The sequence below is a fragment of the Azolla caroliniana genome, unplaced genomic scaffold, assembly GCF_043228905.1.
Source record: "Azolla caroliniana isolate FFs.n. ecotype wild unplaced genomic scaffold, voAzoCaro1.0.p SCAF_10, whole genome shotgun sequence".
NCBI classification, from domain to species: domain Eukaryota; kingdom Viridiplantae; phylum Streptophyta; class Polypodiopsida; order Salviniales; family Salviniaceae; genus Azolla; species Azolla caroliniana.
The window spans coordinates 21,245,993-21,386,985 of record NW_028230445.1 but is presented as its reverse complement, the minus strand read 5'-3'; the positions used below and the strand labels follow the sequence as shown (position 1 = coordinate 21,386,985).

The 140,993-nt window shown below is 37.7% G+C and overlaps 16 protein-coding genes and 1 non-coding gene across 25 annotated transcripts in view; 5 read left to right on the top strand and 12 right to left on the bottom strand.

The window, feature by feature from the left end:
* LOC147859567 (pentatricopeptide repeat-containing protein At2g39620-like) overlaps window positions 1–306 on the bottom strand; it is a 3,714-nt gene extending 3,408 nt beyond the window's left edge. Inside the window, exons 1-2 of the mRNA XM_087326047.1 lie at window positions 100–306; window positions 1–30 (exon numbers count right to left, since the gene is read on the bottom strand). The exon at window positions 1–30 is cut by the window's left edge and continues 3,408 nt beyond it. Of these exons, the coding sequence (XP_087182173.1) occupies window positions 1–30; window positions 100–195 (126 nt within the window). The 5' untranslated portion in view covers window positions 196–306. The remainder of the gene's footprint in view (window positions 31–99) is intronic.
* A 1,063-nt stretch (window positions 307–1,369) lies between these two features.
* On the bottom strand, window positions 1,370–5,165 carry LOC147859566 (putative receptor-like serine/threonine-protein kinase At4g34500). Its single transcript, XM_087325467.1, has 7 exons — window positions 5,008–5,165; window positions 3,591–4,455; window positions 3,386–3,490; window positions 3,169–3,291; window positions 2,809–2,979; window positions 2,577–2,706; window positions 1,370–2,149 (listed from the first exon to the last, which is right to left on the bottom strand). The coding sequence occupies exons 2-7, from the start codon at window positions 4,403–4,405 to the stop codon at window positions 1,922–1,924; spliced, it is 1,572 nt and encodes a 523-aa protein (XP_087181593.1). The 5' UTR covers window positions 4,406–4,455; window positions 5,008–5,165; the 3' UTR covers window positions 1,370–1,921.
* A 3,420-nt stretch (window positions 5,166–8,585) lies between these two features.
* LOC147859565 (large ribosomal subunit protein uL3-like) lies at window positions 8,586–11,875 on the bottom strand. Its single transcript, XM_087325635.1, has 4 exons — window positions 11,714–11,875; window positions 10,171–10,281; window positions 9,726–10,030; window positions 8,586–9,404 (listed from the first exon to the last, which is right to left on the bottom strand). Exons 1-4 carry the CDS (start codon window positions 11,796–11,798, stop codon window positions 8,739–8,741), a joined length of 1,167 nt encoding a protein of 388 aa, XP_087181761.1. The 5' UTR covers window positions 11,799–11,875; the 3' UTR covers window positions 8,586–8,738.
* Window positions 11,876–16,476: 4,601 nt separating this feature from the next.
* LOC147859564 (uncharacterized) lies at window positions 16,477–19,878 on the bottom strand. Of its 4 annotated transcripts, none has more exons than XM_087326176.1 (4): window positions 18,943–19,878; window positions 17,384–17,458; window positions 17,213–17,314; window positions 16,477–17,113 (listed from the first exon to the last, which is right to left on the bottom strand). In XM_087326176.1, exons 1-3 carry the CDS (start codon window positions 19,791–19,793, stop codon window positions 17,236–17,238), a joined length of 1,005 nt encoding a protein of 334 aa, XP_087182302.1. In that variant the 5' UTR covers window positions 19,794–19,878; the 3' UTR covers window positions 16,477–17,113; window positions 17,213–17,235. The 4 variants fall into 4 exon arrangements, 2 of the variants coding, with proteins under 2 accessions (XP_087182302.1, XP_087182303.1); XM_087326177.1 differs by having other exon boundaries at window positions 16,477–17,110; XR_015530388.1 differs by lacking the exon at window positions 16,477–17,113 and adding an exon at window positions 18,371–18,431.
* A 14,597-nt stretch (window positions 19,879–34,475) lies between these two features.
* On the bottom strand, window positions 34,476–40,154 carry LOC147859563 (large ribosomal subunit protein eL20z-like). Of its 3 annotated transcripts, none has more exons than XM_087326460.1 (5): window positions 40,037–40,154; window positions 36,220–36,403; window positions 36,005–36,137; window positions 34,971–35,088; window positions 34,476–34,886 (listed from the first exon to the last, which is right to left on the bottom strand). In XM_087326460.1, exons 2-5 carry the CDS (start codon window positions 36,233–36,235, stop codon window positions 34,833–34,835), a joined length of 321 nt encoding a protein of 106 aa, XP_087182586.1. In that variant the 5' UTR covers window positions 36,236–36,403; window positions 40,037–40,154; the 3' UTR covers window positions 34,476–34,832. The 3 variants fall into 3 exon arrangements, with proteins under 3 accessions (XP_087182586.1, XP_087182587.1, XP_087182588.1); XM_087326461.1 differs by having other exon boundaries at window positions 36,220–36,349; window positions 40,037–40,054; XM_087326462.1 differs by lacking the exon at window positions 40,037–40,154 and adding an exon at window positions 38,240–38,547 and having other exon boundaries at window positions 36,220–36,349.
* A 3,482-nt stretch (window positions 40,155–43,636) lies between these two features.
* On the top strand, window positions 43,637–45,536 carry LOC147859562 (uncharacterized). Its single transcript, XM_087326527.1, has 4 exons — window positions 43,637–43,997; window positions 44,677–44,832; window positions 45,135–45,216; window positions 45,318–45,536. Exons 1-4 carry the CDS (start codon window positions 43,695–43,697, stop codon window positions 45,464–45,466), a joined length of 690 nt encoding a protein of 229 aa, XP_087182653.1. The 5' UTR covers window positions 43,637–43,694; the 3' UTR covers window positions 45,467–45,536.
* A 6,599-nt stretch (window positions 45,537–52,135) lies between these two features.
* Window positions 52,136–56,438, top strand: LOC147859561 (alpha-soluble NSF attachment protein 2-like). Of its 2 annotated transcripts, none has more exons than XM_087326340.1 (9): window positions 52,136–52,335; window positions 53,085–53,134; window positions 53,577–53,649; window positions 53,729–53,808; window positions 54,470–54,621; window positions 54,710–54,869; window positions 54,976–55,023; window positions 55,140–55,220; window positions 55,637–55,813. In XM_087326340.1, exons 1-9 carry the CDS (start codon window positions 52,191–52,193, stop codon window positions 55,691–55,693), a joined length of 846 nt encoding a protein of 281 aa, XP_087182466.1. In that variant the 5' UTR covers window positions 52,136–52,190; the 3' UTR covers window positions 55,694–55,813. The 2 variants fall into 2 exon arrangements, with proteins under 2 accessions (XP_087182466.1, XP_087182465.1); XM_087326339.1 differs by lacking the exon at window positions 55,637–55,813 and adding an exon at window positions 56,189–56,438 and having other exon boundaries at window positions 52,137–52,335.
* Window positions 56,439–58,898: 2,460 nt separating this feature from the next.
* On the top strand, window positions 58,899–66,833 carry LOC147859560 (uncharacterized). Of its 3 annotated transcripts, XM_087325866.1 has the most exons (22): window positions 58,899–59,045; window positions 59,212–59,335; window positions 60,047–60,211; window positions 60,451–60,525; window positions 60,613–60,684; window positions 61,363–61,434; window positions 61,527–61,598; window positions 61,694–61,765; window positions 62,127–62,198; window positions 62,313–62,384; window positions 62,497–62,562; window positions 62,642–62,698; window positions 62,793–62,902; window positions 63,010–63,087; window positions 63,172–63,318; window positions 64,570–64,844; window positions 64,994–65,045; window positions 65,137–65,228; window positions 65,333–65,478; window positions 65,642–65,786; window positions 65,855–66,001; window positions 66,402–66,833. In XM_087325866.1, the coding sequence occupies exons 1-22, from the start codon at window positions 58,970–58,972 to the stop codon at window positions 66,531–66,533; spliced, it is 2,319 nt and encodes a 772-aa protein (XP_087181992.1). In that variant the 5' UTR covers window positions 58,899–58,969; the 3' UTR covers window positions 66,534–66,833. The 3 variants fall into 3 exon arrangements, with proteins under 3 accessions (XP_087181992.1, XP_087181990.1, XP_087181991.1); XM_087325864.1 differs by lacking the exon at window positions 66,402–66,833 and having other exon boundaries at window positions 65,855–66,360; XM_087325865.1 differs by lacking the exon at window positions 66,402–66,833 and having other exon boundaries at window positions 63,172–63,297; window positions 65,855–66,359.
* Window positions 66,834–67,751: 918 nt separating this feature from the next.
* On the bottom strand, window positions 67,752–69,534 carry LOC147859559 (BTB/POZ domain-containing protein At4g01160-like). Its single transcript, XM_087326030.1, has 3 exons — window positions 69,256–69,534; window positions 69,028–69,165; window positions 67,752–68,936 (listed from the first exon to the last, which is right to left on the bottom strand). Exons 1-3 carry the CDS (start codon window positions 69,506–69,508, stop codon window positions 67,855–67,857), a joined length of 1,473 nt encoding a protein of 490 aa, XP_087182156.1. The 5' UTR covers window positions 69,509–69,534; the 3' UTR covers window positions 67,752–67,854.
* Window positions 69,535–76,477: 6,943 nt separating this feature from the next.
* LOC147859558 (BTB/POZ domain-containing protein At4g01160-like) lies at window positions 76,478–78,258 on the bottom strand. Its single transcript, XM_087326059.1, has 3 exons — window positions 78,050–78,258; window positions 77,823–77,960; window positions 76,478–77,717 (listed from the first exon to the last, which is right to left on the bottom strand). The coding sequence occupies exon 3, from the start codon at window positions 77,695–77,697 to the stop codon at window positions 76,546–76,548; it is 1,152 nt and encodes a 383-aa protein (XP_087182185.1). The 5' UTR covers window positions 77,698–77,717; window positions 77,823–77,960; window positions 78,050–78,258; the 3' UTR covers window positions 76,478–76,545.
* Window positions 78,259–80,730: 2,472 nt separating this feature from the next.
* Window positions 80,731–82,487, bottom strand: LOC147859557 (BTB/POZ domain-containing protein At4g01160-like). Its single transcript, XM_087326316.1, has 3 exons — window positions 82,232–82,487; window positions 82,002–82,142; window positions 80,731–81,851 (listed from the first exon to the last, which is right to left on the bottom strand). Exons 1-3 carry the CDS (start codon window positions 82,485–82,487, stop codon window positions 80,731–80,733), a joined length of 1,518 nt encoding a protein of 505 aa, XP_087182442.1.
* Window positions 82,488–83,072: 585 nt separating this feature from the next.
* On the top strand, window positions 83,073–83,146 carry TRNAI-AAU (transfer RNA isoleucine (anticodon AAU)). The gene has a single exon. It is a non-coding gene; the product is annotated as a tRNA-Ile (tRNA).
* Window positions 83,147–84,721: 1,575 nt separating this feature from the next.
* LOC147859555 (BTB/POZ domain-containing protein At4g01160-like) lies at window positions 84,722–86,419 on the bottom strand. Its single transcript, XM_087326315.1, has 3 exons — window positions 86,203–86,419; window positions 85,925–86,071; window positions 84,722–85,801 (listed from the first exon to the last, which is right to left on the bottom strand). Exons 1-3 carry the CDS (start codon window positions 86,417–86,419, stop codon window positions 84,954–84,956), a joined length of 1,212 nt encoding a protein of 403 aa, XP_087182441.1. The 3' UTR covers window positions 84,722–84,953.
* Window positions 86,420–87,703: 1,284 nt separating this feature from the next.
* Window positions 87,704–89,452, bottom strand: LOC147859554 (BTB/POZ domain-containing protein At4g01160-like). Its single transcript, XM_087326314.1, has 3 exons — window positions 89,239–89,452; window positions 89,008–89,145; window positions 87,704–88,895 (listed from the first exon to the last, which is right to left on the bottom strand). The coding sequence occupies exons 1-3, from the start codon at window positions 89,450–89,452 to the stop codon at window positions 87,763–87,765; spliced, it is 1,485 nt and encodes a 494-aa protein (XP_087182440.1). The 3' UTR covers window positions 87,704–87,762.
* A 3,387-nt stretch (window positions 89,453–92,839) lies between these two features.
* LOC147859553 (uncharacterized) lies at window positions 92,840–97,983 on the top strand. Its single transcript, XM_087326107.1, has 5 exons — window positions 92,840–93,288; window positions 96,268–96,420; window positions 96,664–96,805; window positions 97,089–97,330; window positions 97,557–97,983. The coding sequence occupies exons 1-5, from the start codon at window positions 92,899–92,901 to the stop codon at window positions 97,761–97,763; spliced, it is 1,134 nt and encodes a 377-aa protein (XP_087182233.1). The 5' UTR covers window positions 92,840–92,898; the 3' UTR covers window positions 97,764–97,983.
* Window positions 97,984–99,230: 1,247 nt separating this feature from the next.
* LOC147859552 (lysine-ketoglutarate reductase/saccharopine dehydrogenase bifunctional enzyme) lies at window positions 99,231–109,269 on the bottom strand. The gene is made up of 24 exons (XM_087325919.1): window positions 109,068–109,269; window positions 107,471–107,752; window positions 107,307–107,393; window positions 107,042–107,171; window positions 105,875–106,048; window positions 105,694–105,785; window positions 105,474–105,596; window positions 103,847–103,922; window positions 103,585–103,756; window positions 103,388–103,484; window positions 103,140–103,306; window positions 102,998–103,055; window positions 102,783–102,923; window positions 102,383–102,703; window positions 102,145–102,225; window positions 101,770–101,835; window positions 101,576–101,693; window positions 101,353–101,482; window positions 100,828–100,907; window positions 100,592–100,750; window positions 100,129–100,499; window positions 99,820–99,999; window positions 99,675–99,744; window positions 99,231–99,485 (listed from the first exon to the last, which is right to left on the bottom strand). Exons 1-24 carry the CDS (start codon window positions 109,086–109,088, stop codon window positions 99,427–99,429), a joined length of 3,255 nt encoding a protein of 1,084 aa, XP_087182045.1. The 5' UTR covers window positions 109,089–109,269; the 3' UTR covers window positions 99,231–99,426.
* A 13,856-nt stretch (window positions 109,270–123,125) lies between these two features.
* LOC147859551 (alpha-aminoadipic semialdehyde synthase-like) lies at window positions 123,126–128,798 on the bottom strand. The gene is made up of 11 exons (XM_087325920.1): window positions 128,499–128,798; window positions 128,150–128,236; window positions 127,903–128,032; window positions 127,438–127,611; window positions 127,259–127,353; window positions 127,044–127,166; window positions 126,352–126,427; window positions 125,996–126,170; window positions 125,819–125,915; window positions 125,447–125,641; window positions 123,126–123,936 (listed from the first exon to the last, which is right to left on the bottom strand). Exons 1-11 carry the CDS (start codon window positions 128,754–128,756, stop codon window positions 123,895–123,897), a joined length of 1,452 nt encoding a protein of 483 aa, XP_087182046.1. The 5' UTR covers window positions 128,757–128,798; the 3' UTR covers window positions 123,126–123,894.
* Window positions 128,799–140,993: the final 12,195 nt, after the last annotated feature.

The following is a 140,993-nucleotide window of genomic DNA, read 5'->3' as shown; positions in this document are numbered from 1 at the left end:
ATGCCTGAAGTCGGGGACCTTAGGGATTATCTGTGATGGAAGAAGCGAGCAAAATTATAAATATATATATGCAGAGACACACACACGGGCAATGCTTACCTTACAGGTGTCGATTGTCGCAGAATTTGGAAGGATCAATGCGGAGCCTACTCCGGAAGAGCCCTGTCTTTGTGGAGGACATGACGCCAATCTCATTATTAGGTAGTACTACTTACCACAAGAATTAAGTGGGCATTGCTTATCATATCAGTACATATGTTTATGTGCGTGCTAATCACTATAGTCTAATACTTTGCATTTATGCCCAAGATTTGAAGATACTAAGATATGTACAATGATATGGATATGTATGTGTGTGCTTTTCTTGCTTTTTTCTCCATACACATACATACTACAAAAGATACAATGCTCACGCCTAGGTGTGTGTGTGTGTGTGTGTGTGTGTGTGCGTGAGAGAGAGAGAGAGAGAGAGAGAGAGAGAGCTTGGATTAGAGCTCTAGATGGCCCTAATTAAGCAATATGGATACCAACATTGATGCCAAATTTGATAGATTATATGCGTAACGTGGTGGATCATAAAAAGGCAAAAAATGAATATACGTGTAGCGCAATTAATACTACAAATAATACAAGGTCACCCATGTTAGAAGAGGAATCGGCATGCCACACAATCGTTATAAACTTCTATATCCTTGTCTAGAAAATCACTTTGCTAGTAAGTTCGATCCTCGCCATGGGGCAAGTCCCCATCTCATAGATCACAATTGGTCTCTCATTGATATTAAAACAATTCCTATCTATCTCAAGCAAATTTAGACCTATGCATGCCATAAAAGCTGGTGAACTTATGATGAAGCACAACATTGGGATTTATACCACCTCTTCATGAGCAAAGAGTCCAACACATATAAGAATAACACATGAACCACACACTCATTTGTGCCCATTGATATCATAAGTTAGGGAAATTCCACCCTACCAATGATACTTGTGATAACCTCTTAAAGACCCAATTGGGCACCTACCTTGTCCCAACATTTGTTCATATAGTGCATACATAGGCCACATCATGCAAGACAGAATTTTGAGTGCACAATGTCTTTGTAGCAGACATTCCCCTAGTATAGACAATATCAAAGGCCTCATCGAAATCTACAAAGCATTATACATTTGCTTATTTTGTGTCTTTGCTTTTTCAACAAAGCAACATCATATAAGGATGTAGTCAATGGAAGAGTTGAGTCTCATAAATCATACGAGACCAAAGTTATAAGTATCACCTGATATGAAGCCAACGTTAGATTAAAGATTAAAAAAATACACCAATTACAAATAGAGGTGGAGGGTACAAATTAATAGAGTCAGAGTATAGCATAACCTCATATGAAACCAGCTTAGATCAAAGATTAATTATATATAATAATTACAAAGAGGTGGAGAGTACAAATTAATAGGGGCAGAGCATCTCATAAACTAGGATAATACTTGCAGCTACATCCTTTTTTTTTTTTACAATTGACTACATTGAGACTTTGCTACCCCTCATTGATTCTTCGTGCCAGCAGCAGCCTTCATGAAGTGGATACATATACAGATGAACGTTAGACATCCAGCTTTATGCCTTCTTCAAATCTTCGAAGAGATGGTCAGATATCTCATCCCTCCCATTGTGATTGTGTGCCTCTGTAGAATATAGACACATGGATATGAAAATGATATAGCTTTCTGCATTTCGACATCTTTTAAACAGAGCTTGTGAAACAGGTCGTTTCAATCCATCATGTACAAAGCATTTTGCGGCACCCCTTCGACAGAACAAAGTTGTGTTTTTATCACATGTTATACAAGTTATTTCCCAATTGTTCCACAACTTCACAATGCAAGCATTTTCATATTGATCATGATCTTAATAAAAAGGAAGCTAGACAGGTTTCCTTGGACCATGAATGTGACAATCATCTGTCTCAAGCATGTGTACGACGTAGCCCATTGTAGGTCTTTTTATAGCATCCGGATCTACACACTTCAAAGCCACAAGAAGTGCCCGCTTCAAAGCTCGTGCAGATGGCTTTTCAGTAAGTCTTTCATCAATCACCTCTTCAAATCGACGATTCGCAATCATAACTTTCATCCAATCAACCAAATTCACCTAGAGTAGAAACAAAATCAATCATTCCCTTCATCCATCCTTCAAGATCTATTTTTGCTGAAGAAATCGAGATGCTCTTTATGCATCCATATAACTAATCCAACACCACTAGAAGCGCAATAGTTCAACCGCTATTTCCTTCTTGTGGAATGTTGGAAGAAATTAATTGGTATGGTTGAGTGAGCTCTAGTCACATTTGTTTTTCCAATTCATGATATTTGCTAGGAAATGTTCCAAAATTGAGACAATAATACAGCCAAAATAACTACAATTTCAACAAGCATCTCTTAGAAACTAATTATTCTTAATTACAGGAACCTTAAGGTGGTGAGTTCCATAAATGTATCAAATACGGAGGGAAAACAATACATTCCCTGCTATATAATTGCATCAACTGGTTCCAAAGAAATAGAAATATGGTCGTTACCTCTCCGGTTGGCCTGTCGTGATCAACAGGATCTTTCCCTGTGATAACTTCCATCATAAGAACTCCGAAGCTATAGACATCACTCTTTTCTGTTAGCAAGCCAGTGCTTGCATACTCGGGTGCAACATATCTAAGAACGGAAGACAATAAATAGTAATAATTAGTTCACTGAGTACAGTCCCTTCATAGATGTAAAATTTAATGATGGTTGTTGTAGAGTCATTAAGAATACCCAAAAGTACCCATCACTCTTGTCATTATATAGCTGATTCCGACACCAAGAAGCTTTGCAAGACCGAAATCCGAGATTTTGACATTCCAATTCTTGTCTAATAAGATATTGCTTGATTTCACATCACGATGAACAACTTTGGGATCGAGGTCCTCATGCAAATATGCCAATCTGCTCAAGGGATTCATAAGTAAGACTGAGCCATACCTTTCTCTCGGTGCACTCTAACATAAAATATGAGGACAAGATAATGATTTCCTCAGTTGAAAATATGCTATCTTCTCATCAGGCATAGTTAAATTGTTATATACACCTAGTCAATTCAACAATATAAATCAGCATGATCAGTTCTGAGCTTACCCTTTTGCTGTTTGAAAGATTATCTTCATTCGGTTATCCCATGTGAGGGGTTCTTTCTCTCCTAATGTCCCATGAAGCCATTGTTGCAAGTTCCCATTGTCAACATACTCATAGACAAGCATCCTGGTATATATCCTCATTACACAGAACCAAGTTAGATCTTTTATGCACTTTTGCAATTGATGGAAGACTGTTGAGACTTGGAGCAATGTTTTACCTTTTAGACCCTTCTACACAGTATCCAAGGAGAAGAACAAGGTTTTTGTGTCGTATGCGGCCTATGGTCTCTACTTCTATTCTGAACTCTTTTTCAGCTTGACCCCTGTCAACATGAAAACGTGCATGTGATGGCCACCTCAAAAAACCATGAAATTTAATTGTTGTAAACCATGTAAAACTGTACTTCAGCGTGGAGATCATACCTATTATTAAGAAGTTTTTTCACAGCTATCATGGAGCCATTAGGTAGTAATCCTTGATATACAACTCCATAACCACCTTTTCCAAGGATGCTGCTATCTGCAAAGTGATTGGTGGCTATTTCAATTTCAGAGAGCCCATAGCAATGGCCCCATCCTGATAGTAGATTTTCTGGAATTCTACCGAAAGAAAAAGTAAAAGCCAAGTGACCGCTAGCAGAAAAGCTGTCCTTCCTCCTTTCGCTAGAGTATACCAAAGGGCCTACATCCACTTCTTTCTTCACAGAGCTACTACAAGATGCACCATTGCTCGTATAGCCATAATCATGATTTTCTCCACAATGGTTTTCATTATCATCTTCATGTCCTGACAGGTGAAGTTCATCCTTTTCGTCACTGTAATAATTCAGAGGATTATCATCCTCAAGGGGCTTCTCCCCTTTTATGATGATCTTGAAACTTGGTTCTTTTGCATATTCAAATCCAAACATTACAATCTCATTTTCAGTGTCTGTGAACGTGTTCGGAATTAAGAAGTGATCTCTCAGCTTAAGATGGCAAGAGGTCTGACTTTGGTGATGGTGAACAACATCTACTTCTTTTATGTCTTTGAAAACCGTATGTATACTACTGACACATGATTGTTCTGATGCTGATACCCTGTTGGATGCTCTTCTTAAAACCAACCATAGCATGAGCAAAACTAGAATGAGAAGAATAAAACCACCCACTCCAATACTGATGGCCGCCCATAATCTTAGTCCTAAAATTGTTGTTCGTTCTGATAGAGTACCACCAAGAAAGTTGTTTGTTGACATTGTCGGAGACCACACTTAACCTTACAAGTTACATGTAGACTTCAGCAAGTCTAACAAAATCCTATTGCAATCTGAATAAATATAAGTAATTGAGCATAATATAATCACAATCTGTGTGAAAAGCCATGGTTTTTGGCACAAATATATATGACTTAATATGAATAGGCCATTTAACCAAGCACATACCAATAACTTGAATATGAGCACATAATTAGTGCATAACGGTGTGCGTATATGATGGATCTGTGGACAATAAGTAATGAATAGGCATGAATATGTACTTAATACGCACTGAATAAGCATGAATCTGTGGTCAGAGATTATCAAGATTACCATATACAGCCAATCAGCATTGATGATGTAATATTAAGTAAGCGAGATAGTATGTGATGAAAAGGCATAAAGAAGAACACATGAATATGAGTGCTCAACATAATCAGCTAATCTGCATATGTGTTGAAGCAAAAAATATGTACTCAATGGCCATACATTCATATAAAATATGAGCCCCAATATCCACTAATGCAGTGTTATGAGATCTTGATAGACGAGGTTAAAGAGAGAACTGCTGTAATGTGGGGAAAGACACCCAAGAAGCATACCTGGAGCATGCAGACGGATTGAGAAGGAGTGATGTAACAGTGATGATGGGAGATGGAGGGAGATTCCATTGATTCGATGGTGAGGTCGAAGGGCAGGTAAGGAGACCGGAGATACTTTCCTTTTTCTTCTTCTTCTTCTTCTTAATCTATATACTGTGCTGCCAAGCATCGTATTCTCTCTCTCATTCACCCTCTCTCTCTCTCTCTCTCTCTCTCTCTCTCTCTCTCTCTCTTTCTGATATAGCCCACAAGCACTAATTAATGGATTGCCATGAAGTAGATATCTCGCCTAACGGTTCAATCTTTAACACACATACATACATATATACATGCATGCATACATACTACATGTATGGATGGATGGATGGGAATCTCCCTCTTCTATTCTATTCTCTGGCTGAATGAATATCTTATTCTCTTGGATCAATATCCATTGAGAGAGAGAGAACGAGTACACATACATGCATACATACATGCATACATACATACATGTACACACATACTTAACAATCTCTACCTCATACCATACCATAAGCAAGCTGTGTGAGAGGAATGTGTGTGTGTGTGTGTGTGTGTGTGTGAGAGAGAGAGAGGTTGCATTTGCCCAAAGACCATGTGTCCACATGCATGTGGATAAAAGTGTGTGTTGTTTCTGCCCACCGATAACAATAACATGGGCATGCCTCCATTCACAAACCTCCTGAAACCCAAATGTCCCCAAGACAAAGTGGCTTCTTCCACCAATCACGATCGTGGAGGACGAGCATTGTTTACGCCTAGGCATATTGGAAGATTGAACAGTCGGCCTAGAAAAATGGACAACCATGAAGAAGGCCTTGGATCGATGTTACCACGACCCTGATATTATTCCCATCTCCCAAAGAGGTCTTTCATTCACAAAACATTGTGGGGAAAAAGAAACGCAGATATTTACCTCAAGTCAGAGTAAATCTCTTGCCTAGAGAGAGAGAGCACCAGATTTTTGTGCATTATTAAATATATAGGTGTGTCCCAATAATCGTGATCTCTCTCATTTTTCTATCAAAAGTAGTGCACATACTAAACAAGCCAACGATACAAAAATACCTTGTTGTCCCTACTACAATAATGAGGATCATATATCAAGGTTACCACACTAAAAATAGCCCAATGAGCTGAGTTGTAAGAGCACTCTCTCTCTCTCTCTCTCTCTCTCTCTCTCTCAATCACATCATTCATTGATAAATTTCTTGGAACATTGAGAGTCACTAAATTCCACACATACTACATGAAATTGTTTCATTTTTTATCCCATTGGTCATATTTGACCTCCAAGGATTATAATAGACTCTCTCTCATATGAAGACATGGAGAATGCTACAGGTTTTTAATTAAGGTCATGCAAGATTTGAAGGTCAATCTAATGTTTTCTAGCATTGGTTTGGTAGTTCATCATGTTCAAATCAAGCATGTACGACACAAGCAAAGTTCTAGATTATAACATTTTCTAAATCAACTTTGGTAGGTGCATCATAAATTCCATCAAATTCATGCAAAAGTTGAGCTTAGTTTTGTTCCTTAATATTTGGTAAAGGGACTTTAAAAATATTAATTTGAATTTGGTTGAAGGATATCTGATAGGTTATTTCGAAAATCTAGGAGTTTAGTTTTCATGAGTTGGTTATATTCCTACGAGATGATTTTGATGATGTACTAAGCGCCACGTCTTACAACTTCATGTTGTGTGCCAAAGTATTTAAAGCACAAAACTAAAGTGAAATGAATTGCTGGTAAGATGAATATAAGAATATATCCATGAAGATTTGTCATCCTATGCCATGTTGGGTTAAATGCAAAATATAACAATAACATTCTCAATATTGAGCATTTCTCAAATCTACTATGTATGTAAATAAGACATCCTACCAACAAGTAATTTATTTGATCATTCATTTCACTTCAAACATTTACATATTGAGTAATCTTAAGAGACCATATATTCATGACACGCACTGAATTATTAATGCCAAAAGACTTGTGAATATTGACCATTAAAACCTCATTCTTTTTTTTAATGTCCTTGTTCATTGATTCAATGGTTTGACAGTATAGGCCTTAACCTTTCAATCACTTCAATACATAAATAAATGCATCAAGGTACCTTTCTATAAGAAATCTACTTAGATTTTGAAATCTCACGATATACATTAACATCAAACCTTACTTCATGATAGTGGATTAGAGCCCACACACTTTGCCTTTCTATGATACACTATAATACAAAGTGGAAATGTCAAGAAGCAAGGAAAATCCTCAACAATAAAATACAGTAGAGACCTAGAGGTCTCCATTCCTCATTAGACACTCAAAAAACTTTTATGTTTTATAATACTTCAATATATTACATCAAAAGGGTTCCAAAGAGGAACATGTATGTTTGTCTTCATTAACTTATACAATTGGGGCAACTAAACATGCACATCTAGCAATTGTGCATCACAACCTAGAATTAGGTCAAATTTTGACTTAACATGATTTATGTACATAAGGTTCTCTTGGCAAATGTTTCGAAGGGGCAAAAAGAATGTGTGATTGATCAAAAACAGCACATATTACTAGCCAAGGCTACTTTTCCAATAATATTACTAGCCTTCACTCAACTAGCCAAGACTAATATAGCTTTCACTCAACTTGGCAATAGCATTTCCATGTTGCTTTTCTTATAAAGGATGTCAAATTTTTAAGCGTCCATAAGTTGTGCAATAAGGGAATTTGATCAAATTATTCACAACTCTTGATAAATTCACGAGTTCCATTCTCCAAACTTGCTTGATGACAAGAATGCGCACATACCCAAGCTAGAGCAATAGCAACCAATGTTGGTTGTTTACTACTCACCTTCCACCGTCCCACCTTCCAACCTCCCTCTGTTTAAGGCCAAAGGATCGAGCTTGTGGTAGGCAACAATTATTGTCACTAGTTTAAAGCTCTAGGTACCTACTTACATTAAGTAGAAAGTATGAGAGGATATGTACGTAGTCTCATATTGTTGAACTAGCCCGAAGATTGATTCCCTGATTTATAAGCTACCTTGTATAGTCTCTGTAAAAACCTCTCCTAACTAATGGGAAATAAGCTCCTTTTTTAGAAAAACACAACCAACAATACCACATTGATATTCCAAGTGAACAATAAACTGAACGCATGAAAACCACACAAACAGCAATTTTCCAACTGCATTAAAACTTGTTAAATTAATCTACAACACAGTCTGGATTCTCAAGTCAATCAGTGAGGAGCAATTAATTAATCTTACCATCACTATAATAAGTTATCAACATTGCTGGCTACTGAAGCCACAACTTAACCATGTTAAACTGCCAACAGATCAAGCCCAAGGAAAGCATACATCAAGAAAACACATTTCAGTAAACGATTATGAGCCCAATTTTGGAATAGATACGAGTCATGCATTAGGAACACACATTTCAGTAAACGATAGTTATGAGCCCAATGTTGAAATAGATACAAGTCATACATCAGGAAAACACATTTCAGTAAACGATAGTTATGAGCCCACAACACATGCAACAGCAGCATTCAATTCAAAAATCGATTAACAAATTGGAATTTCACAGAATCCAGTACTCTCAATTTAAGCACAACAAAAAGAAAAACAAGAAAGTCAGTCACATAGCCTCTTGATACACCCTCTCAATGGACTCTTCTACGAATGCCAATCCATCACCATTTTACTTCACTCTGCCAAAAGTTTTGGCTTTCTCCTGTGAAGTTTGGAACCTTCCATGTCCAAACTTAGAAGACGTATCAATAAACTTCAATTTAATATCTTCCAATGCATTCCTCGAAGTCTGCTTATACAAAGACTGCCTCAAAGTAATAACTCTCTTCTTAGGACCCAAGCAGCAACCTTTCAGCATGATGTAATCTTCATTCACAACACCATAGTGAGCAAATCCACCCATCGGAGTAATACCCTTATCTGTATTATCGTATTCAGTAGATGCTTTATGTGTTTCCTGTCCAACCTTTCCAATCTTGTATATCTTCTTGTTCATTTCAGTACGGTGATGGTATCCTCTCTGACCAGCTCTAGCAACAGTGTATGATACGCGAGCAGGATGCCAAGCACCAATACAAGCAACTTTGCGAAGCCCACGATGAGTTTTGCGCGGTAGCCTTGTTACACCCCACCTCGTCACCACACCTTCATAACCATGCCCCTTAGTCACTCCAATTGTATCTATCATCTCATCTTTTGAAAACACACTATCGATCGGGACAGCTTTCTCCAATAACTTGAATCCAAAATCTACTTTTTCAGTTATCGTGCCACCATTCACTTGAATCTCCATAAGGTGTGCTTTCTTTTGCTTGATTCCCTTCAGTTTCCTTACCTTTCATAATAAAACGATTATTTAGCACCAGGCGGAAAGAGCAATATGCAAAGTGATAGACAGACAGATGTAGCAATATTTAACTGGAATATATTAGCTTCACCATATTCATTGTCAACATACAACTAGATATAATTAAAACAAAGTGGATTAATGTAATAGGAGACATATGTACCTAGCAAATAAAACAACATAATCATTTTCTATAGACAACCAGAAATAGCATAAAAGGGCAATAAGGGCAATATCTAGCTAAGCCAGTTCAAGTTATGACATCAGATCTAGCACCAGTAAAATAATAATATAGAGCAACAAACAAACCTGAGTATGGGCAATAACTCGGACAACACTAGCATATTTCTTAATCTTCTCAAGTTCAGATTCTATATCCTTCTTCCCTTCCTCGGATTCATATTTCTTCGAGTATTTAGTGAAAGCCTTCTTCTTAGATTTATACCAGTTCTTGTAGAAGCGCCTTCTAACCTCATCACTGAGATGTTGAGCAAACAAAGTTGTGAGACTTCTCAAACCACGTGGAGTCTTCACATATCCAACAATCCCCACAATAATCATAGGTGGAGTTTCAATAATTGTCACAGCCTCGCACGTCTCCTTCTTATGAAGCTCTGCAATTTGTGAAAGAATATAGTTGAAAATATGTGACATTTTTGCGAGCAAAAACTTGGACAGATGTCTGATGAATCTCATGAAAATCTTCTAGAATAACATCAAGAAAAGCTTTAAATGACTTGAGAGAGAAGTTTACTTGATCCTGGCTTCTCCACTTCCCTGACAATATGTGTCATGCCAGCCTTATAACCAAGAAATGCAGTGAGGTGAGGCTTTTTGGACTGATCATCTTTTGGGAAGGATTTCACTATCAAAACCAAAAATAATATTAGATGGGGTAAAATATAATCGTAGCTCTAGAAAGACGAAAATAAACTCATTACATATCAGTTAAGCTATCATGTATCAAAAAAACTAAAATTAGTACTTGGGCAGACAATTTTGCAGGACTAATGTGCTATGAAGACTGATCTATACAACATTAGAAAACAAAGATGCCCGGACGGAACAAGACGCTTAATTAATGAACAAAAGAGTGCTAACGACAAAAGCAGCGGGCACCAAACAGCAAGCAACACAGATTAATAACTAATCTGTTGATTCCGTAGTATATAATCACCACAACATATACCAAAGAGAAGCAAGTTGCCATCTACAAGTCCCACATAACAAAAACACAAAAAACAAACCTTCGAGAAGAATGTTATAATCCAATAAAACATAATATCTGCGTTACACACAGTCTACTCTAGGAAGAGGTTGAACCATAGGTCGACGAGCAGAAATCAAGACTAGGACTAATTCAGCAGTCTCTCTAGAGCGGTGCTAGATCTTGAACAGAAAAGGAACGTAATGAGAGGCATTGACTTACTGCATACAATGCGTCGACGAGATTCAAGCACTAGTTTCCAGGGCTAGAAATATCTGAATGTGGCTGGAGTACAGTCATTACCTCGAAAGACAGATCCCACCATCAAGGAAGGAGGTATGCACCAATTTGACCAGGGGATATTTTTCCACGGTATATATGGTCCAGAAGTTTCAAAAAATGAGAATTAACTGGTTTTAATGAAGAAAGGAATGCATTTTCACGATTATCAAACTACATTCCACAAAGCTTAAACAAACTAGCTGCACATGCGAAGGAAGAATGGAAAACCAGAGCAGCTATAGTCAAAAGAACAAGTATAAAAAGGCTAGCTAAAACAAAAGAGCCTCAGTCGATAATGGTTTCCAACATTTCGGGGGTTCAGGAGAAACATATGCATTAAGGGAGAAGAACGTGCAACTTCAGGGTTGACTTATTAACAATCTACCAAAATATGGGACAATCACTATGTAGAGCCACGAATGTCTTCTTAATTATGAATACTTCTTGAAGAGGAAAATAATAATCGTTCGATGGTAAAAACGAAAACTTCTCGACATAGCAAGGGTCGTTTTACCTCCAAACGTTTAAATCCAAATACCATAGTTCAAATAAAAAAACAACTGACAAAAAGCTGGTTGAATCAGTGTAACACTAAACCTCGATGGCGCAAAGATATTGCAGAAAAAAGAGAAAATAGTACTCACGCAATCAGAAAGCGTTGCATTTAAAGCATTTCCAAGCTATTGATAATGAGAAATCGATCGAAGCAGTAGACAGTAAGAGTCCGGCTGAATCGATACGACGGGCCTGAATTACGGGCGGATCTAGCAGAAAGGAAGGAAGGATGGGGAGAGAAACATGGACATACCTTTCCCTCTGTGACGACGCGCACGCTTGCGAGGAAGGAAGCCGAGGGATCCATGGCGAGGATGCTCGAACTTGCGGTGACTCATGGCTTCTCTCGCAGGAGAGGAGAGGAGAGGAGAGGAGAGAAGAGAAGCGAAAGGTGGGCTACGGAGGGTAAGGTGCGATATAAAAACCTCAGAAAAGCTAGGGTTTCAGAGAAACGCCTGTATTTTAACGATATTTACAATACTAGTCTCCATTTCTCTATTCTTTATAGAATTACAGAAATATACCCCTACCCCTATTTCTTTTGCTTGTTTGTCACCCTTTATCTCTCTTTCTTTCTCTTGTTGGCTTACCCAATGGTGGTAAGTGGTTGAACTTCTAGGACTAGGTCTTGGGTTCAAGGCCCACTACCAACATATTCTCTTAATTTATTGGATGCCATTGTGGAACGTAGGGTTTGAACACATGACCTTGTGTTCTCCAACTTGAACTCTTCAAGATGTGAGTTTTATTTAGTACATTATGTTATTTCCCACCTAAAGTATTCAGATATAGATAAGTAAATGATGATGATTAAGGAATTGAGAATATAAGGGAACTAATTAATCGCCCTATTGTATCGTATATGAGAGTAGTATATAATATTCATGTTTAGCTGAAGTGTTTGTCTTGGGAGATCCCAACATCAAGAAACAAAATAGACAACGTGATATAATGTTCATATTTAGGTTAAGTGTTTGCCTTTGTAGATTCCAACATCAAGAATCAAAATAGACAACGTGATACAATGAAATTGCACTCGGTATCTATAGCGGACTCAAGAACATGTAGAAGCTTCGTGGCAACCCACGTTGACCAACTCACGTCGTTCGACATCCGACCAGGGCACACCTGCGGCCTCCATTCACTTCCCTCCCAGCAATTTCAAGCACTTTTTACTTTCTTTTCAAAGTTCATTTCATCTTTCCCTCATACTTATTCGCTATTGGTCTCTTGCCTGTATTTAGCTTTGGATGAAATTTACCACCCACTCAAGGTTGCACTCCCAAATAGCCCAACTCATCGATGGCGCCTCGTGGAGCGACGGAATCCGAGCTCAATAGGGCTCTCACCCTCTTAGACGTCTCTTTCCAAGGGACTTGGGCTCGATCCGTTGCAAAGGACGCCTCTCTCAACTACAATTCACATGACGAGGCCTCATGATATTCAAGTTGGGCTCTCTCTGGTTCGTGTGCCGCTACTAGGGAAATTCTTGTTAGTTTCTTTTCCTCCACTTAGTGATATGCTTCAACTCAACGAGTAGTCTCGTCTAATCTAAGGTTCATTCGATAGTTTCTGACTGCACAAAGCAAACCGACATTGTCGTGAAGATTTCAGGCCACAGTGAGAAATTAGAGAACATTGGAAGGATCGGCAAGGTGCACCATGTGCACCCACCCTTGTACAGAATTAGCATAGGGGCTAGGGGTGCCTTTGTGGTGCCGAATAGGCAATAAAGTTGGGACAGAGGATCCCATGTAATATGGGATTTATCCCACATTGTAACGTCCTTCCCTCCTTGGGCTATAAAAGGAAGGAAGGGGTCTCTTGTATGGGGTTGCCCATTTTGAGTCGTGAGGGTATACCAATTTTGTTGAGGGTCATTCTGTTTCCTAGGGTTAATAACTTCTTCTTCTTCTCCTTCTTGAGAAGTCGGGCGCCGCAGCCATGGCAGCAAAGCTGTTAGGGCTAACTTCTCTTCTTCTCAGCGTACCCGGCTCGAAGTCAGCGTTGTATCTTTCCCCTTTGTAATATATACACTTACATCTGTTTGTGCATATTGGTGTTTCTAGTGGTGTCGGGTGTATAACCCTTTTCGTTTCCTATGCATAAGAGTCCGCGTCGTGCACATATCCTCTCTCTCTTGTGTTCGGTTGCCTCCGGGTCGTGTCCGGAGTCGGTTTTCTTGGCATCATCTCTTTTCTCCCTTGCCCGAGACCCCCGTGGTCCCGCCCCTTCTACACGCACACGCGTAACAACACGACAAGACGTAATGCCCAGAATTATTAGTCTGACTCAATAAGAGCATCCTTAATCGGAAAACATGCCGCAACAGTTGTAATCTCGAATCCCTTGTAGGCCGCGGAAGCAAACCACCCTTGTGACGCATCGCCACATGGAGTAATCGATGCATTTCAGCTGACTACCAATGCCAAAAACTCACAATGGGTGCGACAAGGGCTCCAACGGACAACCATCTCCGCTACTCCATCCCATAGAATGGTGGGGGAGTGGCATGGGGGTCGTGAGGATGCTCAAGCAAGTGTGCCCTTGGACAAGCCTCGAGTGCAAGTTGCATTCAAAGACTTGATGATTCGTACTTGACTCAAGGTCAAATGACACAAAATATGGCAAAAGGTCTTTGGTCACAACACCACATATATATCTACGATAGGATAAACTCATGGCCACCCAAACATGTAAAACCTTCATCGTCCTCCCTACCATGATCAATTCAACCACATTTATCTTTTCATAATCCTCACCTCTTCATCGAAAAGCCTTGGTTATTGCTTGCCAACACCTAAGAGTGCCTTTGCAATTGTCCACTCTCGAGCCTCAACCATAATCAAGGATCCACAATTTTGGTATTCTTTCATTGTAAGTTTTTGTTGTGCCCTTTAGCAGACCCCATACCATAAGCATTAACATATTGTCCTAATAACTCCACTCTCTTCACAATTTAGATTCAGAAATTATTATTTATTCTAGATGAAGGTTTGGACCATAGTATGAACCATACGTACCATATGTGCATTCGCATTCGCATTCCCGAATGTTTCAAACATTCGACTATGGTAAACACCCTCAAAGAATGATAAATACCATACTTTTTTATTAACTATTTATTATGAGGTAAATAAACCTAGAAAAAGGAAGAAAACAAAAAAAAACCTTAAAAAATAGGAAAAAACACAAGAATGTTTGAATAACATTTGCATTTGTTTCCCAATGTAGGAAAACGAATGTTATGCTAGAGGAACACGAATTTTATGTACTATGGTTTGGACTTCTAGAACTAGATCAGCACAAAGAAGGTTTCTTTCCACTTAAAATAGTTTTTTTTATCGTTCCACATTTATATGTCATGCACACCTTTCTTAACGTGGTTTTTGCAAATTTGCCTATCTACTACAATTTCAACAATTTAAAAATGAAAGCTTGCATCAATCTATGAACAACTACAGATATAGGAACACATCACCTACTCTTCAAAGAATTTGGATGCATTATTAAAACTTGCTTGCTATGGATATCTTGGACAAAATATTGGTTAGGAGAGATTCTTATCACTTAACTTTGACACCAATTAATCATTGATTAAACTAAAGCAAACGGAAGTCATGATCACTTGTTTTGTTAGGCCTTCAAACAATTGGCCTTTCTACTACTGAAATCAACACAATGAAATATAATGGTTATGTTGCATTGATGCTCTTCTTTATTCACTCTTTGTTTATTTTTCCCTCAAACCATGATCTTACACAAGTTCAATATTACTGTTCGATTTATTGATCAACCTTGCTATATATAAAAGATGAAAAGACCAACTCATCTCTTGATGAAAGGTCTATATATAAAAGATGAGAAGGTTAACTCATCTCTTAATGAATGGCCAACGCAAGGCTAGGGCCTCTTACTACAAGGAGTTGAAATTCCAAATTCAAGGCTTATAAAGAATGGAGCCAAACCACTGGGCCTGATGAAATTTGAAGGTCATAGTAATATTTACCAAAAAATCTAGAAGTACATTCACGATATAATTGTCTTCAATTCTTAGTTTTTCAAATATAGAACCTGTTAGGACTTTGTCCCTCATAATGGGAGAAGTCGGCAACCAAATTCTGGTCGGTCAGCCAATTCGACCAACAAGTTGACTATATTGAGGATCAACAAGTGTGAAGACTTGAGGATCAGATGGTTTGGGCGAATAGTCAAGTCAACCAATCAAGCCGACACACTAGTCAAAGTTGAGGCAGACTAGTTGAACCAACCAGGTGGTAAAAGACAAGGCCGACTAGGCAAATCAATAGAATGGTCAACTATAGTAGTTGACTAGTCAGACTGACTAGACTATCAACTTGTGGATCAAACAATCGAGTCAACAAGTCAACCAATTAATTAATATTATTATTATCTTATTCACACACACATATATATGTAGCTAGGGCAATATTAGTTTGTAGCAGTAATATTAACTGTGTGATTCAAGAGATATAGAAAAAGACAAGAAAGAGTGTGTGTGAGTGTGAGAGAGTGACAACACAATTTTGTGGAACTTGCCAAAACCGGATCTTTCTGTAAACCGAGTCTTTCTTCTTGGAAGCTTAAAAGCCTTATAACCTACTTCTGTAATCTTGTCTCATATTGAAATCAGTTGCCCTGTGGTTTTCCTTGTTTTAAGATTTCCACGTAAATCGTGTGCACCATGTATTTTAAGTTTTTGTTTTGTGTTTCTTTTCAGTCTATCTTTTTTGTTCATCTTCGGTCCTAGTCGTATCAGAACCATATTGTAATACTCATATCAATCCATTTCACCTCACACTTCGCTTTTTAAAACACAAATACACAGCTACAATCATTCATGAGTCACAGTATCCGTAGGAAACCTAATCAAACATGTATTTTATGTCGTTCAGTTTCAAAATGAACTACAACATATTTGACGAAAGCTGCCTTTATACTGCAAATTGAAACAGTACCAGAGTGGAAAACTGAACACACATATGACACCCTAACTGAAAAATGACAAAATCAACTAAAAACAATCATATACAACTTTTGTCTTCAGTTCCAATGTTTTGAAGTGATCCTCTCTCCCTCTCTCTTTCTCTCTTTTTGTTATGCAGACTAGTAGTTATACCCTACCCGAAACCAAACAGCAACCCCCCTTACAAGTAATGCTATCATGCCCTACAGATGCAGCTAAATGATACATGAAAAACAATATCATAATTCAGCAATCAAATGATCACACATATCATGCAAGAACAAACATCAAATGTTTTGACAAGTTGATCCATTTCTAACTAATGAGCTTAAGAGAACTACAACTATGAGCAGTAAACCTAATGTACATCATGGAATATATGATTATTTAATTCACGCAAACCAGCCAAGACAATAAAAAACGGAGGTTCCTTACCTGTCCAACAAGAAAGTTATAGATTTGACCATGCATGCAGAACATGCATACTGTACACAAATAATTCAAAACACATTCATCATGCATATAGAACAGCAAACAGATAAATGCAAAAACCACAATATGCTTGAGAATGCATTATCTATCACCTCGTGTATGCATAACTCAAGACTACATAAAGATCTAGCTTGCTTTTTCCTTTGAAGTGTACTTTTGGTAGCATCAAACCTTCTGAAACATCAATTAAAAGAAAAGAAAATTAGTAGGCAGTATTGAAACAGTCTCTTGAGATGAGAAATCTTGGAGTGCATGTGAACCTTTCTGCTCTACCTTTTTTCTTCGCAATTTCAGACTCATTGCATTTGTTTGATAGTAGTTCCAAATCTTTCTAGGTGAGCTTTCTTCTTGGTTGGTTCTTCAGGAATGCCAAACCTAAATAACCATCAATCAGATACATGTCACTATTCAATGGAAAGACTTGAACGAGATCAAGTCTCCTACCTTGCAGCGCGTTGCTTCCTTTTTTCTGCTTCTTGGCCCTGAACACAAGTATCCTTACCCTGTGCACCAGCAAACCTGTAAATTTATATGTATATGCAGAAAGCTTGATTTAGAATAAATAAATAAGAACTACTAAATTCATACGCCATAAATTTAAAATACCATATACTCGTCTCTCTTTTAAATAACATATATCTTCGCATAAAAAAGAGCAGAATAGTCTGGGCTTAGAAACCATGGTAATCGGTGCACATGAGTGACTACAAATGTACAAATAAGCAGCAATAAAAACGCACATAGAAAACATCTACATGAAAGAAAGTTTATCAACTCTATCATAAGCATGAACAAAAAATAGTCACAGTGCAAACAAAGACTATGCACTATAACTAGATGCAAGAAGCAGGAATCGGCAAACATTTAGTTGCAAACTGTTGTGTAAACTCAGTTATCGTAGTCTTGATGTACCATAATCTTGTTCACATTTGTGCTCTCAAACTTTCTTACATACAGATGAAAACTGGACTTTGATTCTGAACATAAATAGATACAAGAAGTAGAAAACTGGACTTTGATTCTGAACATAAATAGATACAAGAAGTAATGTGATATATAGCACAAGCTGCAATCACTTGTCTGAGGGAGAAAGTTGGTAATGATTTTTTGTCATTCAATTCAAGGTATTTTAAGGGTAATTGGTGACCAGGGAAGCACTGGTCATAAAATTGTCCAGATCAGGAATGTGAGTGTTATTTTGGGAAGGAAGAAGCATTGGCAAGAATTTTGAGTATGTCTGATATGTTAAAATTCCTGATCTTGCATCTGTACAAAACACTTCTTTTCACTCCAATAAACTTACACCATGGTTTTTTAACCTCTACCCTTTCATGTATTTGAGAAATCATACCAAATTTTGGCACTATAAATTTCATGCATCCAAAAGTCTTGTAATATGCCCAGTCCAATAGTGATTATAAGAGCAGTCGCCTCATACAAGTTGTTTGGTCCTTTTCCTTTCATGAATGATAAATACTTCCTTCCTGGTAAACTTCATACCATAGCCAAAACCATGACCAACCTTATGTGCCTCAAGGCATCAGGCAGATTAGGTCAAGTATAAAAATATTCCAGTTTCAAAAACCAAATATTGGACACTGAATTTCATCATGACCAAACTTAGATGTCTTAAGGCAGCATGCAGATTAGGTCGAGAATAAAAATTGTCCAGTTTCAAAAACGAAAAACCAGATATATCATTAAGAAAATGAGCAAAAAAGACAGAAATGACCTCTCCTTACAGAAAAGCAAATGCAAATATATTGGTTTTCCTACATTAATCCAGATGCACCTTTCCTTATAAAAAATCAAAAGCATTGAAGATAAATATTAACTCTCCTTACACAAACGCAGATGCAAAGAAAACAATATACTTGCTTCTCCTTACAGGAAAGCAAATGCAAATGCGCAACGAGTCACCTCTCCATGCAGCAAAAAAGGTGAAAAATAAAATATTTAACTATTATCATAAGCAACAGATGCAAAATGTAGACAAGAATTACCTCTCCGCTCTTATTGCAAGTTTCTCTTTCTCCGACATCTTAAGCCCCATGCCAAAACGTTCAGCTCGCACCCGCTTCTTGTCAAGATCAGAAAGTGATGCTATGGGAGATCCGCTGGAGACATTAAACACAAAATTCTTCTTGGCAAAACCATTCTTTGCTAAATTGGAATCAGAAGATGATTCTTTTAAGGAAATATCAAGGTCAATTCTGGACGTTGTCTTTGACACTATCTGCTTATCTCCTGTAACATTGACAACATCTTGCAAGTTCCCATTTGCTTCTTCCTTCTGAGTGCTTGAGATCCGATTCTCCTGCGTTGATTGTATTTCTGCTTGACAACGAGAAATGGTTGATGTCCTTTCTTTCTTCTGATCGAATGTTGGGATTAGATTCTTCTCTTGATCAGATGATATTGCTTCTTTGGAAATGGTTGCAATCTGAAACGAACTGACATTGGGAGAAAGATCTTGTTTTTCACTGTTTTTTGACGAATCAAAGTTGGACCTATGTTCATCCGGTTGAGAAACGAATACGTTCTGAGATGAAATAATAGTTGCATGAGTTTCTGATTCGGGCTTTTCTGCATCCTTTCCTGTTCTTGCTTCTGTTCCCGGTTGCGTTCCTATTCCTGTTTCCTTTGGTGCTTCTGCAGAGGTTTTAGAGGACGTTTGCAGGCGTTGAATGAGAGATGGTCTGAGGCCGTTGGTGTCGAGGCCTCTGCGTGCAAGAGCATCACGAAGCTCCTGTTTGTTCATCTTTCTCCAATCGAGCAAGGAGTTATTGTGGGAATCGATGGAGGCAGAAATGGGGGAAGCAGCAGAAGCAGGCGAAGATGAAGAGGACGCCATGGAAGCTTCGAAAGAAAGGGGGCTACGCGGTGTATGATGATGCAGAGAAGAAGAAGAAGAAGAAGAAGAAGAAGAAAAATGGAAGGACTCTGAACATTGAAATTTGTATTGAGATTTACATATAGAAGATACATATGTAAGTATGAATGACTTGAATATAGTATGTACATAGATATTATTTATTACTTAGATGGGGCCTAGTAGTATCATGTATGTACATATGTATGTATGTACTAAGTATGTAGTAACCCCAAGGGACACAAACACCAAACATTGCACGACACGAGAGGCGGGCGATTGATCTCGTGCCCTTGGGAACCATGTCTTTAGGACCCAACCGACTGACCAACAAATCGCCTTGACACCTACGTTTTTGTAATAGGTTAGGTTACGGTCCCGATCGAAGAAGTGACCGGAATGGATCGAAATGAGACATGATGGTTGAACCAACCAATGAAGATTGAAAAACACTCCCTTTGTTGATCCATTCTCATGCATGAATATCACGAGAAGTTTCATGAGAAACTTTATCCATTAAAAAGCTCTTGTCTCTGTGTGTCCAACTTCGATTTGTTCCCTTCATATTTCCGATGAGAAGTAGGTTTCTGTAATAGGTTAGGTTACGGTTCCGATCGAAGAAGTGACTGGAATGGATCGAGATGAGACACGATGATCGAACCAACCAATGAAGATTGAAAAACACTCCTGATCCATTCTGGAGCGTGAATATCACGAGAATTTTCATGAGAAACTTTTATCCATTAAAAAGCTCTTGTCTCTGTGTGTCCAACTTCGATTTGTTCCCTTCATATTTCCGATGAGAAGTGATGATGCACGGGAGAAGCATACATGTAATGTCCCCGAAAATTCGCCCTTATTTTTTCAATTACTCAAGTTCACTTCTCATGCAGGAAACTATTGGGATTCTTTTTTTTTCAAAACAAATTATGCTTCTATTAGTTATAAAGAAAGGTCATAACGGTTACATCATACAAAGTATTTTTTCCCGAGCTCGTCTTGTGTAGACAACAATTGAGGAAACAAATCTATGTACTTTAACATAGAGAAAACAATCCAACAATTACAATCTATTCCCTAGACACATTGCAAGGTATCCATATCCATAGGCAACAACGAAAGTAGATATATTCAGAAACAAACCCTCTCATGTCATAGTTATGAACCATTCAATACTTCTTCAATATGTACATCTCGGCTTTGAAGGCGATCAACTACGTTATTTGGTTTTTCAAGAGAACCACTTTCCATATTTGTGGTTGTAAAGTCAACAACTATGCTTCCTCTTTCCCCATCAATCATCTTGCCGGATTACCACAAAATTCATGTACATGCAACCCAATCTCACACCACACAAGGAACTCTAAAACTACAAAAGAAAAAAGACCTCACAAAACCCTTTAATTTCCAAAAATAGTCCAACCCCAAAATGAGCCCTCAATTCCCCTTTATATAGTTAGAGATGAGGCTCACCAACTGCATTAAATGCTTAACAACTCCACTTTCATCAAAATGATAAAATGGGGTAGTTAACACCCACACTCACGTGCCAAATTTCAAACCGTTCACCTTTATTACACAATCAATAACCTTAATCACTAAGCCATCGAGTTTTCAAATTGCTTTTACATATTTGCATTGTTTGTGGCCACCCTTTTTCGCCCTTTTTCTCCCTTCCCTCCCTTTTGGACCCGCTACATCACAACACTTTGGTATCCCTATCTCCACTTGAATTCAACATTTATTACATGCAAGGTTTTTGAGTGATAAGCAACCTTGTGTAGAGTTAGAATTGATTGTTCTTGTCATAGTCTTAATGAGGTATTCTACCAAGCTTGGCAACACATAAGTCAAAGAGAGAAACTTGCATAACCTCTATTTCCCTTCATAGGACATAGCTTCCACAATGTTTGTCCCCGTATTGTTCAAACATAAGCAACCATCATTGTTGAATAGCTCCCTTACAACCCATGAGTTAACCCATAGTGACCATGATGTGACGCTCACTATTGACAACTATTCTAATTTATTGTCATCGTGTTTTGGTTGAGTTATATTGATCCTCCATAGTGCTGGCAATTAATATCCCCCTAAAGAAGCATAAAGAAGCTAATGGGCACAACCAATTATGATTCTTGAGGGCTATATTAGCTATACAACTTGATGGAGTTCCTACGACTATTTTTGTGCATCTCCTTGCATGAAGAAGCTAAAATGCACAACCCCTTCTAATACTTGAGGGATAGACTAGTTATACTACTTGAAAGAGTTTCTATAATAATTGTTTGTTCCAGGTAGATGCCATAACACTCTAATTAGCGTACAACCTACTTTACTTAATGCACACCCTATATGGATAATAGAAGTCTCTAAAATAGAAATAATAATAAACAATGTGGCACCAAAGATCATTAACAATAAACAAGAAGACACAAAACATGAAGAAATTGAATTGAATTCTATCGGTATGCCAAAACTATACTAGTAGTTGATCAACAATGACACATTTTAATTCTGCCACTTGGGCAACGTCGAAATGTTACATTGTAGGTTGTTATCTCACTCTTTGGCGTTAATGTGTGATTCCTTAAGACCACCCCACTAGTGGTTATCCTTATCATTCTAAAAGTAGTCCTATAACCTTATTAAGTATAAATACTTTTTCTTTAGTTTATATTATGGTCTTTTGATTTCATTCCTGATTAACAATTAATAGTTTGGCATGCCAATGGGACAATAAATTCCTCAAACCAACCCAAGCTTTAGATGGAGAAAGTGGTGATGAACATAGGGTTGCTAGAGCTAGAGAATCAAGGACGATAACTCAACGATGGCTAAGAACTTCATATTCTATAGTTTTGTACAATATGGGTTGGGAGTTGGCAATCTCAAATGTAGGGTTGAGTTCAACAACTTCAAGGTAGGCACGATCCCTTCAACATTATTGGGAAAAATGAGAGGAACAATAAATTACTGATGTTCTTCTCTAGGAAAGTTGGAGCAATGCATCCATGTGACCGACTACTTTTTGTCAATGCGTGGACATACGGTGATGAACCTCATTGATCACATCCACTGCCAATTATTGGTTTGCATGTACAATATCCTCACTCATCTTAATTGTTGCTTCCATATCCAAGATGTAGGCTCATGGTAAGGGAAATAATGTCATATTCCTTTTGTGGTTATCATGGAGGCAATGCCCAAAATGGGGTATCAAGCGTCCTCATGTGTGATACCCTCTTCTCAATTAGACAATGGGTTTGAATGCACGTGTGTTACGATTTCCATTGATAGCAATTGACCATTTGAGGACCCACTTAACTGTCAAGCACGCTGATTTGGTGGGTGCTAGATGTGGATAGTGAAGTTGTGAGGAAGGTTCTCTACCCATGTAAGTATATTGAGGTTAGTGAAGTTACAATAAAGGTAACTTGTTGTAGCAAGTGGGTTAGTGAAGTTTGATGTTGTCCTTCGTGAATTGGATATTGCGCAACGAGATCGCATGTGGAAGTTGATAATGCTTTACTACAAACTAAAATTGTTTAATGTTAATTAACACTATCAATAAGCGGATAGATAATAGAAAATTATTTCCGCGTTATAATTCAAATATGAAACTAGTCATCATTTGACAATCACATGTTTCAATTGTGTGAGTTGACTCAATTCAATTTTTTTACATGGTGGGTTGCCATATTCATGTCATTTAACCTTAAGGGTTTACTCTTGATTCGCTTATGCACTAGTTCTTGTTGGATGACAAACATCCAAAGATGTATGTAATAGTCAATAATGGTAGTCACACGTGCTCCTACTAACACAATATTTACCATAGCCATGATAACCCCCAAAGTTCATACCTAACACCAAGATGCCTCGATGATCATGATTCTCTGCTCTAAGATCAATCAATCTTTTAGTCTTTTACCCCACCATCCCCTATTCTACTAGGACACAACCATAACATGTGATATATGGGACCACTACCACCATGTCCAACGAGATCCACTTCCCCACATCACCAATGTACTCCACCTTATGTGCAATGTAGCACATACATGTTTTGGACAAATGCATACCCAATCTTTTGTTGGATCATCCTAGAGAAAGAAGACATGTTGCACCCCAATTCCGATTATCAAGAGGAGGACGATGTTGAGGAACACCTCACCACCTTCCCCGCCACATGGAAGGCGAATAACGTACAATAGAGATTGTGCTCAAATGATAGTAATACATCCTAAATTTACCAAAATTTATTTATCACTAGAATACCTAATTGTCATTTGGTACAACCATTTTCAGTCGTGCCACTTGCCCATGTTTGACAAAATCTCGAAACAACTTTGTGCCAAAGTTCGTCTTGATGGCTTTTTTAAGGAAATCCATTGGCTCATCAACTCCTGAAGAAGGGGTTGCCACAAATTTATCATTCTCTTCCAACATGTTTTCTATAAGTTGCACATCAACGCCATAGAGACGACCTTTAAAAACACCGTTTCTATGAGCGCTTCCTAAGCCCTTATGAACCTTAAGCTAACACTTTTTTTTGACATGATCTCAAAATCCAGATTTTTATAACGAGTGCAACAAACTACTAATGCTCAAGCATTTAACTTGCAACCTCAATGATTTATCAACAGGCCATCATATTAAGCTTTTCAAATTCAACAAATTTCATCTCGATGAACTCCATTTCATAACAAAGTTATTGGTATAAAAGCACGCATTTCCCGCTCGACAATCATTGACTTTCTTATATCATGCTCATGTGGTCTATTCCAATCTATAAAAGTTGTTCATGTCATATGGATTGCTTTATCCACATTAATGTTTTGGCTAGAATATAAGTTAACAACTATTGCCATGTAGTTCACATAACACCAAGATTTGGTTGCGATGAATGCAAACTTTTATGATCTTATTATCACAAACAATTTCAGCGCAAAGTACACATTTAGTTGAATCATGACTTCAGATAACAACACACATGATATATGTTTACCAGACAATTTGAATTTCGCATATTTATTTGTGAGATTACAACAACATGTTTGCATAGTTAATTTCAAACTATATTGTATGCTGGTGTTATTTTAGGTTAGACTACACATGCCAGAGCATGTAGAATCAAAATAATGACATTATTGAGATAAGAAAGGAAATTTTGACTTTAAAAATAAGGGGCTTTTGCAACCACATTATTAATACTTTTCAATCTTGCAAATTTCATTAGACATTTCGTCAACATTGGAAGTGCATTCCCATTATATATTTTGGACCATTTGCAATGCAATTGTCATGGAAGCGGTAAAAAAATGCCTTCCAAAATTAAATAAGAGGAAAAGAATAGAGAATGATCCCGAAATGCAAATAAACACAAGTAAATTTCATGGACACATTTACATTTTATCATCTCTCGAGGATGCATTACTCATTAAACGTAATGTCCATGCAAAACCAATCACAACATGGGATGAAGTAAGTTAAACCGGGGGTATTGAGAGTATACTAACCAAGTTATGCCGCTAAATTGGATTTGAAAATGTCCAGAAAACAAGAAACGTATTAGCGCAAATGTAAGTGGAAGCACTCTAAGATTAGAATTTGTTTCCTTAGTAACACTATTTGAGTATTTACATTATAATGCATGAATATCGTACAATAATTAGCCTAAACCTATTATTTATCCCTAGGTTCACATTTCTATACATTGACATTTTAATCCTACAACACCAACTATTATATGGGTAGACATTGTTGGCATAATGGTAAAACATATTGGTTGCCATCTCGTGGCAAGCATGATATGTGATTGAGAGAAGAAGAGTACAATGAAGAAACTGGTATACAGTCATGTGATTGTGCATATAGAAAGAATAAAACTATCATAAAGGCGAACTTACCATCTAGCATAAACGTGATCGGTCAATAAACAAAAAGCGCCAACTTTACTACCATAGGAGTTGTGTCAATGAAAGCTTGAACGAATTGAGTATGTCTCTTCATGTTTTGAAACACTTCGTATTCTATATTGAATTTTGAATATAAGCATTTTTCATGTGACATTAAATTTTGTAGTGGGCTTGTGTACATTTAACTTTCTTAAAATTCACATCATTGGCCATGAATCTTTCTCTTCTTCTCATTCATATGATTGAAAAATGTAGTAAAATTAGTTCACAAAAAAAATCACCCAAAAGCTTTGACTTGAGTATACTTTTGAACTAGAAGATTATTGTTTTTCTTGCATGATTGTTATTCCAAAATATGTCTTCCCATTTAAAGGCGTTAAAACATTGAATTCACATAAAACATGGCAAACAATTAGAAACAAATATAAAACATGCATAATGACATGCATTCTTTAAAATGATGTCCCGTTGTGTTAACCGTCTAGCTATGGAAATAAACCTTACTTGGTGAAACCATACTCTTCCACTAAAATTATGGCATCTAATCTATGGGATAAGTGATCCCACCTTGGCTTAATTAACAAGACTCTAATTAAGTCATATCAATGTGTTATGATCTATAATGCTTTACGCGTCAATGTTTTATGAACTCCTTAATCTTAGAAATGTTTTACACCTCGTGGACAACCATGATGTATAAGGAATTTTGCGGCGCTTGAAATGTCCCACTTGGTTTGATTGTGGTGTAGTTGTGCTTACATTAGATTGAACTATGAAGTATTGTTATAAAATGGTTAAAAAAGTGCAATATTTAAAAATGGTTACATTAGATTGAACTATGAAGAGTTGTTATAAAATGGTTAACAAGTAATGTGGCCATGCTCCCTTTGGATGAAACATAGATGCATCTCAAACTAGAGGTATCCACATGAGAATATTCATCGTCATCGAGTCCCTTGGACGCATACATGATAATTTGATATGGTTGACACTCATCGCAGGTAAGTTTGGCATGTATCGAAGTTATAATCATAATTTCATATACCATAAGACTCATTAAATCGATGCATATTGTATTTAATAATATTTATCCCTAGGCTTATAGGACACGTAAAGGTAAATAACGTTATTAAGACGACAACACATAATTTGAGATGGAGCTCAAGTACATTGGACTCTGGATTAGGCTGAGGCATAGTACGTAATATATTCAAATGCATTGCAAACATTCTTTTTCATACGAATTCAAACGAATGCGTATGTTATCAAAACATTCTTATGTTTTTTTTACACTTTTTACCCTTAATTTTCTTACCTTAAAAAAATCCTTATAATAAATAATGAATACAAAAGTGTGGTATTTAGTATTTACCATACTTTGAGGGTGTTTACCATACTCGAAAAAAGATTGAAACATTCTTGAATGAGAATGCACGTATGGTACATACTATGGGCTGAGGCTTTAAAGGATATGATTAGTCAATATTTGAAACTTACATGGAGGAGTAAATAAAAATATATACATATGTGTGTGTAAAGTAAGACTTAGAACCACGCGTATTGCCTGAGGGCTGTTGGAAAATAGTTTTAAAAGGGGGTTATGATGGGGAGAGGCATGATGCATGGTTCTATGGCTTTTCTTTTGCAAAGAAAGGAACAATTTATAATAACTGTTTTATGTGTTAATTGTTTTTCTCTTGATGGGGGATAATTATGCATAAAATCAAATGAGTGAAATGGTGTGCCTCCCATGCGAAGTGCGTGGTGTTGTCATCACCTTTGAGCTTGCTTTCTATACAACTTTGGAATTTCATGGTCCCTTAGTGTATCATGACATGATGCCTTATATCCATGATATATACTAATGATCAATCTCGCCAACTCATTTATACATGGTTTCATTCTATTGATTTCGTAGTATGATGGGTACTTCAATTCATATGTTCACCGTGAAACGATCACAACGATGGTTGGTTTTAATAATGGGGAATTGAATTTAAATTTGATATGCGATGTTTCTATTCGAAATACTCATGATCCTTGTATGTGAAACATTTGGCCTAAGATATATGGGCACTCGTATGTTCCTTGTATGTGAAACACTTGTATTGTGAAGCATACCTAAGGCTCCTTGGGTCCCCAAGATAACCACATGTGAGAGTGATATATCCTTACATGGCATATCTGAATTTTTGCAAGCTCGTGCTTATAGGGAGAACGTAGGTGGATGTCTAACACATACTGGATAATTGAAGGGGATATTCATTCAGATATGTAAAATATGTTTGCAACATTTTGGGCAATCCCCACCATTTATTGAATGGCAACAAACATACAAATATAGATTTACCCTTCACAAATACTTCCATCTAGTTTCCCTAACAAGCCAAATTTATGTAAACGCATCAATCAACTCCTATGGCAACTTATGTCTAAACTTGCATTGATCTACCAATCAACTTTTTCATGATCTACCAACACTGTAAGCTCGACGGTCATTTTGTGTTGGAACCCTCACATTTGATTACAAAAGAAACATTTGCCATGTTCAATAACATTTACTATTCATAATTTTAAAACATATAACTAGCTTGCCACATCATTGGAATCAATAGACAACACGAATAGTAAAAAACAAGGCACACATCGACTAAACATGACAACTTGTTATAGAATTGACCGACATCAATTATTAATTTGGTAAGATGGTACGTTATGAACACACTTTGAACTTAGATGTTAGAGAATAGGAGAATGGCACACGAATGGACAAGCAGCTCTACAAAGTGAATTAATATGATAAGAATTGGAGGCTTGAAGCAAAAATTGGAGAAATATATAAAATTCCATGCATGAAAAGTCAAGCTTATTGTCAATCTGTCTAGGTCGTATATATCAATATTCTTAAGGTCGATAGCATGTCGACAATGCCCCCGACTTCACTATACTTCAACAAACGTGATCACACATTCGATGCAACTATTCTTATATTCTTTTCATAGTCAACAAAAGCCAATCGAGACTAAAGAGGCTAATGCCCATCGTAGTCAAGGGGAGACATGAGCCATTGATTACTCTGGATAAGAAAGCATGGTGCACTATGCAAGTATGAGATAACGAGTTTGCAACAAGAGACCACACGAACCAAGAATTGTGGAGTCGAGTGTTGTGCATAAAAGCAAGGGGTGTTGTGAGGGTGGGAGGAAGCTCACAACCAAGATAAGTGTGTGTCCAACCGAACCAAACCAAACCAAACCAAACCATGTAAGTCTTCGACATATCACAGGGTGTGTGTAGGGGCGATGCTGAGAAGTGGAACTTGGGGTAACAATGTGTGTCCAACCAAACCAAACCGAGCCGAACCAAACCCAAACCCAAACCCAAACCATGTAATGTTTTGGGCAAATACCGAGGGGTGTGTGTAAGGGTGATCTGAGAAGCATACCCAACCGAGGGAATTGTGTGTGTGTGTCCAAGCAAACCGAAGGAAACACTATGTATGTAAGTAATGGTTTGGGCATGAGAGGCCATAAGCGAAGCTATAGCAGGAACAATGGCTGGCCTTTCAGTTTTATCTGCATTATTTCTATATATTTGTTTTTATTTTTATTTTTCCTAATAAATTCGAAAACAAAAAAAAAAAAGGAAAGAAAGGAAGGAAGAAAGAGGAAAAAAGGCCGTCACTGAATTTGCGCCCAAAAACATAGCCAGAGAAAATAAATAAATAAAATAAACGAAAATGATCGAATTTGTTTTGGGAGAAACACAGAGAAGAGAAGACTGAGAGGGAGAAAAAATAAAAATAAAAAATTTAAGAAAGAATTGAAGGCGGAGAAATTATTTTGATTTTGTTCAGCCCCTATCAATTTGTGAGGCCAAAAATTATGCCTCCATTTTCTCTGTCTCTCAGATCTTCATCTTTTTGAAACTTCTCCTGCAGTCTCTTCATTCCCTCCTTCAATCCTTCATTTAATGTTAAAAAGCTGAAATTTAGATAAAAGCTGCCATTTCTTCTTCTTATTTCCCAAATGTTTATAATAATTTCTTAAACCTGGAGGCCTGGATCAGCGCCCACCACAAATCCATCCATCCATTCATCCATCCATATATATATATATATATAGTAACCTCCTCTGCATCTTTTTTAAAACTCAATCCTGATGGGCTTGCTCATGCTCCCCTAATCCTTCGCTAATCCTCCACTAATCCCCCCAAATTCTCCACTAATCCTCCCATAAATAACTAACTCTACCATCATCCTTCCTCAATCCTCCCCTAATCCTCTCTTAATCCCAACCCATTGGCTCCATTGATCCGCTCTAGCTTAATCTTTCCGTCCTTTTTTAACCGCCTTATCTATCCCCTCTACTGTTTTCATCAACTCCTTTGATTCTACTGCAGCTGCTGCTTATGACGTGTTTCTAAGTCTTCTCAGGCTGCCCATTCCATTATTAATCAATTCTGTATACACAAGCATTCTTCCTTACAGTCAGAGAATTAAACTAACCCAGTATCTTCATTGATTAAGCTAATCTGATCAGTAGACTCTATATCATTAAATCTAATGGGGAGAGCTCCTTGCTGCGAGAAGGTAGGGCTGAACAGAGGAGCTTGGACGCGTGAAGAAGACCTCAAACTGATCCAGTACATTACCAGCCATGGCGAAGGAAGCTGGAGGACCTTACCGAAGGCCGCAGGTCATCTTTCTTTCTCCTTATTACATCTTGTTCTTCTCTGAACCATTCAGATTAAGCTTATTAAAATCGTATTAATGTTATGCAGAGTCTAGACTTTGTGCTCCTGATCTTATTATGGTTAATGGCTGATGAAATTGTTTTGACCTTCTTCTTTCTTGCAGGATTGTTACGGTGTGGGAAGAGCTGCAGACTGCGATGGATTAATTATCTGAGGCCTGATCTGAAGAGAGGAAACATTACAGAAGAGGAGGATCGGTTGATCATCAAGCTGCACTCTGTATTAGGAAACAGGTACCTAATTAAAATCAATCACACATTAAATAATATACTCACGTGCAGGGAATGTGGTAATGTGCATTGATTAAGTAAGACCTATTAATTAGTGATTAATCAGAGAGATGTCCACTAATCAAATTCAGGAATTGAATGACGCTGCAGGTGGTCTCTGATTGCAGGGAGATTACCAGGGAGGACAGACAATGAGATCAAGAACTATTGGAACACGCATTTGAAGAAGAAATTGAAGACGATGGGAATCGATCCTTCAACTCATCAGCCATTGCTCTTGGCTGCTTCAAATAACAACAGCAGTAAGATTAACAGTAATCATCAGATCAAGACCTCCTCGCCATCACCATCACCATCGTCTTCTTCTTCATCATACACTACTGCTACTGCTCATCACCATGATGCCATCGCCACTGCAGGGGGGGGGATTAATGACAGTGTGATCAATGTTATGCAGGGAGCTAATAATGGCCACCTGATTGGCAGTAATTACGGTGGGCTGAGTGCCCCGATCCCCATCTCTATGCGTTACACGACCATGAAGCATCATGAGAGCCATCATCAGAACCTGCAGGAGAATGGGCATAATCATCAAGCGATGGTGATGAAGGATGTGATTAACCCCTGCGAGTCCACAGTGAATAATCCTCAAGCAAGCTCGCTAATCACAGCCAGATACAATGCAGACAACACTAATCCTAACAATCCGTTCCCTGACTACAAGGCAAAGCCGATCTTTTTCCTGGACTCGTCGACCCTGCAGAGGCTAACATCGTCATCATCATCATCATCATCATCCATGGCAAATCAGTACGCCATCGCCCCTCCTGCATCATCATTTGGCCCATCGATCTGCATGCCACCATCTCCGCCCATGTCCACATCCTCCTCCTCCTCCATCTTATCGATTGGCCATGATCATCATCAATATGCTCAGAATCAGCTGCTCCATACAGACAATAACCCTAATAAATGCAGTGATAGCAGTACATGCGATGTGGATGCCTATCATAATGAAGATTACATGACCACTACTACTAATAATAATACTAATACTAATTGTGGTAAGAATAAAAGCAAGGCTCTGCCACAACAATACTGTGTGGGCCATGTAGGTAGTGGCCCTTATTATGGTCATGATGATGATGATCATGGTGATCATCATCATGACCACCATGATATGGATGATCATAATAATAAGTTCAACATAAGCATGCATCATCATCACCATCTGCATCATGAGCAACAGCAACAGCAACAGCAACAGCAGCACTATGATCTGCTGGAGAATGAGCTGATCATGTGGGAGCTGGAGGATGTAATGGCATCATCATCATCATGCCCTGCAGCACCGCCATCATCATCATCATCATCATCATCATCATCATGCTCATCTTCATCATCCTCCATCATGGAATTAGAGGAGGCCTATATGTTCCCGCACATGCCCATGAATCCACCGCAGGACGATCAGATGATGGGCAACATGCTCATTCACACACTCTGGGGCGGCCCTCTGCACGATGTCATGTGAGCCATGCAAAACCCATCATCATCATCATGGCCATGGCCCACCATGGCCATCATACTTACCTCCATAATCACTCTTAATTTAACCCACTACATGTAGTAGAACCCATCCATAAGCTCCATTCTAAACTCTTCTTCTTGTTTCCATTTTTCATGCCCAAATTAAACCCATGTCCTCATAAGCTCCATTTTAAACTCTTCTTCTTGTTTCCATTTTTCATGCCCAGATTAAACACGCTTACTTAATGCCCATAACCATAACCATAATCATGTAGCTTTCCCTCTATATAATAAACACATCTAGTATTGTTAATCTTTAGACACATTCCTATCAGATACATAGATATTGCAGGGCCATTCGGTAGCTGCATTATGATTATTACTTTAGCCCTACTATTAGTACTATTTACTATCACTACAGAGAATCCATCGACTATTTCCAGCAGTTCCAAGCAGGCGTTTTCCGGCATTGGTAGAATAATTTCAGCCAAACTTCTTCCATCCGATATTATTTTGATCGTGTATCTCTAGTATCCATGCCCATTATTAGTATATATTGTTTACCATACTTCCATATATAACTAACATTTGCCCATTGGCAGTCATCATCCCAACTATTTTCAAAATGTATGTAACTAACCATTCCAATCATTTCCTTATTATCATGACTCCCTACACCAACATTGTCTAACAGTTTCCAATCCACAATATTTCTCTGGCCAATATAGTTCTTCATCCTTCCATATCTGAATCTGCAAGGGTTGAGTAAACCATGCCTGTTTTCTAATGCCCCCCCACCATGTCATGCCTATTCACCCATCAAATAACTCGTCTCAAACGACTACCAATTTTACACCATCTCATTTGAATGTTTCTCATCCCGAGAACTTAATGATCATAAGTCCCCCATTCCATGCCCTGCTCTCCTTCCTTTTTATCAACACGCTAAATCCGATTTTGTAGTTTATGGTCTTAATTAGAACTTGCCATCCTTAATGCAATATACAAGCTTTTTTTCGCTAAGCGAGAACAAATAGGTTCATCCAGTGTCACAATTATTTATACCAGAGTGGACTTATTACCACATTTTAGTCATCACTTGTAAGGTTATGCTCTCACATAGACATGGTTTTTGTGTCAATGCTATGGGTACCAATGAGCGGTGATTATGTTCTTTCAGTCTGAGACTGTGTTACCTATATAGGCGGTCTATTGCATCTATGTAATTGTGACAAGAAAAACATCATTTTCAAATCATGTGACAATAAGATCATACAAAGTTCAAAGCATTGGCAACCCATACAAGGTTGACATTAGGCAAAAATTACACACCATCATGACATCCTTATAATCCATGTGTCTAATTACATCTTACAATGTCCTTTGTAAGAACTCTTCATGTAGTACATCTGATTTTATATAAAATTCATTAAGAACATGATGATTCAACACATCATTAATTTCATTTTGGTTTCAACAACCTCATAAAATCGTAGCACATGCTTAGAAGTTAGCTCAAGACATTGGAATTCTAAATTTATCCAAAGGTATTACGTTTCTTTCCTGAGTTCCTTTTGGTATTCATTTCAAAATGTAATTCATGGCACTTGGTTATCCATACTCCCAATAATGTTGGTGTATTGTAAAATAGGGCCAACCCTTGACAAATCTTCCTCTTAGGAATAAAACTATATCAAACGTTGACATATCTCTTTGCCATGTAGCAATCACCACACAACATAGAAAAAATATTCCCCAAGAGTTAAGTCTTGCTCTTGTTGCTGTCCTTCATTTATTCTCAACAAATCTATAAAGCCCACTAAAGTTCATTTTTCATGATTTTGCTTTCCTCCATTAATTCTCAACAGATGTCTAAAATTCATCATAGAATAAGCACTTTCGCATTTTTCATATGGTAACCGAAACATAGTCTTCATATATACAGATGCATAGAAAACGAATTCTAAAAAGGCTTCATTAAAAACGAATTCTAAAAAGGAGAAGGCACATTAAATTTTGTATGTTTCACTCATTGGTAATTTAATGTGCCTTCTCCTTTTTAGAATTCGTTTTTAATGAAGCCTTTTTAGAATTCGTTTTCTATGCATCTGTATATATGAAGACTATGTTTCGGTTACCATATGAACGTGCCTTAGTTAACTAGCCATGGCATAGTATAACCAGTAAGTGTGTGCTCAATATAAATTGCTGCTACTTAGTTGACCATAATGAACAAATCAATTGGAAGTAAACTTTGTTCATCAATAAGGATTTGGCATCCGTTTTTCAACTACATAATAAGATTCATTTTCAAATAATTTTGCATATATTTTGACATGAATCTATACATCTCTTGAGGTTTAAGGAAAGAAACCCTTTTTGTAACATGATTCTATATAATTGTGGAGTTTTGACACTCAATATCATCCCACACATCGTATGGGCACCACATAGAAGCAGTTCATCCTTGATTGATGAGGTTGATTCACACATATTTATACATTGTTTTGAGCCCTTTTTTCAAAGCCTATAACAACTCATATAAACATACACATCCACATATCATGCTTTGTGCATCTTCAATAAATTCATATACATGTCAAGAAAACAACAATCAACACCACAATACTGCACAAGAGAGCCTGCATATACAGTGACAGATAATAGTCATCACATATTGGATTGTTACAAAATCACAATTTGGTGAAGATGTAAAGCCAACTAACCATAATGGCGGATGCTGCAAGTCCAGAACGTTCGCGCGGGTCATGCTGATAATAATTTGTCAAATACAAAAATGCACCATAGTACCACGCAATGGGGAGCGCATAGCCCAAAAGAAACCTAAACCAAGACTCCAAGTATTAAATCGTTGAGCAAATTTTTAGTTGATTTATTTATCATTAGCTTTCTATTTTCAGCTGTAGCACACCATGCTACTCCAGAAAGCACACCCAAATATTAAAAAAATGTACATGAAATGATGATCTTTCTAAAAGGTCATAAAGTTGAGGCAAATGAACTTTCCAGACGTCATTTAGAAAAGTCATCATCAGTGACCGTAGACATGAGGTTACTAATATTTTAATAACATCCGTAGATCTCTTACCACAAAGAACTAAGAGCATCCACTCTCAGGACAATCATATGTTGTTTCATTGATACAATCACTATGGCATAGAAGATTTTGCAGCACTTTGCACTTTGATTCTACCTTACATCATGAGTGGCTATGTTGCATACACATCAGGGACGCAAAAAACAGAAAAATCTAACAGAGAAAGTTCGCCAATTTAGGCCCCTTCCCTTCCCTTCCCTTCCCAACAGGCATCACGGACGAAAACTTTCAACAGGTTACTCCATCAAATAACTAAGTAGGCAGCTTGGACCCAGCATTGACCAAAAGAACATAATTACCCACCACATACTTTCTTCTTAGATCCAGAGATGCAGAATTGCATATACAGTTTGGATTCCGGCATCTATAAGAACCATAAATGGAAGGGGTGTTGCACATATTATTATAGCTTATTAAGCAATGAAGAAGCATAGAAACCCTGTAGTAATTACATAAAGCAACCAAACAGTTCCGATCCATTTATCTTGTTTTTATGCTGGATCTTTCAATGGGCTAAATATAAAGAGAAGCCTAAAGGATTACTGTGACAGTTATCCATCGTTAACATATAATCACAAAGCCTACAGCGAATGCTGCAATACAAATGTTGATCAAAAAGGAAAATGGTAGTGGAGAACTTACGAGAACCAACCGATGCCACATCCACAAAAGGGTAGAGGTCTATCATAAAGTCCAATAATAGGGTAAGATTCATCATATTCATCATCAGAAGATAACATATGCGATATTGATACTAAAGAAGACTTCTGAGTGCCTGCACAAAGAACATAAATTCAATGAAAACTTCCAATGATGAATTGTTATTTGAATCTCGATTACAAGGGTTTTCATTATACCTTCGCCTTTAACCATGATCAATTATAGCCTGAGGTGAGATCGATGTATTCTCCTGACCTTGATCAATAACGTTATTGTTAGGAGCATTTCTGACCTCAATTGAATATGAACCGCTAGCCTTCCTACAATCTAAAACGTTTAAGTGAAGCGTGTGAAGGTCTCACTTTGGACAACATGTGTTTCCTGATATTGATCAAATAGCAGAAAATACAATCAGATTATAGCATAAAACAAGACGTTTGAAACAGAGAAGTCCAGAAAACAGAAAGCAAGGATAATAACCAAAAAAATCAATAGAAACAGGATTAAAACCCCCACAAGGAGATCCAGAAAAAGCATTTGGATTTTTCCACACGAGAACAATATACAGAGCAAAGGTAAATCAGATAGCTCGATGGAAATAGATGACACGTGAATTAAAGGTTCCCCACAGAGAGAAAGAAACTTAGATGTAAAGAAAAACAAAACAGATAACAGGTGTGAGACACCAACTTAGACGTAAGGAAAAACAAAACAGATAACAACTGTGAGACACCAACTTAGATGTAAAGAAAAACAAAACAGATAACAAGTGTGTGACACCATATCCATATCTTTGATCAATCCAATAAACAATTGATACCCTCCAAAATCATCCACACCAATCTATAGGTACCCATGCCCACTCCTTCTCTCACAGGAGCTCTTTACTTTCTCATGCGGGATAGAACAGAATTCTAATGGATTGACACTCCAAATTTCCAGCTAATGGATGCTCGCTCACAGGAGCTCTTTACTTCATTTGAGAAAAAGCTGTTGCAACTGCTTGCTACTTACAAAACAGGTTACCCATTACAATACTCAGCTTTCAAACACCACTTGGAAACTGGCCAGACATCAAACCAGATCTTTCTCACATATAGATTTTTGATAGTGTTTCACAATCATTTGTACCCAAAGCCAAAAGAGATAAGCTAGAAGACAGCTCTACCAAACAAATCTTCTTCGGTTACGGTGAATGTTCTAGCAAGAAGAGATGTCATCTTAACAACCCAACCATCTGTAAGTTTCAATTTAGTATTGCATCACTCGAAAATTGGTCAGGTATCAAATCAAATATTTTTCGCATAAAGATTTTTGATAGTATTGCATAATCATTTGTACCAAAGAGAAACAAAGTAGAAGACAACGCTACCAAATAAATACCCACCAGCTATGGTGAATGTATCACGAAGCTTCTCAACAAAACCACCCAACAACTTCTATTGATTTACTCATCCCATCACAACTTCCTTGTACCTCATGTATAGTGTTCCTATCAATGAAAGAAAATACGTTCCAAATGATGCCACTTAAATTCACAGCTGATGCCCTTCCAGAAGACTAAAGAACAAAATATATGCTACATCGTACACTCTTTAAACTCCATTGTTGATCAACTTTCCACTAAACCCACTGCTCATAACTTCACAGCATCCTTAACTACACATTAAACCTAAGTTTGTCTCTCCTTGATGAAAATGATAGCCACGATTTCAAATTTTAGCAGCTGCATTAAAAAGACCCAAAGCAGACTATTGGTTGGCATCTGTGAAATCTAAAATAGAGTTGATAAATGGAGAACACATGTGGATTTCAGTAACTTGCCAAAAGGATTGCCAAGTCGAGTCATCACCAGCAAATGGCTTCTTAGATGCACACTGAATCCAGGTCAAACATTACATTGCCACAAAGCAAGGTTAATGCTTGAGGCTTCAATCAAGTAGCAAGCATGGACATTCATGAAACCATCTCCATAATGCTCACTATTGCAAGCCTTTGAAGAACCATAAGTGTAGATGCTCAACTTAACCTCTACATTCATCAAATTGATATAAATCAAACACCCTGAGCATGTACATCTTTTGATGAGAATCTTACATGGATTGCAGCAATCTCCTAGACTTTGATACTGTGGACTACAGCGCTGCCTTACCTAGAAAGGATACCAGAAATTATGATCAGACCAAAATCTCTACACATGCCAGAATGGTAGTTCACCTCCTCAACTTAGCCGTTTATATGGATGATATCTTGATCATCAGCGATGAAGACGAGCACAATGAAGCAGCCAAAGAAGAGCTTACAAATACTTTTTCAATCATAGATGGTGGAACTCTCCACTACATGTTAGGCATCGACTCAATATATAAGGACCAGACAACAGCATCCACTACACCAAAGAAAGTTGACAAAAGAGATCCTCGACAAATAGACCATGATGGATCTTAAACCATCTCCCATTCCAGCTGCCCCACATCTTTCACTGAGTTCTGGCATGACTTCCACAGATCCTCAAGAGATAAAAAGGATGTGTCCTGCAAGCTTTAAACCAATCCTATTCAACAATTTGAGGATGGTGCGATGCTGATTACAATGAGGGCAAAGATACAACATGTTCTACTAAAGGTTATGTTTTTATCATAAATGATGGAACCATATCTTGAAAATCTAAGAAACTAGAGCAGAATTTACGGCAGTTGCTTATGCAGCCAAAGAAGGTGTATGGCTTCAGAGACTACTTTTTGCATTGATATCTGATTACACTAGGAGACTAGTACGAGACAATATCTTCAAAGTTCACATTGGGAATCAATAATCAATATTTTGTAACACTATTAAATGTACCCAAAAAATCAAGAAAAGCACCGATAGAAGGAAATAAAGAAGACCATCAGATCTTTCCTCAATTTTACTCCTACAAACAAACAAGTTTCCCAATTTTGAATTGTGCTGCCTAGAGAAGACCATCAGATCTTTCCTCAATTTTACTCCTACAAACAAACAAGTTTCCCAAATTTGAATTGTGCTTCCTAGAGAAGACCATCAGATCTTTCCTCAATTTTACTCCTACAAACAAACAAGTTTCCCAATTTTGAATTGTGCTGCCTAGATATTTGAGATATTTGTAAAAAGAAGTATAAATAATCAACAGTATAGCGTCTCAAACACAGATAGGGGAATGTGAGATTTATACTAATCTTTTTGACATATATTTCATATGTATTTCACACGTATAAATAGCAGAGTTGGTTATTTTTGTAAAGCCTATTTACAGCCACATATGTATTTCCTTGTAGCATATCACGGTTTAATACAGCTCGCCTCGCACAATAGAATAACCACAAGAAGATGAGGCAAAAATGAAGCCAGAAAGAAATTCTAGAGGAATAAGAGAAAGCCACGATCAAACAAATGGCGATTTTGGAGGACTGCACATAAACAGAAGAAATGCATCTCAATGCAGGCAAATACGTGGTTAAAAAGGGGTAAGATCGACCAGCAGCTAGATGATTAGGAATTAAGAGACAAGAAAAAAGAAATGGAAAAAAGCAAAAGAAAGAAAAACCAACAACAATTCCGATATAATGAATAAAGGCAAGAAATTTCTTACAATGCAAGGGAAAGTTGATTCGAAATTATAAATATTTCGAGAAATTACGGGATGATAAAACATTCCTCGAAAATTTATGATCATTCTTCAAGAATGGTAGGGAAATACCACAAAAACATAGAATGTGCGGAATTAACGAAATACAAACAGATAACCAGAGATGATTTAAGCCAGAAAAGGTAAGATCAAACAACTTATAGAAGATTCTGCAAAATGCAAGTACAAACAGATTTTAGAAGATTGGAGGCAAAATGCAGGATCAAAGAAAGAAATGATTTTATTTAGGCAAATGCAAGATCACAGAAATAAATGAATTAAGCCAGAACACACAATCAAACAAACGATGAGCAGGTGGTTAGCCTAGAAGGCAAGGATCAAACAACCAAAATGATGATGATCTTTACCTGTGAAAAATGTCGTTTCTGAGCGATTGGGGGGGGGGGGGGGGAGGGAGAGGGAGAATAAGAAGAATAAGAAATCAGGTTCGACCAAAGATCGCCATTTCTGGAGAAGAAGAAGAAGAAGAAACAGAGAGAAAGAAAGAAGAAGATACGTTGATATGTATTATCGTCTCTGCTCTGAACCTGATGCAAGCAAAAGCAAAGCTTTGATGTGATATGATATGACGAAAGAGACAAAGAAATGATGAAGCTAATGTCTGAGTTGAGAATTAATTAGTTAATCAATTAAGTATGTACATATATATTATGTATATACATAAATAAATAAATAAATAAACAAGGCGTGAATCTATTTCCACATATTTCAAAAAAGAGCAGAAACGTTGTCGTTTATTTTTAATTTTTATTATATTCATTATTTTAGTTTTCTATTTCTTTGGCGATAGTATGTAGATACCAAGAACGGGATTTGAAAAAGGAAGGAGCAAAAAACAGAAAGAAAAGAAAAAGAAAAGGAAAGAAAAGAAACAGGTTGAGGTTGAGGTGAGTGAGCATGAAGAAGAAGAAAGAAGAAAGAAGAAAGAAGAAGAGATGCCGGTTGCTGCTAGGCTGGAAGTATGTAATGTATGTAATGTATGTAATGTATGTATGTTCTTCTGTTCTTGTTTTTTATTTTTTATTTGATTTGATTTGTTTTTTTCTCTCTTTCGGATGAATATGTATGTATGTATGTATGTATGTATGTATGTATGTATATATATGGTTGGTGCAACATATATGTACATACAAACAGACATAAATACATATATGTATACGTGATACATACATACGCTACTGTATACATACAATACATACATACACACTTTATACTGTACATGCATGCAAAACATACATATGTACATACACACTGTATACGTACATCCTACGCATATTGTTATTATTATTATTATTAGCTGGCAATTCCCACAACCAAATTGGGGGGATTGTTTCTATAGTTAGTTACAATCTCTCCACTAGAAAAGAAATTCCATGCTCATATGTGTCTCTCATTGGCCTAAAGGGTTGTCCACAAGGAAGAGAGCACGATCGAGGGAGGGTCGGTCACGTATGATATGATTCATTTACAATTTTACAGTACAAAGAGCTCGTTGCCTCCACCGTGATGTTGTTGCTTCTCATCTGCTATTAAAGAACCCATATGAAGAGCTCCCACGTGAGCATCGATAGGGCCTCATCACACAAAAATGCAAGGGGCCGCATAACTCCATTCTTGTTATGCCACCACACCTCTTCTTTTTGGTGTCACCACACGAAAAGTGATTCATTCTACCATTATTAATTTATTACGACGTGTTTTTTTTTACTCCTTTTGTGTTCTAGTTTTACGTTATATCTATTTGCTTGTTATGAGTCATGACCATTTAATTAATATTGTATTCTCGTTTTATGGCTTTGTTTCACTTGCTCGTGGTTCATGTTTGTGTGCGGTCAACGAGTGAATCCACATTGATTACGGTGCAACTTGGGCATGTTTGTCATTCTAGGTGGGACTGGTTGTTTGATTCGTGTGCATAATTTGAACATTCATCATTTATGTCATCAGGTATCCATTCAAAAGGTTAGGCGTCATAAACCATTGATGTAGATGAATTCATTTGACCACAACATATACAAGCCTTTTATATATGTGCTCTCACCTCACTAGCAAAATCCCTACCGTCAAAGCTCGAGTTCATGGAAATTTTCAGCTTGGTAGAGATCAAGAAACCATGTAAGGAGAACAATATGCTCAAATATAAAATCATTGAAAATTTAAGTAATTCATCTATGCATTATTATTATACACCTATTTACAATCTTCTTTGGAAGATTACCTTGTCTTTTGTGGGAGATCAAGTTCAAAGATAACATTCTTATCTCTAAAAAGTAACCTTTCCAATAAAGGTGAAACTTCACTTGAAGGGAGGTGCAACCTAACCTCATGAGTACTACTTTTTATTTGGTTTGACAAAAAGGAATGTTGGAATCAGATGTCGAGAGAGAGAGAGAGAAATCAGAATTTATGTGGCAAATTATTATTTAGATGCAAGGAAAATGAGGTTTTTCATAGAATAATATGGTAATATACGTGGTTTCTCATTCGCTAAGCAAATCACACACATCACTTTTTCCTTAACCTTAACTATAATCCATCATAATTGTAACATTATTCATCACAATGTCAAGGTGAATGACTTAAATTACGCCTTACTCGTTGAGATAACAGAGCAATTGTGTATGCAATAAACAATTAAAGTGTCTTATATTTCTATCAAATAATTTTTAAGTTAGGTGAGCATTTGTAGTGCCCACATATGTAATAATTGTTTTTGCAATATAACCCAGGAGAAAGTGCCACGTGGGATTGAAATATCACCAACTTACTTGTACGTGTTATTACTTTCAACTAATTAGTTGGGTGCTCGTATGACATGATCACTTAAGTGAAATTTTAGCACAAATGGCCCACAAATACTTCTTATTACATCCCTCATAAAGGTGAGAGTCTAGAGACGCATCAACCTTGTCAATAAAAAAAACCACCAAGTTTCATCTTGTTCAAATCCTTCTTTTGGTGGGTTAAGCTATCATTCAATGGCCCATGGTCATGTATTTATATCGTGGCCATAAGACAAGATATATGTTCGTGTTTCCAAAAATAGATTGATTGTCATTGGAATTTCTCCCATGTGATAATTTCCCCAAGGGCACTAAAACCAATGGATTTGACCCTTACTCTTGATCCCAAATTAAATATCAATGTGATAAATGCCCTTGCGTTGTAGGTTTCCAAGTGAGTTCTTGTGTTAAATACAGTAATAAATAATGTCTCGCGAGGATTGAGATTTAGATAAATCAATAACATGATATCTGTAAAGATTGTGCGCAAAATAGGACACAACAAAACTTATGTTTGTTTCTTGGGGAACCAATTGGAGTGGTCATCGATATCAAGCTCACGACAACATCGACGACTACAACTATGCAAAACATGGTGGTGAGGTGTTGAGCCTAGTAAAGTATAGATATATCTAAGCAATAAAGAACATTAAGAGAGTGCACATGTGCACACACACATGTCATATTCCCTAGAATGGGATGCTCTCAAGAGGCCATTCTTGCTCCAAATCTCTTTCTTGACCTATGGCCAAAACACCAATTAAACTGTCACATGCATATATTATATATATGTATAGATAAGGGTTTTATATGCATAGCTCATCCCTTAGGCATAAGGAACAACCCATGTAGAGCTTATGTAGACGCTAATTAAAGGAGAATTCGAGGAGAGAAGGTGTTGCAAGAAGAGCAGGTTCGGCCGATTAATCACTCATGAAATTCTTAAGGACCCGGCACATATTCTAGCACTCACATCGCATATTACAAGCAAAAAACAACACAAGACAAACCAAATCCACATGAAACCCGAGTAGAGATTGTATAAGGAGTTTCGTGGTCTCATGTTGAGTCGATCACTAATTAAATCTGAAACTAACCCTCGTAATTCTCACAAATTGCAAAAATAGCCCCCCTCCCACCATAACCAATGCTCTGAACGATTGCAGAGAAAACCATTAGGGTTTTTCTTCTCTCTAGTACACACAGTAATCGAGCTGGAGCCATGGCGGTTGCGGAGAACGAAACAGATGACGATACGCCGCGCCTGAGCTCGCACGCCCTCGCAGCTTTGCAAGAATTCATGGCGGAAACAGGTTTGCTTCAGGAATCAGAAGGAAAGGAGGAAGAATCAGAAGGAACGGAGGAGGAGCTTCCTAGTGTGTTGCCTGAAGATTGGCGTCTCAGTCAGTTCTGGTATGATCCACAGACATCCTTCGAAGTCTCTCAAGAGCTGGATTTTCTGAGCAAGACATTGGATTCTCCGATTGCTTGCATTTCTTGCCCGTCTCTCTATGTGGAACTGAAGGTATATTTATCTATTCGTCTCCCTATATCTCTTTACATGTGATTATTTATACGCGTGTCTTCCACTTTGGATGTTTGCTCACGATCATATCCTATATTTTTGCCAATGCTTAGGAAAGGAATGGATTTCTGGTTTTATGGAAATCAATTGAACCATCAAAAACCAAATAGGTTCACTTTTTTTTTCTCTTTTTTCATCCACGAGTTTTAACTTTTATCATTGTCAGGTTGTATTGAGCCAGTATGACCTTGTTTGGATTTGTGAACATTGGACCTATCGTTTTAAAAACTATTCAAGACATACATATTTATGTCTAGGTAACTCATACGAGCACATAACCTGTTGATTCACATGATAAATTTAAAATTAAACTCTGCACCTGCCTTTTTGTGGTGCCCAACCTACACATATTATTATCATACTTGATACATGCACATGGGTTAAGTCCTAAGCTTGAATTATGCATTCACGTGATGCTTCTATGTTGGCAATGTTATTATTATATTTGCTATTTTCTCATCTGCTTTAACCTTGATAACATGCGCTGCTACAACAAAGTCACTATAATTATGTCTTATATGATAGTTTAGAAAATATAAGTCAATTGTGTCATCATATAAAGCTATACTGTAATGTTGTTTAACCTTTTTTTTTACCCAATGCCTTGTTTCTTTTATAGAAAAGCTTCACATGTAAAGCACGCTTGTATGAGTATGATGAACGGTTTCAAAGATATGGCAATGACTATACGTATTATGATTATAACTCGCCAGAAGATGTACCTGAAGAACATCATCATGCATTTCATGTGGTGGTTGCTGATCCTCCTTACCTGGTATTATTACTTCCCTTATTGCATATTAGTATTTTTATGTAGATGTGGGATTGGTGATCCTTCACTGCAACTGAAGGTGGGTGTAGAAACTGAATTCCTTACCTATGGCTTTTAAGGGAAGGGCTTAACTCGTAGACCATCCTCCTGGGCCGTCAGGATTTTACTGTTTTTGTTTCCAGAAACAGAATCATCTACCGAGAAGATTTTCACATCCATGATGCATGTTGATTTGTTAAATAGATTTGTAGTATTTTCACTTGTGGAGATAATTCTTGCTTACTTTCCTTCAATACTGTATGCAGAGTAAAGAGTGCATTGAGAAGACGGCTCAAACAATGAGTCTTCTTGCAAAAAATGGACAATCATGCCTCCTGTTGTTGACAGGTGTGTAGATTTATGTGCTTTCGAATGCTTGTATTATGATAATTATAGAAAGAAGGAAACAAAATTAAAAGACTGTTTTTCGGGCTTTAATTTTATCTCAGGTGCAGTTCAACTTGAGCATGCTCGAGAACTTCTGAATGCCCATCCTTGTGGGTTTAGGCCGACACATCATAACAAACTGGGGAATGAATTCATGTTATTCACAAATTATGATCCCCAAGAAAGATTGGGTGGCTGGGAAAAACCTTAAAATATGAGATTGTTTGAATGCTAGCAAATTGAGAAGTCATAATACATGGTCCTTTTCCACCAGATTTCTTCCATGTTTTGCACTTTTTATAAGACCGTGTTCCATATGATGATTATGAACATGCCCTCTATACATAGGCGATTTGGGATCAAATAATAACAAGAAAGAAGATTCGTCATGTCTATCAAGTTTGTCAATGGTAAGCCCCACCTTTGTGTTGTAGTTAATCTAGGCTTGGATCATGCACGGGGAAAGGCTTTGCAACAATTATCTATAATATAGTTACAGGGCTAGGAGAAGTTTGTGAACATAAGTTAGGATCACAGGTGTTGGGTTAGTTTCTGACACCTTGGATTAACCAATTCGGTACCATTTCTCAGATACTTTTATGGATAGGAGGCTTTTTGTAGCCAGAGTTTGCTTTAGTTGATGTGCTCTGATGGGTATGAAGAGATTTTAGGATTTTGAGTGGGAAATGTTGATTTGTGCATGTATAACATTGGCATGAACGTGAACTCATCAATCAATCTCAAGGAGTTTTTGTGCTTATAATCTGTATAAGAAATGTTCTAACTTGCAATATTATTGATCTATTCATCATTTCTGGATCCAATGTTATCTGCACAGAGTTATGATCATGCTCCAATCTACATTCCCGAGCCCATGTTTAGGAAAATGTTACCCTTTTGTTTGCCAAAGTGATTTTTAAATTTTGGATTTGCAAATGACACATCGTATTAACTTATTGTAATCTCTTTTCTAAAAATTTTGTTAATTAAAGTGGTCAATGCAATTTACCAAAGGTAGTTGAAATTTTGATTTTGGATTTGCAAACTACTCATCATTGATAATTATATAATCAAGTGTTTGAATAATTGCTTTTCTTGAGATTTGCTTGATGGGCCAAACTAACAACAATTTTATTCATTGTTGCCTCACTGTTGTCTTGAATCCTCCATAGTCCTTCATTTTGTTGTTGCATCATTGTACATTACTTGTTTGACTTATGAATTTTTAGTCAAGAGAAGTGGCCATCATGCTACTATTTGTCATTGGTAAACTTGGGTTTTGTGCAATGTACACTCAACTCCAAACTATTCCCAAGTTTGGATTTAAATCAATTGCCAAGAACAATCATCTTCTTGGGAATATTGTAGTGGGGGATGGATTCATAACATTGTAACATATCTTGAGATTCAATGTTTGTATATTGGTAGGCATATACATACTATAGTGGTAGATGTATTTAGATAATTGCCAAATCATCAAACATCAATGCGTACAGGTTGTGGCACTTGCAAATCGGTCATAAGACAAATGTGAATTATCCAACTACTCTACAATATCTGGCCCCCCTATATAGGTGAAACTCTAGCCGAATGTTTTATGTACTACAAACAACATACCTTTATCATTTATGATGATCTGTCTAAGCAAGTCCAATCTTATCAACAAATGTCTCTTTTGTTGAGAAGACCACCAGGGTGAGAAGCATATGTGGGAGATGTTTTTCATTTGCATTCTTGTATTTTGGAAAGAACGACTAAATTAAGTCTTGAGTGGGGTGGATGCACCTCCAAGCATGAAACTTGAAGATTACATTTAAAATTTGAAAATAAATTCACATAAAGTTTATGTAAAATATGTAGTTGAAACTTTTAAAAGAACGTAAAGGTTCTATAAAATAGAAATCCCCACTAAAACAGTTGCAAAAGGCATGACGCCAATTAGATAACAAAGCCAAACATTTGAAATGGGAAATGTTTTACATACATACAATAACTTCACGTTATTTATAAGTGTAAAATATTTCTAGTAAAAATTCATAAAGTTTAGGGGATTTAGGGTACACTATTGACATAGCTTAATTTTTTTTTTCCATGCAAGATGTTGTCCATTGGATATATTCACACATACAAAAATGGAGGATCAATGTACATGCAAATATGTGAAACAAAGGGTGAATAGGATGTCATTCACATTGACAAGGAGTGTTAGTTGGAATCATTGACAACTAATGGGTTGGGTACCCGGTACACATGCAATAATTTAAATGTGGTGTGACTCTTGGGGGCAAAAGGCCATACATGGTCTCTTCTTTTAGATGGAATTATAATAATAGCCTAAGGTTTGTTTGTACTTAGGAATTTGGTCATATGTATTTTTTTACATATTCTCAGTGTATACACTTGTTTACATGAACTCTGAATAATTCTTTGTTAGGAAATAAAGGAATCTTACATTCTTAATATACAGTTAAATGTACGAACATGTGTATATATAGTATACGCGCACCAACAAACTTTGTAGGCTCATGTTCCGAGGAATATTCGTTGAAGGCTAAAAAAATTAGACCATATGTTCGTTGATGGAGTGGCAAATTGGCAATTATATACGCATATATTTATATAAAGCTAGCAAATGGAAGCTATGAAGGAAGAAACGGAAGCCTTAGAAAGACAAAATCGGGCGCGAGATTTAGTCATGCAATGAGACATTAGAAACCCAAGTGGGTGTGAAACAAATATGTAAATTTAGACATATTTCTAGAGGAAGAAGTAGGAATGTGTGAGGGGGGGAGGCATAGGTTTTTCATGTTGCGTACAAAATGTCCTTCCCTTTTTGTTGTGGGTGTGAAAAGGACTCAATAAAAGCATAAAATGATGGGAGATGGAAGATGGAAGGAAGGAAAGGGTGCGTCTCTTGAGGGAAGGAGAAAGAAAAGAAGAAAGAAAAGAAGATAGAAGAACGATGTAGTAGTTCAACCAAAATCGAAGAGAAAACACACATAGAAGATATACAAGCATGCATACATGATGATGCCCTACGGATGGTAAATCTCTGAATTGCTCTCTCTCTCTCTCTTACACACACACACACGCTAGTACTTTCCTTAAGCACTTCCTTTTAGATGTGACCATCCTTCAATCCTATATCTGGAGGAGGAGATGAAGGGTGAGTTGAGGCCAACTAATTATGCTCTTGTGTTTTCTTCTTAAATTCTTGTCCTTTAACGCTTGGTGGTTGTACATATAATGTATGCATGTAGGATCTCACTTGGATGTCTCACAATGACAATAATGATTCTCACTTGGATCGTGTGAAATTCATGGAGATGCTTGCTATCAATCTTTAGTGAAAGAGGATACTCTACCCGTTGCGAATGCCAACCATGCCTTCAAAGGAAGTAATAATGTCGAAGGGTGGGGGATCCACACGAACCAACAATGGTGATGGAACATCTCGCAATGCAAAGTCTAAAGTTCCTACCTCGAGCAAGAATTGGTTACAAAGACATAGAGCAAGTATTGTATGGGTGGCTCTTAGTGTTGTTGTAGTTATTATTGCCATTCTATGGTATCGACATGTCCAATACACTCAAGAAATGGCTCGTAGAAAATCTAAATGGTGGCCATTATAGCTTAGTAAAATGTAACCAAAAAATCCTATCTCGATTATATAAGTACATTGTTCAAGACCAAAGCAAATCCGATAGACTACTTATTTCATTATTTTGTTGAAGCACTGAAAGCTAATAATTTATCATATTAAATTTCATATTGGTTGTGTACATATGGTCTCATATTTGAATAATAAGTTATAGCGTAAACTTATCTCTCATTCCTTATGTTCTTCTTGATAGTATATACATACATATTTGGGGATACAATTTTTATGGACTTTTTGATGGTATATGCATGTTTGGAGTTCCAAACATTTGAAATAAAATATCATCATCATAGAAAAGGAGAGATATTGTTTGAAATTGTTTATGTGAAAGTATATCAAGCAATATTGATAGTTTACTTTTAAGTTTCAAATGAGAAAAAAATCATAGTGAAGAATTTTACAACTTGTTGATAATGTTTAATCGTTTAAATGCATTTCTCCGGTTGGCAATGCTAAGTATTTGCATTTAGAGGTCATGTTAACATTTTTGCTTGAATTATTTATCAATTTTGTTGCACGACTTCTAACAATGTATAATATGTGAAGTCACGATAAGAGTGTAACGTGTGATTTTAAGACGTAATCTGGATTCTCAAGAATGAACTAGCAAATGGAGGAAGTGATGATCATCTCTATTTGAACACATTTTCCAAGTAAGCAGAACATAATGATCCTAAGGGTGGTCCAATGCAATGGATTTTGAGGACAAGATGAAGCAAATATCGTAAAGATTTCAAATGAACATAGTAGTCCATCTCGCACAACGAGCGTTGTAAGCAAGAAACACTAGTTTTCCTCTCTTTGGAAAAAACGAATATTATTTTTCTTCGTGTTTGTCTCCATGTATAAACTACCAGAGCCATATGCTTCTAGTGACGCTCATGCGGTTCAAAGGGGGGGGGGTTGAGGGTGGATGACACATAAACCTATCTTGATCAACTTCGGCACAACGAAGTATGGATGGATTGTGCAAGCTAAGTGGAGCAAAGAATGACATACAAAGTTGTAAATCTACCATTTGGAATGGACCATGTAGGAGACGTGGACCAATAAAGTATGAGTGAAATTGGACTTCATCCTTATGTGAATTTGGCCATATGAGAAGAGGCAACGAACAAATGGATTGTGTGAGCCAATTGAAGGAACGCCTAAAAAATAAATGGACTGTGAGATGAGTGAAGTAGCACATAAAAACTAAATGGATCGTGTGAACCAAGTAGGGATGAGAAATGTCTCAATATCAGCGTGTTCATATATACGAGAGACATAAAATGCACGAGGCATGAGTCAATTATAAGCCTTTGACTACAAACAAAACCATGATGTGTGAGGGTTTTCAATGCCTAGTAAAAACAAGGTGGGCCAATTACACATATCATGAAGGAATTAATGATTGCAAAACTTTCGCGATGGTATTACTTGATAGAGAACTTTAGTTGACGTCCATGGTTATGTGAATCCTCTCACATATGGCCCACAATATATCTTGGTCAAATGAGTAATTGATCAAGATAGGGAGAATATATGATACATAGTACCACTCTTGCACGACAAGCTTAACAAGTAAAGTACGAAAGATCTAAGGATAAATAATATGAATGACTACTTTTGGAACAATAGTACATGCCATCTAAAGTCTGAGAGGAGCACGTGTATAGGATTTCCTTAAGGGAATGGGAGAATTTAAAAAATCTAATATATCATGGAAAAAGTGATTGAAAAAGTTGATCATCAAGGAGATTGAAGATAAGGGGAGGTGGATAGTTGTTTATTCGAGAATGATGTGCAAGCTCATTTAGATAGGCAATGACAAAGAGATCATATATAGATGGAATCAGGCCTATAGGAAATCAAACTTTCCTCAAAATATATTTGCCAAAGACATTATCAATTGCTTGGTTTCTCTCTAAGAAGGGAAGTTTAGTTGTGTGGAAACTAGAAAGTCGTGGCAAATAATCCCCTTATTTGATGATGCCCTTGAAGACTTTAGAGGCATAATAATGACGACATACATGACACGCAATAAATAAAAAGTGGGTTGGTTGAGGATTATATTGTCTCTACTATTGCAACAAACAAGTTTTTAAATACTATGCATGCCATTGAGGCTATATACATGCATTAAAATAATTTAGAGTAGGGTTTGAACTTTCCTTTGTGAAATTATTATGAAGCGCCAAATCTATCAAGTACACTAATATAAGTTATAAGTTATAACCATATTTCGACATTGTGTTTCATTAACATTGCCATGTCAAGGCAAATGGTCATTGTTGCCCTATAATACTAGTTATTACCATAATGGAATTAAAATTACTGCTTGTGAATGTACATGTTTATCTAGTGCAAACAGTAGAGTGGCTGGTTGGTATGAAAATGCTAAATGATTATCCATTGGTCCGATTAAGATTTTTGAATTGCTTCCTTTGGGTTACACTTTTCTTGCTTATTCGGCACACGTTTTCTTGTTCTCTTACGACGAATATTGTGGTGCCACATAAGCATTCAACATGGTTAGAACTTCTACTTGTTCATTGTTGAGGCACACTCTGTGTCCTAGATGGCACACTTTCTTTCTTCGCTTGCACAACAAGTCAAATTAGCTTGTCATAGTAGTTGAACCTATCCAGAATTTAACCAATTTTTGTCCCTTACAAACAGAAGAATGGGCTTTGTCATACTTACTAAACTTGAGTCCAATGATCTTATGCCACACTAAGGATTGGACAAGTCCTAGAGAACATACATGGCTACACTCTCCATGTGTGGTTCACGAACCTCTTGTCCTGCTCATGAGACAACACATGTTATCGTCTGTCCATGTCTCCATGTCCATCCGTGTCTCTATGTTCATCGGAAGTTGGTGTTTGAAGCAGGTCTAAATGCCTCTTCTCATGCAAAATTTGTATTTTTTTCTTGTTGAGGCGAATTATGTAACATACATACGTATTAAAAAAAAAGAAGAGGAAAAAAAGAGCAATGTAAAACTAAAAGTAAAAAAACACAAAAAATAAATTTTATAATAAGGAAAAAAGACCAAGTGAAAATGAAAATAGAAGCAATATCAAATAAAAATTAAAATAATAATAGTGGAAATGAAAGAAAAAACAAAAACCATAGAAGTAATAATGGAAACAAAACAAAAATCATAAAAGTAATAACTATTAATAACAAAAAGCATTTTTTTTCAAAAAATGGAATATTAATAATTAATACTTCCATTTGTCAAGTCTCTCTTTCGGTCTTCTCTGCGTGATTGTTAAGCCGAGAAGCCATGGCCGATCAGGAAGCGAAAGGCGATGAATTTGAGAAAAAAGCAGAGAAGAAGCTGAAAGGATGGGGGATCTTCGGATCCAAGTACGATGACGCAGCAGACCTCTTCGACAAAGCTGGAAACTGCTACAAACTTGCTAAAGCTTGTAAGATCCCTCGTTTTTTATTTCTTTCTTAACAGAAAGTTTTAGGTTTAAGTTTTAACGGACGTAAATTTCGTACATGGATCGGAGACTTCATTTAGTCATCTCTGCCATTGTCCAAAAATCATCTGAGGTAGTTGAAGTACAAGAATACAATAATTAAAATCTGGGTTGAAGGAAAAGCAATAGTGTTGTTCAAGGAAACAAATACAAAAATTGAAATGTTATTTCAAGGAAAAGAAAGTTCTAATTTTAATTAGATTTTACAATCTCACATTTGGCTAGAGTTTGTTGCTTTCTACCTTGATTTCGTATCAAATAGAAAATGGAATTATGGAAATTATATTGATTAGATCTTACCGTCTCACTTTATATGGGAGGTTGCTGTTTGAACCTCTTATTCTAATTTTGCATTATGACATAGAAAGTTCCAATTTGGATTACACTTTACTGTCACGCAATTTTCTGGGAATTCTAATTTGTATTCCAGACATTGCCTTAAAACTTGCTACTTTTTATAATGTCACAACCCATAGAAAATGAGAATATTGATTAGATTGCTATCTTACGTTTTGTTGAGATTTCCTATACATAATTCTAATACTGCCTCTGATTTCCTATACATAATTCTAATACTGTCTCTGAGCTTGTTACCTATTTGTTTCATTTCATATCACATATATTGAGGCAGATGCACTAAAATCTTATATCGAGCTTGGAAAAATTTCCATAATGATTATTATTTTCTTCAGGGGATAAAGCAGCAAATGCATATATCCAGCTTGCAAACTGCCATCTAAAGGTCAATATATGCCTATATCCCTACCCTTTAGGAAATTCACCTTTTTATTAAAATAAATTCCATATATGCATTTATTTTGCATTTAACGCTTAATATGCTCCTACCCAATGTTTGGGATAATAGCTCTTCATTAAAGCTGCATATATTTTATAAGTTTAGTTTACATGTTAAGCAGATCATGGAATTGCATTTTGGCACGTATTGATTTTATCGAGTATCCACATCTCAGCATATTAATGCATATCTCATTCATATTTTTGGACTGTTTAAACTTATTTTCCTTTTGGAGTTTCTTCTTCTTATTTTTTCTCTCTTCTTGCGAAGAGTCTTAAAAATGAACTATAGAATTGATCTTTTGAACTTGAATGTGTGCATGTGTGTTTGTCCGTAAATATAACTTTGCAATGTTTCATTGTACTTCTGTTTTTGCATTTATTCCCAGCTTGAAAGCAAACATGAAGCTGCCTCAGCATTTGTTGATGCCGGAAATTGTTTCAAGAAGGTCAATACCAAAGGTGAATTTTATTATGTTGAAATAGTGTCATAATATGTTGATGCAAAGATGCTGAAGCTTGATTTTGTGTGTTTGTGTAGAGGCGGTTAAATATTTGAGTCAAGCAGTCCAAATGTTTACGGAAATTGGAAGATTATCAATGGCTGCAAAGTATTACAAGGTTCGTAATTACACATATTCAGTGTAGTAAGATGCATTGCATATAGTTATTCGATATTAACGTAATATTCAGATGTTGATTTCTGCATTTTGTATGAGTGAGCAGTGAATAATCAATACATGTTTGAACAATATTATATGTGCTCTAAAAAATGATAAGTTGGGACTTTCTATCAATTGCCTTGCATAGTTTGGATCACTATTAATGATATTCCAATATGCAAAATGTTACCACGCATTTCATATACCTTTTTAATTCACATTGATGTACCACTATAAGTCTTATCTGTCAACTGTTTGAATTTGAACATGTCAAGAAAAGTTGCATGTATTCTAGATATGAATAACCAGTGGACCTTCTGTAGAAAAAATCGAGCTGGTATTACTTGAATGCATCCTATATATGAATAATCAATAGAATCTTCCCAGAAAAAATTGAGCTTTACATGATTGGCATAATTTGAGACTTTCAAATTCTGACTTAATGTTGCTGTAATTTTTTCTATTGTTTGACTTTTTGAAGTCTAAATGTTTTTATTTCTCAGTTTTCTGATTCTAGGCACTTGATTTGTGCAATCTTGGCGTATAGAGTATTTTTTTCTTTTGAATTTATAATTTACTGTAAATGCTGTTTCTCACAATGATTTTAACTTTCTCTTCAGGAAATTGCAGAGATATACGAAAAGGAAGAGGAGATAACAGATTCTATGGAATTCTACGAGAAAGCTGCGGAGTTGTATGAAGGGGAAGAAGCCACAAGTCAGGGGAATCAATGCAAGTTGAAGGTAGCTCAGTTTGCAGCTATCCTTGAACTGTAGGTGTCACTAGCTTATGCTTTGCTGGTTCAAACCAAATGCCAAATCCTTTAAGCAGATGTATTTTGCTTTCTATTGCCTTCACAGATATCCAAAGGCGATTGAAATTTTCGAGCTAGTTGCAAACCAGTCTATAAACAACAACCTATTACGATATGGTGTCAAAGGGCATCTTCTTAATGCAGGGATATGTCATTTGTGTGGATGTGATAGTATAGCTATATCAAACGCGCTTCAGAAGTACCAGGTGTGTTTATTATTGTCACTTTCTAAGCAAGGATGTATCTGGTTTGCATATAAACTGTGACTAGATGCTCTTAAACACATTGAATTTTATCTGTTATTGTACCCAGGATCTAGATCCATCTTTTTCAGGAAGTAGAGAGTGCAATCTTCTAATGGTAATGTTTAGCACATATATAAACCTATTTATTTCATTGAAGATGGGAAGCATTTTGGCTTTACTATCTTCTACTCAGGCTATTTTGGCCTTATTATCTATTACTTTATTGGTCAGGATCTAGCAGGGGCTATTGAGGAAGAGAATGTGGAGAAGTTCACTACTGCTATCAAGGAATTTGATAGTATAACTCGACTGGTATATTTTCTCCAATAAAAAATTTCAAATTTTAAATAAAAAAGTCAGTGCTCAATAGGAAATTCATTGTAAGCAGATTAATATTCGCATTGTCAGAGGAACATGCAAGCACATAAGTTCTGTTTATTCTTTTCTTTTTTGGGCGATTTTGCATGTCTACATGTTCTTGAGCCTGAATTGAGAAGGATAGCATGACATATCCCAGTTTTGCCGATTTATATAGTTGGCAACAGCCCAAGAATTCTGCTCCAGTATTGATAGATGTTGATAAAAGAACCTGCAAACTGGGAAGTAGATTTAATACCCCACTAATATTGAAATTAATGAATTTTACAATGCAGCTCCTTTTTCCATATAAGAGGTAGTTGCCTAGAAGCAGTTTTAGAGGCAGATTTTAAATGCATATAATTTTATAGGAAAATACTCGAATCATTTTACAAAATCAACTGCATATGGTTTCAGTCGAGCCTTGAGATTTGTGAGAACTCACAAACACACTTGGGGTATTATCAAATCTTAAAATGCATCTATACAGTGAATTGGTTTGGAGGTCCAGAGCTGAACTACCTGATCATTAGGATACCTAGAAGGTTCTTCTTTTTGAGGATATTGGTTCCATGACTTGGTGGGATCTTTAGCCTCCGGTGGAGAATGGTGTTCGATTGAGAGTCCTAAACCCTAGACCCTAAATCTTAATCACCACTTTTTGAGCTGAAATCATCATTACTTGCCTTACTGTCTCAAGGACATCGGTTTCCTGAGTCTAATATATGGTTAAAGTAGTCTAATATGAGTGGTTCAAGAACTCTATTTGTGCCCATCATCATTTATTGCTACCTCAAATGTAATATGAGATTGATTTCATATTTTGCATTGCTACAAACAGTTGAACCATTCATAAAAATCATTATCTTCTGAACCAAAAGGGCTGTAATTTATGGTTTTCTGTTTGTCATAATTTTCTGCAGGACCAATGGAAGACCACTCTTTTCCTCCGAGCTAAAAATGCTTTGAAAGCAAAAGAAATTGAAGAAGAAGATTTGACATGAGAATTTTTGTTCACACTTTATTGTCTCCCAAGAAGAACATTTTCTTACTTATGTATTACTTGAAATTTTTTGTTTTTGGCGAGGATAATTGAGTTTTTTATTCGCTTCTTCTTTTAAAATATTTGGTACAACACATCAATTATAATTTTATGCTATTAATTTTGTGATGACAAGTTGGCTAACTTCATATATTTTTGCAGAGTTTTTTTCGAGCAAAAATTGCTATGGATTTCAGTCATTTTCCTGTTGCACCATGTTAATTACACTTTTTTTCAATTTCAGTTTCTAGCTGTTGTAAATCACATTCTGTACTCAGTGCTTGTAATAGTCTTTGGAAAAGTGTCTTTGGTAGGTCTACATACAAATATGAAGGTTCCAGTTTCTTGAGCACTATGGTGAAAGCAAAATTGTTGATTGTAATATACTATCAGCATCAAAGCAATTACCTTAAGGTAAATTCTAACGTCTTGTAGTATTTTCACAATAGATACTGACTGATATACATCAGAATGCAACAATTTTTGCAATCCTTTCACTTTAACATTGAACCGACAGCAAATGCTGGTGATTGTGTTCTTCAAATGTCAAATACATGAACTACAAGGATCTCTTCTCCATTTTTCCTACAAACTGATGGTTCTTGAACAAAAAATGTTCTGACCGGGTAAAAGAATGAAGCATAAGATCTTTGGTGTTAGTGAGGGCATAGTTCAACCTTGTCCACGTCATTATTCTGTTAAATATTTGTGGTAGCAAACCAACCATATCTTCTGGTTTCAGTCTAACCATACTTCTTAGACAGTCGGCCGTCCAAGCAAGCAATGACATAACAGGCCTACACTCCTCTTCCACTGTTGGAACAGTAAAATAGCCTGTTGTCAAGTAAGTACTTGTATTACTAGGCGGGAATTCAACCTCCATTGCATTCTGTATTGTCCCGTGTAGAATCTCTCCGAGTAACAATATTCTGTAGACGCCTTCTTAGACAACTCTACGTTCATAAGCATAAAAACATTTCACCTGCCTCCGTAAAAGAGACTTAATTATGACTAGAAATGGTTCCTTATCTGAGCAATATAACTGGGAAATCATTATGTCATTATGAGATGTTATGCTCAACTAATGACTTAAATGACTAGTAATGGTTTTTTTATGTTGATTAACTGCTCATTTCATTGGAAATACAAATTATGTCTATAAATACATTTCACAACTTGTAAGACCCTGCACATACAAGATTCATGTAAGGCCTTAGATTTGGAAAGCAAAATCTAGCTCTAAATAATCCGTAAGCATAATATGAACAACCTAGTCTTGGTGGTGTGCAATTTGATAATTACCACAATGTACACTCTTGACCCAAAAGATAAATATTGGTGATGGAGAAAAAGATAAACAAGATTTTGGAATAATGGACTTAGTCCAATAGTAAAGAACCATTCGCCTTATACATGCTTTAGGCCATCCATGATGTATCACATAAGTTTGCATACATCCTTCGAAAAGTTTACCATATCCAAAGCTTGCTAGGTAAATGGGTGGATAGTATGATTAATTTGGTTTAGAAAGACTAAATGTATTGATGGCAAAGGACTATTCACATGCAATGTGTATGAATGTGCAAGCTACAATTCATAAACAAGACGAATGGTAATTCATAGAGAATAATACAATTTAGATAATACTTCAACTATTCGTTACAAGAAGAAAATGGACAATAATTAGCCAACAAACATTTTTTGTCATCTTATTTCTCACGATGATTTCTTTTCTCGGAAGTTCATAACTCATAATTGAAGGGTTGTCTGATGGTTAAAGGAACCTCATAAGGCGTATGTCACTGATTCAAATTGTAATTTGTTCATTTTTAGTTGTTTAATAACATTCCAATGTTCAACAATATACATTCTCTCTCTCTCTCTCTAAGAAGTATTACATGTTAAAGCACAATGATAACTTCGACGATACTAATCATATTAGGAATGGGCACCCCAATGTTTAATGATATACATTCTCTCTCTCTAAGAAGTTTTAAATGAAGGTGAAGTTATACAACATGCCTGTAGTTTTATTGAAAGATAGATTGGAATGAATGGGGTTTACGGTGATGATCAAACTTACGTTACCTTGATTTTATGAGTTTGTTCTATTGTGTCACAAGTGGAAGAGCAATCTAAGTTGATATATATTTATATATATGTCTTTGAGATGTGCCATTGTTGACATTTGATTGAGATTGACTCCTATACATATTGAACCTTCCATTGCAAGGTAGATAATTTTCTCTTTTTTGTTTGATTATGGTTGACAAAAAAAAGTGAAGAAACATAAAATATTATCTCACTTTTTTCATAACCTTGCAATGTATCTCTTTTTTCTTGAAAGTAGGTAATGACTTTTCCATAAAAGCTTTCGACAAGGAAAGATCATATAATTTCCAAGAAATGGCATTCAAAACCATATATTTCCCATTGTTTTCATTATGTAAAAGTAGTATATACATTTATAAATTTCCATCGTGATACAGAAAAGAAAGAATGTAATGGTCAAATGACTAGCTCTACACAAAATTGCAACAAAGCTCGAAGAGCAAAACATATACATACATGATACATGCATACAGAAGATAATCTTCTCCCTGTTAAGCACCACACACACACACTCTCTCTCTCTCTCAAAACTTCCAACTTTGATTCGGCCATGGCTGCTCTTCTCTTCCTCCTCTCAGTCTTTTTAGCTTCCATATACCCCCTCTCTTGCACTACTCTCTCTGATGGTATGGATTTGGCAGTTCCTCCTCTCTTGTTAATGCCCGTCTCTTATTTATTACCTTTTTGGATCTTCATTTTTTTTTTGTTTGTTGAATTTGATCGCTTTGCTCTTCATTTCTTTTTTTCTTAAGAAAAAGGAATCACTAACTATCTCTGTCCTTTTCTTCGCAGGAAATTCATTGCTCGCAGCTAAGACGGCGTGGGGGCTTGACTACTCATCTTGGCAAGAGAATACTGATCCTTGCAATGGTTGGGAGGGGATTAAATGTGATGCCGATAACAGAGTAACATATCTGTATTCTCTCTCGCTCAGTGTCTCTGGGTAATTTTATTATATGGGACAACACTACTGCTACGAAATCTCATCATCCCCCACAAACTTATGACAGATGCACCATCTATAGTTTCAAAATCTCTCATGATCACATCTGAAACCCATCTCCATGAAATTAGCACCAAAACATTAGAATCACTTGATATATGTCTACAAATATATCAATTATGACACAATGTTGAGAGAGATGTTACATGTATAGCTACGATATATCATGCTCACTACCAAATATATGCTAAGAGACACTTATCAATAGTTACAAAACTCCACTAATTAGTAATCACTATACAAACAATATGATAGATAACTTACAAACTTTCACGATTAATCTCTACTTAAACAACATGAAAATTGCCCCATCTTTTGTGCAAAATTCTGAAAGTGAAGGAAAGAGAAAAGATGATCATTAGAAATATGTTGGATATGGAACAACACCAGGTGACAAGAAAACACTCATTGTTATGACAAAATGTGCAAAGACTTCTTCTGAATTCTCATCTCTGTGCTTGACTCTCAAGACATTATAGTCATTCCAATGATCAACATGATTGTGATTGTGTAATCATCAACCAGTTTTGGAACCTTGGAATAGATCTTGTGTGTGTGATATTATTGCAGTACATGGAATTAATGATAATGACCACATCTTGAATGTTTTGCATGTTAAAACAGGAATTTGTCCAATGCGGGCATTGTTGGGCCAATACCGAGTGAGATTGGGAATCTCCAGCATCTCACTATGTTAGACTTGAGCAATACAAGGGGTTCAACCACGTCAGTCAATCGCATATCCGGGAATCTTTCTGCACTCCGAAGTCTGTCAAACCTCAAAGTTTTGTATGTGCACACAAACCACCACTCTTCCTGTATGAGCTGTTATTCTGACCTCTTTTCAAAACATGAGCCACAAAGGAAATGTGCAAATGTGTACCAAAAGCCGCAAAGGAAAATAATTACACTGCCTAATGCACTGCCATTTGTGTAGCCACACACAATAAAATTTGATGAATTGAAATTATGTGAAGTTTTTTCACTATGTCTGATCTAATTCATTGCACCATTCTCATGTTTTGCAGAAATATAAGCTTTAATAAGTTTTTCTTCGACAGCTTCCCTGCAGAGATTTTCAATCTAACCAATCTCACCACCTTGTAAAGTTTAAAATCTTTAGCCTTTATGTACCTTCGAGTTCTAGATTTTATATGTGCACACATACCAATTCACTGTTTTCGCTGCAGGCAACTGGATAACAATGCGATATCAGGTGCCCTTCCCAAAGAGCTCAGTCAACTCACTATGCTAGAAAAACTGTAAGTGTCATGTGATTTGTGCTAGTTGTTCATCATAGAAAACATGATGGCAAGAAAACCATATTTGGTCTATAGAGCTCAAAATCTGAACTGTATGGAAAAGACAGCTCAGCTATGCATCTCATATCATATTCTTTACCTCTGCCTCAAATGGCTCATTGATAATTTATGCAGTTTCATTAAGGTAATTACATGCATCAGCCAAACCCATTCGTATTAATCCATTGTTCAACAAAACCTCAGTCGAAACCATGTATCGCCACAAGGTCTAAAAGACACCAGTTGACAGGACCATTTGTGTGTTTAAAAAATTCAACCTGCAAGATTCTATGGTTCGAAGTTGCTGCTTATTGAATGCCTATGTTGAAATTGAAGATATTATGTAGTAGATTCAATAAGTACGATCATTTGTGTGTTTAAAAAATTCAACCTGCCAGATTCTATGGTTTGAAGTTCCTGCTTATTGAATGCCTATGTTGAAATTCAAGATATTATGTATAATGTAGTAGATTTAATTTGTCTAAAAATTATAATGCCGAGGATTGAGGATAAAAAGCAAAAGGAAGAAAAAAAGAAAGGACGTTCTATGTGTGAATCAGGGGACATTTATTCCACAAGATCCTGCTATATATGTATAAATGACTTTAATGTGTATTATATGTTTTGTTATTTTTTCAGTTATCTTGGTAACAATAGCCTTACTGGACCAATACCTCCAGAACTTGGTAGACTGGTAAATTTGCAAGAATTGTAAGAACTTGTAAACTTCGAAATACTATTACAAACAGCCCTATGTTTAAGCTTTTGTATGTAGTGTCATTAATAACATCTATTGAAAGCAGAAGTTTATGGAATAATAATCTTCAATCAACGATACCGCCTCAGTTTGGTAACCTTTCCAGATTAAGATATTTGTACGACTTGAAGGCTTTATACTTCTGAATTTCATTCCTACATAGCCATTGATGCTGAAACTTCTGATTTGAACCTTTTCTTTGGCTTGGGACAGAAACCTTCATGACTGTAACCTATATGGAGGCCTTCCTGAGCAGCTTGGAAATCTGAAAGACTTGATAAATATGTGAGTTTTATGCAGGTTGCTTATGTTAGTAGTATCTTTTCTGATTGTAAATTTGATCATTACTTTACACTTTTTTTCGATGCAATTTTGATTACTAACTATTAATGGGAGCTAATGATGGGTTTTTGTAATTACAAGTTCGGTTTTCCTACTTGATGTAACATTAATGCACAGGTTTGGGTTTTATTTTTCATCTTTCATATCAGAGATTGTGAGAGACAAGTGTGCCTTAAAAATGATGTCGATCCATCAACAATGCATGATTCATGACATTAATATATATTCGCATTCCATTAGAACTAAACCATGAAACCATTTGGTCTCTTCATGCAAATATGCTTACAGGTTTTCTTGTCCGCAGATCATTATACAGGAATCAATTTACAGGCATAGTACCTGTGAAATGGAAAAACCTAAAAAACCTTTCAACTTTGTAAAAATCATATTACTTTATGAGATTACTCATTCTTACATAGTCTTAGTATGGATCATTCATTCTCATCTTGGGTCTAATTTTTGTAATTTGTACATGCTAATGCTGGTACAGGTTAGTAAATAATAATTACTTGACAAGAAATTTCCCTATCTGGTTATATGACCTTCCCAATCTGTATAACCTGTAAGAGTTACTTTCTGATCGGTACACTTTGATGGCATCCCATCTTACTTTTACTTTCTGAATTTCTGTGAGATTATGACACGTGAATATTGGAATTTCATGTTTGAGGCAGAAGCATAGCCTATAACTATTTTTATGGAAACCTATCTAATACAACAAGTGGAAAACTAGTGAACTTGTAAGTGAAGTTTCATATTGTCTCATGTTTAACCCTATAGAGTATTTCTTATATTATTTTTACATATACTTTCTGATAGTTCTGTGGCATGCAATTTCTTTTCTGGTCTGGAGCCAACATTTCCATCTGTAACGATGTAAGGCATTCTATTCTAATGTGTCCCTCATATATTTAGCAAAATAATGTCGAAAATCAAGCTTTGATTTTTGGAACTCACATTTTTGTTATAGCTTTAGCGATACAGGAAACTGCTTCATTGGTTCAATTGCAGAGGAGAAGATTAAGTGCTTCCAAACACCTTATTATGACTGCAATAGCTTTCTCAGTGTACAAACTACTGGTACATAAATGCTCTTCCAGTGTCAGGTTTCTAAAAACGTTTTCTGAATACAATCACACACTTCTAATGCATTCTATATAAAATATCATTGTGGTGCTGCTTTCTAGGAAGTTGCCCCGTTTGTCCATCTTTACAAGTGATCATAAACCCCACCACTTGTGAATGTAGTCGGAATGTTGCAACAGGTCTGCCATTTTCTATGGTAAATTAGATGCTGTAATGATTAGGTATATTCTCATGGTTTGATTTTTCTTTGGTTTATATTGAAGGTGGAACAAATTCACATGGTAACCAAAAGATAATAATAGGCTCTATTATTGGTGTGGGTGTATTCATGATCTTGATAGCCACAGTTTGGTGGAAATGGCCTCAATCATATTCACATCCGCATAAAGGTCGGTTAATATCATATAAAGGTTCGTTAAGTCTATAGTTTACAATCTATACACTACTATTGAAGAAAACTTCGTATTTGCAATTGCATGTTGTGTATGAATAGGGCAATAGGTAGAGGGCCAAACACCAGAGTTCAGAAAAATCCCATAATTCCATTCTTGATGACCAGAAGGGTAATATGACATTTTAAAGAGAGCTTAGGGCTATGCTGGCAAATAGCTGGATAGCTTGGGCATTCTGTTCCCTTTAACTGAAGACGCCAACAAATTCATACAGCAGATTAAACTTGGTAAATGGCTGGTGAGCTAGGGGCATAATCTTGTGTTTCCCTAAGAAATAATATGGCATTATGTGTCTGTAAAGGCATAAAGATCAGTAAAATTATGAAGGCTTTTTACGTACCCTTTATAATGTACATGCTATTAATGCATAAAGTATGCACATAGCTTTATATATGTATGTCATGTAAGAAGTTTATTCTTGAATAAGAAACAATGTAGTGACCTGCAGACAATTACCTCTACTTATCATATGAAACAAGCAAGGAAGCGATATAATATTATGCAACTGATGTGAAACTGTAGTTGTTTTATCTTATGCTACTTCAAGTCAGAAATATTTCATGTAAGTTATTGCAATCAACAGTAGATTCAACACTAACTAAAAAAAAGATCATACATGGCATCCACCTACTTAAAAAGATAGTTACAAAAACCAACAAGCAGTCAAGTTCAAGGAACTTTTGACAATGGCTATATTACAGCACAGATTAAATGCTGGAAAAATGAAATCTAACTGCGGACTCTGACAAAGCATATCCATTACTTTTAAGTAACCAAAGAAGAACCAAAAGATGCCACCACGTATGTACGGAGGTGTTTTCAGTGCAGGAACTGAGGAAAACATGGATATTCAAAAAATATTATAAAACTAAAGTTTGCTTTGCAAACCTTCGGTGAAGTTCTGAAAGTAAGTGAGTTAGGGTTTCTGAAATGAGCATTTGTTTGGAAGAAATGATGGAAACCATGGCATACTGTTCATTTCTCATATTTAAGTTCACTAATTTTGTCTTCTATCTATAGTGGGAAATGTACTGACGGTTTAGAAGCTGGCCATTTTTATCCAATTTCTCTCATACATGAAATGACACATTACTGAAATTTGTAACTTGAACATTTGTGGAATCAATAATTAACTAACTAACTAACTAACTAACTATATATATATATATATATCTAAGTCAAGATATTTTTCAACATATCTTTTGCCAGACTTTTGGGAAGGGCCTGAAGGAGTACAACATTTTTCATTGCACGATCTATCAACAGCAACCAATGATTTTGACAGCAGTTATGAGATTGGTTCAGGTGGCTTTGGTAAGGTCTTTGTTGGAGTGGTGAATGGGCGGAGGGTAGCTATTAAACGTGCACATCTGTCTGCCATACAAAGCATTTCAGGATTCCGTAACGAAGTCATGCTTCTTAGTAGACTTCATCATAGACACCTTGTTCATCTCTTGGGATTTTGTGAGGAAGAAGGAATCCAGGTACCTTTCCTTCTTTATATTTGAAAATATCCACACATTTTGATCGTTTTACTTTATTAGCCCATTAAAATTCCACTCTGACTCACATCTCAGCTCTTGACTGCATATTTTTGCTTATACTAAATCCAGCTTCCTATTTTCATCTGCAGATTCTTGTTTATGAATACATGTCAAATGGGAACCTTCATACTATACTATTTAGTGTGTCCCTACCTCGTGCTCATTTTAGATTTTACAAAATAAAAATTGATTCACAGAATTTTCACATGCTCTTTTTATTTTCTTTTTCCAGAAGGTACAAGCACAATTGAGTTGGATTGGTTGAGGAGACTTGACATTGCTATTGGTGTTGCTCAAGGATTGGAGTATCTTCATTCATTTGCTGTAAGTCTGAAACTACCTGCAACGCATAGACATTTGCATTTTCATATATGTGTGTTTATGCCGTAAAAGTTTACAACTAAAATGAAGTGTTTATTATCGTTTAGAATCCACCAGTGATCCACAGGGATGTGAAACCAAGCAATATCCTCTTGGATGATAATCTGGTTGCCAAGCTTGCAGACTTTGGAATCTCTAAAGCTGTTGCCGAATGTGGGACCCAATTTTCTACTAGACCTGCAGGAACAATTGGGTATTGATTCTCTTAAACCGTTGCTTAAATGAGTGTTATTTTGGTGATCTAAATTAAAGATCTACGTGTCTTTTGAAAAATTGAAGCATTTTTCTGCGTAGGAAGTCATTGGCATCCTTGTTTTTGTCTCCTTGTTACTGATGACATGCTATGTTTATTGTAGGTATATAGATCCTCAGTACATATTAAGGGAGAAACTCACAACAGCAAGTGATGTGTATAGTTTTGGAATGGTGTTATTGGAACTTATAACAGGACAGAAAGCCATAGACAACACACGACTAGATGATGATAATCTTGTTGAATCGGTAACTTCTTTAAAGCCACATTTTGTGACCATAATCTTGTGTGAACATTTTTTATAATGGTTTTGCAGACGAAGCTGAGACTTGAAAGTGGGGGTATCGAACACGTTGTTGATTTACGACTTGAAGATAGATATCCTCGAGACGTTTGCTACACTATGGTTAGGTTGGCCCTTGATTGTGCATCTTTTGATTCGGCAAGCCGCCCATCAATGAAGGTATGGTTCAGGAATATGCATATTTGTTGGGGGGTAAATAGAATCACAAGCCATTATATGCTAAATTTCAATGTAAAAAACATTGTCTTTATATACACATCTAAGATACTTAAAAAGTCCCCGCCAATTTTCTCTGCTTATAGATTCACAGAGTTTTTCTTATTAAAATTATTACTTGAAAACATGCAAACCTGATGACTTGGTGGTGTAGTTGCTGAAGCTTTTAGTGGTTTGTTTGATGGTTAAAGATCATGCAACACACTGACAGTTTGTTCCCAAAAACATGGCACAAATTGTTCCTAAGGGTTGAAAACAATACACCATTGTCTTAAGCAATGCTAAAAATGTACACATCATGATCATTGCAAAGAAAGCTTTTTGGTTATGTATCTACATACAGGTAGTTACAGCAATACTCCATACATGTCGGTGGTCTGTTACTCCCCATTTACTTCAGGTTACAGATGATACAACCACAACCTTACTAAGCACTCCTGATGGTTACAGCGATCATCATCATCCACTTGACTGAGCGTCTATACCTCATATATGTGAACTGCCCGAACCAGATTGTGATCAAATCAGCATATCAAACTGTATTTAAAGGACTAGGCAACTTGGGTGTTGGGAAACTTCCTGTGGTGATCCAAGTCTGTTAGATGCGTTTCTTCAGCATTTGGTTTCTTCAGAAGTGCTCTTAATTGCATACATTGAAATCTTCACATACCGAAATTGTTGGAACGTCAAATATAACACATCAAACAAGCTACATATTCTTTCATATTATTCATTTGGCTAATACTAAAAATTCCCGTCATTAAGAGGGTCACATATGATATGCTCATGGTTAGTGGTCATATCAAGTCATATACAATACTCTTAGAGCTAAGTTACATCGAGGAATGTTGTCGAATTGCAATTAAACGTAAGAGTCAAGTAACAATATTTTAGCAAAAAAGTAAAAGAATTTCGAATTAAAGAATGTTTAATGTGCACATCATAGATAGTGTTATAATTTGCATTTCAAGATGAGATAATAAACATTAGTACTAATGGGTCATAAATAACGTTGAAACAACTCAGGTTTTTGGTTAGTCATATACTCAAAAACACAAGCTAACGTCCATAAGCCAACTGATGCCTAGTGTGATAGAAACAAAAAAAAAAGCACAATGTATATAATGCCTCACTGTCTAGGACATCTTATCCAAACAACAATTTGAGCATGTTTCTTAGCTTCACAAAGCTTAAGAGGGCCCCATTCCCAACATATCTTGAACACTTCTTAGAAGTGCCTCATTCACAAAGATAAATGTTTCGGACATCACATCACAGCGTCACTTATATTTCATGGAGAAAGCATCTAGGTTTGCGAAGCATACGTGACACATCACAGTCAAAGCGAGTATACTTATCTTAGTGAGTATACTTATCTTACCTCCCACTTTTGTAGTAATTTCATTTTAGATTTCGGTGATCCGATTCATTTTTAAGTATCTTCCCATACACCCAACAACTTAACTTTAATAAAATAAACATCAATAATCCGTAAACAGGACATGATCATCAATAAGATTCAAAAGTCAAGGTCTTCAACTACAAAATTACTGTAAAACATTCCGTACATATTAACGATCAAAAGGTACAATGTTTTCTACACAACCAACAAAATCTTAGTTGTTAAAAAAGAAGAAGAAGCTAGGACCCAGAGTCAACAAATCGTCAGGGCTCAGAACTCCCTCGTTACAAATTTAATAATTACTGAGGCACCCGTCCATACTAGCAAAATTCATATCTTTCACTACGCTGTTCCAGGTTGGCCAAGTGCAACCCCATAAGCATTAACTTCAAATCTACGCCTTGGCTCGACATTCGAGCACACCTCGGAAAGAACATATATTATATGACAGGCACGAATCAGGGGTAGCAAACCATCCATCATTCCTCATGTTAGCAAAACGCTCACCTTTTTTAGAATGATTTGGCAGCAGAACACACAATGACACTCGAGGTCTATCCTGATCCCCTTCTACTGAACACGGGAAACTGACATAATCTAGCATTAAAAAAATATGCATATTGTACGGTCGCTTTATTTTCCATTGCATTATGTATGGACCCATACAGAACCTTTCGGAGTAACGACATTCTCCGGATGGCAGCTTATCCAACTCACTAGCTGAAACGCTGAAGAAAGTAATACCATGATCATAAGGAAGACTCATGCGTATAAAAGTTACTGGCACTGGATGATAGGAACGCTTCCTCAGCCTCATGGACGCTTCACAATCTCTAGATTCTTCTGAGGCATTCCCTACAATTTCAATTCGGCATGCACGATAGAGCAGAGCTTCCATGATCAATGGTCGCAACGGGTGGTCCACTTGTGTACCATCAAACTTCTTCAGGTATCTTTGGAGACAAAACCATTCCATCAATGGCCAACGAATGAGTTTACCAAACTCAAACCATACGCGATTTCTCTCATGTTTATCGTCATTACAACTCTTATAATTCGCAGACACCCACATGTCCAGCATCTCAAAGGCCTTTTCTTCAAATGAGATTTGCAGACAGTCTGAGCTCAGTAGGATGCCAAGCACATACGGTGATAATTTTGTCCATTGGTCATTCTTGGCCGAATCCCAACAAGAAGAGTGTGTCCTCCGAAAGTAATTGCACAAAAATGAAGAGGCCAAAGAAAATAACGCCTTCACCTCGTCAGACTCCTGCTGTATGTTACAGGATTCTAGAATTTGAACACTAATCTCGAACGTCATGCTTAATTTCTGCATCATTCTACTACATATGTCCATACATGTATGCACCAAAAACCGATTTGCCATCTGAAACACGGAAACTAACTCGGCGACAGTATTAGCTTTCACTTGACCGCAGTACAGCGACTTAATCACGACGAGAAATGTCACAACTTCTGCATCATCAATTTAAAAAGGTAGTTAATACGAAGTTCGCACACTCCATGAACTTCTATTCGTGATTGCCAAAGAGATCCGTAATGTAACCTTGAGGCGCGAGGGAGATAACCACCGGCGATCTATCCGACAGGTTCCTCTCGTCCAAAATGCCTCTGAAATACAGTGAACTCTGACCTAAAACCAGAGAGCTCAAATGCAGGATAACGTCACCGACGTGATCTGAATCTGCTAAATAGGAGTCCGTACTTAGAAGAGCAATATCAGCAGACAGAAATTGCACAGGCCATGGGAGTTGCTTCGTTTACAGGGTATTACCTCCGGATTCAGATTTCCTAGCGGTCGTACTTCCCGAAGAATCGTTGTTATGTAGGCCATGAATAACGGCTGAAGAATAAACATCATGTACGCCATTAATCCCGACAGGAGGAGGAGAAGAGGAGGAGGAGGAGACGATTAACCGGAGCTGTAGATCGGCATATCGTGGATCGTTGAATCCAAAGCTGGCTTCTGCTTCCTCTGCCTCCGCGCTTTCTTTAGTGGATTCCTTCAATTCTTTGATATCTGCCATGGGATGGCCGGATGATGGTGAGATTCCGCGACAGAGAAGGTGTGCACATAACATACACAGGGAGGGAGATGGAACTCCGTCGTGATATTAATATACTGTTGTTGTTAGATCATGATGGATCGTTATCGTTAATAGTTAAAGTTATATGCACGCAGCGAGAAGTAGGCCAAGCAGCGGGGCGGCGCCATTCCCATCATCTCCATCATCTCATTTATAATTACAATCCATACGAAAAGCATCATTAGACATACATATGGGCCATTACACACACATACACACCTCCATACATTATTACATACAAACATTACATACACCTACATACGTACATACATACATTAGACCGCCGATTTTCAAGTAGACTTTGAGGAGATCCTCAACATCAAATAGAAGATCCACTCTAGTGTTCTGTGTTTTCTAGTTTTTCTTCGTCCAATCTATATACTTTTTGCTTGAACTTCATTTCATGTAGTACATACTGTCTTTGTCTTCAGTAATGCGTGGAGTGCAACAATGAGATCATTAGCATGTTTTTTGCTAGTAGTGTGTTTCTCGTCGTGCACCAAGATGTGTTTTAAATGCAGAACCACATGTTATCACATAAACAGCGCATGTGTACTGCTCGAGCATGAATGAAAGAGGACAAGATGTCATGGGAGAGGTGCTAGATACCTTCGTGAAACTCCGTTCGCAGATTACCTTCGTGGAGTTCCCTTTTTGTGGAAAATTCTGTGGAAAATATTAAGCAAAAATAATAATATATATATATACATATGTTCTTGGTGGTCTATAAAAAGGCACCAACCAATATGTTCTTGGTGGTCTATAAAAAGGCACCAACCAACGTTGTAACTATTAGGGCGTTATATTAATAGAATACGTTCTCTCTCTCTCTTCTCTCTTTCTCTTCTTTCCAAACATGGTATCAGAGCCAAACGACCGAATAGCCTATGCCTTTCTAAAATTACAAAACACGTGCCCTTACCATACTTTAATGCCCATACAAAAAAATTAATTATATTCATAGTGTTCAAGATCGTCAAATAACGAACGACAATTTTGTGTTTGCCGTGCGCTGATCTGGACAGCCCTTTGCAATAATGGTGAAATCTATGTCGTCGTCGCAACTCAATATGCAAAAATTCACGATCGATAAATTATTGGACACAAATTATCGAATTTGGAAGGCAAGATTAGAATTACTTTTTAAATATAATAAAGTATGAGACATAATTTCTGCATTGTCGACAAAACTTGAAAAAGGCAAAGAACTTGAAGAATATAAAGAAAAAGACTTGTGTGCAAGAATGGAAATTCTAATGCACGTAAATGATGGCACCGGAGAAACATTGCGAAAAATGGAGACGGCTCATGAAATGTGGAAGCACTTACAAACTATCTACGAGCCGAAAACGATGCCAACAAGCGCATACACTTCAAGCGCTTGTTAATTACAAAATGAATGACGAACAACCGGTTGGTGAATTTCTATTAATATGGCAAAAGAAATTAGATGATGTGTTAACTTCGGGATTAGAAATCCATGATAAATTACAAAAGATTCTCCTTCTTGGTGCTCTTCCTCACTCGTGGTCCACTTTTAGAACCACCCAAAACTCTATAAATTGTCTGACGCTAATTGATCTCCTTGCAAACATTAGCTCGACACTGGTGCTACTAACCACCTAACTAATAGAAAAGATTGGTTATGTAACTATAAGGATGTTGAACATCCTATCATTCTAAGATTTGGAAATAATAGGACTAAACAAGTTATTGGCAAGGGTGATATTACGTTTGAAGTCACAGGAGGAAGACATTTCACAAGAGGAACACGACAATGTAATAATCTTGTCCAAGGTTTGCCAAAAGAACCTTTCAAGCCCATCTCTTTGTGTGAAAGTTGTATCCTTGGGAAAATGCCCCAACAACCATTCCCAAAGCATAGATCTAGAGCCACTATCCCTCTTGCATTAGTACATAGTGATCTATGTGAACCTTTTCTAACCCCTTCTCTTAGTGCAGCCAAATATTTCATTAGCTTTATAGATGACTTTAGTCGATTTACAAGCTTGCATTTTCTCAAGTACAAAAGTCAAGCTTATCAAGCATTCAAAGAATACAAGGCTCGAGTCGAAGTGCAAACATCATCAAAGATTAAAAGTCTTCAAACCGATGGTGGTGGTGACTATATGTCTCATGAATTTCAAAGTTTATATCAAAATGAAGGCATACATCATAGAATATCAACACCACAACAAAATGGTGTATCTGAAAGGAAGAATAGATCACTTCTCAATATGGCTCGAAGTATGTTACAATTTGCTCACTTATCACCTCAATTTGGGGAGGAAGCGGTTGGCACCGCTTGCTATATTCAAAATCGAGGATTTCATAGATCCTTGGGGCTCCAAACCCCTTATGAACTATGATGACATGGTCACAAACCTAACTTAAGTAACCTTCGTATTTTTGGTTGGGATGCTTATGCTTTTGTGCCAAATGTTCAAACAAATAAGCTAGATCCAAGGGCTACAAAATCAACTTTCATCGGATATAGAGAAGCTTCGAGATACAAGGCCTACAAGCTCTACGATCCACAAAAACGAAGAATATTCTTTAGTTTTAATGTGATATTCCAAGAAAATGGGCCTTCTACAAAGGTTTCTTCTTCACTCTCTTCTAATCTATCTCCCTTATTACCTACCCCTACCCACTTACAACCATCTTCCTCAACCATCTCTAATATTAATAACTCTTATATTGAAGGAGCCAACATTAACTCATCCTCTACTTCCACTATTTGTGTTGCTCTTCCATCTATTCACAAGGCAAAGATCAATCCTACTCAACCAACTAATTATTCTTCTCATCTTCCCTCATTCCAAGCTCTAGATGATTCTTTTCCTCATACTCCTTTAAATACACATTGTTTAACTCCCTCAAATAATATAAATAATGTTATCTTCTCCAATCCCTCTCATAATCCTTCATTCCAAGCGTCATCACCAACTTCTCCACCAAACTCTGCACCTCCAAAGTATAGATCTCTAAGTAGTATTTACGAACAACTTGATCAAATGGAAGCACATTTCGTGGATTTGGACCATGAAGCTTATATACAAGAAGAAGATATTCCAATCCTTAGTGATGACACAAATTTATTGGCCAAAGATGCACTTTCCGGATCGGATTCTATCAAATGGAGAAAAGCTATGGAAGAAGAAATGAAAGCTTTACTTAAAAATGGTACGTGGACCCTCGTTGAGCCTCCAAAAGATCAACAAATACTTGGTTCTAAATGGGTCTTACGCATAAAGCGAGATAATAATGGCAATCCAATTCGCTTCAAGGCTCGTGTAGTTGCTCGAGGATTTTCTCAAGTACCAGGTATTGATTTTCAAGATACATTTAGTCCAACGCTAAAAATATGTGGTTTTCGAATGCTCGTTGCTCTTGTCGCGCAACATGATCTAGAATTGCATCACTTGGATGTACAAACGGCTTTTCTTCATGGAGATTTAGATGAAGTACTTTATCTACAACAACCAGAATTATTTGAAGATCCAAGTCATCCGACACATGTTTGTCGACTTCATAAATCTATTTACGGTCTTAAGCAATCTCCACGCATATGGTATCACAAACTACACTCTTTTCTTATAAAAGTTGGATATCATCGTCTAAACAATGAGCCAAATATCTATGTTAGAAAAGCCAAATCCAATTTTGTTATCATAGGTGTCTATGTTGATGATTTGCCCTTGAAGATCCAAGTCATCCGACACATGTTTGTCGACTTCATAAATCTATTTACGGTCTTAAGCAATCTCCACGCATATGGTATCACAAACTACACTCTTTTCTTATAAAAGTTGGATATCATCGTCTAAACAATGAGCCAAATATCTATGTTAGAAAAGCCAAATCCAATTTTATTATCATAGGTGTCTATGTTGATGATTTGCCCTTGAAGATCCAAGTCATCCGACACATGTTTGTCGACTTCATAAATCTATTTACGGTCTTAAGCAATCTCCACGCATATGGTATCACAAACTACACTCTTTTCTTATAAAAGTTGGATATCATCGTCTAAACAATGAGCCAAATATCTATGTTAGAAAAGCCAAATCCAATTTTGTTATCATAGGTGTCTATGTTGATGGTTTGCCCTTGAAGATCCAAGTCAGCCGACACATGTTTGTCGACTTCATAAATCTATTTACGGTCTTAAGCAATCTCCACGCATATGGTATCACAAACTACACTCTTTTCTTATAAAAGTTGGATATCATCATCTAAACAATGAGCCAAATATCTATGTTAGAAAAGCCAAATCCAATTTTGTTATCATAGGTGTCTATGTTGATGATTTACCCTTGATCTCTAACTCTAAATCTTATCTAAGTATTGCAAAGAAGGAACTTGCATATGTCTTTCCTATTACCGATTTAGGCCCTATGACCCATTTTCTAGGCATCAAAGTAATTCAAAATAGAACAAATCATACTATCTCATTATCACAATCAAATTATATTAATTCTATCCTCCAAAGATTTGATATGCTTCATAGTAAGCCTATTAGTACTCCTCTTACCTCTCCATGTAAACTTTCAAATGATGATTCTCCCAAAAATGAACGAGAAATTTCCGAAATGAAGGATGTACCCTATAAACAAATCCTTGGGTGTATAAGATATCTAGTAAGTTGCACACGTCCCGATATTTGTTTTGCCGCCGGTTTTCTTTCTCGTTTCATGGCTAATCCCGGACCAAAGCATTGGATCGCGCTCAAAAGATTACTACTCTACTTGAAGCATACTCAACATTATGCGTTGACTTACTACGCCACACAATCTGAGTCAACCACCCTTGTGCAAGGATGGACAAATCCCTCTAGCCAACTAATTGGTTGGTCAGACTCGGATTGGGGGGAGATGTGGACGATCGCAAGTCAACAGGTGGATATGTTTACACACTAGCTGGCGTTGCAATTTCGTGGAAGTCGAAGAAACAAACTATCGTAGCATTGTCATCCACCGAAGCTGAATATGTTGCCGCGGCTTTAGCTACTAAAGAAGGCATAAGGATTAAAGCTATGCTCGAAGAATTTAAACAATTTACTATTCCAACAATGACTTTGTTTTGCGATAATCAATCTTGCATCAAGTTAGCCAACAATCTGAAGATGAGCGACAATATATGTCATGTGGACTTAAAACATCATTTTCTTCGCGATCTCATTGAAACAAAAAAGATAGAGTTAAAGTTTGCTCCCACTCATCAAGTGGGCTGATTTTCTAACGAAACCTCTTCAACATTCTAAGCACATTATTTGTTGCAAGCAATTTGGATTAATTGATGTAATTAAAGATAAAGATGAAAATATTAAGCAAAAATAATAATAATATATATATACATATAAATAGTTAGTACTTCTTATGAATACGGTTTATAAAAAGGCACCAACTAACAGTTGTAACTATTAGGGCATTATATTAATAGAATACGTTCTCGTTCTCTCTTTTATCGTAATTGCCCTACCCTAGAGGTTAGTTGTTAGCACTATAAGCATTGCGTTGTGGGTTCAAAACCTAACTTCCGCACCTCTCTGTTATATACTTCTTATATATCTTTTAATTCACTAGATGCCACTGTGGAATGTAGGGGTTGAACCCATGACCACCTAGTCTCCATTGGGCAACCTTACCAACTAAGCTACATCCATCTGGGCAACTCTCTCTCTCTCTCTCTCTCTCTCTCTCTCTCCTTTCTATCACTCTTTCTCTTCTTTCCCAACAAATTCTTGGGCGAAACCTTTGTGGAATGGCCTCGTGGAAAGACTTCATGGAGTGCTATCCTAGAGAAATCCCTTTGAAAGGCTTCATGGATTAACGACCTCATGGAAAGGCCTTCATGGAGTGCTATCCTAGAAAACTCCCTTTGAAAGGATTCATGGATTAACGACCTCATGGAAAGGCCTTCGTAGATAGTTTTCCTAGAAAAGGGGATGTGGAAATGCCCCATGGAAAGCCTTCATAGATAGTTTTCCTTCAAAAGCGTCATGGAAAGCTCCCAAGGAAAACCTTTGTGGACTAAACGCCGCATGGAAAACCTCCATAAAAAGTCATCTTCGAAAGGTTCCCAGATTACCTTCGTGCAATGTCACCTCTTTCGTGTCTCCCAATGCACGATCAACAATTGTCGAGGCACTCGGGTGTTATTCGTAGAATGATGGGTTCATGAGGAGTATTCAATTCCTGGAATGAACAAGCATTTTAGGATTTTCCTCATGGAATATCTAAGCGCTCATGGATTCGACTTGTGAAATGACCTGCCTTTCTAGGGATTTCTTAGTTGTCTACCCCAAGCACTCAAGGAGAAACTTGCTCTCCCAATAACTACGACTAGAGCTAATGATCCATTGCTTCATACAACAATTTATGTGCATCAATACCAAACCACAAATCTTGTTTATCATCATTCAGCATTGATTGATTGTTACAATCTACTTTGTTTGACATTGTTATTTTACTCATATCAAGAAATTATTCAATATTTATGAATTACAAATTCATCATTAGCATATTTTTTGCCATCGTTCACAAAATATGTGGAGGGACACTAACACTCATTTACGTTGTAAATTCATCACCAATTGTTATTACACCATAGTGAATAAGGATTAGCACCAATGGGATCCTTCATTTTTATGGTAAGATGTGTATGGTAAGATGTGTATGGTAAGATCAATACTGGTCCACTTTCATCATTTTTACTACGTTATTACCCACGGGCTACAGATGTGATTGCATGTCATCAACAAACTATTTAAGCGTGACAAGGGGGAAGTAGGAACGTATATGAAACGTTTAACACATGTGTCCAAGCATATGTATAATTCATCCGAAATTGCATGGTGTCCAATTTAAACAACTGATTGACGTAAAACGTTCATTTAACACACATCTAAGGAGTTTTACTGTTTATAATTCTGTAGAACCAGGAGATTTAGAAGAAGAAACTAGCCCCATGGACTACATGATTTCAGTCACCTCCACAAGCTCGGCACGAAACGAAACTACATCATTCGGCGCATCAATATCAATAGCAAACCATCCATCAGTACTCTGTGAAGCTTCCACATACATCTTGAAGCTCGCATTCCAGACATGCAATGTCACACGAGGCCCTTCTTCTTCTTCTTCTTCTTCTTCTTCTTCTTCTTCCTCTTCTCCTTCCTCTTCCTCTTCTTCTTCTGGGAACATGTTCAAATAATCCACTGCCAATAAAATGTACCTAGCGTTTTGCGTATCCTGTTGTCTGCGCCAACGGCGTCTTTGGCCCTTGTTAGTTATCCACCACCCAGAGTCACTTGAATTTGATGGCCTCATCTTCCACTGCATGCCATGAGCACCCACGCAGAACCTCTCCGAATAACGAAACTCTCCACACGGCAGCTTATCCAACTCGCTCACCGAAACGCTGAAAAACGTAACGGCATGATCATAAGGAAGTTCCATTTGAATGAACATCACAGGCACCGGCTGATTCAATCTTCCCGCCATTCCACATTCTTCTAGGGCTTTCCCTGGGTCTTCTATCCGGGATGCTCGATACAGCAGAGCTTCTACAATCAGAGGTCGCAACGGATGGTCAGCTTCTTTACTGTCAAACTTCTTCAGGTATTTCTTAAGACAGAAACATTCCATTAATGGCCAGCGAATGAATTGACCAAACTCCAACAGCAGGCGATTTCTCTCATTATTATCGACATCATCACAGCTCTTACAATTGGCAGCAATCCAGATCTCCAGCTTCTCAAAGGCGTTTTCTTCGTATGAGATATGGAGACAATCCGAGGCCAGTAAGTGGCGAAGCACATGTGGTGATAAAGTTTTCCACTGTCTAATCTTGGCAGAATTCCACGAAGAAGTGTTTGTACACGGAAAATGACTGCACAAAAATGCAGACGCCAAAGACAGTAACTCCTTCACCTCCTCAGACTGCTGCGACTTCTCACAAGCATCTAGGATTTGGACACTAATTTCGAACGTTAATTCTTGCATCAGTTTACAACACAGTCTCAAACATGGTCGAACATCAAAACGATTTGCCAGACGAAGCAATGCCATCAAGTCGGCGGTTGTATTTGCTTTCAATTGACTGAAGTACAGAGACTTAATCATGACGATAAATGTCGCTACTTCTGCATTAGCAAATTAAAAACATGATTAATGCATAGTTCGCACAGTCCAGGAGTAAAGAAATCACTTCTCCTAGTCGTGAAGCAGGAAGCGATACATGATATAACATTGAGCAGGGAGGAAGATGGCCACCTCCGAAGAATCTGAGATGCTCCTTCCGTCCAAAATGTTTCGGAAATACCGCGAACTCTTACCTAAAACGAGGGAGCTCACATGCAGGATGGTGTCATCGCCCTGACCTGAGCCTGTTAAGCGATGGAGCACGTACTCAGAGCGAATTGAACAGTAAGTCATTACACAATTCAAGATGAATCCCTCGTTTACAGAAGATTACCTCCGCTTTCCGATATTTCAGAGGTCGCAGTCGCTGGAGAAACATGGTCGCAGACGATCAACCGCAGTTGCAGATCGGCATATTTTGGGTCGTTGAATCCAAATATCCCTTTTTCTTTCACAAGAACGTTCTTAACCTCATTCTTCTCTGCAAATTGCTTCGCTTTATCCACTTCTAATGCCATAGGATGGATGGATGTATGGACGGATGGTAAGCTTCTCCACAATCGAAGGAGATGGCCGATCTAAGATCTGTAATGCCGGTTATTGAGTTTTATACATCATCATCGTCATCATGGAGGGTAGTTCGCGGTAGAGTAGGGCAGGCAGCAAGCTATATATCCCTAGGATTAGAGTGTGGCAATGATGAGGAGTGGTGCTGCATGGAGATGGCCTCCCCCTATCGCCATCCTCCATGTCTCATCATCAGTAGTACAAAAAGAGAAGCCATTTATCCATACATACATACATACATTTTGGAACAGAGAGCATCGTGCATGCATACATACATGCACTCATCCGATGGAACTACTACTGCACATCTTTGGGGGCTATGCGTGCATAACGTCTTTGTAGCTTTAGTTAGAGAGACTAGTGCTACTACACCGAGCCCAGCCTTACATTATACACAAGACATGTTCACATATTTTAGGTACGTCACACAAGAGTGGCACATAATGGAAGAGGAATGGGTACTTTGTGGCCTAACAATCTCGTCAATGCATAACTATTCTCTCATTTATTGCCTCAATTTACTTGCCCATGTTATTTTGAAGCCCATAATATATAGCCATTACCTCTCATTAGTGGTTACCCCGGAAATATTAGAGAATATAAGAGAGTTTACGAGCAAATCATGTGACGGATGTGAGTTTTGTAAAACACTCCGTATATTTTCTCGCTAACGTAAAATGATCTGCAACATATTCCGAGATGTAGGCACAATTGGTTAAAGTCCTTTCAAAAAGTTTTGTGTGTCTTATTTCAATTGTTGCTCTCATTAATCTACTTTATAATGAAATCCGCAAAAGCGGAAGACTACACACATGCATTAACTGACTACTATCTTTGATCGAAAATCGATGCTTGCTCGTTGCAATGGGCCTAGAACATTTTTACATGGCGTGAATGGATTAGATGAAACCCTAAGTAATGATTATCATAAAAAGAGATTGCATGCCTTTCTACCTATGCGTCAATTTTTCAATTATATGGTCACATACTCAGGCTCTCTATTAGAACAATATCCTCTTCGGGAGAAACAAGAACACTTCTCCCTTTATGCGAGCTTCAAGCAAGCACTAAAGAGTAAGGAAAAAGAAAAATGGGTAGCTACCATCGAAAAGCGATCCAAAGAACCACACGTGGACAATAGTACCTCGGGCCTTGTCACTCCAATGTCATCAGTTGTAAGTGGCTTTTCATGAAGAAACATGATGCATTAGGTACTCCGATGAGGTTCAATGTATGATTAGGGAGTCTCACAAATACTAGGTCTGGACTACCGTTTTGAAAATCACTACACTTCGATTACTTCTTGCAATTATAGCATCTTTAAATCTTGAACTTTAACATTTTGATGTTGAAACAACGTTTTTACATGGTGATTTACAAGAACCTATATATATGGAACCCCAAACTCTAGACAATATGATAGATCCTAATTATGTGTGTAAACTCAACAAACCCATATATGGCCTAAAACAAACCCGTAGACAAATGGTATGCCAAGTTCTCCTATCAACCAAACTTCAAGAACTTTAATCGAAACCTAATCTATATAAAAAGAAAACAGAAAAGGAGACCTACTGTTAAGAGTATTTGTGGATGACCTACCTATTGATGGTCATCATAAGACTTGGTGATGGAAATAATTGTGGAGTTACAACATTTTCTTTCTTGGGATTCATGTAAAAAGGAATCAAAGTTTGGTACCATGCAAGTGCTCTTTATCTACCTTTGGCTATATATTTCTATCTATAAGTGCTCATGATAGACATTGCTCTAACCTTGAACACAAAGACTTGGTGTAGAGATTTTGTCGCACATTCTGTTCCATGTTTCACCTAAAAATATTAGTGGTCAGACTACATGTGTCAAGGATCAAGTGTCCTGGATGTTGTTAGTTGTTTTAAATTGTCTTTTACAATGCATATACTGCAGATATAAACTGTTGATTTTGTAGGCCATTAGGAGACAAGATAGAAGGTAAGACACTATCAAGATTGACACAACGATCTCAAGGGAAGTCCAAAAAAATTTGCGAATTTTCAACCTTCACATTTTCTTTTGGTACACAAACTAAACAAACTTTACCCAATTCTAATTGCGCTCTTGAAATTGTCATTTATAGGTAGGTAAAAAGGATTCATGACAAAGTTCTTTGTATTCCACTAGAACCAGGAATGATTTAAAAGCCTAACTAATAATGCCCCAAAAAGATATATTTCGAGCAACAATTCTTCGTCTCCGATCTAATCATTGATGTATATGACACACGTCAAAGGACTCAAAACTATGCGGTTACTATCATCACAAACATATTTGACGCGAACGTTTATGCCAACATCATCAGGTAAGCTTTAATTTGTAACTTCAATTTACATTAAAACATGCACAAGGATTCGACATAAAGTCCCTACAAATTAATGTAGGCATACTGGCCCATTAAGATAAATCATTTCAGTCATAATCCTTGTGACTTACAACAGGAAGCTGAAGCTCAGCGCGAAAAGAAAATATATCAATTCCCGTGCGGATATATGGGCTAGTAGAAAACCATCCATTACTACTCATTGCCATTTTCACGTAGGCCCTAGCATCCCAAAGACACAATGTCACGCACGGCCTACTTCCAGCTTCCTCAGGTGTTAGGGCACTGAAATAGTCTGCTGTCAGTAAAACCGCTTTTCTATAACCGTCCCCACTAGAATAATAGCCATTCCCATAATAATCATCCTCATTAGAATTTGATCGCCTCATCTTCCATTGCAATCCAAATGGACCCATCCAGAACCTCTCCGAATATCGACATTCTCCAGACGCCAGCTTATCTAACTCACTACCTGAAACGCTGAAGAAAACAACACCGTGATCGTACGGAAGAGCCATTCGAATGAACGTCACTGGCACAGGATGATTCGTACGCTTCTTGAACATCTTCGATGAGCAGCTTCTCGACTCTTCCATGTTCGGCCATGGATTCTGGATTCGGTAGAGCAGAGCTTCAATGATCAGAGATCGCAACGGGTGATCAGCTTCAAACATCTTTAGGTATTTTTGAAAACAAAACGATTCCATTGATGACCAGCGAATGAGCTGACCAAACACCGCCCACAGTACACGATTTCTCTCACCATCGCCATCACTGTGATTCTTGCAATTAGCTGAAATCCACATCTCCAGCATCTCAAAAGCCTTCTCTTCGTTAGAGACAAGAAGAGAATCCGAGGCCAACAGCGTCTGAAGCACGTGTGGTGATAATTGTTCCCACTCATTCTGCTTCACTGTATCCCAAACGGAAGAGTGTGCCCACTCGAAATGCAGGAACAAAAACGATGAAGCCAAAGACACTAACTTCTTCGTGTCATCAGACTGCTCAACCATCTTACAAGCGTCTAGAATGCGAACACTGAGTTCGAGCGTCATTGTCAATTCTTGCATCATTTTACTGCATAGGTTGATACATGTGTGCACCATCAAGCGATCTGCGAGCTGAAATACAGACATCAACTCCGCGGTTGTCTTAGATTTCACCTGGCCACAGTAAAGTGACCTAGCCATGACCAGGAATGCAGCTTTTTCTGCATCATAAATTTAACAAAGACAAATTGGCATACACGACGTTCGTAAAGTCGATTGGGAGGAGAAGTAGCTTTTTCTTTTGGCTATCGAATTCAATATGGAGAGAGAGGGGGAGAGAGAGAGAGAGAGAGAGAGATTCATGATAGTACCTTGAGGTGCGAGGTACACCACCATCTGTGAAGGAGCTGAGAGCCTCCTTTCGTTCAAAATCTTCCTAAAATATGGCGAACTCTGCCCTAAGATTAGAGAGCTTACATGCAGAATGGTGCCATCGTCATGATCCGACGAGTCTGTTAAGCGAAGGAGCCCGTAGTCAGACCGAAATTTAGAGTCAGGAATTGCAGGACTAAACACAGATGCTTCCTGTACAAGACATTACCTCCAGGTTCAGAGATCTTGGTGGACATAGTCGCTGAAGAGTCAATGTCGATTAAGCGATCAACAACTATAGGAAGAGGAAGAGGAAGAGAGGAAGGTTGGGAGACGATCATCAGGCGCAACTGTAGATCGGCATATCTCGGATCATTGAATCCGAAGACCTCTTGTTCTGTCACTGGCTTGTCCTTCACCTGAATCTCTTTCACATCTTTGGCTTCCCTTATTTCTGATGCCATGAGATGAGAGTGGATGGACATGGCGAATATCACGTACTTTGTTTAGGTATTTATACATCACCATGAGGAGATATGGGCAAAGGAGATATGAAGGAGATATGGCCCTCGACGTCTCATCATTACAACAGGAAAAGAATAAGAGAGTAAAAGAATGAGAAGCAAAGGAGATATTTGGCAATTATACACAGATAATACATACATTCATTCATTCATTTGTACATGAATGCACGTTCACACATACATACATATGTACATTAGCTCACACTACGTTCATACATACATACATAAATTCATACAGTCGTACTACTATTAGTCTATCTTTTGGGGCCGGGGCGAAATGGTTAAATTAATTAAAAAAATCACATAAACAAAAATGCATTAAATTAGACAACCATTTAAGTTAAATTAATTGAATCAAAAAACAAGAAAAGTTTATTAAACCAATAAGGAATAATAAAAAGTTAAGCAAATAAACCATTTAACTCTTTTGAGAACCAAATCAAACCGTTGAATTATGTTCGAGCCGATAAAACATTGAACCAAGGCTTAACGGTTCAATTCGGCCCATAGCTAAGTGGTTACAATTATCTTATATGATAATAAAAAGGCCCATTAGCTCAGTTGGTTAGAGCGTCGTGCTAATAACGCGAAGGTCGCAGGTTCGAGACCTGCATGGGCCAGTCGTCGCTGTTCTGTCGATTTCTCATATATTATCCGTTTCTTCCTAACTAATGGGAAAGTAGCTTTACTTTGAAAAAAAAGAAAAAAAATCTTATATGATAGTTTTCTAAACCTAACCTTTTGCCTTAAAAGTATCAACTTGCTTTGTAATTCATTTATAATGCATTTGGACTATTATGTTGTGTAAGAAAATCATGTAGTAGATATTCAAACACCCCCATCTCCATGTCAAATAAGGTAGTAGAATGTTCGAGAGCCGTCAATAGATGCCTCGAAACATTGTTTTTCCAATACTGAATTAGTGTTATCTAATATTATGATTTTATGTGAACTTCCATTTCTCGAATTTCCTATGGTCTTAGAGATGTCGCGACAAACAGGCAAAGCTAAACTACAATGCAAAAGTAACAATAGAGGAGCTACGACATATGTAAATATGTCAACGAACATGTTATTGACATTAGCGCTCATGCAAGATTAAGGACAAATGGGTATTGTGAAGGAACAACAATATTGGTTGGTGCATGCTATCAAAGGAGGTTTTTGATTTTGTCCAACAAACGATCTCTTGAGAACTATATAATGATCACAAGAGTCAGGTTCACTTCTTTCAGCAATCAAACACCCACGGGCTTCGAACAGAAACCAAACGATTAGGTAATGAATCACGAGACTCGTTGAGGTGCACGAGAGCCAAGGTGAAGTTGTTAATGATTGTAGTTTATTTGCTACACCAAAACTAAAGGATGTCCCCCTAATACTCTTTTAGTATTATCTCCTCATGATTCTCCATCCATCTCTTCTAATTATATCTTTTAACTTGACATCATATGTCGTCTTGTTTTGAATTTCTTGTTGTGTGTTATTGCTTCTTTTCTCCTTACACAATCTCATGTTCAAATGTTGGGGCTACACTTCATTCCAAATTGATCCGCAAATACCAACTTCTACTAAATCTGATCCGCAGATAAGCATACTGAAAGGAGACGATTAATTTCGGGTCTGCGCTCAATTTCGTTGGCATTTTATTGAAGTAGTGAACCCATTTCCCTCTCTCCCCCTCTCTCTGCTCTTAGTAATATTCGTAGTTTATAGATATATTTAGAATCCATTATTATTATGTTTTTATGTGGAGTCTGAACACCCCAAAAACAGAACTTTACTTAGTAATATAAAAATAAAAAAGCTGAATCCATCACCTAAAGCAAATACCTGAAGGTACTAGTTCATTTCAGAGGAGACCTGTAATTTTCTCCAAACGTCTAGGTCTTAGACTACAGAATCGATCGATGTAAATATATTTGGCACATAAACGATACTCTAGTTCATCACGTGATCATATAAGCTACAACATTTGCCAGGCGATTGACACAACCGTGTTTAATTAAAAATATTGAAGTTGTACAAACATCAGTGGCTAGCTTTTGTTTCGATCAAAATTACATTACCACGTTAAGAAGGATCTGTCTTTCGTTTTTCCTAAACATTAATAGAATCAAGGACAAAATTCATTTCTTTCATACACCCATTTCAGGGTGGCAAAAATGTCGGGCCAATATTATGTATAGTTTCAACTACAAATCTTAAGCTGGAATTCCAAGCACAGCTCGAAATGAACAAATGTCACCCGACCAGCAATAATTTTTGGTAGCAAACCATCCATTCTTTGTCTCAGTGTCCACGTACACACTTTTGTATGCACTCCATACACACAATGATACTGAAGGCCTACCCTGATCCCCCTCTACTGTATTCGGGACACTGAAATAGTCTACTGCCAATAAATTTGGATTATCTGAGAGCAAATCACATCGCTGCAGCTTCCACTGCATTCCAATTGAAGCAACGCAGAACCCTTTCCGAATAACGACATTCTCCAGGCGGCAGCTTATCCAACTCACTAACAGTAACGCTGAAAAAAACTAGCCCATGATTATTAGGAAGATTCATGCGAATAAACGTCACTGGCAAAGGATGATGGGCACGCTTCCTAAACCTCATATCTCCAGATTCTTCCGGGGCTTTCCGCGCATTTTCAAATCGGGACCCTTGATAGAGCAGAGCTTCGATGATCAGCGCTCGCAACAGGCAGTCAGCTTCTCTACTGTCAAACTTCTTTAGGTATTGTTGAAGACAAAACCATTCCATCAATGGCCAACGAATTAGCTGACCAAATTCACACAATGCGCGATCTTTTTCCTTATCGCCATCATCACAATTCTTACAATTGGCAGAAATCCACATCTCCAGCATCTCAAAGGCCTTTTCTTCGTATGGGATTATGAGACCATCAGAAGCCAATAGGATACGAAGCGCATGTGGTGATAATGTTTGCCACTCTCTGATCTTGGCAGAATCCCAAGCGGAAGAGTGTGTCCACTGGAAATGGCTGCATAAATATGAAGACGCCAGACACAATAACTTCTTCACATCCTCAGACTGCTGAATCTGCGATATCTTACAAGCGTCCAGAATTTGAACACTAATTTCGAGCGTCATTGTCCATTCCTGCATCATTTTACCGCATAGGTTGATACATGAGTTCACCTCAAAACGATTTGCCATCTGAAACACTGCTATCATCTTGGCGGATGTATTAGCCTTCACTTGACTACAGTACAGAGACTTAATCATGACGATAAATGTAGCTACTTCTGCACCATTAAATCAGTTTTTGTAAAACGTGAGTAATGCAAATGTTCATAAGAGAACTTCAGGAAGTAAAGAAAATCACTTCTAGTAGTCGTGAAGCAGAAAGGGATCCATAATCTTCTAACCTTCAGGACCACCCAGGGAAACCACCACCTGCGAAGAAGAAGAAGAAGAAGAATCTAGGCTCCTTTTGTCCAAAATGTCTCGAAAATACGGAGAACGCTCGGCTAAAAGCAGGGAACTCACATGCAGAACTGCGCCATCGCCATGACCTCCTCCTGAGTCTGCTGTTAAGCGAGAAATGATTGCGTGCTCAGTACGAAGGAGTGTATATAGTCAGTCAGTCAGGAATTTGCAGGATTCAAGACATCTGTTTCGCTAACATTAAACAGAACATTATTACCTGCGGATTCGGATAGTTTAGCGATGGTAGTTGCTGTAGAATCATTGTCCTGTAGCCCATGAATAGTAAGTGCTGAAGGATCGGAGACGATCAAGCGCAGCTTTAAGTCGCCATATCTTCGATCGTTGAATCCAAAGATCACTTGCTCTTGCGCTTCTGCTTCCTCCTCCATCGCTTCTTCAGTGACTTCCACCATCTCTCGCTTTACATCTGCCATTGATGGGATGGATGGATTGAGAGATGCTGGCGCTCCGTCGTTCTGTATATCAATTCATGTAATGGAAATAAATGAGTGTCATTATTATTCAAAGAAAAGAATCAATCATCAAATAAACATAATAACGATAATGGGCCAAAGTGGGCTTTATATAGAAATCCTCAATGTAGTGCCACACTATATAGACTCATAATTTAAAGAATATTGATTAGGTATCCTTATGAGAGAGAATCCCACTCATAAGGATATCTAATCAATATTCTTTAAAGACATTTACACGTTGTCAATTAACTAGATAACACCGCCTAGTTCTTCATGTAACTAGCTAATGTGTTCTTCTTGCCAGTTGCAGTGGGTTTGGTACACAATATGTATGTATATATACTCTTAATGGTAGAGGAAATTAATTGCAAACTGATATAAGTTACGTTGATTCTCTTCCTTTTCAAGCCCATATAGAAGATTCAAGAGAGGCTTTGCATACGTTGTTAACATGTTTCTGTGCCCTTCACATTAACAATCGCACATGCTACTCATATAATTAATTGATGAAGTAATTCTTATCTCAACACCAAAATTCTTGTGATCAGCCCTTCACATTAACAATCACACTATGATGGATTTCAACTTTAAAATGCCCTCCAATCTTACATGAAAGGGATACCCTTCATTCCAGATAGATTAACGAATATCAACTTCTATTAAAACCGAATCCAGATCCTAAAATGTGCTACTACTGAAAATGACGTGTTCAGATTACCAGTTTCTGGTCTACGTTTAGTTGTTCGCATATTATTAAAAGAAGCAATGAAGCCATCTCCTCTCTCTCTCTCTCTCTCTCTCTCTCTCTCTCTCTCTCTGCTCTTAATTATTAGTAGCCTATATAGATATATTCAGTGTGCATTATAACTGCTACTATTACTATGATTTTTGGTTCCCTTCCCTGACACTCCAAGAACTGAACTTTATTTAGTAAGATAAAAATTATTAAGCTGGATCCATCACTTGAGGAGAATACCTCAAGGTACCCGTTCTTTTCACAGGAACCCTGTAATTTGCTCCAAACTCCTCGGTCTTGGATTACAGAATTGATGTAAAAATATTTGGCACATAAATGATATTCTATTTCATCAAATGATCATAATATACAATATTTGCTACAATCATATTTGGTATAAAAAAAACTATACAAACAGCAGCAACACCCAAACTTTGTTTTAATCAAAATTACACTACCGCGTGAAGAAGGATCTGACCTCTTTCCTACAAATACACTGGAAAATTCGTTTCTTTGATCCACCCATTTCGGGGTGGCCAAATGTAGCCTGATATGATATATGGTTTCAGCTATGAACCTTGGCCCGATTTTCAAGCACAGCCCGAAATGAACATATACCATCAGACCCGCAAGTATCTTGTGCAACAAACCATCCATTCCTTGTTTCAGTGTCCACATACACTCTACGCTTTGCATGCCAAACAGACAATGATACTAAAGGCCTACCGTGATCCCCTTCTACTTTACTCGGAGCACTGACATAGTCTACCGCCAATAAAATAGCCTGCCCATTGTGCAAATCACCTTGTGCCTGCAGAAAAGAAGGCCAGTACCCATCAGTAAAGTTTGGTCTCCTCAGCTTCCACTGCATTCCATAGGGACCCATCCAGAACCTTTCCGAATAACGGCATCCTCCAAAGGACAGCTTCTCCAACTCACTAACAGTAACGCTGAAAAAAACTAGACCATGATCATGAGGAAGATTCATATGAATGAATGTCACTGGCAAAGGATAATGGGCACGCTGCCTAAACCTCATAGGTGCTATACCATTTCCAGATTCCTCCGGGGCTTTCTGTGCATTTTCAATTCGGGAAGCGCGATAGAGCAGAGCTTCTATGATCAGCGTTCTCAACGGGTGGTCAGCTTCTTTACTGTCGAACTTCTTTAGGTATCGTTGAAGACAAAACCATTCCATTAATGGCCAACGAATGAGTTGACCAAACTCACACAATGCACGATTTTTTTCATTGTCCTCATCATTACAGTTTTTACAATTAGCAGAAATCCACATCTCCAACATCTGAAAAGCCTTTTCTTCATATGAGATAAGGAGACCATCAGAGCCCAGTAAGAGGCGAAGCACATGTGGTGATAATGTTTTCCACTGTCTAATCTTGGCAGAATCCCAGGAGGAAGTTTGTGTCCACTGAAAATGACTGCATAAAAATGAAGATGCCAAAGACAGTAACTCCTTCACCTCCTCGGACTGCTGCGGTATCTCGCAAGCATCTAGGATTTGAACACTCATTTCGAACGTCATGGTTAATTTTTGCATCCTTTTACAACACAGTTTCACACATGGTCGCACCTCAAAACGATTTGCCATCCGAAGCACTGCAATCAACTCGGGGGTTGTATTAGCTTTCACTTGGCTACAGTACAGAGACTTAATCATGACGACAAATGTAGCCTTTTCTGCATCATATAAATTAAAAATGTGATTAAATGCATAGGTCGCACACTCCAGGAAGTAGAGAAATCACTTCTCCTAGGCGTGAAGCAGAAAGGTATCCCATAGTCTTCTAACCTTGTGGACGGAGGTAAACGACCACCTGTGAAGACTCTGTGAGGCTCCTTTTGTCCAAAATGTTTCGAAAATACTGCGAACTCTGACCTAAAAGCAGGGAACTCACATGCAGGATGGCGTCATCATCGTGACCTAAGTCTTTTTAAGCGACAGATTGCGTTATCAGGACGGAGCATACAGTCAGGAATTGCAGGATTCAAGACATCTGCTTCGATTATTACAGAACATTACCTCCAAATTCAGATGTTTTGGCGGTCGTACTTGCTGGAGAATCGTTTCCCTGCATCCCATGAATAACTGCCGAAGGATCGGAAACGATCAAGCGCAGCTGTATGTCGGCATATCTTCGATCGTTGAATCCAAAGATCGCTTGTTCTTGCTCTTCTGCTTCCTCCTCCATCGCTTCTTCGGTGACTTCCTTGGCTTCTCGTTTTATATCTGCCATAGGAAGACGGAGGAGGAGGGATGGAAAGCTTCGTCGAACAGAGAAGATGTTGTGTTGTGCGTAGGCGGAGATGGCAGTCGGTCGTTCTGTATGTATGTATGTATGTATGTATGTATGATGTATGTATGTATGTATGTATTTCAAAGATGAGTGTGGCATACCATACATACCATAGCTAAAGCCTAAAAGTCTCATTCATATACATAGATATATCATATATACATAACATAGTAAGAATGAATACTAAAAGAATCATTATTGAAGGCCACATGGATGAAGGCATATATACATACATACATACTTATTTACATACATACATATATACATACCTACACATACCCATTTTACGGGCTTGTGCATATTTGCACCCTAAACCGGTCACGGACGGTACGCTACGACGCAAGTTTCGAAGGGTTCATGCGATTTGCACCGTCGGATGATTATTCAAGAAAAGCATGTGCCTTACTAATAACATATAGCTATGACTAGCCTGTAAGGTTGTATCACCAATAACCTGGCTTTGCCCCTTCTACTATCATGGCTAAACCCGGCCCTGACCAATCTTTGTCACCGATATCTTGGCCCAATGTTAGTAACCCAGCTCACAATTTTTTTCTGCTAGTATGCTGCGTGAAGAGATGATCGATCAACTGACCTTTCATTGAACTGCTCGTTGAGGTCAGTTCATTCATGGAAATTGAAACCATAGGAAGGCACGAAAAGCAACTTGCCTTAAAAATAATTGGCTTGTTCTACTAATCACCCCAATGATCGAGTAGGTATTTAAAAAGAATACAATGGTCTATAGAGTTTGTCTTCTATAGCCCTTTCATTTACCTCTACATGGCCCTTTCTCTCATTTACTCAGTACAAGAAAAGGAAAAAGAAAGTAAACATGACAATGAATGAAAGTCCAAATATTTTCTTGCATAGTTCCAACTTCCTGCATATGCATAAAAGAAAGTTGCGTAGTGGAAAATGGAAGATTAAATTGTTAAGGATAATTCTATGTATTAGAAATTGATGGGTATTAGCAACATATTAATGCATCTCTCTACATGAATCAACCTCATTACCAATTAGAAAACCATGCATGTTCTCTACATGAATTGATGTAATTTATCTCTAAAATCAATACCAATTATAACATCGACTCATTTGTTGAGATCATTGATGAACTTGCACAAAATTGAACCTTGAAGAGAAGGTTAAATTTTGTTCTATGTTGCATATTGGCCTAGCCCCCCTCTCATAGATCCCACTCTCTCCCATGGACATAAAAAATATCATTATCGCTATTACTTTCCATTGTTCATAAATTATAGATATGTAGAGTGAACTTTGAAGTAGCCTACCATTATATATACACAGATACATAGTTATTGATATCCTTTAGGAAGGTTCAAGACTTATAGATAACTACTTTCTAGCTAGGACATAAGCTTCCGACTCAATAGTTACTTTCACTATTATAATCTTTACAATACCATGTAATGGTATTGTGAAATGCACATAAGAGATCAAAATCAGTCTAGTTAGCTTATTACTTCTTACTCAATTTATAGTTTATACAAAGGTACCCATTTGGGTTGGCTTAGCTTAAAAGGGTATGCTAAAAGGGTGGGTCGGCTTAGGTACATGCATCCTAAAAAGGGTGTGATAAAAGAGTGGCACAAAGGCATACATGCACACCACGATATTATATCTTTCATTTATTTGATTTTTAAGTTTGTGATACCCACATATAACATAGATTTTTTGGCCAATAAGTGGAACAAGCTTTCAATGGACACTCATGTTTGCCTATCCTTTGTCAAAACTAATTAAATCGTGATTATTCAAGTACAATCACATTTGTATACATACGTACATATATATATTCCCATGCCCAATGCAACTAACAAGAAATAAGCTTGTGGATCAATGGTAAGAGTTGTCAGAGAGAGAGAGAGAGAGTCTTAAGGAGATCATTTGTGTCTACATCATGCCTAGAAATAGGGAGAAACGTGCATTGAACAACTCTTACCATTGATCCACAAGCTTATTTCTTGTTAGTTGCATTGGGCATGGGAAAATGTTGCTTGCATGACACGAATGGGGTACACTAAATAATGACGGATGTTATCATAAAAGGTGATATTGCACATCTTTCTACCCAAGCACATCTAAACCATTCAATTATATGTTGTTACAATTATGCACTTGGTCACAAAATCCTCTAGAGCGAACAAAAATATGTCTATTTTTTTGTGAAAAAGCAACATTTATCGATTGCATGCCTCATATGATGACCTTTATCTAGTGTAGGTAGTATGTATGAATGTGTAAGGGTTCTTAATGTGTTTTTGTTGGTATAAAAGCATACGAACCAATGCACGCGAGCATGCATGTATGTGTATGTGCCTAGGGGTAACGTGGGTACATAAGTGTAAGGGATTATCTCAGTTTTATCATTAGCATACCTAATTAAGAAAATAAGGAAGATGGAGAATATGTATTAATTATCATCGTTTGATTGTTTATTTGTATGGTGATTGATACATTACCAAAATTGACGATATGCGAATTGGCTACCATCAAAGAATAATTGTTGAGTACAATATTTCTAAAATCCTAGAATGGTTATTTTCTAGTCATGAAACGTGTTAGTTGATGTGATGTTTTTATGTACTTTTTATCATCCCAACCTCTTTGACTCGGGGGGCATGTGTAAAAATACATAAATGATAGGCTCTATTAGAAACAACTTAAAATGGAAGGAAGAAAGATGCTAATCACAATCTCAAATGCCACTCTTCCATCTTTTATGTTGATTTCATTACTATCAAAAAACAATTCCTTCCGTTAAGAAGCATCTTAATAGCCAACAAGATAGCGTCACATGTGCAAATAACATTGACATGAAGACAAAGCCTTTATTAGGATCGATAATTTTTGCTGGAAATTGTGCGCCTGCATCATTAACTGGACGATGATGGAAGACGGAAAGCCTTCGAGCGCCGTATGGAAGTCCATGAAAATGAGCGTAGCTGGTATAACACAAAGAAGCTTAAGTTAAGTAAGTGCCTTTGAGGCGTGTCGAGGCGAGTTGATCTTTATCAAGAAGTTGTTCATGAACACACAGCCGGGGGGGGGGGGGGGGGGGCATGCAAACAATCCATACGTATATCATCATCATTTTCTCCTTCTTTTCTTCATCATCATCATCACCATTTTCTTCTTCATCATCATACATATTCCTATGTTTTCCCGTACGTGTACGTACGTACGTACGTATGTATGTATACAGATGATCTCTCATGTACACATACATACATGAGAATATGTACTGTAATTTTGTGACGATATGCTTTGGTCCCTTATTTATGAATGTTTCCCAAAGAGGATGAAAACAAGAAGCCCATATCCCATATAAGCCCGTGTCAACAGATGGATCTAAAAACACGATGAAAGGGGGAGCAGAAGAAGCGATTGCAGCAGGATTAGGGTTAGGGTTCCCCTACTACGAGGCCAGAGCAGGACATAGATTCATGACAGGTGCTGTAACTCGAGAATGGCTTGCACAGGCGGAATCAGCTCGCCCGTTAGATTCTTCATCTTCCCCATTGTTTCCTCATCCTCATCAGCATTCTTCTTCCTCCACTTCCTCGGTTGCTTCTGCCTATGGATCCACGAATTTTAGTGTGATAGAGGAATTTAACTGTTGGCGCAGTAGGCCTGAACTCGCAGAAGCTGTGGCTGCCATTAAAGCCCTCACTGCTGTCATCAAGCGCAGTGAGGCAACCACCATGATGGGTCTCGAAATCGAGCTCAAAAAAGCATCAGAAGCTCTCAAGGTAACCTTACCCCCCTTTTGTTAGTTCTTGCGAAAAACTTAGTCCTGCATTTTGGTTTTCGAACGAGATGAGAAACTCTGAAAACATCCCTTTCTTTTCCCCTTTGGAAGGTCTCAATCCACCTCTTCGTCATTTCTGTCTTAGTTATTAGAAAGGCCTCAAACTACTAAGTATTTCTTTTCTGCTCTTTTGTTTTGTATCTGAAGAATCCGTCGATGATTTCAAGATACCTACTTCTCTCCCATGATTTATTGTTTTTGTAGCATAGTTGTCCTATACAAATCTTTGAATTAAAAGAGCCTCAGAAACTCTCAAAGCTACCCTTTCCTTCCCATTAATTCGTGATTCCCTTGGGTACTAAGAAGGCCTCAAAAGACCTTTGATGTTATGTTGTTTGTAGTTTTAGTATTGAGTAGACCGAAGAAGCTCTCAAGTCACCACTTTCCCGCCCGTTTATATCTTGTATTGTTTTTCTTGTGTTAAATAAAAAGACACCAGGGCTCTCCAGATATCCAGTCTTTCCCATCTATTATGGTATTTGGAAAAGGCGTCAAAGATATCAAGGTATACCTGCGTTCCTCCTTCTGTCTGGTTTCTATTGCTATTGGAAAGGCCTGAGAGTCTATTGAAATACCCCTTCTCTCATCCTTAATGTTCTCTTCCTTATCTTGTCATTTCAAAGACCTCAGAATCTCTGAAGGTACCCATTGCCTTAGGCTTATTTCTTGTTTGTTTCAATTCGATGTCAAAAAGACCTCAGAAGATGCCAAGGTGCACTTTCCATCTTTCTTATTTCTAGTTTTTATTTCGTTTATTAAAGACAGATCACATGCTTTCATGGAATCCCCTCCCCTCTCCCATATGCCTTTCTTTCTTTTGTTTATTACGATATTGGTAATATAGAGACCTCAAAAACACTTCAAATATGTACCGGAAGTGCTAAGAATATCAGAAATATTGATGTAGAATAAATCTAGACAAATATGAGTAAAATTCCCAGTAAATTCCTATGAAAATGTGATATTTCCTTCCAAACTTACATATTTTTATGCAAAAGCCAATCAATAAAGAAATAGGGAGGATAAACAAATGAGTATGAATATGATTGTGAGACAATTGTGAAAACATTTGTGTGTTTTTTTTAAATTTGGAAGTTCATAGGTCCTTTTCAAGTTTCCTCCTGGTTTCGAACTTGGTTTAGTAGTGTTTATATGATGCAGATCCCAGGATGAATCATGGTGGAACTAAGTAGTCCTCAAAAATATTAGAAAGATGAGGGAACGACTGAGAAAATTTTTGAATCCTTCCATGTGCTTTGAATGTTCGGAGTTTCTTATGAAAAATGTTGTTGAAAGGACATTCTTAATTTGAGTGATTTGTCTGGTTGATTCTGTTGCTGAATGAGACAGCCTGCTAACGAAGCACATCGCCGTCTAGGCCACAGAAGATTGAGGTAATAACAGGTCTGTGATGCCCGTAGATGTTCTGGGCCGCATGTGTGCCACACTGATCAATTCAACGAGATTACAAACTAGATCAATAGGTCTGGGTAGTCTTTAGAAATTTCATCAAAATGGGGATAGATCATTGCAATTATTGATCTTTGACTAGAATTCCTATTTTGCATGAGTCATCAGCTTATATTGACTATGTACCAGCCTTTATAAAATCAGACAGATGTATATATACACATTTTAGTCTACTAAACCTTAAAGTTGAAGATCAATAGGTCTGGGTAGTCTTTAGAAGTTCCATCAAAATGGGGATAGACCATTGCAATTATTTATCTTCAACTAGGAATTCCTAGGTTGCACGAGTCATCAGCTTATATTGACTATGTGCCTGCCTTTATAAAATCAGACAGATGTATTATATATACACATTTTAGTCTACTAAACCTTAAAGTTGAAGATCGATAGGTCTGGGTAGTCTTTAGAAGTTCCATCAAAATGGGGATAGACCATTGCAATTATTTATCTTCAACTAGGAATTCCTAGGTTGCACGAGTCATCAGCTTATATTGACTATTTGACTGCCTTTATAAAATCAGACAGATGTATATATACGCATTTTAGTTTACTAAACCTTAAAGATGCCAAATCGATAGGTCTGGGTAGTCTTTAGAAATTTCATCAAAATGGGGATAGATCATTGCAATTATTGATCTTCAACTAGGAATTCCTAGTTTGCATGATTCATCAGCGTATCTCGACTATGTACCTGCCTTTATTTACAGTTTTTTCTCATAAGAAAACACATTTTCTTGCATTTTCCTATTAATGAAGAAATATGAAGGAGAAGCAAATGAATACCAATACTCATAAAGACTATGGGATTGGGAAACTTCTCCAACCAAGTCTTTAGGGACTAGGAATTTTGCTCTGATTCTAGGTATCGTGGGAGTCAGCTCTTCTGAGCTTCATCATAACACATGAAAATGATTGAAAGTAAAATGACTATTCTGCCACCCCAATAGCCACAATCTGGCAGCTCCCCTATGCTGTGGTCTTGCATGAGGACAATATGTTTGCTGCTGTAAATTCATGTTGCCTCGCCCCTTTGGGTATGACCTTGAGACTGTCCTGGCCTCACGGGCTCTCCAGTACTGCACTCTTTAGTGACCCAACTGCTAGTCATCTCCACACTTCTCTCCACAGACACGGAACATTTGATGTGCAACCAATGTTGATGGTTGAACTACAGCACACTTTTTCCAGGACTGAAGAAAGATTGTAATGTTTTATGTTGTATACTATGCTTCAGACTGTTTTTACCATAGCATGTCAGTGAAAGACCAATTTCCTTGAAATTATATCTCTCTCAACAGAAATTAGATGTTAGATGTGATTTTTGTTTAAAGAGGTTAAAGGCTATCAAATGCCAGACAGGCGCATAGTCCTTGCTTTAATATAACTGTAGTATCTTAGTATTTTGCAATTTTTATTATTTTGACATAGATCTCTTGGTTAATTCCTTCAGGCTTGGGATGAGACTTCGATATCTTTGTCTGCTGGCTGTGAACTTTTCATGAGATATGTGACTCGAACATCAGCATTGGAGTATGAAGATATTCATGCTGGAAAAGCTAGACTTATTGAGCGTGGAGAACGTTTTGGTGAAATTTCTTTAAAGGTAAATCTCTTGAAATTTTAGCTTCTTTTTCTATGAGCTTTGAAGGCATATCCTTTGAAATTGAGTGAATTCAAGTAGGCTAGTTTTTCTTTTTCTCTTATTGGGGCCCCATCTCGATTGCTTTTGCCAAACACGGGCAGGGGCAGGAGTTTATAACATGTTGAGGCTCAGCTTTTTTGTCAACAAATAGATACTTATTGCTGTAGTTTATTCAAATATATATGATGCCATAGTCTTGTGCAGGCCCGAAAAACCATTGCCATGCTTGGACAGGACTTCATCCGAGATGGGAATGTAATCTTGACACATGGTTTCTCTAGAGTAGTGTTGTCAATTTTGCAACTTGCTGCATCAAACAAGAAACATTTCAGTGTCATATGTACAGGTGTTTCTCTGCCTTTCACCTAACATTTGTGGTCAGAAGCTTGCAATTGATCTAGCATTTGTTAAGAACATAAGACTCTGCATTTAAAGATAAATGAGTTGATTTATAATTTGTGATGATTTAGAAGACCACACTTTCTATTTATTTATTTTTCTAGCATTTGTTAAGAACTTGAGAAAGCATATAAATATAAAATGAGTTGATTTATCTTTTATATTATGGACTTAAAATGCATATTAACGATCATATTTTCTTGCACTTGAATATGGTTATGGGTAATCAGAGGGAAGACCTGATAGCACGGGGGTGGAGATGGCAAAAGAGATGGTTGCTATTGGTGTGCCTGTAACACTTATAATAGATTCTGCTGTAGCATACACAATGCAACGGGTGGACATGTTGCTAATTGGTGCCGATGGTGTCGTCGAAAGTGGAGGCATCATTAATATGATTGGAACTTACCAGGCAGCTATGGTGGCTCGGACCATGAATAAACCTGTGTATGTTGCAGCTGAAAGCTACAAGGTACTTTCTCACCTTTATAGATGATTATTCTCTGTCATGTTGCCTTTGACAGACAGTGCAGACCACCTCTAAACGAAGCATATTTATCTATGGAAAAAGTTTCAAATCTGGTTTTAATTGTCTTAACATATGGCAGTATGAATCTCTCTTTTTGTTTACAAGAGTATATATTATGATAGTCCTAATGTACTGTGAGTTTCTTTTTGTTTCTTTATTTTTTTTACAGTTTGCAAGGATGTATCCATTGGATCAGAGAGATATGTCTCCAGCACCGAGGAAGGTGGATTTTCAAGTTGCATTGCCGCCTTCAGTTGAGGCTGAATGTTCAGCTAGAGACTATACTCCACCACAATATCTGACTCTTCTATTTACTGATCTTGGTGTGTTAACCCCCTCTGCTGTAAGTGATGAATTGATTCAACTGTACCTTTAGCACTGTCTGGGCGTTGTCCATATTTTGATATCCTGGCACAAAGTTTCTTACTTGAGATAAAGTTATTGCTGAGAGTAAACTCTACAACATTAAAAAGAAGTGCTTGGTATACAATGATCCGCATGGCCTAGTAATACATGTGATGAATTTGAGCAATGTCTTTAGATTTGCTTATTCCGGCAATTGTCAAAACATATATGAGAGAAACATTTTATTCTTAGTGGTTATAATTTTGCCATTCTAATTAAAATCACAGCTTGAATTGTGCTTCATGCTTACATGTCAAGACTTTGATGAATGGTGTCTAATGAATGGTATCTATATAACAAAAAAAGCACCCAATAACTGGATTTGCTTTTGCCATTCTATTTTATTGACCATAAAACAATCTTGACGCTCTGATGTCTTGATGTTGAATCAAATTGCTCCTTAACACAAAGGAATGTATCTGCATGGCTGCTAAGATAATTCTTGAGATTCTATTGTGCATTGCATGTAATTTCAGCAGTACCCTGTGCAAATAGTTGAATATATTGCTGCTTGTTCTCAGTTATCCCCCTTTGCCCCTGGTGTAATCAATTTGTCAAGTCAATTCAAAAGAAAACAGCCTAAAAGATGATATCTTAAAAGCAATTCTGTTGTAATAACAGCCAACCCCTCAAATTTGTGCGTGTGTGCCTCTTTTTGTTCAAATTCAAGCAATCGTCTAATACCTAATTGAGTTGCAATATCAAATATCATATTGGCACAATAACATCCCTGGTACATGGTTATAAAATACAAACTTATACCAAACAATGAAATTCAATCAATCGACTAACTTCTACTTGACTACAGTCTGCAATATCATATTTGACATAGCATGTTGATCCCTAGTACATTTATTTCTCAGGAATGATCAGCCTTTCTTATTATTCAAGGAATCTCCCCATCTCTAATCAATTACAACTTTTGAATAGCTTGCATTATGTTTCAGAGTTCTAATGACAATGCATATACGTAACTCTAGAAAGGCTGCATTTATTATCAATTCAGAAAATCAAGTCACACATTTGGACAGTTTGTGATAGTGACGTTCTTAACTAGAAAGCACATTTGAAAAGTGAAATTTGTTTAAATGAAAATGTACGCACAGTTCATTTGAGTAATTGAAATTATGGTTAAATGTATTGCCAAAACAGCAAAAATTTATGTATATATTTAAAAATGGATGTATGATTAGCAGGTGAATGAAATCAGGGGTGTGTAGGCCAATGATTTCTTATTACAATAATGAGCAAAATCGGGGTACAAATTCTTAATTATATAAACCTTGAAATCATTACTAATGATCAAATACGGATTGTTGCCTTGTAACAGTAAATTTTACCTTCAACTGAAATATCAATAATAAACTTCATCTGTTTTGCAGAGGTTTGCTTTTATCAAATGGTGTGAGTTTTACTTCTCTCCATAAGATGATCATATGATCTCCATGATTTTACTTTTTATAAAAATTAAATTATAATCAACAATGCGAATAATGTATATACATTCAAAATGCATAAACTTTTTTTACAGCTTCATGAGAAAATATACAGGTCTTTCAACACGACTGTATCTGCACCTCTGAAATTATGTATCACTTTTCACTTCAGATTGCCACATATTGTCGCATTCAAAGTTAAATTTGATCTGTGTGTTCTCTGACATGGATACCAGAAGATTCTAGAATTTCCAAAACTGAAAATCAAGAAAAAAATATGATGATAAAAAGGTCACATAAAACTGAAAAATATGATGCAATAAGCTTTAAAGAATACACTGTTTTAGTGATTATCTATGCAAAAAAACTTTAGTCGTTTCTTTACGTTACTCTCCAAGATTAAATATTCAAGGACACAATATATGAAATACTACCTAGTTCTGTACCTGGCATGTAGATCTCAGGGTATAGGGGACGAACCACACCCTTTGTATTTAACTTTCCTAAAAGAAGTAACTGCAATACCAGCAGAAGTCCGTAAGTGTCTGTAAAAAGGACATTCATATTCCCAAAAAGGAACAAAATACATACCTGGGCTCCTATAGCTGCTGGTAGGCCAACAGTGCGGGCCATTGCACTGTGTGGTTTTTGAAATGGGTCAGTCATTCCAACTTGCACATCCCCAAACTCTAGAAGTGTTGCCACATGCTTTTCTGAAGGTCTGCTGTCATCGAACTTTATCTTGATTTCATGATGCAGAAGCACCATATCCTGTAGAATTATTCAAAGTCAGCTGACACCATGAAGATCCAATGTCCAGGTACCTAATATATCTTCCCAAATGTTTGTATATAGAAGATAGAAAATTAAGGCTACACAGAAAAACCATGATTTTACTACCTGTTCATCAGGTGCAAAGGTGAGCTTCTCCTCCATTCTTGAGCAGAGAACATCGAAGGCACTGCTGCATGTTGTAAGAATTGCATCTTCAGCATCAAGACCCACATGCCTGATGCAATCAGATAACCTCTTTGCAGTGCTAAGGTTTTCACAGCACCCCAATCTAATAAGGATCTCAGGATCATTTTTCAAACACCTAATATCAACAACTGTGGTGCCCTTTTGTTTATTAAAATTTTGAAGGAGCTCTTTGAACAAGACACGATAAGATGGCCTTGATTGAGTTGAAAAGTTGCTTTCCTGTAGTAGAGTGCAAGCTTCTGTATTGAAATACCCCAGTTTTGCTAGAGACTTCATAATGTCACTGTAGCCTGCACAGATTTAATCATTATATGCCATTTGGTTTTGAAATTAATTTTAATTTCAGGGTTTTCCATGCAATGACATAATAAAAAATACATGCCTTCATAGCGTAAAGTTGCTCGGAAAACTGTAGCGGCTTCTCCTGATATCCCATACAAATTACCATACTGGAGAGAATCACGGTTAGGTAGCCTTTCTAGGGCAAAAGCTGGAAAGTTGGGAATCCGAAAAGGGGTTGAAGAGCTGAAAAGTTCATCCCCTGAAAATTTAACATGATGGAACTATTATTAAATGAGCATTGAAATCTACCTTCTAGGCACATCCAAAAACATTTACCTGGAACATTAATAATCTTATCTTCATCTTTGTAAATTGCAGGATTGCGACCTGCTTTCAATGCTCCGGCAGGATTCCAACTGTATATATTTACATATCGAAGGTGGCATTCACGCATATGAAAGAGGTATAACATAGGCTATAGATTATGTGAGCGAAAATGTTAGCAAAACCAAGAATCGTCCAATATTTTTTGGAACTGTAACCTACTTCAAGAGCTACTCTGATATCTCATTTTAGGACCTAAATTGATTTATTCAATTATTCAATGATATAGACTTCAGTCTACGTGATAACATGTATTCTAGACTAATAAACTTACTAATAACAACAATTCTTACATTCCAACATAGGATAATTGGCAACTTGTGTTTTCGATTTCAAAATTAGATCCAATGGAAAACAAAGAAATTGTTACCATTCATTGATGGCTTGAAAAAAAGAAAAGCACTCATGAATAAAACCAAACAAAGAGTAACAATCATAATAAAACTCACAACATATGATTGGGAATCTTTAACTCACCTAAATTTGTATCCCAAAGGGTTATCAGCACTAGCGGGAGCTGGAAGGCCACCACAATATGAAATAAATGACTCAACACGACCCCCTTTCTGGTGGGCAGAATCAATCATCTTCATGGCCATCATGTGATCTGAAGACCAAAAGCTTTAGCTGGCCAGTTATAGTGACATCTATTGAGATTACATGACTTCAACCAAAGATCGAATAGTTGTGAGAATAATACCAATTCCAGGGTCTAATCCCATTTCACAAAGCAGGGTAACATTTGCTTGCTTGGCCTTCTCATGCAGGGCCGCCATCTCCATGCTGACATAGCTGGCTGTCACCAGATGTTTCCCACTCTACACAAAAAGCAAAGATGAGGTAAAGTAGATTTCCATTTAAAAGTTATGGAACCATTACAGAAGAAGTTATCACCTGAATACAATACGTTGCTATTGTCGTATGAAAACTTGGAGGCAGCAAACTTATCACTAGAGATACCTGTCGAATAGAAAACATAAAACGATAAATATCATCTACATAAATAAAACAACCTGGTTATGTGTATAATGAAATTATTTGGAGGAATCTTTGTCATATTTTATGTATAGGTGTTTTTGATGTGTACTCAGTTGAAATTTAGATCTCTATTTGAATGCCTTCAATTATCAATCACTCTACTTATCCTTCATTTATGTTATTCAAATTTGGTAGATGCAATGCTGACATGATAATGATCTCATATTCAGGAAAGTTCTGAAGTGCATGCATGGCTCCCTGTGATGGATATGTGAAAGGCATAGTGCACACCTCCGATATCAATGAAAACAGTTGTTCTTTATCTGAAACATCCACCTGCACAGCAGAAGTGTTTGGTATCCCATTCGTAACCTATAATATAACACTAAAAGTCAGAACTGAAATTTTATATTAATGTCTTCAAAAGGTCAAAAAGTAGCCAATGAGACTGAAACCTTCATCTGTGTGAATCTTATAACAGGAGAAAAAAAACATTTAAAGCTAAAGGGTTATCCAATGCTAGATTCACCTCCACAGCATCCTTGAGAAACAAGGAAGCCACTGTAACCCATAGTTGTGAATCACTTCGATCTGATCCAAGGCCATGGTAAGCTAGGTAGTTCACAACAGGTTTGCACATTCTACCTGCTCCAAATATTAATACATGTGTCGACTTTTGGTTTTTGCCATTACTTTCTGATCTCAATACACTGTCTCTCTTCACAGTTGCTGGAAGGGACTTTTCCTCATTCAAGAATGGTCTTCTTGTGTTCCTTTGTTGGGATCTATGAGCTACTGATGCCAACAGATCAACAATATTGGATAGAATGTCTCCAGACTTAGCAATAACCTGTTCACTTCAATCTTTATCAGTTATAAGTTGGATGCATCCCAAATATCACCCTATCAACATGAAATTGCCCATATACCTCTAGTTCTGCATGTGATGTTGAATCAACCGTCTGACCCAGTTCACAAGCTGCCAAACGGAATTGACCGCCAGCATTTTCAATGACATCTAATGCTTCATTAATCAATAGATGATCAAATAGGTGCCCATCAAGAGAAACCTGTGAACACAATGTAAATAAATTTCCTGCTTTGAGTAAAACGATTAATAATATAATCTGTTGAAGGAGACTACCATGGTTTTATACTCCATGCCACTCTTATCTCTTGTATTTGCTTCCAAAGCAGATTTTCTGATATAAAAGCATTTAGTCCAGAAGCATTTAATTACAGGGCCAGGAGATTCGGAAAGTAATTCTTAACAAAATTCTGTTTACCTGTTATTAGAGAGACGCATGCGATGTATGTATTCATAAAGTAAAGTTAACTGCCCTTTATGAGCAATGCATGCCTGCTGCACTGGTAGCAACAACTCTGAAAGAGTGCTGACACTGACCATGTTTGGAAGGAATGGAAGCAACACTTCTCCAAAATGATTTGTAGACTGCACAAAATTATATGCAATATAATGAGATAATGCTTGTCATACATGACCTCAAGTTGTTTAGAAATCCAGACAATCTACCTCTCTAGCCAGCTCTGACGGAAGGTTATCAGTAGCCAAAATTATTATCCCTTTCCCATTCATATCATTGTAATAAGAATTTGATAGTGGATCATACCTGAATGCACAACTATCCTTATTAAATTTCTTGAAAGTTGAAACTCATGAATATATAGTCATATTCCAAATTTCACGTAAGACTCTGAAAGAAATCATACCTATAAAAAGGATTTTCACTTGAAGTTGTGCGTTTGACACACTCAATAGATCCTCCAATATCACAACTAATATCAGCAACACCAATGAGTCGATTATGCAAACCTACCACACTTTGTAACTGTCCATTCGTAAGAAGTCGTGGAAACCTACTTTCCCAATAAATACAATTCACTGAAATTGATGCCAAAACAAGAAATCAGATTGATATCAACAGACTTTTAATTAAAAAATATATGGCAACAACATGAAGATTATTCTCACCAATGACAGATGCATGAGGGGCAATTTTCTCATGAAATATTGGATAATACCGCTCTGGATGAGCATAATAGTTATCCTGGCAGATCATTGAGAAAGAAAGAAAGAAAGAAAGTTATATTAACGTCGTCGAAGACCAAAATTGGCCCATGAGACAATTGATTTACAATAAAAATGGGGTATTTACCCATTCATTGAGAGAATTTATTTATTTAGACTTTCAACTACAATTTTGTATTCATGTACTGCAAATAATGAAGAATCAAGAGTCAACATGTGTAATATGAACAATAAATGTGTAGAATTCCTTAACCAGCTTTCAGAATATTAGTTTTCTGAATCTGAGGTTCATGTACACTTTGGGTATAAATCTCCATTGAAGCTCATGTGATAAGAATAGACTATTTGCAGTGAAAGTTTATGATCACTAACAGTCAAAGTTCAGACTAGATTTCTGTTTCTGAAAAGAGCATGTTTGTCTTTGAAGAGATTGTGGATATGAACAATCTTCAAAGAGACTTACAAAATATAAATTGTATAACATTTGCTTTCAAACATCAAAGAAATGGCCAAGAATGCCAACCACTTTGTGGATCGGTACACAGTGATGGACAGACATTATTTACTTATGGGAAAGGGGAAATTTGGAGGATGGTAACCTGTTCATTTATAAATTACGATGGAGTATAGGGAAAAACCTCCCAAATAAGAGTTTTCCTTTATTTCCCCAAATGGCCCTGGCCAACCATTAAAGAGAGGAAACAAGGATGCGTTGACAAGACAACTGCTCAATTTAGATCCCCCTCCCTGGAGTCAATCAAAGACATTGGGAAAATAACAAATACTTGGAAGAATTCAGAGAAATAAAGAGACTCTCAGCTAGTTCAGAGTTTCGAAGAGTTATTCATTCTAATCATTTCTCAAGCTAAGCAGAAGCAATCTAAGAGTTAAAATTCTAAGACTTTTTCATTCTAACTCTCTTTTACTTCCCATTTCTATTATTGACAAGCTACATAGAAGTATCTTTTAGCTTTTGCATCAATTAGATGAATATCCAAAGTTGAGGGGCCATGTGCATTTCATATTATTATAGAGAAGGTTCATTCAACAAAGGTGCCATGCAAGCTCACATCTAAGTCTTTAAGAGTGCTAATTAGGCAACGCTCCTACCTTTATGAGGCCATCTCTAAGATTCTATTACGAGGGAACCACCACTAACCAGCATTTCCAATGTTGGATTATAAGCTAGCGAAGTTGCTTGCAATCATGGCTCTTCAGAGTGATGAGCCATGTAAATATGTATGACTGAATTTTCTCGCCCTATAAGACCATCATATTATATGTTGGATGCTATTTCCTTACAATTCATTGACAAAACATAAATTGAACTAAAACATTTCTCATCGTGAAAAGAGCCTTCTCATTGATTGATGTATGGGAATATTATCCCCCTAAAATGATATGTAAAACATAGAATTCACATCATTAACTTTTCTATTCTATGAAATCGGAAACATCATGCATTTTTATTTATGTAATGAATACTGTTCCCCGCTAAAATGTATCAGCAAAACATAAAATTTACATTGTTAACTCTTCCATATTATGAACTCCTGCACATCCTGCTTACTTTATGAAATTTCTGTGTTGGATCCTTTGGAGCCACCATGTGCTCTGTAGTTACTATGCACCCATAAACTTCAAAAGTTCTTTTGTTGCACTTTGGCCCCAACAATGAAGTAGCTTCTTGTTCCTAGATACCATAGAAATTTCCAAAATGATAATTCAGATGTAGAGAGATGTAAGACTATCTAATAGCTGCACAACCTACAAGAATTGAGAATGTTTACTTTGACCACGAAACTTCCTAGTCTAGGCAATTCTGCAGGCTCAACAAACTTATGTGGCAGCAGGCGAAAAATTTCTTGCGCTCCTTGGGACACTGAGAGCAATAACAAACAATCAACACCACCATTTTTGTCTAATTGAACCAAAGATAGTAATTCGAAAAAACATTTTGACGTTTCTTACCATTTCCAGACCCTGTGAAAATAAACACTACAGGACTGATTTGAGATGGTAAACCATTTGCTCTTATTTCATCACCAGCTTGAAGAACAGCAGCTTTTGCAGCACTTAGAGATGCATACATGAATGATGATCCAATAGACAAAAATGGTGTTGAATATCCGAGGCTTAGATACCCTGTAAGATAGTTATTTTCACATGAGATGTAATGTATTCAGCTGAACTAGGAAAGTAATTTAGAATCCTACAAGACTAGCATAGAATAGAATTTTTCTTTCCCTCGCTCATGATATTCTGCAGCCAACAATTTATTTGAATGAAGATAGTATTCAAGAAATGATAAATAATGAATTCTTTTAAAGTAAAAAAAATCATCCATAACATGAGAGTCTATTATTAAACATCATGAAAATTTCTACCAAAAACGAATTCAAAAGAACTGCATCAGTATATTCGTGATTCTCATGTACACCTCAATTTGTAGTTTCATATGCATAGATAAGGAACTTCAAGACATTTCTTATCACAACCCACTTTCATAGGAAAGGTCTTTACGGGTTCCCAGGTACATTTTCTGGTCTATTACAAACAATCAGAGGGATTTCAAATGATCCTTTCTGAAGAATCACAGAATCTTCCTGAGAAAGCATCTTACTTTATCAGTAACATTGATGATGCTACCGCAAAGGCTGCTATTTCACAAGTGGTGTGTCTGCAGAAGGTATGGAATCAATTCTTCACATAATGGTTCCTTATCAAATTGTTTGGCGCTTTTTCATCGGCTTTTAGGAAAAACTCTTAGAAACAAACAGCGGGCTAAGCATATGACATGTATGCCAGAGACAACTAGTGGCGAGAGTGTGGGGAGACGAAAGCCTTACATGTAGGAATCAACACCACAAGGCTTAGATATCTGTTTTCACTATGCCATGTATTTCACCTCTTTGAAAACTTTAGAACCATTGGTCGACAATTGTCATGAACTATTAATGCACGCATCAAAACACACCCCAGTAGAAACACCCAAACCCATTATTCCATGTAAAGATGCTTACAGTGTTGTAGACAGGAACTTTACATATTCAATTATATTGCTCTGTTGATTATGCATGCACACATTGAGATTCCTAAACTCTCTATGCATGCAACACCAAGATTAAGAAGAATTACTTTCTCCCAGCCCCCGAAGAAAATCAATCATCCCTGCCCGTCCTGCATACTCCCCAAATGCCACCAGTCTCTCTCCTTTATCTCCAACAATCCGTTCATAGTCATACAAAGAAATATTCTTGGCAAGAACCTTCATAGAGAAGACATCAACAATTTTAGATCATGACAACATTGTAGAGCACAAACCATTCTAGTAGATGAGAAAGGATGACGATATGAAATATTCTATTAGCACCTTCAGTGGGAAAGAGCATTATCATCATACCTCATCCAAGAGTGGCATATTCTCTGGTTGAGCTTTATGAGTATGTGAGAAAAATGCATATGCTCGTTCAGGCAGAAGAATCCCTAACTGCGTATTAACACATAATTTTAGCCAAATTAGAAGAAATGAAATCTGAATAATGTGCTTGAACCTGTGCAACTTACCTCAGGCTGCTTAACACCAAGAATTAGGCCACATTCAGAGAGGTCCTCTGAGATCTCGCAGCCAACATTCTCATATTGGATATCCTGCAAAACCCTCTTTGTGGAGGGCTGGACTAGGATGCGTTTCACGCCACCGTGTCTTGATCCACGACCAGCATTAAGAAGCCTAGCACAATGAGCTGGGGTTAAGGGAGCTCTCCTTTCCCATATTTTGCTGTTGCTTTCCCTCTGAATTCCTAGAATCCCATTCCCAAGCATGGTGACGACACCAGTACTCCCTTCCTACAGAATAGCCCACATTAACCACATTCAGTAAGATAAAATCAGCACTAAATTGTGATGCATAGAAGACAATGCCATCCAAAGACAGAAAATCAAATGCAACATTTAGTAGGAGGAAACACTTATTCTGCATAACACAATTTAATGCATTAATGATTCTTATTCACAAAATATACTGTTGAACTAGGCTTAGAAATTAATCATGGCATTACGTGCATAGCGCAATCTGAACCATTAACCCTAAAATGCTTGTCATTGTTAATCTTTAGATGAATATGAATTATATGTAGCACTGGGCATGACATTAAAAAACGTTTATCCAGCGCTAAGTATAAATACAGACTAGTTTAATAAGGAAAAATTAAACTAAGATGCTAGAAGTTGTCTTTGTAAAGAAAAAACTGTATCTTCTCTCTTGTTTTTCCATATTAATGATCTATGTTTTAGGCAATGTGTTTTCTCTGTTTCTTTACTAGTTCCTGCAACAAAATAAACCAATTGTAAAAGGATAATATTAAGTCAAGGTTTCCTCAGCGTAATTGTTATCTCAGATATCAGTTTCAGAAGGATAAATTAGCTGACATTTTACTCTTTTTTTACCACGTCCTGCTATATAAGATTTCTCTTCTTGTAATAAAGAAAGCCAAGTTTTAGCAGCATCAAATCTTCTCTTTGTAATTTTCCTAGCAACATTCTTGAAATTTTTGTTTTAGAAGGATAAATTACCAAGGTTATTTTTTCTGTACTTCTCTTTCCTTAACGTAAGTAACCGTGTGCAGAAGAAAATGTCGAATGCAGAAATGAAAGACGTGGCATTTCCTTGCTTCGGGTCAAAACAATAAATATGGATACTTTTTCAGAACTTGTAATTAGTTGCAAAACAAGGAAACTGATTGCCAAGGATTTATTAAAGCCATGGGTTTTTTCCCAATATTGTTCATGTACTAATTGCATGCTCAAAAACAAGGATGGAGATTCTCGATCATAATTTATATTCTATTTTCGGGACCATAAAAACGGAGCAGGAATAGACAATACGAACAAGAGGAGAACAACGAAGAAACATAATATTCCTGATAGATTTGGAAAAGATGGATTGCAGGTTTTCATGGGAAGTTTACCTTAGAGGCGGCTCTCGGTGGATATGGCATAGTGAACCAGGAACAAAAAGAGAGGGAGAAAGTGAAAATCTCAGATGGAAAAAAATAAAAATAAACATATATCTTGGAGGTTATCGTGTACATGGCGGAGTGAACAGAAAACGAATGAGAGCGATAGAAGAAGAAGAAGAAGAACTCAGACCAAAAAGACATACCTTTGAGGTTCTCGTGCACATGGCGAAGCGAACAGGAGACGAATGCGACAGAGAGAGAGAGAGAGAGAGAGAAGATTCGACTCAGAAGAAGACTGTCGTGGACATGGCGAAGTAAACAGACAAGAAGCGCATGAGAGAGAGAGAGAGAGAGAAGGAAAGCAAGAAGCAAATAAACGTCAAATATATCAACCTTCTTCTTCTCCTTCTTCTTCTTCTTCTTCTTCATCTTCTTGAGTAGGTAGTAGTCTTTTAAGTAGAGTGTACATATTAGTATACGTACATACATGTTCTGAAACGACATGATAAGACAACACAACCACTCTTATTACCACTACAACTATGTACTTAATTACAATACAAAATACCATACTATGCGATATGATATGATAACAATACGATAAGATACCATACGATACAATACGATGACATTCTTATGGGCAAGCCAACCATGTAAGTCTAAGATACCATGCAATACATTACAACGAGATTCTTATGGGCAAGCGAACCCCATAAGTACAATGAGATTCTTATGGGCATGCAAACCCAATAAGTCTAGCTGACACAAACACAACCACCTTTTAGCATATAAGGTGGTGGTGCCCCACACAACTTGTTTTGCGAGAATTACAGATTTAATTTCCCCCCTTATAGCCTATGTACGTGTTTTCTGGACACTCCCATGGTGACCATCACACAAGTACAATACTTCCCACACTTTCCCACATATATGCATGTAGAACGTACGATACCTAAGTTAGTGAAACACATGTCGGATCATCAAGTTGTGAGGGTAAACCACTTCTTTTCGAGAGAGACTTGGATGGAAATGAAACTAGGCCTAGTATAAAGTCATTTCCTTATAGAACACGTTTTTGTTTTTGCTAGAACTCTTTAGCTTAAGTTCTATTCTTTTTATTTTTATTTTTATTTTTTTACTTTCGATGAATGGGTAAATACCCCATTTTTATTGTAAACCAATTGTCTCATGGGCCAACTTTGATCTTAGAAGACGTTAATCTCTCTCTCTCTCTCTCGCCAAGAGGGTGATTTGTTTCTCAAAACCTTTGTTTGTGCATTCCTTGATTAATCTTGAGTTATTTGTTCCTCAACTTTTGCATCGTCATCAAAGAGTTGTTTGTGTTTATCCAGAAGGGAGATCTACAAACATGTTGGTTCTTTTGGCTCCCTTCTTTCATTGCTTATTAAACAAGCCACTACCCGAATGAGTGTGTGCTTTGATATCACATGCTTCCTTCGTGGCATTTTCATACATATCCATTGAAGTGGGAACAAAAACAAGTAGACGGAATATTAACAATAGTGAAATATCCAAAAAGTGTGACTTTGCACAAACATTGTTTTTCTTACTTTATAATTTATGTTCAAGGCGGCATATGTACAAAAATTTGGGATAAACAACATAGAGATAAAAACAAAAAACAGATGACCAATCAATCATACTCAGACGTGACAAAGATTGTGTGTGACTTCCAACTTCCTAGATAAGAGGCCATTTGCCCCCTTAAGCCTATGGATTACATCATGTCCTTATGAAAGATCTAGAGTCTCGAGTCTCAAGAAAACAACTTTTGCTTGGTATAAAACTTGAACGACGTGTATAGATAAAAAAAACACGTGGGTTGGTTTTTAAACAAAAACTATATTTTACATTTTTTATTTGAAGAAAGAAGTTTATTTTATAAATTCTGGCATTTCTATCACTAGATTAGTTTATCAAATTCATCTTGCATTTTCATTTGTATCAATGCAGGAAGCTAATTGCAAACATTATGGAGTCGTTGCTTGTGACCATCATATACATAGATTAGAAAAATGTGTTTTCTTTCTCAAAAACTATATAAACAATATAGAGGAGTTGCATTTGATCGCTAAATGTTATATAAAGTTTTATGAGACCCACCTAATATTGTGGGAAATTTCTTGGTACCTAACACTTTGGGAACATGTATAAAACATAAATGTTGATATGTTTGATTATTCTCATATATAGTCATAATCTACTCAGACCATAACACCTTTGATAATGGAATTATGCACCACAATGTGCAAGCACTTATATTAAGCAAACTAATTAATTAACATACAAACTTTCTAATGTTAGAAAACATTTGCTCATGTTAGTCCAATTATGCTAGAATTAAATGCCATGTGGTTGGTATTGTTTATCGTGAAGAGAGAAAAGGGGTTGTGTTTTCATTAACCTTGATAGGTTGCCATTAAAATAAATCCTTAATATGTATGCAAAATGTGGTGTAGTAATGAATGTTTGTGGCAGCCTAAGAGCAGTTGGAAAAAGGTCAAAATCCATGATGAAGTTGTTAAGAATATTTGGAAGTCTCCATGTATCATATAATCACTTTAGACATAATATAAACCATTGGTGGAAAATAATAATAATAATAAATAAATCCCTAATAAGAAAATACAAAATTATCATAAAAGACCAAGTGCATTTTCTTGAGTTTATTTGATTAATCAATGAACTCTCAAGAATAAGCTAGTTGTCTTACCATTGACCACTGTAGAAGGTTTTCAAAAAGGTGGGCTTTCAAAACAAGTGGGTGTATCAAGAATATTGATGACCTTGGACAACTATTTGGAAGAACAGAGACAACTTACGGTTAGTGAAACCTAACAATAGTGTGTCGTATCACTTTGCATAAATGTTCATAATAACAACAGTGCAATAGAAACTAGATCTAAATCATGTATGGTTAGTTGATATAATAGTGAAATTGGTCTCAAGCATATGTTTGGTTCTTCAATGTGGCAGTAAAGTTGATTCTAAATCACATACAATTAATCAGTTTGGGCAGATGTATAATTAGTTGATTATGTTAGTGAAATTGGTTCCAAACTTTCTTTTGGTAGGTCCGTATGACAATGCAATGGGTGGTGGTAGTGTAATAACTAACTACCATGTCATATATATAATATCGCAACGATGTTGCAATAAAAAACAAATATTATCACTCATTGGTAAGAAAACTTTAACTTTGAAAAAGAGAAAGAGAATATATATAAATTATTATTATAAATAATTATAGAAAGTATTGGACATTGTATATAACTTATCCCTATTGACATAGCTTTTTCAATTTCTACTTTTCCTGCACAAGGAGGATGTTAGAGGGAGTGCATTTATTCTTTGGTATAAACAAGTTGCATGACATCGAGTAATGATATGCTCAGGCATTTATAATTATCCCAACAACGTTGGAACTTCAAAAACAGGGCCCCTTTAAAATGTGTGAATATCGATGTTTGAAAGCTTCATTTGTCATGCAATCCTAACTAGGGCTCTCACTACTAGGAAGATGCCGAAATTGTGTCCAGCTTTGTAATCTGCATCCCATTCATGACGGAGGAGGTACTCTCTCTCTCTCTCTCTCTCATTGATTAAAGGAGGTTACTAGCCAAGCCATGAACCTCTCTTTTAATAAATATTTGAAAATTGATTGTGAGCAATTAAAATATGTCATTCTCAAGGCAGAGCATCAATATTTCAATGTGGGTGGACATCGAATGCTGAGTTTCCATATAGTGATTGGTTCAATGAAGAATGCAAGGCTCATATTGAAATGTTGAAGGTCGCAAAATATGAAAATGTCCACATTGTATCAATGTCAAAGAATGATGAGGAGAAAGAATAAGCAATATTATCAAATTCAGCAAAGGAAGAAAACACAAATGTTCAAACTCCAATGAAGAATGCTTAGTTTCCATACAATGTTTGGTTCGATGAAGAATGCAAGGCTCATATCAAAATGTTGAAGATCACAAAATATGAAAAATTTGTCCACATTTGATCAATGTCAAAGAATGACGAAGAGAAAGAATAAGCAAAATTATCAAATTCAACAAAGGAAGAAAACACAAATGTTCAAACTCCAATCAAAGTTAGCATGGAGACAACTCAAGGGAAAAAGGGATATATAATTGGCAATTTCATCAATGAGGCAACAATATGTACATAAGCTTTATATGCACAATGGAATAATGCTTATGGCATTAAATATAGAAACACCATATATTGCATGTATGTCTATTAAATATGTTAATCAAGGGGCAAAAAAAAAAGTGTAATGGCAAAGCAACTTTAATGACAAATGACCTCGTAAATGGACAAGAGCATTGGAGAATTACCAAGCCATTGAATCAACTTTTCTCAATGGGACCAACATGACTCATAGAATGCATTGTTGCACTTTCAAGGGTCATTGCCAAGTCCAATTGAAAATGGCAATCGAGTCCAATGACCCTTATTATCTCTTTCCAAACAAACACTCTGGATCTAAACTGGAAATGGAGAACATCAACTACCTTGCAAAAAATTCCACCACTAGGCATCAAACTTGCTTACATCCCACTACTTTTGTGCTTTAGATAACAATGATGAAACTGATGCTACGTAGTGATGATGCACCTCTCCCTCTTTATCTCTTTGGCAATTGCTTACTTTTATATTACCTTCATATCCTTCTCTTCTCATGAGGACGTGATGGTTCCCATGCCCTCGGTACATTCCATTCCTCGACGGCCCTTCTTTACAAGGATCGATACCTCATATAAGTTCATGTACTCACTTTCATTCATTCTTATCATTTCTTTTATTGTACTTCATTAGTTGGTTAAAATTACCTTACGATGCATTTGCCTTTGCTCCTAGCACATGTTCCTTCAATGTAGTATGCTCCCACGTGCATTGCGCCTCTTAATTCCAAATTTATGGAGTGACTAATGTTGGCTTGGTGTTCAACCATGTTATATTTCCTTTTAAAATCCTAGTCAAACTAGAACAACAATCATGCAATTGGCCAAACATATATAGGTAAATTAATTTGAGAATATCCATGTTTTCAATGGTTGTGTGTTGCCAATCACACAGAAGATGTAAGAGCATGTCATGAGCACCTATTACTAGGGAGAGTGTATCAAATGTTAATGGAAGTCATGCTCATAACTATGCTTCAAATTAGTCACCATTAGCTTTGTATGGTTATCATGGTGATTGGTTTTCCTTGTTGTAAAGCATGGTGTAAGCATTGACATCATTGGTACTAGAAAAGAGCAAAGCATCATGACATCATTTCCACTAGATTAGCTTCAACACTTACTAACCCTTTAATACAGTTTGAGAGATTGTCAATGAACAACTAAAAAAGGGCGGGCATTTTTTCCCAATCGAGTCCTTGGAAGTAGATGCATATTCGGAAGTACATGCACCTCAAGTTATATCCCTTTAAGTCAAGTTCTTCTTTCCCAACATTCATTCGTATTGTTTCCCAACCTAATTTTTAAACAGGAGCCTTAAAATGTATTTTAGGGTTAAACTTCAACCATTGTATCCATATTTCATTTCTAAGGAGCACATGAGGTGCTCACCCTTACCCAATTCGTATTGTGATTGTTTTGAGCAACCTATAGTCGACACAATTTGATTATTCTCTCTTATTGTTTTTTTTTCATAACAAAATATGCTTCATTAGTGAAATTCTGCATACATGACGACCTGAATAGGCTAACATCATGACAATGGATGCATCCATGACATCCTATGAAAACCACAAATACTACAGTCTAAGATTATTTCGACCTTGTCACCCAATATTTTTGCCAAAACTTCAAGGCACAAAACTATTACACTATTTGCATAACATGTAATCAATGCATTCACTGGTGCCCTACCTGTTACATCTTTAATAAAATAGTGTGTTACACCTTCCATTTCCAAAGTTTCCTCTTTTCTTTGCAACTTCTGCACCAGAATTCCAATGAATCCTCCAAATTTCTTGCATCTTACCAAACTTGGTTTGTAAACATGAACTCCACAATCGATGAACTTCTCCTTAAGTAATGTTGTTGCCATGCCAGCGCCCATATCACCAAGTAATGTTGATGCCATGCCAAAGCCCATAGCACCAATTCCATCGTATTCAACATGTTGTAGTGATATATCTTCTTTGACAATGATTCCTTGATCGTTGCTGCATCTAAGAGTTCATCATATCCATATGAAAATATGAACCAGATATTGTATGTGGTATGGCTCCTAACCTATCACTCACATCCTCCAACATATTAAAATCACCTGCAATCGCCCAATTGTCCATAGTAGGTACTTGTGAAAGTATGCATTTCCATAATATCGCTCGATCTCTTGCATGATTCGGTGCATAAATATTCATCAGACCCCACTTTTTCAATCCTATTTGAAAAATTATATATTGACCTCGACCACATGTCAAAACTGACGTGTAATACGTGGATTAATCTCCGGCCACAATCGAATCGTAGATCACTTGGTGACAATCAAAACACGGACGGAATGGGAATGGAGGTAAGTACACAAAATAGAAAGAGAATACAGTGGATATTAACGTGGAAAACCTTGGGAGGGAAAAACCTTGGGAGTCCACAGACTCCAAACTATCACTCTGTAAGAAGAATACAACAGGGAGCATAGAGGCAACGACCTCTTGCTCACAATCTTCGCCTAGCGGCGGTTACAACAAAGACATAATCTCTGTATATCGCGCTCTCTCTCTCTCTTACACACTGTACAGGAGTTATACCAATAACTCTATCATCATAACTATTAAGTTTGCCGTAGGTCATAGTTAGACTAATATGACTTTCGGGCTATTTACAAATATAGCCCCAGTGGGCTCTCTGGAACATATTTACACATATGTCCATTCCATCCGATGAGAGGTTCTCACGGGGCCTGCAACATCCGGTTCTCACCGGGTCCTCCATTGCCGGGTACTCGTCATCCGGTTCTCACCGGGTCTTCCGTTGCCGGGTACTCCACATCTAGATTCGGCCTCAGCCGAGTTGCTCATCAACACTGTTCTTCTCACTTCCCATCCGGAGGGACCTGTTTCCTAACAAACTCCCCTTCACTCCGGCATGGGATGTCTTACTAGTCCGATCCGCTTCCGACATGCATCCAGCTTGTCGGGTATCAGTACTTTGGTTAGCATATTTGACCCGTTCTCGGTCATGTGGATCTTCGTCAGCGCGAACTCTCGATCTTCTACTCACTCCCGGATCCAGTGATACCTACGCTGGATATGCTTCGTCCTGGAATGGTATGTTGCGTTCTTAGCAAGGTGGATGACACTTTGACTATCACAATAGAGCCGATATTCATCTTGTCGGATACCGAGCTCTCCGACGAAGTCCTTCATCCATAATATTTCCTTGCCGACTTCAACAGCCGCCATGTACTCCGCCTCCGTGGTTGACAACGCAATCGTCTTCTGCAACCTCGATTGCCACGAAACAGTTCCCCCTGCACATGTCATTACATACCCGGATGTAGACCGGCTGGTATCCACATCAATCGACATATCCGAATTGGTAAATCTGTCAAGTTGAGGTTTACCGGAGCCGAATCGGAGACACATATTCGAAGTGCCCTTCAGGTACCAGAGTATCCATTTGACCACGTTCCAGTGCTCCTTGCCAGGATTGCTCATAAACCGGCTCACCACTCCGACTGCGTATCCAATATCCGGTCAAGTACACACCATTGCGTACATTAAGCTCCCGACGGCAAAGGCATATGGAACCTTCATCATATCCGCCTTCTCTGCTTTCGTCTTCGGGCTTTGCTTACTAGATAATCTGCAGTTTGCCGGGAGTGTCGATCCGACCGGTTTCGCTTCTAACATGTTGAACCGCTGAAGCACCTTTGTCACGTATTTCTCCTGTGACAACCACAATTGCTTCTTTGACCAGTCCCGGATGATGGGCATCCCCAATATCTGTCTTGCCGGGCCCAAGTCTTTCATTGAGAAAGTTTGGTTGAGAGCCTTCTTCAACATCCGTATTTTGGCTTGTCCTGTCCGACGATCAACATGTTGTCCACGTACAGAAGGAGTATCAGGAAGTCGCCTCCTTCGAACTTCTTTACAAACATGCAATGATCAGTTTGCGTTTTGTGATACCCTTGGTCGGTCATGAAGGAGTCGAACTTCCGGTACCATTGTCGAGGAGCCTGCTTCAACCCGTAGAGGCTCCTTTTTAACCGACAAACCAGGTGCTCCTTCCCTTTCTTCACAAATCCCTCTGGTTGCTGCATGTAGATCTCCTCTTCGAGGTCGCCGTGGAGGAACGCCGTCTTCACGTCTAACTGCTCTACCTCGAGGTCCATGCTTGCCGCTATGCTTAGCACCATCAGGATGGAAGTCATCTTTACTACTAGGGCAAATATCTCATCAAAGTCCACACCCTTCTTCTGCTGGAACCCCTTCACCACGATCCTAGCTTTGTACCTTGGAGGGTTGCCGGCATCTCCCGGTTTCAACTTGTACACCCACTTGTTTCGGAGTGCCCTCTTTCCTTTCGGCAACTCCACCAATTCATATGTATGGTTCTCATGCAGGGAATCCATCTCATCTTGCATGGCACTTAACCATTTGTGGCTATGGGCGTTACTTTTAGCTTCCTTGAAGCTTTCTGGCTCCCCCTCATCGGTTAGCAACACGTGCTCTGGATCCGGAAATCTTCGGGGGCCCTTCTCTCTTTGAGAGGATATCTACGTCCTTGGGCTTCGGTAATTGGCTCCTCTATTTGCTCTTCATCCGAATCCGATTTGGGGTTTTGCTCTTCATTCGAATCTGATTCGGGGTCTTGTCCAGTTTCGGTTTCACCTATTCCTTCTTCTTTGGCCGATTTTGTCTCCTCGCCATCATCGGCCGATTCATCGAGTGCTAACCGACTTCTTGCCGGTTGGAACTGCATTTCATCAAATTGAAAATTTTCCTTACCGGTCGACTCGGAGTTCATTATCTTCTTCTCCGACTCCCAGTCGGCAAGCGTCTTGTCCTCCATGAAGATAATATCTTGACTCCGGAATACTTTCTGGTTGACCGGGTCTCACACTCGGTAGCCGAACTCATCATCGCCGTAACCGAGGAATATGCATGGCCGGGTCTTCGGATCTAGCTTTCCTCTCCGGTCCTTAGCTACATGCACGTACGCAAGACACCTGAATACCTTCAGATGCCGGTAGGACACTTCCTTACCGGTCCAGACTCTCTGTGGTGTGTCTCCATCCAAGGGTACTGAGGGTGATTTGTTTCACATACGTCGTTGTCGACAGTGCCTCAACCCAAAACGTCTTGGGTAGTTTAGCATGTGTTAGCATACTCCGGACCCTCTCCATTATGGTCCGGTTCATCCTCTCGGCTAGCCCGTTTAGTTCCGACGTCTTCGGCACGGTAAATTCGAGCCGGATTCCCTTCGAGTGATAGTACTCCTCGAACTGCCCCCGGTATTCTCCTCCGTTATCTGCTCGAACCGCCTTCAGCTTCCGTCCGGTTTCTCTTTCCACTCTCGCGTGGACCTCCTTGAAGACGGATAACACCTGATCCTTCGTCTTCAACGGTGTGGCCCACAACCTCCTTCGGCATGGAACTTCGTGTCCACTTGACACACATATGTATGCACCAACTCCAATGGTGCATTACGTCTCATCGGTGGCCTTGATCGGAAAGAGGTTCGGTTTTGCTTACCGGCTAGGCAGTCGGTGCACCACTCAAGATGCACGTTCTTCACCGGAATGAGGTTGTCATCGGCAAGCCTCTTCATCCCCTTCTCTCTCATGTGGCACAGTCTCTTGTGCCACAGCTCACCGGCAGTGTTGGAAGCCACGTTCACTTCTTCCGGGCATAATCGGGCATTCATCAGGTACATCATGTTGACCTTCCGGGCCCAAGCCACTATCAGGCTCCCTTTGCTGAATTTCATGACTCCGTTTCGGATGCTACCCGTGTAGCCTTCATCATCTAGCCGACCGACTGATATCAGGTTCAGTCGAACCTCCGGAACGTGTCAGACATCCTTCAACAACAGCTTGCATCCGGTTGGTGTTGTCAACCACACGTCTCCTATGCTGACAATTCGGCATGTACCTTTATTCCCCATCCGGACACAACCGTGATCACCGATTGTGTAGGATGAGAAGTATTTACGGTCCGGGGTAAGGTGGAACGACGCTCCGGAATCAACAACCCACGTTGTCTCGTCGCCGGTAAGGTTCAACTCACTCTCCTCGGTGATGAGCATCAACTCTTCTTCACTTGCCGCGATTGCCGTCGTTCCCTTCCGGTCTTTACCGTTCTGTTCCGGTGTCCGCTTCGAATCGGTACCATCGGTTTCCTTGTCTTTTCAGAAGTGCCGATAGTTCTTCTGGAAGTGTCCCGGCTTGCCGCAATAGAAGCAGGTAGACCTTCCCCTTGACTTTGATCGTGTCCCCGACTTTTCACAGTTCTAGGGACTACGGTTCCTTTGTCTTCCGCGTTCTGATTCGGTAATGAGCGCTTTGGAGTCGGAGTTCGTATCCTTGTCTTTCCAACACGCCTCCTCATCTAGCAAGCTCCACTTCACTCTTGCTAGGGATAACCGTTTCCCTTCCGGCCCGGCGTTGCCCAAAGTGACAACCAATGTCTCCCAGCTATCTGGGAGGGAACCGAGCAGGAGTAGTGCTAGTACCTCATCGGCGAGAGGTACTTCCAATGATGTTGCCTGGTGGATCAGCCCCTGGAAGGCATTCATGTGCTCCGCCATGCTAGAGCCGTCTTGGTACCGGAGTCTTACTAGCTTCTGAAATACTGAAACCTGATTAACATCATTTTTGTTCTGAAACATAATGTCGATCTTCTCCCAGAGCTCATGAGTCTTGCTCTCTTCATTGAAGTTGTTGTATAGACTCATGTCGATGAAGCACCATATGTATGCCGTTGTCTTCATGTGTATCACCTCCCATATCGTGGCATCGATTTTGTCCGGTCTCTTGTCCCCGAACTGAACCGGCAACCAAAGATCTTTAACCACGAGCATGTCCCTCATCTTCGACTTCCACATTGAGTAATTGGAGCCGGTGAGCTTGAACATGCCTCGCAACGAATCGTCCATTTTTTTTTCTGTGTCGTTTCGCTCTGATACCAATTTGACGTGTAATACGCGGATTAATCTCCGGCCACAACCGAAGCATAGATCACTTGGTGACAATCAAAACACGGACGAAATGGGAATGGAGGTAAGTACACAAAACAGAAAGAGAATACACTAGATATCAACGTGGAAAACCCTGGGAGGGAAAAACCCTGGGAGTCCACAGACTCCAAACTATCGCTTTGTAAGAAGAATACAACAGGGAGCATAGAGGCAACGACCTCTTGCTCACAATCTTCGCCTAGCGGCGGTTACAACAGCGACACAATCTCTGTATATCGCTCTCTCTCTCTCTCTCTTACGCACTGTACAGGAGTTATACCAATAACTCTATCATCATAACTATTAAGTTTGCCGTAGGTCATATTTATACTAATATGACTTTCGGGCTATTTACAAATATAGCCCCAATGGGCTCTCTAGAACATATTTACACATATGTCCCTTCCATCCGATGAGAGGTTCTCACGGGCCCTGCAATATCCGGTTCTCACCGGGTCCTCCATTGCCGGGTACTCATCATCCGGTTCTCACCGGGTCTTCCGTTGCCGGGTACTCCACATCCGGATTCGGCCTCAGCCGAGTTGCTCATCAACACTGTTCTTCTCACTTCCCATCCGGAGGGACTTGTTTCCTAACAAAAACTCCATAATGCAAGAAAGAGCCCAACCAAATATCATTTAATGCAATGCAAAGTCTCACTTTCAAACAATTATCACCAACTGCCGGCACCCAGAACTGTCTCCACTTGCCTGGCATCATATTTCCATATTTTTGAATCCTTTGCTCATTTAAATGATGCTCTTGAATAAGAAGAACATCAATCCTACCTACCAAAGACTTCCTAAATTGTCGACGGAAAATACTCCTTACTTTACAACAATTTTTGCCTCTTAAGCCCCGTACATTCCATGAAATAATATTTAACCTATCCATCAATCATAGTTTTTCCCCCTATTCTCCTTTCAACAAGTGCGACATCTCTACCCTTCCTTCCATCCCCCGAGGCTCGTAATTGTCTCTTATTAGTCCAAAGGTCTTTCCCAATCACCTTATGTGAACGCACTGGCATGTGCTTATTGTTAGGAAATAGGTCCCTCCGGATGGGAAATGAGAAGAACAGCACTGATGAGCAAACTTGGCCTCGGCCGAAACCGGATGACGAGTACCCGACTACGGAGAGCCGGATGGTGCAGACCCGGTGAGAACCGGATGACGAGTACCCGGCAAGTGCCGGATGATGCAGGCCCGGTGAGAACCGGATGAAGAGACATATTTGTAAATATGTTTCTGAGAGTCCATCGTGGCTATATTTGTAAATAGCTGAAAAGTCACATTAGTATAAATATGACTTAGGGCAAACTTATGATTATAGTCGTTGTCATTCTTGTTGGCGCAAGATTAGAGCGCGCAACTGTGTACAGAGAGAGTGAGAGAGAGGAAGAGGTCGTTGCCTCTGATTGTAACCGCTTGCCTCCTTAATTGCTAATAGTTGCTAACCGAATCCTTATATGCAAATTCCACATGATAACATCCTCTAAAACATAAATTGAATGTCGAGGATGTTAAGCCATTTCCTCCGAAAAAGTGGCATATAAGATATGTCGGAGTTCTGATCTATTCGGTCGCGAACCCTGGACTTGCACTACCAAGGAAACCATCTCCAACCACTATGTACTTCTCCTAGTACGATGTATTTATCCTCCTCAGACAACAACAACAGAAGGTCGACTGTCTCATCACTCAGATGAGGCGATTTTTTTTTTTTTTTGGGGGGGGGGGGTTGCACCGGACTCCCCTGCAAACTCGCGTGTACAGGCCAACCGCAGATGATTTATGTAGTAGCTGTTCTGTAGCCGACCTATTGTTCCTGTTGTTCGCTCCCTTCGTGCAGTTTGCTCCATCCGCGACTTGTTCGACAGTCGCCACTACGCTCTTCATTATCTATCTCCCTTCTAGCAATGGGTGCGGTTTGGTTTCTTGGCCTTGAAACCAAACCAAACCAAACCATTTATTTATATAAAAAACCAAACCAAACTGTTTAAATTTTATGAAGCCATTTAAACCAAACCGTTTATGAAAAATTTAGAACCAAACCAAATCGGTTTATCATAAATCAAAACCAAACCAAATTTATAAACCCATAAACCTTTAAACCTTCAAAACTTTTAAACCTTTAAACCTGTAAACCAAACCACATAAGTTGAAACTGCTAAACCGTGAAATTCAAAACCAAACCGAACCGAATTTGATAAGCTGCTAAACCGTTAAACCATGAAATTCAAAACCAAACCGAAACCAAACCGGATCATAATATTTGAAATCAAACCAAACGGTTAATTTATCTTTAAGCCAATAAATTGTTAAGCCATGGCTTAACGGTTCGGTTAGGTTTGAGCCGAAACCGTGCCCATTGCTACTCCCTTCCTTCATTTTCTTCTCTCTCTCTCTCTCTCTCTCTCTCTCTCTCTCTCTCTCTCTCTCTCTCTTCATTGGTCATGCTCTATTTCTAAGTAAAATTTTTAGTGCACTCTGCTTATTTTTTTACAATTCTTAAAATCCTATACAAGTATGTATTGAAGTGGTATGTTGGCAAGAAGTCACCTATGGTCATGTATCATATGATGTCTACATGTAGATATTCATTATACGAAGATCCATAAGAGGGGGAAATTTCAGACATAAACGAGGGGAAGGGGGGGGGGGGGGGGGGGGGAGATCAAGTATTGTGTTATATTACAAAAATTCAACATCATGATACCTCTTTATGCGTATTTGGATATGTTGAAATTACTCATCTTTACTTTCACAAAAGAGATACTCCTAATGGTATATAAACTTAAAGTGGTTATTGTGTGTACACTTTGTTCATTCTCACCAAGATTGAAGTATATTATGTGCAAACGTATACATTGAACTATAGAAATGGGTGATCTTTGATCCATTGATACATCCACAATAACTTTGTAAGCAACATAGCTATTGTCTCAATAGTTGGGCCTTAACTTCATGGTATATAATCAATATTTCAAACCTTAATTATAGTCAAGTTAATTATGTTAATACACAGTTGAGAAATAGAGTCAAATAAATTTATTTAAAACAATGCCTTGTATTGTTTCAATGACTTTATTTACAAGTATAAGCTATAACAATAGTAATGGATGAATGGATAATTACAATCAATTGATCTTTTGCTCTAGGTTTTGCTTTCAAGTCTTGATTATTGTTGTAGGAAACATAGTGTGATGAAGAAGATTAATAATTGTATTATTATGATGAATCAACATTGTAACCATGGATTATTACAATTTGTTGTCAAACGAATATGTAGAATTTATTCTATTATTCTCATGGATTTTAATATTGTGTTGGTTGGAGAAAGCACACTCATGCTTCTATTAGATTTTTATTTGTTGAAATACTCAACGTGTGTATGGACATAGTACAATGGAGGTGTGAGGAGGTTGCACGATGACGATGATTAGGAGACTTGGGAAATGACTAGGGGGGGATACCGTATTTATGTGATGAGGGATTGGTTGAGCAATGGCCAATCAATGGTTCCGGAATCCACGCTTAGCTGACAAAATCAAGTGAATCCAAAAATCTAATAAACTCTCACGTTAAAAACGAATTTTAAATCGTTATACATAAACTTCTTTAAGATGAAGAAAATGTATCTTTTTACATCTAAGCATATAGAGTTATTATTTGTTTGTAGAATTGTCTAGAAACTAACATTATTATGGCATCCAAATAAAGAATAAAGATAATTTAAAATGATAGAAAAGCTTTATTTCAAATCATACCTTATGTTTTGCTTAAGATTGTACTCTCCTCATTCCTCTTGTTGTGTGCATCTCGCTCCTCCTTCAAGATTCTTTTCAAAGAAGACAAGCATGGAATATAATTTTGATTTGTTGCTTGGAAAGAATTATTAGCTAAAAATTTATGGTAGTTCATTTATGTTTCTCTTGGCGACTCAAAATTTGCCATCTTTGAGTGCACTTCCATTTGAAGACATAACATATTGTAACATGACATTGAAAATTTATCTAGAGAGGGGAGAGGGAAAAGCATGTTACTCATAGGTCGATGAGCTTAATCAAGAGGATGTTGAAATGCAAATAAGCGTTTATGGGTTGTTTCTCTTCAAATTTCAAAATCGTAAGCAATTGATCATCAAAATCTCCAAGTAAAAGAAATTAAATAGCTTAAAAATTTTCCATCATCAAGTTATTCTTAGAATGATGTACCATGAAGGGTAGATTTACCATGCTAGAGTGTTTTAACAACATAAATCATTATAATACTTTATGAATCGTTACTATATCTGTGAAAATTTGTTTTGATAACTCGATTGATTATTGATAAATCTTCACAGTAATTTTGAACTTTGATTTAACAACTCACTCTATGATTTTTTACCATATTCCCAAGACCCTTGTAATAGTAATTATCCACATAAAATTAGGATGTTTGTTAGGGATAGTTGATCAATTTTACAAAGATTTGTCATTTGTTGTTATAAATAGCTTAGTTATAGATGTCAAAGATAATTTTTCTCTGTGGAATGAGGAAGCTCTAACAATGGGGATGAATTTAAAATGTTTCAAGCACCAATGATTAATAATGTTTTCCATATTTGCGACTTCTTAATGGAAGGGCTAGATTCCCCATAAAATGTAAATGTTTAGCATGTATCGTTAAAGACATTGCAGATTAATTTTCTGATGACTTCTCATTTGCGATGAAATGTTTGTTGTTATGCAAGGAAGGTGAAAATACTAAGAAGGAATCACGTAGGAATTCCTGAGTTTTCATCTTGAAACACAACTGTTCGAGAAATACTTGGCAAGGGAAGGATAAATATGCATATATGCTTCAAGAAACCAGGGGTGAAGTATAAGAGGAGCCAAAGAGTCATGGAGGCCGCACAATATACGGCCCAAGCGTGCATGTCTAAATTAATGTATATTTTCTGGCCCAAGATGGTAAGCATGACTGTTTTACACCCTCAACAAAAACTTCACCATTGCAAGTGACCTTCCAGTAATTGGATGTTGCATATTTCTGAGCATGCAATGTTAGAAGCCAGAAGAATGAGGTGCACTTTTTTCGCTGGGCATAACATGTACATAGTCTAAACCCCACTGAATGTAAGTGGAGTAAAATTATGAATTGGAGGAGAGAATCGAAGATCTTGAATTCTGAGAGCAATAAGTATAGATTTGGAAGGCATAGTAAGGTGGGAATATGGAAGTACCAAGAACTTTCTTGGATTCCTTAGATCTATTTGTCAACGTATCAAATGTTTGGATTTGATGATTATCGACCATCGGTTCCTTTCGTAGAATGTAATACAAAAAGCTATTACTGTGTCTACGTACCTCCTCTTCTGTTGAATTTGGTATTGCATCCTCTAGTGAGCGACGCATACCATGAATGTACTCATAAGGCGAAGTTAATTGTCCCTTGTGAGCAATGCATGCATGTTGCACTGGATGTAGTAACTGTGAGAGATCACCGGCATTGGCCATATTTGGTACGAACGGAAGAAGCACTTCACCAAAATGGTTGCTCGACTGTAAGAAAAAATTTATGTGAATTAATGAGATATTGATTGACTTAAGAAGATGTAAAAGACTTCCATAAATGCTTCAAGCCAGAATGAGATGCAAATAAACAGAGAGAAGTCTTGCAAGAATCAGATATTATTGTACAGATCGATGAGAGAAACTATTGTGCCAATACAAATTTACCTCTTTTGCCAGCTCTGTTGGGAGATTATCAGTTGCCAGAATGAGGATACCTTCCGCATTCATATCATCATTGTAGGAGTTTGATTTTGGATCATATCTGAAATCCAGAACCAGTTCAATCGAATATCTTGAAAGCTGAAATATTGTCCTCAACAAACATCATTAAAGAAATCGTACACATAAAAAGGCTTTTCATTTGAAGTCGTGCGTGTGACACACTCGATAGATCCTCCAATGTCACAAGTAATATCAGCAATTCCAATCAGACGTCGACTATGCGAACCCATGACAGTTTGTAACTGCCCATTCGAGAGAAGACGCGGATACTTGCTTTCCCAATACATACAATTCACTGAAATTAATGCCAGACAACAAATGTGATTGAAATCAAACCATTAATATGGGTTCAGAATCTAGTTCAAGATTTCAACGCAGTTTACCTATCTAAATGTATAATATGTAAGCATATACATATACATATACATACATGCATGGACGTGTATGTGCATGTGTGCAGTGAATATTAGACTTACCAATCACAGATGCGTACGGAGCAATTGTTTCATGAAATACTGGACAATATTCCTCAGGATGATCATAATAATGTTCCTGCCCAACCATAGAGAGGTCAATATATATATATATATATATATATATATATATATATATATATACATATACATATAGTAATGGAAACAAATAACTGCAAATTCAATCACAAAACCTGTATTTAAGTTTTCAAATGATGGAGAATTCAGAGCTAACATGTGCAGTATATTTAGAAAGATTTCTAAATTTCCAGAGATGAACAATCTCTTTTGTAGATTGGGAAGGGGGCGGGGACTAGTTTTCCCAATTGAGATTCATGTACATCTAATGTATTTCTCTATGATGAAGTTTTACAACCAGAGGTGGGGGTATGATTCGAGAGTACGACACGACCAGAGACATGACCAGAGGCAGAGAGGGGTCCTTAGTCTAGAAAAAGCTTTTCATCTGAATTCTCTCTGGAGAATATGAGTGTTATCTAAGCAAATTCCATCTCATATACGCATGACACACTGCATGTAGCTACATATCTGAAGAAACAATCAGAAATCTTCCCATACATGGGAAGCTCATCCTCACCTCATCAAATTTATTAAGAAAACAGCACGTTTTCTGCCATTCAATTTTTCTACCTTGTAAAATCTGTCACTTCTCCCCAATTTAGTTCTCTTCTTACCTTATTGAATTTCTTCGTCTGATCCATTGGTGCCACCATGTTCTCTGCGGTCACTACACAACCATACACTTCAAAAGTTCTCTGTTTGCCTTTTGATCCCGGGAATGAAGAAGCTGGTTGTTCCTAGAAATCACAGGAATTTCCAAAACATTACACTGAATGAAAGAGATGCATAATAATATCAAATTGATGTCTGGCTAGCCACGAAATCTTACTTTCATTTCTAGACTTGCTGCTAACTTCGGTAATTCTGAAGGCTCGATAAACTTATGTGGCAGCAGACGAAACATTTCTTGAGCTCCTTGTGATACTGAGAGCATCCACACAACAAGCACGATCATTTCTAGTACCATTTCTTTCTGAATGACAATAATTCAAAACAGTTGTTTCTTACCCTTTCCAGAGCTTGTGAAAATAAACACTAGAGGGCTGACTTGGGAAGGTAGGCCGTTAGTCCTTATTTCATCTCCAGCTTGAAGAACAGCCGCTTTCGCAGCACTTAGAGATGCATACATGAATGCCGATCCGATAGACAAGAATGGTGTCGAATATCCAAGGCTTAGATATCCTTCAAATTAAATGTTTGATACAAGTTATCATTGTCTTATTGATCAGCTAAGCAATACTGAATTTCTTTGGATATCACCGTAGAAAACTCACACAGATTGCAGCCTTTTCTTCCTCTACCTGATCTATGGCTAATTAGAGCTCTAAGGGATTTCAACGTACCAATGCAAATAAATAAAGGATAGATGAGGAAATATAAAATTAAGTGTTCTTTGACATAGGCTCTTATTGGGTTAACTATTGCTTAAACTCTCCATCCATGAATAGACACATCAAGATTCAAAAGAATTACTTGTTCCCAGCCCTCGAAGCAAATCAATCATCCCTGCCCTTCCTGCATATTCCCCAAATGCCACCAGCCTTTCTCCTTTATCTCCGACAATTCGTTCATAGTCGTATAAAGTAATGTTCTTGGATAGGATCTACATACATAAGAGACCAACAATTCTAGTGCATGACAACAGTTCTTAGATTGAGCCTGAATAAAGAGAACGTAAAATGTTTCTAGCACATGAATGGAGTGCATTGTGTCATCATACCTCATCCAAGAGTGGCATATTCTCTGGTTGAGCTTTATGAGTATGTGAGAAAAATGCATATGCTCGATCAGGCAGAAGACTCCCTACCTGCATAGCAGAAATTTCACCAACTTGAACGAAGTGAAAATCAAGATTGACAGGTAGCCGTATTAACAACAGTTTTTAATTGAGCATAATTAAGGGAAACCAAATAAAGATTGAACCAAGAGATTGCAGGCTACAAACATAACACCCATTTTGCAGACAGCCTTACGTGGCTCCAAATCATCTATCTCATTCCTTCATGTGGCTCATAAGCAAACCATTAGCACAGTGTTATGTGTATGCTCATCAGGAATATCCGACATACCTCAGGCTGCTTGACACCCAGAATGAGGCCACATTCGGAGAGATCCTCGGAGATCTCACAACCGACATTCTCATATTGGATATCCGGCAAGATCCTCTTCGTGGAGGGTTGGATTAAGATGCGTTTCACACCACCATGTCCTGATCTGCGGCCAGCGTGAAGAAGCCGAGCACAATGAGATGGGGTTAAGGGAGCTCTCCTCTCCCACACTTTACTTTTGCTCTCCCTCGGAATCCCGAGGATAGCATTTCCGAGCATGGGGGGGATCACACCATTACTCTCTTCCTGCAGAATATATAGCAAATCAACCAGACTGGAGTAAAGAAAATTTCAAGGAGGGAATGACCAATGTAACTTATCCATGCGAACCTCGTTTATTTCTAATCATGGAGTCCTAGATCTATGAGAAGAGGCCGTTCATATACGTACAAAAGAGATGCAAGAATTCGCAGAACTCAGTAAAGCAAACCACTTTTCGGTGGGTAAAAAAAGAATCTAATATTTCTTTCTTTCCCTAGTTGTGGTATGAGATATACAGACTAATATACCGGGGGCATAAGAAAAGGAGAAAGCAATGGTTTCTCTGTAACTCTTACCCTAATTGCAATATGCTCAAAAATCAGCATACAATTAATAGGCAATACAGTGCTAAGTGCAGAGAACAGAGGGCAAAGAAGAAGAAAGGAAAAGCTCTGACCATGTTTCGATCATGCTGAATAAGGCTTCCGCTCGGCATGGTGAAGATTAGGTGCTTAGATATATACATATATATTATGTGTGTCGATGAACGAACTGGAAAAAACAGACAGATTAAGAGGATTTATATAGATGTGCACTGTGCAGATAGAGAGATGGATGGATGGAATGAAAGGACAAACGTGTGGAATTATGGAATTGAGAGAGAGAGAGAGAGAGAGAGAGAGAGAGAGAGAGAGAGAGAATATTGTATTGAATGTCTTAATGTTCTAACGTCTGACTAAACAATCAACCTATATTTGAGGGAAATTATGGTGGTTATAAGATCTTACGTATTACCTTTGGCTTTTCGTTTGATATTTATTTATTGTATTCCTTTAATTTTATCATCACGTGCTTTGTCTTCCAACGTGGTGTGGATATCCAACTCAAGAGATAGATAGATTATATTATCGTCTTCGGAGGTCAAATATGACCAAAAATATTACATTTCACGTGTAATACATCTGAAAGTGAGTAGCTAAGTTCAGGAGCTTTACCAAATTATGAATACGTGTTGCAATCGAGAGTGCACACAATGGTTGTGAGAGAAATTTCTCCAAAGGATTGGGTTTGGTCGAACATGTGTGGAAAACATGGTTGAATATGATCCAAGGCAAAGCATTGTATCAAACTATGATACTCAAACTCTCAAACTAGTTTAGGGCAAAGTGTGCATATTCGACCACACTCATCACTTGTGCCCCAACGTCCCGTCTCACATCACAATGCATGTGAGCTAAGTCACATGGAAGCAATGGTTCGAATGGTAAACAACGAGATTAACATGTATCGATGTGTACGGTTTCCCCATTCAGTGAAGAATATGGTTTTGTAGTTAGGCACAACGTGTGTAGTATAATGTGTGAAGCATGATCCTCCACATTTGTCCTATGTCATGATACATTGGCGTTACAAAAAAGGCCTCGTTTACAGAGGAATCTAGTGATGCATCCCATTTACCAAACCATTTTTCCATATCTTGCATCCAACCCAAACACAAAATTTTGCTTTTATGTATCTTTTTGCTGGCTTCCCATACGATTCTAGAAATTTAATGTGAGGGATTTTTTGAATCTTAAAGATGTATTCAACAACCCTTTTTTTAAAATAAATAAATAAAAGATAAGCCCTGGTATTATAAAATCATTAGAAATACAAAAGTTGAGTTTGATAAATGAGGCCAAAGTGAGCACATGCACTCAACACACATAATGAAGTTATCCTGTCAAGAGACAAGCCCTCACTTTCCATGTGTTTGAGACACTTCAGGGCTTCATGTCCTTGTCCTTGTTGAGCATGGCCAGCAATAAGGGCTGACCAAGCAATCACATCTCGAAGATGAAGCTCTTTTAGTACTTTTCTTGCTTTCTCAAGCATACCACATCTCGAAGATGAAGCTTTCTCAAGCATACCCAGAAATTATTGCAGACCATGTGATGACATTGCGATTAGAATGGACTTCGAGTGCTTTTTGGGCTTTGTCAAGCATTCCACATTTAGCATACATATAAACTAAAGCGTTACCAAACACAATATCCTTCTCTATGAAGTTTCGGCTCCGAATTTGATCATGAATTTGTTTGAAAGACCCTCATTTTCTATTTGTTTGAAACAATTTAATGCTCCATGGTCATGCCCTTGTTGAGTATGCCCTGTTTCGAAGCATTTTAAAGCTTCATGAACTCGGCCTTCTTGTGCATAACCTGAAATTAATGAAAAGGAACCCTCGTGTACAAACTCAAATCCATGGCTTCAAACATGATGGCTGGTTCAGTCAAAACAACAACAACAACAACAACAAAACAAAGCTAATGCTAACCATAAATCCATCCATCCATTCATGAGGAGAGGAGGACCTAAAAACACTTCCGATGAACAATTAAGGGCCCAAACTCCTCATATTCTGATTTTGCTATCCACATCTATTGAGATGTGCTGAGTGATGCAAACATAGAGCCTCCAATCCAGACACTATATTTCGTTTCAAGTGGTGCCACTACTTTGATTTTCATACAACTTGATGCAAGTGTCGTTATCTCCTTGCTCATCCTATCAGAAATGCCAGGTCAACACCCCTTTCTATGGCAATGATCTCAATGGGAAGTGATCTCGTCTCAAGGAGGAGGAGGTTGGGGGCCATGTAGACTTCATCATGTGTGTGTGGAGTGTGAGTGTAGGCATATTTGTCCTCTCACTAAACCTTAGTGCATGGCCATTAAATTAAATGCTCGTTTTTTTATAGTGGATGAGAGTACATATGCTCCCGCAAAAACAAACTCCAAACATCACAACGGATGCACATAGGTTTTTCTCTAAATTCACTTTCCTTATTGAATGCATATTCATGCATGTTTCTTGGCATTGTGGTCCCACCCCCCTTGCATGACTCAATACAAGTTTATCTATGTCGCGGATATTAGCAATGCGTTGGCCGACATACTGAAAGCAATCCGTTCGGTGATTACATGATTGGCCCTCCCTAAACCGGCTTGAATTTGAATGGACATGTTAATAACCCTAAACCTTCAAACAATAGAAAAGTACCCGAATTTTATATGTATTGCGTCCAATGTCTCCCTCACCATTGGATTTCATCCCGTTCTATATACAACCAACCCAAATTTCTAAAGGTTATCACGTTTTTAATTAATGAGGGCACCATGTCCCGAACGTAGTATTCACGTCAATTCGCTTTTATGTTTACCACTTCTACCAACTTGCCTCTAGCTCATATTTGGTGATGTGCATTGTGAAATATGGCCACATGAAAGACTTCCATTCCTAGTGAATTTTATTGGCATTCTTGTCTCTCTAATGAGAAATTATCTCGTTATGAGAAGTTGAGTTTGAAAATTGATTGAACTTTGTCACACAATAAAAAATATATAAATGAATTGTAGGGTCGTTTGCTTATTAGTTATAAGAATTCATTGAATTCTGGGTTGACACGAAGAGGTTGACATACTAAACTTATCATAGCATATTTACTAATTCTGGTCTACCCTATTTTGTATGATTTAATTTGCATTCATATTTCAACAAACCCGCATTACAAAAAAGTAGTTCTAGCTATTGTCAACTCTAATGTTTCGCCTCTAATTTTTCTCTTTATTGCATCAATTTCTACATGTTTATTTGTTCATAAGGTGAGAGAATGAATACACTATTTGTACTTTTCACATGATATCTTGATTTGACATTTCCTCCTTTTTAATTTATTAGCAACAAATTTAGACCCATGGGTTGTGGAAAACAAAGTTGCCGAATTGAGTGGATGGTGATGCCAGATAATGTACAAAGACAATAATTTGCTAGATCAAACTATTGGGAATGCCAATATGATGTTGAAAATTGTGTAGACTAATATTATGATCATAGATTGAACCATGTGTGATATGCGTGGTATTCGACATCCGCAATATTCGTAGTATTCGAGCATATAAAATTGCTCCAAGAATATTATAAAACCATTTGTTTATGGAAAATAAATTTACATAATAAAAATTATTCAATTCACTTAAAAAAGAAGAAGGAAAAATCACCAATTAATAGAAAAATGGAAGGTCTTCAAAATCACACTAACACACTAACATAGGAAAGAAAAGTTTTAATTAAAGCGATTATGAGCCCTTTTGATGCATCTGAATGGATGATTTTAGATGATTTCACAGATCAAAGAGGAATTATAACTCTTAAAAATGTGAATGATTGCGAAGAGCTTCTTGATTGAGCCATGGAAGTGTAGAAGCTTCTTCATTTTCCATGGCTCAATGAAAATTTGTGATCCAGAGCTTCTTTATTGAGCCACGGATTGAAGTCATTATACACCTCTAGATGTGAAATACTCTTCAAAAGTTTCTTCTTCAGGGGGTCATGGATTTGTCAACAGAACCTGAATTGTTTAATGACACATTCTTGTAAGTTCATCAACAGATTAAAGGAGAATCCGAACTAATCCTTCTTCCCCAAAAGGGCTTCTCAATCAACAGTGAAGGGATTCTTCAGCAGAAAACGAATATCTGCATAAAATGCATAACATATTAAATAAAGATCAGAGGCATTAATATCACTTTGATTCTTCTAAATGCAAAGGTTTCTTCATCGAAAATCTATGGCTTCCTTAACAAAAAAATGAGCCCCTACATAGAATGCATAACTCCTCTTTCACAGATCAAAAAAGGAATTACGCCATTATACCTGTACTTGACAATAATTCTTCTACAGAAAACTCTTCTTCAACAAGCCATTATACGTTAACTTTGCAATGAATCTTCAAAACAAAAGCTTCTTCATTAATGAGCCATGGATTCTCTTCCAATAGAGAATTCGCTTCTGCATAACTCCTCTTTCACAGATCAAAGAAGGTTTTCAACCCATTTAACCTGCACGTGAGAATGATTCTTCAAAAATAGAAAAATAAGACAGCTTCTTCATGTCAGCAATCCATGGATTTCTTCAACAGAAGAATGAGTTTCTACATAGAATGCAAAATAAAATTCTCTCGACACAGATCAAGGAAGGATTCAAGCCATTACATGCCATCATTCACATGATATGAATATAGAATATATATGACCGAAGTTTGATGGAGTCGAACCCTAAATTTCGAGGAGCCGATGTTTGATGTTGTTCCCTGTTGATTGCTGATTGCTATTCCATGCAGAGCTCTTCTCTATTCGCTACTCGTCGAATGCATTTTTTCAAAAAAAAATTAGGGAAAAAAGGGGAAAAAAAAGTTAACGAATATTGGAATAAATATTCTTATACGTATTCGTTGGTATTCGTGGGGGAGGCCCCACGAATGCGAATATCTCAATCTATGATTATGATATATGATAGCAATGCTTTTGCATTCTATGTTTTCACATTGGATAAAGATGTGAGGTACCTTCTCTAGACAGATACCATGCGAGAGTAAGAGAAACCTCATCATTGAGGTTTCATCCAATTATCATTAAACTAATTTATTTTCCTTGCATGTACATATTATTCTCGGAAAGTCGTGAAAACGACCATAACCTCGGAAAGTCATGAGAACAAACATAACCACGTAGCCATCACAATATGTCAATTTTAAGTGAAGTCACTCATTTGCAAGTAGAGGTGTATCTTTGGTTATGAAAACCTCTTATGGTAGCTCATCCAATTGCACCATCTCCAATGTTTCCCATTGCCAAAACAATATTAATAACAATTTAGCTATATATCATCAACACCAAACTCATTGATTAACCAATGTGTTTACATTTAGAAATGTGGGTCTGTAACCTTGTTTCAATTTAGGAGAACGACGTAGAAATATGCATACTAAGAAAGTAAGAAAGTAAGATATATTAATGTCTTCTACGGACAAAATTGGCCCATGAGACAATTGGTTTACAACAAAATAGGGTGTTTTACTCAATCATAAAAAATAAATAGAACTTAAGCTAAAAGAGTTATAGTATTGTACAAAATGTGTTATGGTGTATCATATTCTATAAAGGAAATGACTTTGTACTAGGCCTAATTTCATTTCCATCCAAGTCTCTTGAAAAGAAGCAGGAGGTCAAATGGTTTTGATGTGGGTGTGACCCGTGGTCTCGATGTAGAAGGTACCCCAACCATGGCTTCTAGGCGGTGTAGCTCACATTCCCTTATTTTCTTAATTGCTTCTACACCACATTGAGTTGCTTTGAAACCCGACATCTGAGGGCATTTAGTTCTTCTTTGGTTTTATGCTTCATCAAGGAAGAGACTGAGTGGTGCGTGTGTGTCCACATTCATTGTCTCCCCCTGCCCCTAAAAAACTTCATTGGTTACATGTTGGTGAATATTAGAAAAGTTATTGTTAACATTTTGTAGCTTATTCTCTCTAGTATGTTGTTTTAGCTCTAAGATATATCTACCTAATTTCTTTATATCTAGAGTATCTAATAGTTTAGAAAGGGTGGGAGAGGGTCCGAGATGTCTTGGTATTTTCCCCTTATCTCGATGTAAGTTGGACATTTGCATGTAAACTAGTACTCATCCTCTATCTCTATGTGACATAATCTACATATCCTTTCCTCTCTAGGGTCTCCATTAGTATGACCATTCTCAATCTCAAGTTAGTGAGATGATATTCTAAGTTGTCCAATGGCCCTCTCTAGGGTCTCCATTAGTATGACCATTCTCAATCTCAAGTTAGTGAGATGATATTCTAAGTTGTCCAATGGCCCTCTCTAGGGTCTCCATTAGTATGACCATTCTCAATCTCAAGTTAGTGAGATGATATTCTAAGTTGTCCAATGGCAACCCTTAGTGCATTTGGTAAGAATGTATCTAGATATTTTGGTCGTGTAATAAAACCTAACTTAGAGTAGTGCATGAAGTGTTCGTTCTAGTACACCAATTTAGATGGGAGTGGCTATAGTGGGGTGATACATTTATATCGAGTGTAAATTTGCCATATTTCTTGGCATATTACTTTATTATGGTTCTCATGAGAGATTAAAGTTTTATCAATCTTGTGGTTGGACCTAAGGGGAGGTACATTATTAATGTCTATGCCGTTTGCAAGAAGCCAACTCACCATCATGCTATACCAAGAGCTAGTATATCCAGACTCATGGAGTGATCGACATGCCTCAAAAGCTTGACGAGATATCCTATCTTGTGGTTGGTCATGTAGATTCCTATGAATAAAGACTACAAGTTGAAAACGTGCTTCTATTAACATCGGGGGCAAAGTGAACTTAGCTCTAATAATGGCATGTGGTACTGTCAATTTGCTTCAGAGTTGACGTGATAACATCATCACCAGTGGTCTCTCTAATTGCATCCACATGAAAGATGGTAGCCTTGGAGCCCAAACCATTGATGCACACATGAGGGAAGGGATCACTAATGAGTCAAAGAGCCACCCCTTAGTCCGTGGCTCTTGAAAGTATGTCTGGTGGCATTGTCTCTCTAAGAGTGAGAGGGATGCATATCCTCTCGTAATGCTATCTTTGGCTGCCTGTATCATTAGAAATTTACTTGAGCGGGCATTGAAAGTGACTCCAAGATATATATATGATCCAACTACCTCAACTGGTCTATGAGAGAGGGTTAGATGACACTTAGTTCTAACTCAAGCTGATGTGTGAAAGATAAGGACTTTAGTTTTCCCTAAATTCACTACCAATCCTCTTTGTGTGCAAAAGTCATCTAAGGCATTAAGGTGCCTTTGTAGGTCGTGTTTAGACTCAGAGAGCAAAACTATGTCATTTGCAAGAGACAATTACTTGTATATCAAGAGAAAGTCTTGATATACAAGTAACTGAGTACATCATTCACATGGAATACAAGCCATGATTGCATATTGAATATTTTCATATAAAAAATTGTAATAGAAAGAGATGTCGTTGGTGGTATAACGGAACCAATGATAAATGGTTGGCCACAATTGGCATGGGATTATTACTTCTAGAAGAAGAGACACTATTTATCCATCATTTCAAACATCAGAGTGTAAGGTTGACGAGATTATGCCCTTAACAACCATGCAAACTAAGGTTATTGGAACTGATAAGAATATGGAGTTTATCGAGTTTGTGATTAAAGTGATTTTTTGTCCTTCTCATATATGCATATTACATGGTAAGCATAAAGTTTAGTTTCTATATTATACCGTATATTCAATTTTACCTTATAGAAATACATTATCTTTGACTTTATGCATTGGTATATCCTCCCCATTGATAAGCGTACAATGGACACAAATGAAGAAATAGTCCCATAAAAGGAAACCTCATTGTAGTCTAAATTAAACAACATGAAGATGGAGGTAGTGTTGTCGTGAAGAAAACCAGCCATTGGCGGAATCGGACAAAAAGGCGCATGAACCGGCTCTTACACGGATGGATGCGTGAATTAATATTTTGATATTGATTCATAAATGGATCGGCTGATGTAAATACTAAGTAGTACACATTTATTAGGGGATTGTGCGTATCTCTGTCAGAAGGGACAGGGAATAAAGCGATTTGACTAGGGGAAAAGGGCACCCCCTTTTGGGGAACTATTTAAGGAGAGGAGAGAAGGAAGAGAGGGTATTGCGCGTTGGCGAGGAGGAAGTGCTACTGCAGAATCGAGCGCCGAGATCTCTCTCCTCCAACCGTCGTTCTCTGCGGGTGACAGGAGTTCGCTGCCTCTGCTTCGTGGACAACTCGTGTGCTTCCAGCAGAGTCTCTCTCCTTCCCCTTGTCAGGAATAGTACTAAAACAGAGATGGAATTAGTACTAAGAACAACAGTACTATTAGTACTAAGAGGACGGGACTGCGTAAGATTCCCGAGAGAGGAAGTGAGAAGAGGAGAGAGAGAGAGAGAGAGATAGCGAGAATGAGAGAGATGATGACAACAGCTATATATTATGTGAAAAGATAAGTACAAGCGGCTAAGAGGCTTAAGACTAGCGTTGAACCAATTTGGTTCAAAACAATGCCTTGTGCCTCCTTTTATAGTGTTTTTAGGAATAATCTTGAAGCTTCTAGAATGTTCCAGAGAGATCTGGAATATACATCAATTTTCTATGATAAAGTATAAATGAAAATAATATCCTACAAAATACAATTCCTAATCTAATGGTAAGAGCTCGACCCATGTAGCATAAAGTCATGGGTTCGAGTCTTGCCATGACACTATCTCCCCCTTAAAGACGACGAGTGGAACGAGTCGGCGCTAACTGCGGACCGGGTTTGTCCGGATACTTTCGGTGGAAATCAGCAAGAAGATCTTGTGCATTGGCAACATTCTCGATGGGTTCCCAAGTACGTTCGCTCGGACTATAACCGAGCCAATCGACCAAGTAATAAAGTTTGTTGCGAACAAGTTTGGAATCGAGGATGGCAGCAACTTCATACTCCGGGCCGTCGTCCAACTCCAGCGGGGGCGGCGGTGGTGTCACACGATCGGGAATGGTGTTTGCTTTATAAGGTTCAAGAAGAGAACAATGGAAAACCGGATGTATCTGAAGCTGCGGAGGGAGATCCAGGCGGAAGGTGACATCATTAATCTTCCCCGTAATACGGAAAGGACCGAGTCGTCGATAATCCAACTTGTCGCACGGTCGAGTAGTCTTGATGTGACGACGTAAGAGCCATACTCGATCTCCGATGGCAAAAGAGGAGGGAATCCGATGACGATCCGCATAAGTCTTCTGTGTGTGTTGAGCATGACGAAGGTGAGTAGAGAGATCCATCTGGATCTTGCGTAGCCTCTCCAAATGGTCCTCGGCACGAGGGTTGGTAGGTGGCTCCGGAGTGTCGATCACCGACCAGCGAGGATGGAAACCGGTATAAGCGAGAAATGGGGAGACCCGAGTCGAGGAGTGAATAGCATTATTATACGCAAACTCCGCAAAGTGGAGAATCTCGGCCCAATCGTCCTGTTGATAACTCAGGAAACACCGGAGATATTGCTCCAACGTTTGATTTGTTCGTTCCGCATGTCCGTCAGTTTGAGGATGGTAGCCGGAGGAGAGGTTGCAGGAGACCTTGAGCATCCTGAAGAGATGCTGCCAAAATTTGGAGACAAATTGCGGGCCTCGGTCACTGATAATACTGTCTGGTAGGCCATGATGCCGAAATACCTCACGCATAACAAGAGTGGCGGTTTCCTCGCTAGTGATGGTTTTAGTACATGGCACAAAATGTGCCATCTTCGTATATCGATCGACGACGGTTAGGATAGCATCGAACCCCTTCGAGACCGGCAGATCTGTAATAAAATCAAGACAAATAGACTGCCATGGCTTACTTGGAATTGGTAAAGGTTCCAACAAGCCATATGGATGGTGTCGTGGCATCTTTGCTCGGCAGCAAGCATCACAGGTCCGAACATAGTCGTCGACAAAATGGCGCATGTGAGGCCACCAAAAAGATCGCTGCACTAACTCCAACGTCTTGGTACTACCGAAATGTCCCGCCGTATGGGTGTCGTGACAATGTTGGACGATTTGAAGGCGACCGGAGCAATCGGGGACATATACGCGCTTTTTAAAGAATAACAAACCATCACGATATTCGAATTGTCGGTAGTCAATACCTGGTTGTTGAGACTGAGAACAGGATGCCCGAGAAGTATCAATGTGCGCCAGGATGTCTTGAGCAAAACTATCCGTCTTCAAGGTTGCACGTATGTCATCGGTAATCCGTGAATCCATCGGGGTGTGAAAAATCCGCGTCGTGTGCAATCGTGTTGGTCCCAAGATTACTTGCTTTTGATTATCAAATGTTGCGTCACCAGGACGAGGTGCAAGATATGAACGCCGTGATAGTGCATCTGCTTTTCCTTGCTGCTTCCCCGGTCGATATGTGATTTCGAAGTTGAAACGCGTGAGGAATTGCGCCCACCGAGCTTGCCGTCGATTTAGTACGCGAGCGTTCTGAAAATAAGCAAGATTTTTATGATCGCTAAAGACAATGACCTGATGTGGAGAGCCCTCTAAGAAATGCCGCCATTGTACAAATGAATCCACGATGGCTAATAACTCCTTGTCATGTATTTCGTAGTTGATTTCTGCGACATTGAATTTGCGCGAATGGAAAGCCACCGGATGCAACTCTTCTTTATCGCCTTGTTGAGAAAGGATGCTACCGAGGGCGAAATCTGATGCGTCGGCCTCCATGATGAATGGTTTGCTTGTATCCACATGAGCTAGAATCGGTGCTGATGTAAAGGCTTTCTTAAGATGCCGAAAAGCCATATCTGCTTCGATGGACCAAAGAAAATGCTTGGCCCTTCTTCGTAAGTTGTGTGAGAGGTAAAATAATCTTCGAGTAATCCTGTATAAACTTACGGTAGAAGTTAGCAAAGCCTAGAAAACATTGTACATCTCGTACCGACTGTGGAATTTGCCACTCTAGTACAGTTTGGATTTTAGCTGGATCCATGGCGATGCCCTTTGAGGAGATGACGTAGCCTAGAAATTCCACTTGCTTGCAGTCAAAGCTACATTTCTCTAGCTTGGCATAAAGACCATTCTCGCGGAGTTGCTTTAGTACTAATAGTACATGAGAATCGTGCTCTTCCTGGGTCTTCGAATAAATCAACAAATCATCCAGATAAATGATCAAACAGATATCCAAGAGGTCTCTGAATATATCATTTGCCATGTGTTGGAAGACTGCGGGTGCATTGGTTAGGCCAAACGGCATAACAGTATACTCGAAATGCCCATACCGCGTGCGAAAAGCGGTCTTCCACTCATCTCCCGGTCGGATCCGCACGAGATTATACGCTCCTCGTAGGTCGATTTTAGTAAAAAACTTGGCACCATTAACTCGCTCTAAAAGACTTGATATAAGAGGAAGTGCATACCTATTCCGGATGGTGACTTTATTCAATCCGCGGTAATCAACGACAAGACGAAGTGAGCCATCTTTCTTCTTGACAAAGAAGATGGGTGCACCGGCCGGAGATTTCGAATGACGGATGAACCCGCTTGCCAAGTTCTCCTCTATGTAGGCTCGAAGGACTTCTAACTCGGTGGGTGACAAGTTGTAAATTGGTCCCCATGGTGGCTCGGTTCCTGGTTGTAAATCGATGGGACAGTCATAGGGACGGTGATGAGGAAGGGTACCGGCTTTTACCTTGTCAAATACATCGGCATAAGGATGATATTTTGCCGGAAGTTGTATTGAGGAGTCCTTCTTAATAGTGCTAGAAGGATGTACTGATATGGCAAATAGGAACATTGCCTCCTTGGGTCCTTCTTCGCGTAGTTGATGGAGTGAAATGGTCGAAACTCGGTG

Bases quoted from the DNA above. Each gene is read 5' to 3' on its own strand.
- LOC147859566 (XM_087325467.1), bottom strand. From the start codon at position 4,405: ATGTCAACAAACAACTTTCTTGGTGGTACTCTATCAGAACGAACAACA. The intron at 3,292-3,385 runs GTAAAACATTGC...GATATATACCAG, and splicing joins TGTGTAGAAGGGTCTAAAAG to GATGCTTGTCTATGAGTATG. The intron at 2,707-2,808 runs GTATTCTTAATG...TTCCGTTCTTAG, and splicing joins AGAGTGATGGGTACTTTTGG to ATATGTTGCACCCGAGTATG.
- LOC147859565 (XM_087325635.1), bottom strand. From the start codon at position 11,798: ATGAGTCACCGCAAGTTCGAGCATCCTCGCCATGGATCCCTCGGCTTC. The intron at 10,282-11,713 runs GTATGTCCATGT...TGGTTTTGATAG, and splicing joins GCGTCGTCACAGAGGGAAAG to TGAAATCCTTCCCAAAAGAT. The intron at 10,031-10,170 runs GTAAACTTCTCT...CACAAATTGCAG, and splicing joins AGTGGAGAAGCCAGGATCAA to AGCTTCATAAGAAGGAGACG.
- LOC147859564 (XM_087326176.1), bottom strand. From the start codon at position 19,793: ATGGCGTCCTCTTCATCTTCGCCTGCTTCTGCTGCTTCCCCCATTTCT. The intron at 17,459-18,942 runs GTAATTCTTGTC...ATAAATTTACAG, and splicing joins CTTGCAATAAGAGCGGAGAG to GTTTGCTGGTGCACAGGGTA. The intron at 17,315-17,383 runs GTAGGAGACTTG...ATGGTTATTTAG, and splicing joins AGGAAGCAACGCGCTGCAAG to GTTTGGCATTCCTGAAGAAC.
- LOC147859563 (XM_087326460.1), bottom strand. The intron at 35,089-36,004 runs GTAAGTTCTCCA...GTCTTGGTTTAG, and splicing joins TGTGGCATCGGTTGGTTCTC to GTTTCTTTTGGGCTATGCGC. The intron at 34,887-34,970 runs GTTAGTTGGCTT...CTGTATATGCAG, and splicing joins TTGCAGCATCCGCCATTATG to GCTCTCTTGTGCAGTATTGT.
- LOC147859562 (XM_087326527.1), top strand. From the start codon at position 43,695: ATGGCGGTTGCGGAGAACGAAACAGATGACGATACGCCGCGCCTGAGC. The intron at 44,833-45,134 runs GTATTATTACTT...TACTGTATGCAG, and splicing joins TTGCTGATCCTCCTTACCTG to AGTAAAGAGTGCATTGAGAA. The intron at 45,217-45,317 runs GTGTGTAGATTT...ATTTTATCTCAG, and splicing joins ATGCCTCCTGTTGTTGACAG to GTGCAGTTCAACTTGAGCAT.
- LOC147859561 (XM_087326339.1), top strand. From the start codon at position 52,191: ATGGCCGATCAGGAAGCGAAAGGCGATGAATTTGAGAAAAAAGCAGAG. The intron at 52,336-53,084 runs GTAAGATCCCTC...TATTTTCTTCAG, and splicing joins CTACAAACTTGCTAAAGCTT to GGGATAAAGCAGCAAATGCA. The intron at 53,809-54,469 runs GTTCGTAATTAC...CTTTCTCTTCAG, and splicing joins TGGCTGCAAAGTATTACAAG to GAAATTGCAGAGATATACGA.
- LOC147859560 (XM_087325864.1), top strand. From the start codon at position 58,970: ATGGCTGCTCTTCTCTTCCTCCTCTCAGTCTTTTTAGCTTCCATATAC. The intron at 61,599-61,693 runs GTACGACTTGAA...GGCTTGGGACAG, and splicing joins CTTTCCAGATTAAGATATTT to AAACCTTCATGACTGTAACC. The intron at 65,787-65,854 runs GTAACTTCTTTA...ATGGTTTTGCAG, and splicing joins ATGATAATCTTGTTGAATCG to ACGAAGCTGAGACTTGAAAG.
- LOC147859559 (XM_087326030.1), bottom strand. From the start codon at position 69,508: ATGGCAGATATCAAAGAATTGAAGGAATCCACTAAAGAAAGCGCGGAG. The intron at 69,166-69,255 runs GTAATACCCTGT...CCTATTTAGCAG, and splicing joins TAGGAAATCTGAATCCGGAG to ATTCAGATCACGTCGGTGAC. The intron at 68,937-69,027 runs GTTACATTACGG...TTGATGATGCAG, and splicing joins TATCTCCCTCGCGCCTCAAG to AAGTTGTGACATTTCTCGTC.
- LOC147859558 (XM_087326059.1), bottom strand. From the start codon at position 77,697: ATGATTAAGTCTCTGTACTTCAGTCAATTGAAAGCAAATACAACCGCC.
- LOC147859557 (XM_087326316.1), bottom strand. From the start codon at position 82,487: ATGTCCATCCACTCTCATCTCATGGCATCAGAAATAAGGGAAGCCAAA. The intron at 82,143-82,231 runs GTAATGTCTTGT...TTCGCTTAACAG, and splicing joins CAAGATCTCTGAACCTGGAG to ACTCGTCGGATCATGACGAT. The intron at 81,852-82,001 runs GTACTATCATGA...TTTATGATGCAG, and splicing joins GGTGTACCTCGCACCTCAAG to AAAAAGCTGCATTCCTGGTC.
- LOC147859555 (XM_087326315.1), bottom strand. From the start codon at position 86,419: ATGGCAGATGTAAAGCGAGAGATGGTGGAAGTCACTGAAGAAGCGATG. The intron at 86,072-86,202 runs GTAATAATGTTC...ACTCAGGAGGAG, and splicing joins TAAACTATCCGAATCCGCAG to GTCATGGCGATGGCGCAGTT. The intron at 85,802-85,924 runs GTTAGAAGATTA...TTAATGGTGCAG, and splicing joins TTCCCTGGGTGGTCCTGAAG to AAGTAGCTACATTTATCGTC.
- LOC147859554 (XM_087326314.1), bottom strand. From the start codon at position 89,452: ATGGCAGATATAAAACGAGAAGCCAAGGAAGTCACCGAAGAAGCGATG. The intron at 89,146-89,238 runs GTAATGTTCTGT...TCGCTTAAAAAG, and splicing joins CAAAACATCTGAATTTGGAG to ACTTAGGTCACGATGATGAC. The intron at 88,896-89,007 runs GTTAGAAGACTA...TATATGATGCAG, and splicing joins CGTTTACCTCCGTCCACAAG to AAAAGGCTACATTTGTCGTC.
- LOC147859553 (XM_087326107.1), top strand. From the start codon at position 92,899: ATGAAAGGGGGAGCAGAAGAAGCGATTGCAGCAGGATTAGGGTTAGGG. The intron at 96,421-96,663 runs GTAAATCTCTTG...AGTCTTGTGCAG, and splicing joins TTGGTGAAATTTCTTTAAAG to GCCCGAAAAACCATTGCCAT. The intron at 97,331-97,556 runs GTACTTTCTCAC...TTTTTTTTACAG, and splicing joins TTGCAGCTGAAAGCTACAAG to TTTGCAAGGATGTATCCATT.
- LOC147859552 (XM_087325919.1), bottom strand. From the start codon at position 109,088: ATGTGCACGAGAACCTCAAAG. The intron at 102,704-102,782 runs GTATATGGGCAA...TGAAGTGAACAG, and splicing joins CATCACATGCAGAACTAGAG to GTTATTGCTAAGTCTGGAGA. The intron at 100,000-100,128 runs GTAGTAAAATCA...ATAATTCTACAG, and splicing joins CCTTTGCACCTGATGAACAG to GATATGGTGCTTCTGCATCA.
- LOC147859551 (XM_087325920.1), bottom strand. From the start codon at position 128,756: ATGCTCGGAAATGCTATCCTCGGGATTCCGAGGGAGAGCAAAAGTAAA. The intron at 127,354-127,437 runs GTAAGAAACAAC...GGATGCTCTCAG, and splicing joins TTTCACAAGCTCTGGAAAGG to TATCACAAGGAGCTCAAGAA. The intron at 125,916-125,995 runs GTACGATTTCTT...TCTGGATTTCAG, and splicing joins AATGAAAAGCCTTTTTATGT to ATATGATCCAAAATCAAACT.